Source organism: Rhinopithecus roxellana, chromosome 8 (genome assembly GCF_007565055.1).
Source record: "Rhinopithecus roxellana isolate Shanxi Qingling chromosome 8, ASM756505v1, whole genome shotgun sequence".
NCBI lineage: Eukaryota > Metazoa > Chordata > Mammalia > Primates > Cercopithecidae > Rhinopithecus > Rhinopithecus roxellana.
The window spans coordinates 35434913-35579091 of NC_044556.1; the positions used below are offsets into that span (position 1 = coordinate 35434913).

General features: G+C 42.8%; 1 protein-coding gene, 1 long non-coding RNA gene and 3 pseudogenes across 5 annotated transcripts in view; 3 read left to right on the plus strand and 2 right to left on the minus strand.

The window, feature by feature from the left end:
• Positions 1–4371: 4371 nt before the first annotated feature.
• On the plus strand, positions 4372–65302 carry LRIG2 (leucine rich repeats and immunoglobulin like domains 2). 3 transcript variants are annotated; one of them, XM_010359041.2, is made up of 18 exons: positions 4372–4849; positions 29116–29181; positions 31423–31497; positions 31652–31786; positions 32349–32492; positions 32621–32764; positions 33884–34027; positions 34231–34374; positions 36687–36767; positions 38500–38571; positions 38709–38777; positions 47165–47328; positions 49974–50294; positions 52227–52508; positions 54864–55313; positions 56684–56833; positions 59574–59864; positions 63984–65302. In XM_010359041.2, the coding sequence occupies exons 1-18, from the start codon at positions 4611–4613 to the stop codon at positions 64208–64210; spliced, it is 3198 nt and encodes a 1065-aa protein (XP_010357343.2). In that variant the 5' UTR covers positions 4372–4610; the 3' UTR covers positions 64211–65302. The 3 variants fall into 3 exon arrangements, with proteins under 3 accessions (XP_010357343.2, XP_030791997.1, XP_030791998.1); XM_030936138.1 differs by lacking the exon at positions 4372–4849 and adding an exon at positions 5400–5429; XM_030936137.1 differs by lacking the exon at positions 29116–29181 and having other exon boundaries at positions 4402–4849.
• Positions 65303–75050: 9748 nt separating this feature from the next.
• LOC104658914 lies at positions 75051–76175 on the minus strand (annotated as a pseudogene). The gene has a single exon (XR_747511.2). The product of XR_747511.2 is annotated as a glyceraldehyde-3-phosphate dehydrogenase pseudogene (transcript).
• Positions 76176–111658: 35483 nt separating this feature from the next.
• On the plus strand, positions 111659–112108 carry LOC104658912 (annotated as a pseudogene).
• Positions 112109–139341: 27233 nt separating this feature from the next.
• LOC104658911 overlaps positions 139342–144179 on the minus strand; it is an 11195-nt gene continuing 6357 nt past the window's right edge. The window contains exon 3 of the long non-coding RNA XR_747510.2: positions 139342–141227. This is a non-coding gene — a long non-coding RNA (uncharacterized LOC104658911). The remainder of the gene's footprint in view (positions 141228–144179) is intronic.
• LOC104658910 lies at positions 141359–141799 on the plus strand (annotated as a pseudogene).

The window sequence follows — 144179 nt, forward strand, 5'->3', positions numbered from 1 at the left end:
CCACCGCGCCCGGCCACAAATCTTTTCTTCCATCACATGGGGTACCTTTTCACTCTGTAGATAGTGTCCTTTAATGAACTGTTTTTATTTTATTTTATTTTTTTTTTTTTGAGACGGAGTCTTGCTCTGTCGCCCAGGCTGGAGTGCAGTGGCCAGATCTCAGCTCACTGCAAGCTCTGCCTCCCGGGTTCACGCCATTCTCCTGCCTCAGCCTCCCGAGTAGCTGGGACCACAGGCGCCCGCCACCTCGCCCGGCTAATTTTTTGTATTTTTAGTAGAGACGGGGTTTCACCGTGTTAGCCAGGATGGTCTCGATCTCCTGACCTCGTGATCCGCCCGTCTCGGCCTCCCAAAGTGCTGGGATTACAGGCTTGAGCCACCGCGCCCGGCCATGAACTGTTTTTAATTTTGACGAAGTACAATTTATCTATTTTTTCTGGCTTTAGGTTTCACTTCAATAAATAGTAGTTACAATTGTTATTATTTCTTCTTTGTTTTAGTGGGAAAAGGAGATAGGTTAAGGAAGAGATGGAAGGAGACAAAAATGCATTCTCACTAGATTCGGGCATATTTACAGAGAAGCAGTGAAATTAACAGTAATTTTTTTTTTTTTTTTTTGAGACGGAGTCTCGCTCTGTCACCCAGTCTGGAGTGCAGTGGTGCGATCTCCGCTCACTGCAAGCTCTGCCTCCCGGGTTCACGCCATTCTCCTGCCTCAGCCTCCCGAGTAGTTGGGACTACAGGCGCCCGCCACCATGCTAATTTTTTGTATTTTCTTTTTTTTTTTGAGACGGAGCTTTGTTCTTGTTGCCCAGGCTGGAGTGCAATGGCATGATCTTGGCTCACTGCAACCTCCACCTCCCAGGTTCAAGCTAATCTCCTGCCTCAGCCTCCCTAGTAGCTGGGATTACAGGCATGTGCCACCATGCCCGGTTAATTTTGTATTTTTAGTAGAGACAGGGTTTCTCCATGTTGGTCAGGCTGTTCTCGAACTCTTGACCTCAGGTGATCTGCCCGCCTCGGCCTCCCAAATTGCTGGGATTATAGGCATGAGCCACCATGCCCCGCAATTTTTTGTATTTTTTTTGTATTTTTTTTTTTTTTTTGAGATGGAGTCTCGCTCTGTCGCCCAGGCTGGAGTGCAGTGGCTGGATCTCAGCTCACTGCAAGCTCCGCCTCCCGGGTTTACGCCATTCTCCTGCCTCAGCCTCCCAGGTAGCTGGGACTACAGGCGCCCGCCACCACACCCGGCTAGTTTTTTGTATTTTTTAATAGAGATAGGTTTTCACCATGTTAGCCAGGATGGTCTCGATCTCCTGACCTCGTGATCTGCCCACCTCGGCCTCCCAAAGTGCTGGGATTACAAGTGTGAGCCACCGTGCCCTGCTTTTTTTTTTTTTTTTTTTTTTTTTTGAGATGGAATCTTGCTCTGTTGCCCATGCTGGAGTGCAATGGTGCAATCTTGGCTCACTGCAATCTCCGCCTCCCAGGTTCAAGCAATCCTCGTGCCTCAGCCTCCCCAGTAGCTGGGATTACAGGCGTGTAGCACCAAGTCTAATTTTTGTATTTTTAGTAAAGACAGACTTTTTCCATATTAGCCAGGCTTGTCTCAAACTCCTGACTTCAAGTAATCTGCATGCCTCGGCCTCCAAAATTGCTGGGATTATAGGCATGAGCCACTGTACCTGGCCAAATTAACAGTAATTTAGTCAACGATAAATATTTATTCAGTGTTACTTATATTCCAGACACTGCTCTTAGCAATGGAGATATACAATGACAAAACATACCTGTAACAGTATGCTTTGGAAAGATAATTCTAGTGACAGCTTAGAGACTTGGAGACAGGAGAGACTGGAGGAGAGGAGATGGGTTCAAAGGTTATTGGAATACTAGTCATATGAGATGAAGGTCTGAACTAAGTAGCAGCGGGGATGGAGAGCTGGGGAAAAGATCTGAGATATTCCTGAGGGGGAATCAAGAGAGTCTAGTGACTGGATGTGACAGGAAAGAATGGGAGGAAAGCACAGGCAATCCTGAGACTTCTAGTTTGAAAGAATAGAACTGATAAGGTTAGTTAGCTATGACTTTGCAAAGAGTAAAGTCCTGAGGTAACGAGATATAGGGCAGCTAAATTGTAAGGGATTAGCGTTTATGCTAAGGTGGGGAACAAGGGATATCAAGTGAGTAGTTTCTTTTTTTGTTTTTAGTAATCTGGAGCTGGGGTATACTGTGCTTACGGATTCCACCAAACTCTAAAATCTCGGCCCAGGTACCTTAGCACCCACAGATTAATTAGACAATTGAGGGCAATGAATATAAAAACCCTATATTCCATTGTTAATCAGAAATGAATCACTAAATTCTGTTAAAAACATGTATTTGTGGCTGGGAGCGATGGCTCACACCTGTAATCCCAGCATTTTGGGAGGCTGAGGCAGGCGGATGACCTGAGGTCGAGAGTTCAAGACCAGCTGACCAACATGGAGAAACCCCATCTCTACTAAAAATACAAAACTAGCTGGGCATGGTGGCGCATGACTGTAATTAATGCCAGTTACTCAGGAGGCTGAGGCAGGAGAATAGCTTGAACCCGGAAGGCAGAGGTTGTGGTGAGCCAAGATCGTGCCACTACACTCCAGCCTGGGTAACAAGAGCAAAACTTCGTCTAAAAAAAAAAAAAACCCAACAAAAACATGTATTTGTGGCCAGTCAGGGTGGCTCATGCCTGTAATCGCACACTTTGAGAGGCTGAGGTGAGTGGATCACCTGAGGTGAGGAGTTTGAGACCAGCATGGCCAACATGGTGAAACCCCGTCTCTACTAAAAATACAAAACTTAGCGGGGCATGGTGGTGCACACCTATAGTCCTAGCTACTTGTGAGGCTGAGGCAGGAGAATCGCTTGAATCTGGGAGGTGGAGGTTGCAGTGAGCCACTTATTGGGGAGGATACAGGCTAGAGAGCATTAATTTCTAATGGCCCCGTTTGGTATAGTTTCATAGGAAAGCTCTGAAACTATAATGCAGAAAGGAACTAAACTGCCTCCTTTTTTTGTGTGGCGTTCCTGCCTGTGCCGGATTTCTTACCAGAGTTTGTTAAGTCTGCTCAACAGCTAAGGGAAGGAGGTTAAGAGTATGTTTCATTCTGCTGTCTTGGCTTTAAAAGTTTGGTTTGGGCTGGAGCATTGGATATGGCCTTGTTTCCAATAGATACTTCAATATCAAAAAAAAACAGAAAAAGGTTTTTAAAAACATAATTATGACTCCATAATCTGCCATGGGAAAGATTGCTTTCAGTTACTTTCTAAGAGAACCCTAATCTAGGCATTATCATTCTTTTTAACCTGCTCAGATTTTCAATTTATGTCAGAAAACCCATGTTAATGTCGAACCTGCCCCTGCCTCAGAGTAACCTGGTTTAATCTCTTTGGGCTTGTTTCATCATCAGCAATAATTGTCTTGCCAATGTCACTGCCAGTGAAGGCGCAAACAAGGTAACAGATGCAAATGCCCTTTGAAAAGTTCCCTACATATAAGTGAACCATTACTATTATTCTCAAAGTGTTATTTACAACCTTGGATGGCTGAATGAGCATAAGGTGGTCAGACTTCACTGTTCCTAGTAAGTTTTCCATAGCCTCTGCTTTAGGAGAAATAAATTTCCTCACATCCAGTCTTTGCTTTGTTGACTGCTCAACACCCTCTTTACTTGTCTCGCTTGCTTTTCTGAGTGACCATGACAGCACCCCTCCAAACAGAAGGGTGTTTCCCTTGTATAGACAAGCAGGTGCAGTCCCACCAAAATTTATTGAACTCCAAGCTAGATCAAAATGTGGAGGCGCACCGATGAAGAAACAGAGCCTCCACCTTCAGGAGCTTACAAGGCCATTAACAGAGTGATACTGATCACATGCAAGTGGGAGTTGCCGCCTACTTGCAGAAGAGCAGGGGCTACAGTCAAGCAGCAGGGGGCAGAAGAGGCTCGAGCTCGGCTCTGGAGGACGAGCTGGCCAAAGCCAGGATAGAAACTCCTGTGACCCATTCGTGTCTGCGACTTGGAAGGCAGCCCTTCTGCCACTCCGCTTTCTTAAAGCCCAGAGCAAATAAAAGATCCTTTTCTACTACTACAGTAGATAGACCTGTAGTCAGGACTTTGAAGTCACAGCCATTTGCCGCACCATTCCCTCTTAAGGAACTACTGCGCCCTCCAGCGGAAGAACAGCGGCGGAATTCCACAGCGGCACCTAAAGTCCGTGAACACCTTAAAGTCCTCCTCCTAAAGAAACTGGGCTGCGTGTGGCCCCGCCCCTCACTCAGTTCCGCCCCGGACGCAACCTCGTCTTATGGCACCGATTGGCTGACCCCTGTGCGTGAGGACGTAGCGTCGTGGGGCGGGGCGGACGAGCCCCCTCAGGCCTCAGCGGTGTGCCCTAGGCCGTAGCTCTCGCTGTCGCGCTGCATCTGCTCCTTGCATGCATGTAGCTGGTACAGCTCTCAGCCGGGGCTTCGGTAGACAGTGCAGCCGCTGAGCATCTCTGCTGAGCTTCTCCGCCGATCCTCCTTTTCTAGCAGGCAGCTCTTCTAGGCCAGGTCCAGGTCGAGGGGGAAAATGGCGCCCGCGCCCCTAGGCATCCCGGAGGAGCAGTTGCTAGGGTGTGGATCTGGATTGCTTTCCCGGTTACTCTTCGTTGCCCAGAGCGCTCTCCTCCTGTTGCCCGCCGCCGGAGCAGGTCTCTGCCCCGCGCCCTGCTCCTGCCGCATTCCTCTGGTGGACTGCAGTCGCAGGAAACCGCCCGCACCGAGCTGGAGGGCGCTGTCGGGCCTGCTGCCCCCCGACACCGCTATCCTGTGAGTAGAGTGGCCAGGCAGAGTGACCAAAAGGAGGGGGAGCTTTCCCTCCACAGGGGCAGGCAGGAGGGAGACAGGCCTGCCTGGTCGGAGGGCGTGGTCGAGAGCCTAAGCCCTGAAGGAAACTGCCGTCAGGGCGTTCTGAACTTTGTTTTAGGTGGTGGGAGCCTGAAAAAGCCGGTGTTAAGGTTTCTGGAGACGTGTATGATGAAGACCAGGGTTAAGATTCTTGGGGCCAAGGAGTCTGTGATTTCCTCAGTTGGGGAGGAGTTGGGGCGGGGATATTTAATGATAAGGACTCACGGGTCCTGGGCACCAGCATGGACTTTGGATGGTTGGTGGGGGTGGGTTGAGCACGGAACAGTGCTTTCTGCTTACTTTGAGCTGCATTATTTGGTGTGTACCTCAGACTTAGTGGTCCTCAGGCACGTGATTTTATGACCATGATCTCCAAAGACCTGTGAACTTTTGTCCTTAGTTCGCATGTTGGCTGATTTTGTGCTGCAGTTTTGATACTTAACAGGGTTGAAAAGTTCATTATGATGAATCAGGAGATCCTGTACTAATTCAGAACATCTTTGTAAGTAGCATTCTTGATCTAATTTAAACTTAACTGTAAAGAGGAGTATTTTTTCCGAAACCATTTGGTGCCTTGTTTTCAGGCATCTTCTTGTGGCAAATAACCCAAAAATCAGTTCTGTTTATTTATGTATGTAAAGCAGGTACAATGGTTGAATGAATTCTGGAATCTCCACTGTTGAGTTTTCACTTTGACAGGTCTTTATTAGACAGTGGAACTCGGAGGGCTCCTCAGTCTGAGTCAGCCTGGGTATTAGGAACAACAGCAGGTATTAAATGCTGCAATTATGGGGCCTCTTAACCACTAACATACAGTTATTTCTCGTCACTAACTGAGCAACACGTTTATTAACTGACAGATTTCTGATGGAGTCGTTAAGAAAGAGTCATCACTGGGCCAGGCCCGGTGCCTCACGCTTGTAATCTCAGCACTTTGGGAGACCGAGGCGGGCGGATCAAAAGGTCAAGTGATCGAGACCGTCCTGGCCAACATGGTGAAACACCGTATCTACTAAAAATACAAAAAAATTAGCTGGGCGTGGTGGTGCACGCCTGTAGTCCCAGCTACTCGGGAGGCTGACGCAGGAGAATCGCTTGGACTCGGAAGGTGGAGGTTGCAGTGAGCTGAGATTGCGCCGCGGCACTCCAGACGGGAAAAAGAGCGAGACTCCATCTCTGGGGTGGGGGTCGGGGCGGGGCTGGGGGGCGGCTCACGCTTGTAATCCCAGCACTCTGGGAGGCCGAGGCGGGCGGATCACCAAAGGTTGGGAGTTCGAGACCAGCCTGACCAACATGGATAAACCCCGTCTCTACTAAAAATACGAAGTTAGCTGGGCGTGGTGGCACATACCTGTAATACTAGCTACACCCTGAGGCAGGAGAATCACTTGAACCTGGGAGGCTGAGGTTGGGGTGAGCCGAGATCATGCCATTGCACTCCAGCCTAGGCAACAAGAGCGAAACTCCATCTCAGAAAAAAAAAGAAAGAGTCACCACTAAAAAAATAGGTTGAAGTGCAATTAAAATATGAGAGGCTACTTGGATTTTTATTGGAAATAGAATACAAATAAGAGGTGTTGCAGAGGTTAAGAAGTATTTATATATTTGCAAATAGGTTAGCACAGATAGGAAAGAAATTTACCTCATATAGTCGTTGAGAAAATTAACAAATAACCAAATGTTTTATTTTTTTTTTTTTTTTTTTTTTTTTTTTTTGAGACGGAGTCTTGCTCTGCCGCCCAGGCTGGAGTGCAGTGGCCGGCTCTCAGCTCACTGCAAGCTCGGCCTCCCGGGTTCACGCCATTCTCCTGTCTCAGCCTCCCGAGTAGCTGGGACTACAGGCGCCCGCCTCGTCGCCCGGCTAGTTTTTTGTATTTTTTAGTAGAGACGGGGTTTCACCGTATTAGCCAGGATGGTCTCGATCTCCTGACCTCGTGATCCGCCCGTCTCGGCCTCCCAAAGTGCTGGGATTACAGGCTTGAGCCACCGCGCCCGGCCAACCAAATGTTTTAGTAAACATAGAACTGCAGTGCAATAAGATGCTTTCTCTCTTATGGTAGTGACACCTGTAGTCAATTCTGGTTTTATTGACTCAAATTTAAAAACTCATATCAGTGTGCAGTGTAGTCTGAGTTAAACCTAGCACAGACTCTTTGTTATGCAGCAAGTGCCTTTTTCTAAGACATTCTTGGAAGAGCTACCTGATTATAACAATAAATCTGGCACAGATTTGACAAAACAACTTCATTTAGCTGTAATTGAAATTAATGTGGCCTACTTTTTTTTTTTTTTTTTTTTTTTTTTGAGATGGATCCTTGCTCTTGTTGCCCAGGCTGGAGTGCAATGGCATGACCTTGTCTCACTGCAACCTCTGCTTCCTGGGTTCAAGCAATTCTCTGCCTCAGCCTCCCAAGCAGCTGGGATTACAGGCATTCGCTACCATGCCTGGCTAATTTTTTGTATTTTTAGTAGAAGTGGGGTTTCACCATGTTGGCCAGGCTGGTCTTAAACTCCTGATGTCAGGTGATCCACCCACCTCAGCCTCCCAAAGTGCTGGGGTTACAGGTGTGAGCCACCAAGCCTGGCCTGGCCTACTTTTTTTTTTTTTTTTTTGAAAGAGTCTTGCTCTGTCACCCAGGCTGGAGTTGCAGTGGCACGATCTCGGCTCACTGCAGCCTCTGCCTCCTGGGTTCCAGTGATTCTCCTGCCTCAGACTCCCAGGTAGCTGGGATTACGGACTTGAGCCAGTATGTCTGCCTAATTTTTGTATTTTCAGTAGAGACAGGGTTTCACCATGTTGGCCAGGCTGGTCTCGAACTCCTGACCTCTGACCTCTGACCTCAGGTGATCTGCCCGCCTCGGCCTCCCAAAGTGCTAAGATTACAGGCACGAGCCATTGCGCCCGGCCACAGCGTGGCCTACTATTTAAGATTCTCCATTGGTTGGTAAACATTTAGAAGTAATTTTATGTAAGATATATTTTTGTGTTAAGGTTTGATTTTTGTTTAATGAAGACCAATTGCCTAGAGCCAAGTGACATTCAAAATTTTTAATGTCCTATAATGAAATTGACATTTTCAGTTGAAATGAAATGCCTTAGAGAACAATTCTGTTGTAGAAATGTAATTAGATGGGCCGGGCGCGGTGGCTCAAGCCTGTAATCCCAGCACTTTGGGAGGCTGAGACGGGTGGATCACGAGGTCAGGAGATCGAGACCATCCTGGCTAACACGGTGAAACCCCGTCTCTACTAAAAAATGCAAAAAACCTAGCCGGGCGAGGTGGTGGGCGCCTGTAGTCTCAGCTACTCGGGAGGCTGAGGCAGGAGAATGGCGTAAACCCGGGAGGCGGAGCTTGCAGTGAGCTGAGATCCGGCCACTGCACTCCAGCCTGGGCGACAGAGCGAGACTCCATCTCAAAAAAAAAAAAAAAAAGAAATGTAATTGGATGGAAGTCTTGTATTGGTAGAACTCTTAGAATATTAGAAGATAGTACCATACTATTTTAAATTGAGAAATGAAACATTCTTCAGCAGTTGCCTTTAGCTATAAAACCACCAAGTACATTTGGATTTCTTTATGTAATTTTGAATGTTGAAACACATGTAATGCTTTAAATATATTAGTGATTCAAATTCACATGCTCAAACTTGTGACTATCAAAATGATTATGGACAAAGTTCATTAATACTGGTTTTTGGAAACCTACTCAGATGCTATCTATGCTTCTCTGTATGAGAAACTCTCTAGAATATTATTTGATCATTCAGGGCTTGACTGGATTCTCTGTGGGTACAGAGCTCTTTATCACGTTGTTCTGTTTACACACACATACACAGCATTTAAAGACTAGGTTTATCACTCAACTTATTTTGCAAAGTAACTGTTAGAACCCCTTTCCCCCAATGATGTGTTGTCTTGGTCATTTCATGATAGTACCAAAACATTAAGAAGTATGTATTTTTAGGGTTAAGGACGCTTCTATAGATTATATAGATTTAGCTTTATGAAAAATTTGTAACCTTTTCTTTACTGTTTTATTTCACTGTAGACTGCTAAATTTTTTTTTTTTTTTTTTTTTTTTTTTTGAGATGGAGTTTCTCATTTTCACCCAGGCTGGAGTGAAGCGGTCTGATCTCAACCCACTGCAACCTCCATCGCCCGGGTTCAAGTGATTCTCCTACCTCAACTTCCATGGTAGGGATTAGGCCTCCTCCATCATGCCCAGCTCGGTTTTGTATTTTTAGTAGAGACGGGGTTTTGCCATGTTGGTCAGGCTGGTCTCAAACTCCTGACCTCAGGTGATCCACCTACCTCGGCCTACCAAAGTGCTAGGATTATAGGTGTGAGCCACTGCGCCTGGCCAACTGCTAAAAATTTTATCATGGATCAGTATTGGGAACCCATGCTGTACTTGATTAATTTATTGGATTATGTATATACTTAGTTACTTATACTTTTTTAGTTCTATTTTCATTATAATTGTTTAAAATTTGCTTGCTTTTGTTTCTTTATAATAGTTGTGAACAGATTCGTTTTTCAGCATATAGAGAGGACATAAGCTTATGTTTATTTGTTTGTTTGTTTTTTTTGAGACGGAGTCTCACTCTGTTGCCTAGGCTGGAGTGCAGTGGCGCAATCTCAAATCACTGCAACCTCCACCTCCTGGGTTCAAGCAATTCTTTGCCTCAGCCTCCCGAGTAGCTGGGACTACAGGTGCACGCCACCACGCCCAGCTAAGTTTTGTATTTTTAGTAGAGACGGGGTTTCATCATATTGGCCAGGCTTGTCTTGAACTCCTGACCTCAGGTAATCCACCTGCCTTGGCCTCCCAAAGTGCTGAGATTACAGGCGTGAGCCACTGTGCCCAGCCATGCTTGTGTTGAATAGCTCTATGGAAGTCTTTCCATGTGTGACTTGGGCTTCAGCCTCTGTAGCTCTTTTAGTAACCCTGGCAAAATGTTTTCACTATTAACATGTGGATTTAGTCTTTTTTTTTTTTTTTTTCCCCAAGATGGAGTCTTGCTCTGTTGCCCAGGCTGGAGTGCAGTGGCAGAATCTTGGTTCACTGCAACCCCCGCCTCCTGGGTTTAAGTGATTCTCCTGCCTTAGTCTCCCAAGTAGCTGGGTTTACAGGTGCCCACCACCATGCCTGCCTAATTTTTGTATTTTTAGTAGAGACAGGGTTTCACCATGTTGGCCAGGGTGGTCTTGAACTCGTGACCTCAGGTGATCCACCCATCTTGGCCTCCCATGGATTTTGTCTTGATCCCTTTAAAGATTATGAGCTCACTAGCAATGACTTGTGTGATGTCAAGCAAAAACTGCATAGCTTTGCCTATATTTCATATTTCTTCCCTAAAGGGACAGATCATTTGCAGTTCCTTTCTACTTTTTTTTTTTTTTTTTTTTTGAGATGGAGTTTCGCTCTTGTTGCCCAGGCTGGAGTACAATGGTGCGATCTCAGCTCACTGCAGCCTCCACTTCCCAGGTTCAAACGCTTCTCCTGCCTCAGCCTCCCGAGTAGCTGGCATTACAGGCATGCGTCACCACGCCCGGCTAATTTTGTAGTTTTAGTAGAGATGGGGTTTCTCCACGTTGGTTAGGCTGGTCTCGATATCCCAACCTCAGGTGATCCACCCACCTTGGCTTCCCAAAGTGCTGGGATTACAAGCGTGAGCCACCATGCCCAGCCTTCCTTTATACATTTGTAGTGATATTGGTAAGGATTAAGATATTCTTAGGAAAACATTTTTGGGTTTTAGAAGGGTAGAAGAGTTGATTTGAGGGCTTTTAAAGTTCATTCCAGTTCTAGTTTCTTTCTCTTGTTTTTTTTTCCGAAAATGAAGTCTTCCATCCTTCTATTACATGTAGAGGGTAAACACTGTGAAGAAAACTGAGAGGAGGCAATTTTTTTTTTTTGTTTTGTTTTTTGAGATGGAGTTTTGCTCTTGTTGCCCGGGCTAGAGTGCAATGGTGCAATCTCGGCTCACCACAACCTCCACCTCCTGGATTGAAGCGATTCTCCTGCCTCAGCCTCCTGAGTAGCTGGGATTACAGGCATGTGCCACCATGCCCGGCTAATTCTTGTATTTTTAGTAGAGACGGGATTTCTTCACATTGGTCAGGCTGGTCTTGAATTCTCAACCTCAAGTGATCCGCCTACCTCGGCCCCCCAAAGTGTTGGGATTACAGTTGTGAGCCACTGCAACCAGCCAGAGGAGACAATATTTTTTCAGATAACTTTATAACTTGCAGTTGGATAATCCAGCTGAAATGTGAAAATAATCTACTTTAATTGCTTTAAACCACAAGGTGGTAAATTGAAAATGAGCCCATGACCTTGTGCAGAGTGGCTCACGCCTGTAATTCCAGCACTTTCGGAAGCTGAGGCCAGTGAATCGCTTGAGTCCAGGAGTTCAAGATTAGCCTGGGCAACATGGCAAAACCCGCTGTCTCTCAAAAAAAAGTACAACAGCCCGGTATGCTGGTACACACCTCTGGTCCCAGTTACTTACTTGGGGGGCTGAGGTAGGAGGATGGCTTGAGCATGGGAGGCAGAGGTTGTAATGAGCTGAAATCGTGCTGCTGCACTCCAGCCTGGGAGACAGAGCAAGATCCTGTCTTTAAAAAGAAAATAAAAGAAAAGAAAAGAAAAAGAAAATGAGCCCCTTTAAAAAGGGTACAGATGGCCGGGCAGAGTGCTCATGCCTGTAATCCCAGCACTTTGGGAGGCGGAGGCGGGTGCATCACGAGGTCAGGAGTTCGAGATCAGCCTGGCTAAGATGGTGAAACCCCATCTCTATTAAAAATACAAAAATTAGCCGTGGTGGTGGGGTCCTGAATCCCAGTTACTCTGGAGGCTAAGGCAGGAGAATCGCTTGAGCCTGGGAGGCAGAAGTTGTAGTGAGCTGAGATTACGGCACTCTAGCGACAGAGCAAGATTCCATCTCAAAAAAATAAGGTTATATAACCTTTTGAGAGAAATCAGGAATGAAATTTTTTTTTGTTTGTTTTGAGACAGAGTCTTGCTCTGTTGCCCAGGCTAGAGTAGAGTGGCATAATCTCGGCTCACTTCCACCTGGGTTCAAGCAATTCTGCTTCAGCCTCCCAAGTAGCTGGGATTATAGGCGTCCACCACCATGCCTAGCTAATTTTTGTATTTTTAGTCAAGATGGGGCTTCACCATGCTGGCCAGGCTGATCTCGAACTCCTGACCTTGTGATCCGCCTGCCTCAGTCTCCCAAAGTGCTGGGATTACAGGTGTGAGCCACCGCTCCCGGTCTGATTTTTTTTGTTTTTGAGACGGTATCTTGCTCTGTTGCCAGGCTGAAGTGCAGTGGCACAATCTAATCTCGGCTCACTGCAACCTCTGCCTCCCAGGTTCAAGTGATTCTCCTGCCTCAGCCTCCCAAGTAGCTGGGACTACAGGCACGCGCCACCACACCCGGCTAATTTTTGTATTTTTAGTAGAGACGGGGTTTCACCATGTTGGCCAGGATGGTCTCGATCTCTTGACCTTGTGATTGGCCCACTTTGGCCTCCCAAAGTGCTGGGTTTACAGGCGTGAGCCACTGCCCCTGGCCGCTCAGGAGAAATTTTAAAAGAAATTAAAGCAACCCATTCTCATTTGCTTCTGGTCTTTTAAATATCTTACTATATGGTTTCTTTTCAAGGTACCTCATTATCTATAGTAAATGTTGTGAATGAATCAGGGCATTATCTTAGCTAATTATTTCAAACTCATCTTTTTATTTTTTATTTTTTTCTGTTTTTTTTTTTTTTTTTTTTTTCTTTTTTTTTTTTAATTGAGACAGAGTCTCTCTCTGTTGCCCAAGCTGGAGTGCAGTGGTACCATCTCGGCTCATTGCAAGCTCTGCCTCCCAGGTTCACGCCATTCTCCTGCCTCAGCCTCCCGAGTAGCTGGGACTACAGGCGCCCGCCACCACGCCCGGCTAATTTTTTTTGTATTTTTAGTAGAGACAGGGTTTCACCCTGTTAGCCAGGATGATCTCGATCTCCTGACCTTGTGATCTGCCCGCCTCGGCCTCCAAAAGTGCTGGAATTACAGGTGTGAGCCACTGAGCCCGGCCTAAAGAAGGCAGCCAAGATCATCTTTTTAAACAAAGAAAAATTCTAAATATGGGAACACTAAAAGGTTTTATTATTTATTTATTTATTTTTGAGACAGAGTTTCGCTCTTGTCGCCCAGGCTGGAGTGCAGTGGTGCGATATCGGCTCACTGCAACCTCCGCCTCCTGGGTTCGAGGGATTCTCCTGCCTCAGCCTCCTGAGTAGCTTGGATTGCAGGTGTGCACCACATGCCCGGCTAATTTTTGTATTTTTACTAGAGACGAGGTATCACCATGTTGGCCAGGCTGGCCTCAAACTGCTGACCTCGTAATCTGCCCACCTTGGCCTCCCATAGTGCCGGAATTAACAGGCGTGAGCCACCGCACCTGGCCCAAAAAGTTATTACTAGCTCTGGTTCCCATCTCACTCCATCTGGGATGTTTCGTCTAATTGCCTCAAAATTCAGAAAAATATATCCACAAGTAATCTTTCATTTTTTTCTTTGTTTTTATAGAGCCTTGCAGCATCCATCAGATAGTTACTAAATATTAATGAATAAGTAGTTGCATGCAGTGGCATTAGGGCTGACAGCTGTAGATGGAGGTGTTTTAAGTGGTCTGAAACTGTATACTGGTCACCCATTTATATTTTTATTTTTTATTTTTTGAGACAGAGTCCTGCTCTGTCGCCCAAGTAGCTGGGACTACAGGCACGTGCCACCATACCTCGCTAATTTTTGTATTTTTAGTAGAGACGGGGTTTCACCATGTTGACCAGGATGGTCTCGATCTCTTGATCTTGTGATTGGCTGGAATGCAGTGGGGTGATTTCAGCCCAGTGCAACCTCTGCCTCCTGGGTTCAAGTAGTTCTCCCTCAGCCTCCCAAGTAGCTGGGATTACAGGCACGCGCATGACACCTGGCTGATTTTTGTATTTGTAGTAGAGACGGGGTTTTACCATGTTGGCCAGGCTGGTCTCGAACTCCTGACCTCAGGTGATCTGCCCACCTCAGCCTCCCTAAGTGCTGGATTACAGGCGTGAGCCACCGCGCTTGGCCTCCAGCCACCTATTTCTAAAGTTGAGATACTTCAAAAGTATTATGGATGTCTCTCACGTAATGTCAGGTAATAATAGATGATCTTTTTTAGACAATAGCAGAAACAATCAGTTTTAGTTTGCAAAAGAAACACTTTAACTGGATATTAGAGGCCAAGTAAAAAAATTAAGTAAATAAAAGACGTAGTAAATCCCTAAACCAAATTGAGGCGAGGCGTGGGAAAAGATGCTGTGTTTCCAGAATCCGATATACTTTGCTCCTGGCTTGCATGATACTGTTACAGTGAACTGTTTCACTTGCAACAATCATTTCAAAACATATACGTGCTTTCACTGTATTAAGGATTTTAATATATTTTATCTTCTTTATCCTGGTATATCTGGGGAAGTGGTAAATAGCAAGTGTGAGCCTTCAAAATCTAGTGCAATCTTCAGGGCATTTTTGTTAGTTTATAAGATACCTGAACAAGAAAATCTGCAACAAGAGAGCCTTAAGAAGTCTGACCTAATACAGATCTGATACAGATCACTTGGGCTTGGTTGTTAACACAATAATACCCTGCTGTATTAGTCTCTTGCACTGCTATATAGAATTAACTGAGACTGGGTAATTTATAAATAAAAGAAGTTTACCTGGCTCACATTTCTATAGGCTGTACAGGAAGTGTGGCACTGGCATCAACTTGGCTTCTGGTGAGGCCTCAGGGAGCTTTTACTTATGGCAAAAGGCGAAGCGGGAGCAGGCACTTCACATGGTGAAAGTAGGAGTGAGAGAGAGAGTTGTGTAGGGGAGGTGTCACACTATTTATTTATTTATTTTTATTTATTTATTTATTTTGAGACGGGGTCTTGCTGTGTCTCCCAGACTAGAGTGCAGTGGTGTGATCTTGGCTCACTGCAAGCTCCGCCTCCTGGGTTCACTCCATTCTCTTGCCTCAGCCTCCTGAGTAGCTGGGACTACAGGCGCCTGCCACCACGCCTGGCTAATTTTTTGTATTTTTAGTGGAGACAGGGTTTCGCTGTGTTAGCCAGGATGGACAATTTATTTATTTAGAGACATGGTCTCACTCACTCACTCACTCACTCACTCACTCACTCATTTATTTATTTATTTATTTATTTATTTATTTATTTATTTATTTGAGACAGAATGTCTCTCTATTGCCCAGACTGGAGTGCAGTGGTGAGATCTTGGCTCACTGCAACCTCTGCCTCCCGGGTTCAAGCGATTCTCCTGCCTCTGCCTCCTGAGCAGGTGGGATTACAGGTGCCAGCCACCATGTCTGGCTAATGTTTTTGTATTTTTAGTAGAGATGGGGTTTTGCCATGATGGCCAGACTGGTCTCAAACTCCTGACCTCAGGTGATCCACCCACCTTGACTTCCCAAAGTGATGGGATTATAGGCATGAGCCACTGTACAGGCCTGGCTGTACACTTTTTTTTTTTTTTTTTTTGAGACGGAGTCTTGCTTTGTTGCCCAGGCTTGAGTGTGGTGGCACCATCCTGGCTTACTGCAACCTCCGCCTCCTGGGTTTAAGCGATTCTCCTGCCTCAGCCTCCCAAGTAGCTGAGATTACAGGCACGCACCACCACACCTAATTTTTGTATTTTTAGTAGGAATGGGGTTTCTCCATGTTAGCCAGGCTGATCTCGAACTCTAGACCTCAGGTGATCCACCTGCCCTGGCTTTCCAAAGTGCTGGGATTACAGGCGAGAGCCACTGCGCCCAGCCAGCTGGACACTTTTAAGCCACCAGATCTCATGGGAACTCAGAACATCCTTGGCCCCATCAGGCTTTGGGTTATTAGATGGATTTCTGGACTGGTAATGTTCTCAGCCCCACCTGTGCATTAGACTGTTGCTTGGAGAGCTTTTACAAAATACCATTGTTGAGAACACTTGGACACAGGGCGGGGAACATCACACACCGGGGCTTGTCGTAGCGTTGGGGGAAGGGAGAGGGATAGCATTAGGGAGATATACCTAATGTAAATAACGAGTTAATGGGTGCAGCACACCAGCAGGGCACATGTATACATATGTAACAAACCTGCACGTTGTGCACATGTACCCTAGAACTTAAAAGTATAATAATTAAAACAAAAAAAAAACATTGTTTTAGCCTTACCCGATGATTCTCTGATTTGTTTGGTCTGGGGTGGGACTTAAGTATCAATATTAATCTTCCCTATTGAGGCTAATGTGCAGTCATGATGGAGAACCACTGAACCATAAGCAATTTTTGCTTACTGAATGTTAGTTGAAGAAATCTGTGTTTTACTTAATTCTTTAAAATTATTTTCTGCTTTGGAGGACCCGTTTATTTTTATAGAGATTAATGTCCTAATTATGTTTCATTATATTACAAATGTTTTGCATTTTCCAATGTAAAACAAATAGAATCAGCACATGAGTAATCAAAGGATTACTTGTATATGAAGATAATCACTTGGTTTCCTAATGCTAGGAAATACATTTCCTTCATCTTAGATCCGTGACATTTTATGTGCTTTATTCTTTAAAGGTCTTTCAATCCTAATGGAAAACTGGCATTTAACCAGTTGAGAAAAGATCACATCATATTAAGTAAAGGCTTAGCAAAATGTTTTTTAGAAGTACTCTGAAAGCATTCTTATGTCATATTTCCTATTCCAGAGAAAATGACTCAACACATTTATTCTGTATTATTTCAGTCATGAAAAATGTTATAATATTCAGTTGGTGCAAATAAAAAATAAAAGCAGTTTAAGTAATTACACTCTATCCAAATTATTGATTTCATGTTTGGGAGAAAAACCTGGAGAATGGAATAGTTAATTGAGTTTTACTTCGTTGTAAACCAGTTTTTTAAGGTATTTGTGTTCTTCATCTCTTCTCCTTTTGCCCTTCCTCATCTCTTCTCCTTTTGCCCTTCCTCAGCCTTTCCCAAACAAGACTGTAATTATGTTATTTGTAACAAATAACTGGCAGAATAATTGCCAGAATAATTAGTGGTGATTAGCAGTTTTAAAGTTAAACCGTTAACAGCGCAACAATAGTGAAGTGTGGTGTAAATCAACTCCTAACTGAATTCTTGTTTTTTTTTGTTTGTTTGTTTGTTTTTTTGAGACAGAGTTTCATTCTTGTTGCCCAGGCTGGAGTGCAGTGGGAGGATCTCGGCTCACCACAACCTCCGCCTCCTGGGTTCAAGCGAGTCTCCTGCTTCGGCCTCCCAAGTGCCTGGGATTACAGGAATGCGCCACCATGCCTGACTAATTTTGTATTTTTAGTAGAGACAGGGTTTTTTCATGTTGGTCAGGCTGGTCTTGAACTTCCGACCTCAGATAATCTGCCCGCCTTGGCCTCCCAAAGTGCTAGGATTACAGGCGTGAGCCACCATGCCCAGCTAAATGTTTCTTAATTTTGGGCTTCTCTTACATGTTTTTTGCATATCTATTTCAGAATCACTGTAAGAACTTGCTTGTGTAATCAAAATCTTGGTAGGTTGCAGCAGGAAAAGCATAGCCAACCCTGAGCATAGTGTGCTTATTTGAGGAGATATTAGACTTGGTGCCAGGTTAAACTACATAGGCATTAAGGAATGGTGGATTACATCAATAATAAGAAATCCAACTGATGCTTGGCTTTGATTAAACCTTCTTTACCAATAATATAAGTGATAAGATGACTTGTTTTACTCTCGATTAACTTGTAAAAATCTTTACAATAGGTTGGGTGCGGTGGCTCACGCCTGTAATCCCAGTACTTTGGGAGGCCAAGGCGGGTGGATCACCTAGGTCAGGAGTTCGAGACCAGCCTGGCCAACGTGGTGAAACCCTGTCTCTACTAAAAAAAGAATACAAAAAAATTAGCTGGGTGTGGTGGCAGGTGTCTGTAATCCCAGTTACTCGGGAGGCTGAGGCAGGAGAATCACTTGAACCCAGGAGGTGGAGGTTGTGGTGAGCCGAGATCGCGCCACTGCACTCTAGCCTGGGCAAAAGAGTGAAACTTCATCTCAAAAAAAATAAATCTTCACAATAACTTAATAATTGTAAGATATAAGTAGTCTGATACAAAGATATGAACCTAGAAAATGCTGGTACTTAAAAAATGCTCACTAATAGTGATGGAAAATGTCATAGTTTTCTGCATATTTTCTTTTTTTTCTTTTTTTGTTTTTTTGAGATGGAGTTTCCACTCTTGTTGCCCAGGCTGGAGTGCAATGACACGATCTCAGCTCACTGCAACTTCCATCTCCTGGGTTCAAGCGATTCTCGTGTCTCAGCCTCCCGAGTAGCAGGGATTACAGGCGCCCGCCACTATGCCCAGCTAATTTTTGGTATTTTTAGTAGAGACGCGGTTTCACCACGTTGGCCAGGCTTGTCTCGAACTCCTGACCTCAGGTGATCCGCCCGCCTGGGCCTCCCAAAGTGTTGTGATTACAGGCATGAGCCACCATGCCTGGCCAGCTTTCTGCATATTTTCTTTTTTTTTTTTTTTTTTTTGAGACGGAGTCTTGCTTTGCCGCCCAGGCTGGAGTGCAGTGGCCGCCTCTCAGCTCACTGCAAGCTCCGCCTCCCGGGTTCACGCCATTCTCCTGTCTCAGCCTCCCGAGTAGCTGGGACTACAGGCGCCCGCCTCGTTGCCCGGCTAGTTTTTTGTATTTTTTAGTAGAGACGGGGTTTCACCGTATTAGCCAGGATGGTCTCGATCTCCTGACCTTATGATCCACCCGTCTCGGCCTCCCAAAGTGCTGGGATTACAGGCTTGAGCCACCGCGCCCGGCCTCTGCATATTTTCATATATGAACAGGAACCTGTGTTCCACTGTTACTGAACTATTATTTTATTCTAAATGAGGGCAGGAAGGACAGATACTAAAAACATGGATAGGAGTGGTATTCCATGGTTTTGTACTGCTCACTAAAAATTCAGCTCTGTTCGTTTGAAATTTGAAGGCCAGATACTAGGTTCTAAAGTAGAATTTACGATTTCATACATCCGTCTAAAAAAACAGTCTAGTGTATTTGTATTTTTCACTATCTATCTGAGGTATCTTACTGATTAGGAAGGCAAAAGGACATGGAGTTGATAAGTTTTTCTTGTTCCTTGTCAGGTGTCATAATTAACCTGATTTGGTCAATTTATGGTATTATTCTGAAAACATTCGGTAGGAAGAATTCTAATCTCAGAAAAGTAACAAAATTAAAATCTTATTTCTGGTTGTGTGTGGTAGCTCATGCCTGTAATCCCAGCACTTTGGGAAGCTGAGGAGGGAGGATTGATTGAGTCCAGGAGTTTGGAACCAGCCTGGGCAACATGACGAGACCCTGTCTCTACAAGAAATAAAAAATTATCCTGGCTAACACGTCTCTACTAAAAATACACACACACACACACACACACACACACACACACACACACACACACACACACACACACACACACACACACAAACAATTAGCCGGGCGTGGTGGCAGGTGCATGTAGTCCCAGCTACTCAGGAGGCTGAGGCAGGAGAGTGGTGTGAACCTGGGAGGCGGAGCTTGCAGTGAGCTGAGATCGGGCCCCTGCACTCCAGCCTGGGCGACACAGCGAGACTCCATCTCAAAAAAATAAAAATAAAAAATTTGGCCGGGCGCGGTGGCTCAAGCCTGTAATCCCAGCACTTTGGGAGGCTGAGACGGGCAGATCACGAGGTCAGGAGATCGAGACCATCCTGGCTAACACGGTGAAACCCTGTCTCTACTAAAAAATACAAAAAACTAGCTGGGCGAGGTGGCAGGCGCCTGTAGTCCCAGCTACATGGGAGGCTGAGGCAGGAGAATGGCATAAACCTGGGAGGCGGAGCTTGCAGTGAGCTGAGATCCGGACACTGCACCCCAGCCCGGGCGACAGAGCAAGACTTCGTCTCAAAAAAAAAAAAAAAAAAAAAAAAAAATTAGCTGGGTGCAGTGGCACATGGCTATAGTCCCAGGTACTTGGGAAGCTGAGGTTGCAGAATTGTTTGAGCCCGGGAGTTAAGGTGAGCCATGATCAAGCTACTGCACTCAGCCTGGGCAACAGAGTGAGACCCTGTCTTGAAAGATAAAATCTTATTTCCTAGTACATTCTAGGTTAAAGGTATATTTAAATAAATTAATACCCATGGTAAACCTTTTTTTTTTTTTTGGAGGCAGAGTCTCACTTTGCTGCCCAGGCTGGAATACAGTGGCATGATCTCGGCTCACTGCAACCTCTGCTTCCCAGGTTCAAGCGATTCTCCTTCCTCAGCCTCCTGAGTAGCTGGGATTACAGGTACCTGCCACCACACCTAGCTAATTTTTTGTATTTTTAGTAGAGAGGAGGTTTCACCATCTTGGCCAGGCTGGTCTTGAACTCCTGACCTCGTGATCCACCTGCCTCAGCTTTCCAAAGTGCTGGCATTACAGATGTGAGCCACCACACCCGGCCTTTTTTTTTTTTTTTTTTTTTAAGATTGAGTCTTGCTCTGTTACCCAGGCTGGAGTGCAGTGGTGCGGTCTCAGCTCATTGCAGCCTCTGTCTCCCAGGTTCAAGCAATCCTCCTGCCTCAGCCTCCTAAGTAGCTGAGATTACAGACATGTGCCACCACGTCCAGCTAATTTTTGTATTTTCATTAGAGACAGGGTTTCACCATGTTGGCCAGGCTGGAGCCCATGATAAACTATTAAAATGGTACAAAACATTTTAAAGTGGGACAATAACAAGTTCCTTTGTCTTACCTAAAGAGAATTCACTGTTAATTGTTTCCTGGGTTGCTTCCAAAGTTTTACACATACATCTATCTTTTTTTCCTTTTCTTTAAAAACACACAAAACCATACCAAATATATAGCTCTCTATATTGCTGTTTTTATAGACTGCAGAGAATTCCATTGTGTAGGACTTGCATAAATTATTTAGCTGATCTCATCTTGATAAGCATATAGGTTTCTTTTTATGATTTTGTTATTACAGTAACTTCCTGATAGATATCGTTTCATAACTGTAGATATATATGCAGAGTAGATTCTTAGAAATGGTGTCACTGGGTAATTCTGAAACATCATATCTTATGATGTATATGCGTACTCCAGTAATTTGACCAAATCTTTGGTGAGCTGACTTGTTACTGGCATCTCTCATAAAATTAGAATTCAGAAGCAATATTTAGATTACTATTTCAATAAGTTAATTAGGGGAGTAGTCCCAATTAAGGTTTTATATTCTTTTTACATATATTTATATTATTCTAGTCTTCTAAGCAATCTGATAAGGGTGGTACTAATGGAAGAGACTGAAGCTGAGGTTCAGTGACTTGCCCAGTGTCCCAAAACTGGGCATGCTGAGGTTGTATTCTTAAATGTATCTGTAGAATTAATATTTTGTTTTTTTTATTGTTGTTACATTCCCTAGTGAAACAACATTTTTAATTATTAAGAACTCAAGGAGCTGGGCACGGTGGCTCTCGCCTATAATCCTAGCAATTGGGGAGGCTGAGGCAGGTGGATCACAGGTCAGGAGTTCGAGACCAGCCTGACCAACATGGTGAAATGCCACCTCTACTAAAAATGCAAAATTAGCTGGGCATAGTGGCACATGCCTGTAATCCCAGCTACTCGGGAGGCTGAGGCAGAAGAATACTGAGGCAGTAGAACCCCTACTTCTAATTTTTTTTCTCTTCTTTTTTGTTGTTTTGGAGACAAGATTTCCCTCTGTCACCAAGGCTGGTGTGCATAGCTCACTGTAACCTCAAACTCCTGGGCTCAAATGATCCTCCCCTCTCAGCCTCCTGAGTAGCTGGGACTGCAGGTATATAGTCCCACTTTGGTCTCCCAAAGTGCTGGGATTACAGGTGTGGGCCACCATGTCCAGCACCTCTGACTTAAAATTCATACAAAAAGTATTGTATGATGTATTACAAATAAGCAATACAAATGAAATATAGAAAGTTTAATTTGCAACAGCTTTATGCTTCAAACTATAATACAATCTTATTTATCCTGAAGATCTTTACCCAATGTTTATCCAATATAGCTAGCCACTTCTAGTTCAACCACAAGCAAAAATGTTTCCAGGAAGCATTTATTCACAGAAAAGACTCTCATATCTCATTTACTCCTAATTCAGATAGTTCTAACAGGAACTGGGGGTCTCCTAGCCTATGACAATTGATTAGAAACAAATTTTTGTAAAAAGTTAAAGTAGCCTGTTATAGAAAGGAAGGCTGAAATTTCCAAGAAATGAGAGCTTTTAGTGTAAAGCTGTTAGTGGTAGAGGAAAAGCCAACTTACAAGAGCAGACAATTTTCAGAGTTGTTTTAGAATTCTTGTGTTTAGTTCACTTTACTCCAAGAATACTCAAGATCATAAGCATGTTAAATCACACTATAGTGATTGATTATAATAGTAACCCTGAGTTTTTTTTGTTTTTCGAGAGTTTCACTCTTTTTTTTTTTTTTTGAGACGGAGTCTTGCTCTGTCGCCGGGGCTGGAGTGCAGTGGCCGGATCTCAGCTCACTGCAAGCTCCGCCTCCCGGGTTTATGCCATTCTCCTGCCTCAGCCTCCGGAGTAGCTGGGACTACAGGCGCCCGCCACCTCGCCCGGCTAGTTTTTTTTTTGTATTTTTAGTAGAAACGGGGTTTCACCGTGTTAGCCAGGATGGTCTCGATCTCCTGACCTCGTGATCCACCCGTCTCGGCCTCCCAAAGTGCTGGGATTACAGGCTTGAGCCACCGCGCCCGGCTGAGAGTTTCACTCTTGTTGATCAGGCTGGTGTGCAGTGACACCATCTTGGCTCACTGCAACCTCTGCCTCCTGAGTTCAAGCGATTCTCCTGTCTCAGCCTCTGAGTAGCTGGGATTACAGCCACGCGCCACCACACCTGGCTAATCTTTTGTGTTTTTAGTAGAGATGAGGTTTCACCATGTTGGCCAGGCTGGTCTCGAACTCCTGACCTCAGGTGATCCACCCGCCTCAGCCTCCCAAAGTGCTGGGATTACAGGTGTGAGCTACGTGCCCGGCTGATAATTATTTTGAAAACTAAATTATGCTAGGTACACACTTAACAAGACAAAGATTTCCAAATTATGCTGGCTAAATGAAGCACTGTCATACCCAAAATAGTAGATACAATGTTTTCTTATCCTTTAACTTTTACAAAGGGCCTCTTTGTCAGATGTTTTGTTTGCTGAAGTTCCCAGTTCAGCCTATTATTGCTGCATATTCTTGAAAACAAAATTGATGATTCAGATGTATGTGTGACTACAGAAGAAAACCCCTCCATTTCTGTTGCTGTAGGACTTCGTTGCAATTAGCTTGCTGAATTTGATTTTCTCTTCCAACTGTTGTGATTGCTCTGTACATCCTATAAATAATTTACCCCTGATGGTACTAAACAACTACGTTAATGGCACCTCTGGCTCCACATGATATCAAGGACATTAATAATTCATCATTTATTACAGCTACATCTCTGTAGATTAGCATGAGTGGGAATTGAGTTTACAACATTGAGATCAGGCCTTCTGAGAGAACTTTACTCCTCTGTCATCATATCTATAAATATTCAGATATTAGTGGTGTTAGAAAATAAAGGAAAGACTGTTACAAAGCTAGACTTTAGGTTAAGTTTATTAAGCATTAGATTTACAGCCTGGGCAACATAGGGAGACCCCATTTCTGCAAAACAGAAAAAAATTAGCTGGGCTTGGTGGCATTTGCTTGTGGTCCCAGCTACAAGGAGGCTTAAGGTAGGAGGATTGCTTGAGCCTGGGAGGTCAAGGCTGCAGTGAGGTGTGATCTCACCACTGCATTTCCGCCTAGGCAACAGAGCATTAGATTACTTCAAGTTCTTAAGTACATTTTAGGGATATTTGAAAGAGAGTTCTCCATTTCAGGTCTCTTGCTTTTTAAAAAAAATTATGCAAACCACCTGGAATTAATGGACATTGGGAAGAATAGTGAGACTTCAATTTTTAAAATCATCCAAATCCATATTCTAAGAGTTTTAAATTTGATATTTGAAGTCTTCATTTATTTATTTATTTTTAATTTTTTAACTTTTTTTGGGATGGAGTCTAGCTCTGTCACCCACGCTGGAGTGCAGCGGCAGGATCGCAGCTCACTGCAACCTCTACTTCCTGGATTCAAGCAATTCTGCCTCAGCCTCCCGAGTAGCTGGGATTACAGGTGCCTGCCGCCATGTCTGGCTAATTTTTTTTTGAAATGGAGTCTTGCTCTGTCAGCCCGGCTGGAGTGCAGTGGCGCTATCTCAGCTCACTGCCAGCTTCACCTCCCAGGTTCATGCCATTTTCCTGCCTCAGCCTCCCGAGTAGCTGGGGCTACAGGCACCTGCCACCACGCCTGGCTAATTTTTTGTATTTTTAGTAGAGACGGGGTCTCACTATGTTAGCCAGGATGCTCTCGATCTCCTGACCTTGTGATCTGCCTGCCTCAACCTCCCAAAGTGCTGGGATTACAGGCGTGACCACCACGCCTGGCCAATTTTTGTATTTTTAGTAGAGATGGGGTTTCGCCGTGCTGGCCAGACTTGTCTCAAACTCGCTGACCTCAGGTGATCTACCTGCCTCGGCCTCCCAAAGTGCTGGGATTACAGGTGTGAGCCACCGTGCCTGGCCCTAAAGTCTTCATATTTTAGTCTTCTGTCTTTTGGGAGGTACTTAACAAAAAAGAAACAGGAAAGGCATGCTTATGGGGAACAAGAGTGTCTGTGCACTCCTGTGTGCACATGTCATTTGATTAAATTCTAGAGTGAAATTAGGCGTAAAAGCTAATTTACCTGTTTGCAGTAAAGGAGAATAGTAGAGTTGATGTTGAATTTTCTTTTTTCTTTTTTTTTTTTTTTTGAGACGGAGTCTCGCTCTGTCCTCCAGGCTGGAGTGCAGTGGCCGGACCTCAGCTCACTGCAAGCTCCACCTCCCGGGTTTACGCCATTCTCCTGCCTCAGTCTCCCAAGTAGCTGGGACTACAGGCGCCCGCCACCTCGCCTGGCTAATTTTTTGTATTTTTTAGTAGAGACGGGGTTTCACCGTGTTAGTCAGGATGGTCTCGATCTCCTGACCTCGTGATCCGCCCGTCTCGGCCTCCCAAAGTGCTGGGATTACAGGCTTGAGCCACTGCGCCCGGCGATGTGGAATTTTTTACAGTTTTGGAGTGACTGCATCTCTGAGAATTGTTAAGTGCTGCTTTCAGAAAAAGAAAAAGATTACTAAAGTTGACAGTGCTTATAATCCTAGCACTTAGTCCACTGTCTGGCACATGGTCCAATAAATGTTTATTGTATGAATGACTAATCAGATCAATCCATATAATTCTAGTTAGACACTTGGTAACTTAAAACAGTTGTACTGATGCTGATGTATGTTAGTTGCTTTCTATGATAGTACTGCTTTGGGAATATATTTCAGTTCACGTTTAGTGTTTTTTTAATCTTAACTGAATGTGCGTTTTAGAAGGGTCTAGAGAGCCTCATTATATGGGGCTCTGACCTATGAGTCTGCATGAAAGCATATATCCTTTCAACAATATTATCTAGTACAGAGGCTGCAAATAATTTCAGGTTTCCTTTGGGTTGCACTGAAAAGCCTATAGATTCTTCAAAGATGAGAGAAAATTACTCTTTCCCAAAACAGAGGACACTGGACAGTTTTCACTAGTACCGAATACTAAGTTATTTGTAACGTATAAATTGAGTTTAATTTTATTGCTTTAGGTTTCTTTAATAATTATTTTCTTTAAAAATGATTATGTGGGTCATTGATTATTGACATTCATAGGAGAACTCTAGGGGATAAATACAGTCAAGAGTTACATTACCAGGAAGATTTAGCGTTGGGAAAGGCATTATGAACACTGTTAGGATTAAAATGAAAGCCCTTAATCTGGAAGGGGAAAACTGCTAAGTTATAGTAGTCACAAGATAAAAAATTAGATCATACTATGCTAGCCTGCTATACAGATGATATTAGCTCTTCATTTGCCAGACTAAGCAGCTTGGAGTAGAATATAGAATATCTAACTTAAAATAGAACAGTTGAATTACTCCTTGAGTCGAAACACCACAAAATGACAACAAAAAACATCTTTTCACTTACATTTTTATACAAGTGTATGTGTTTGTTGTTTAGTAGCAAGGGTGAATTGGATGAAGTATCTGAATATGAGATTTTTATGTGTAGTAAATTCATATTTTTATCTTTTATATTTTCTAACACCCTCCTCCTTTCATCAGTGTCCTTGAGCTGATACCTTGTGCCAGACATCTTGGAATATTTTAGAACTGTTGTGGAAAAGTGATAGTTTAACACACAGCTTTAGTTATGTCATGGTGTAAATTAAGCTCTTAAATGCAAGTGGCTAGCTTTTACAGATGGGCAGGCATGAATCTAGCTGAGAACAAATTTTTCTAATGTGATAGAGACATTATTCAGACCTGCATGCATCTGTCAACTGCCTCCAGTGGCACAGTGAGATAAAGTGATCTGCAGTGTTTCTGTAACGTGTCCCTATTGCTAGCCATATTGTAACATACAGTACATCTTTTAGGCAGACAGCTTGTGTGGGCTGCGTTCCACCTCAGCCTTGTAAAGATGCCAGAAGCATCAAGGTGATTTTTTTAAAAGCCTATTTAGCTATTTAGACTTAACTAATTCCAGTGAAATCTCTACTGTTATCTAATAAAGTACTTGCTAGAAGTGAGATGAAATTTCAAAATTTTAACTTTTATTGGTTGTTTTGACCTTAGATTGACCAATTAGTAATCTTTCTATGCCTGTTTCCATATTGGGAAAGTGAGTATTTTAAAAGTATTTGCCTCATAAGATTGTTGTGTGGATTTAGCCAGTTAATATGTGTCAAGTGCATAGAAGAATGCCTGTCTTAATAAATAAATGCTATCCACCAGTGCCGTCATTATTATTAACATAATTTGGGGTGAGATTAATTTCCTTTTCCTGAAGGTGGATTGCTTTTTTTTTTTTTTTTTTTGGAGACAGAGTCTTGCTTTGTCACCCAGGCTGAAGTGCCGTGGTGCAATCTGGGCTCACTACAACCTCCGCCTCAAGGGTTCAAGCGATTCTCCTGCCTCAGCCTCCCGAGTAGCTGAGATTACAGGTGCATGCCACCACACCTAGCTAATTTTGTATTTTTAGTAGAGACAGATTTCACTATGTTGGTCAGGCTGGTCTTGACTCCTGACCTGGGGTTATCCACTTGCCTTGACCTCCCAAAGTGCTGGGATTACAGGAGTGAGTCACCATGCCTGGCCTTGTTTTTTGTTTTTTGTTTTTTTTTTCTAACGGAAGGCCACATCCCTATCAAGGATGTGGTCAACTTCAATTTTAATATAGAAGCTCACCATTTTGACTTGTGAAATATATCTTCAAATGTATTTACAGTTAAGGTATAATACATAATCACTATAGGGAATAAAGAAACTATATACTGCTATGGAATGGTCTAAGATGTATTACTGAGTGAAAAAAGCAAGGGGCAAAATAATGTGTAAATTGTTCTATCATTTCTGTAAAACTTTGCTGTACATGCATAAAATATCTAGAAGTCTGCACAGGAAATGTCATATTTTCATTTGTTGTTACTGGGAAGGGGAATTGGGTGGCTGGAGACAAAAGTGGGAGACTTTTTTTTTTTTTTTTTTTTTGAGACAGAGTCTCGCTCTGTCACCCAGGCTGGAGTGCAGTGGCGCGATCTCGGCTCACTGCAAGCTCCGCCTCCCGGGTTTACACCATTCTCCTGCCTCAGCCTCCCAAGTAGCTGGGACTACAGGCGCCCGCCATCTCGCCCGGCTAAAAAAGTGGGAGACTTTTTACACTTTTTGATTATTGGACTATGTGAATGTATTCCCAAACTCGGAAGCTACACACACATATATAAATACACACACACGTAAAGTAAAATAGCTATTTTTAAATTGAGATATTTATTTATTTATTTATTTATTTATTGTTATTTTTTTTGAGACGGAGTCTTGCTCTGTCGCCCAGGCTGGAGTGCAGTGGCCGGATCTCAGCTCACTGCAAACTGCCTCCCAGGTTCATGCCATTCTCCTGCCTCAGCCTCCCGAGTAGCTGGGGCTACAGGCGCCCGCCACCTCGTCCGGCTAGTTTTTTTGTATTTTTTAGTAGAGACGGGGTTTCACCGTGTTAGCCAGGATGGTCTCGATCTCCTGACCTCGTGATCCGCCCGTCTCGGCCTCCCAAAGTGCTGGGATTACAAGCTTGAGCCACCACGCCCGGCCTATTTATTTATTTTTTTTGAGACAGAGTCTCTCCCTGTCGCCCAGGCTGCAGTGCAGTGGCTGGATCTCAGCTCACTGCAAGCTCCGCCTCCTGGGTTCACGCCATTCTCCTGCCTCAGCCTCCCGAGTAGCTGGGACTACAGGCGCCCGCCACCTCGCCCGGCTAGTTTTTTGTATTTTTTTTAGTAGAGACGGGGTTTCGCTGTGTTAGCCAAGACGGTCTCGATCTCCTGACCTCGTGATCTGCCCGTCTCGGCATCCCAAAGTGCTGGGATTACAGGCTTGAGCCACCGCGCCCGGCCAAATTGAGATATATTTTTATTCATCCTTTACAAATATTCTTGTCTGTCTGTACTACTCAAATTCACTACTCAAATTCACATTTAATAGGACTTTTATTTCTATTTTTTTGTTAAAAACATTTTTTTTGAGACAGAGTCTTGCTCTGTCACCCACGCTGGCGTGCAATGACGTGAACTCGGCTCACTGCAACTTCTACCTCCCGGGTTCAAGCAATTCTCCTGCCTCAGCCTCCCGAGTAGCTGGGATTACAGGCATGTGCCACCACACCTGGCTGATACGTGTATTTTTAGTAGAGATGGGGTTTCACCATGTTTGCCAGGTGAGTCTTGAACTCCTGACCTCAGGTGATCCACCTGCCTCAGCCTCCCCAAGTGCCAGGATTACAGGCATGAGCCACTATACCTGACCAAGAGGACTTTTAGTATTTCTATGTAGTTTCTTTTTTTTTCTTTAGGTCTACTCTCCAGCACTAAACTAAGAATGACATTTTGTCCTCTTTCAGGGATTTGAGTCATAATCGGTTGTCTAACTGGAACATCAGCTTAGAATCACAAACGTTACAGGAAGTGTAAGTTATTTTTATTTATTTAAAGTTATGTTAAATTCCTGAGGGAACTTAATAAATTGTGATTTGTGGGATGTTCAATCCAGATATGCCATAAAAAAATTGAAGGAAAAAATTAGTTAAAAGAAATAATTTGGGCCGGGCGCGGTGGCTCAAGCCTGTAATCCCAGCACTTTGGGAGGCCGAGACGGGCGGATCACGAGGTCAGGAGATCGAGACCATCCTGGCTAACACGGGGAAACCCTGTCTCTACTAAAAAATACAAAAAACTAGCCGGGTGAGGTGGCCGGGTGAGCTGAGTTCTGGCCACTGCACTCCAGCCTGGGCGGCCACTGCACTCCAGCCTGGGCGACAGAGCGAGACTCCGTCTCAGAAAAAAAAAAAAATTTGAAAACCTAAAATGTTTTTTTTTTTTTTTTTTTTTTTTTTTTTTTTTGAGACGGAGTCTTGCTCTGCCACCAAGGCTGGAGTGCAGTGGCCGGCTCTCAGCTCACTGCAAGCTCCGCCTCCCGGGTTCACGCCATTCTCCTGTCTCAGCCTCCCGAGTAGTTGGGACTACAGGCGCCCGCCTCGTCGCCCGGCTAGTTTTTTGTATTTTTTAGTAGAGACGGGGTTTCACCGTGTTAGCCAGGATGGTCTCGATCTCCTGACCTCGTGATCCACCTGTCTCAGCCTCCCAAAGTGCTGGGATTACAGGCTTGAGCCACCGTGCCTGGCCCTGTATAACCTTTTTAAATGTCTTGACATGTTATCTAAGATTGGGAGCATCATGTCTAAAGTAGATTTATATGAAATAGAATAATTTTGATATCGTAAGAGAGTATAATGGTTGATAGAATTCAGTTTTTCTCTTAACTAAATTTTTTCCTTTAATACTGAGATGTATTATGTTATTTTGGAGGGAGTTTTCTAAGATATTATTAATGTTAGTTTTTGCATCGTTACACTCCTAGAGCATTGTTACATTCCTAGAGGCACAACCATTAAGGTATGTAGGCCTATTTGCCTCTAGACTTAACACCCTCGGAACCCTGAGATTTACTTTCCTTTTTAATTCTTTGCTGACAGGGATACCTTCTTCATGCTCATTGTCTCTGCATTCTCTCCTCCCAGCCCCAAATTCACTGCTTCTAATGTGTTGTGGATGAGTACACAGTTGACAAGTTTGTTAGCTGAAAGAGTAGGCACTGAGGAAAGACCTGAAAATGCTTCAGTGGGAAGTGCATGGGCTTTTTGTAACTTTGGTTGGTTTCCTGAAGGTCTTTAGTTCTGGTTTCTTTTCTGTGCTCTAGATTGTTGAGGTTGTTCAATGACTAAAAACCAGGTTAATGAAATGTGATTGTATTAGATTTGCTACTAAAACATTTGAGACAATCTGTTTAAAGGGCTGCTGGGATCAGATGCAACACATTATGTTATCTGTAAAATTAGTCATAGATTCCATCTCTGGGTGGGCTGATAAATTTCATCTGTGGTCTCAAGTAACACTCTCTAACATTTGTATAGCTTCCGAATATATATATATATATATACACACACACACACACATTTATATGTGTGTGTTTATATATATTTAGAGAAAGAGAGATCTGGATGGACTGATTATGCCTTCTTTGTTTAAGGACTCAAATTAGCTGTCATAAACCCAACTTATTCAAAGAACTTTGCTTGAACTAACAATATTTAATGTGGAAAATACTTCGTAGCCTTTCTGATATTAATACCAATAGTAGATCAACACTATGAAAACACATTTCTTGGCCAGGCGTGGTGGCTTACACCGGTAATCCCAGTACTTTGGGAGGCCAAGGTGGGCGGATCACCTGAGGTCAGGAGTTTGAGATCATCTTGGCCAACATGGTAAAACCTGTCTCTACTAAAAATACAAAATTAGCCAGGCGTGGTGGTTCATGCCTGTAATCCCAGATACTCAGGAGGCTAAGGCAGGAGAATCACTTGAACCCAGGAGGCAGAGGTTGCAGTGAGCCGAGATTGCACTCCAGCCTGGACAAAAATAATGAAACTTTGTCTCAAAAAAAAAAAGAAAGAAAGAAAATAACATTTCTCATTAAAACCTCTAATTTCTCAATAAGTACATTTTTATTTTAGTCTAACTCATTCTGAGTCATAATTATTTTTCAAATTTGGCACCTATTCTAAAGAATATGTGTTAGCCAGAAGGTAGAATTCAAGAGGTAATATTTCCCTCACTAAACATTTAAATCTGTTTTTCCTCTTGCCTAGGAAAATGAATTACAATGAACTAACAGAAATCCCGTATTTTGGAGAACCAACGTCGAATATTACTCTACTTTCATTGTAAGTTAATAAGTTTTCAGGTTTTTTATTTATGAATAGTATACAGTTGTTTTTTTTTTTTTAAGCACATATATTGTTGATTCTAATTGTTTAACATTTTTGTGGCCTGGGGTGGATCAGTGGCAGCAGCTTCATTATAATCTTTGTTTTACAGAGTCCATAATATAATCCCAGAAATAAATGCACAGGCGCTCCAGTTTTACCCTGCTCTGCAGAGTTTAGACCTCAGCTCAAATATAATATCAGAAATCAAGACATCTTCATTTCCTCACATGCAGCTTAAATACCTGTAAGTAACACAGATTAAATTAGATTTACTTTAAAGCACATGTTTATTATTCATCAGTACCTATCTTTTCAAAAATATTTACTTATTGTGCTTTTTATATGCATATGTGAGACAAACCTAGGGTTGGTATATTGGGTGGTTGGCTTTGCCCATTCACCCCACAAGCCCCCTAAAAAAAGATTGCACTATTGTCAGAAAATATTGGTAAATATCAAGGGTAATTTTGAGATTCAGTTTTTTTGTTTTTTAAACCAAGATTTCTAAAAGGTAAATAGAGGTTTGTTAAACAATGGCTTACCGTGTATAATGATAATTAGCATGTGTGCCAGTGTTTTCCAGTTTACAGAGCATATTCACACATGCTGTTTTGTAACAACCTAAATGAAGTAGGTAGCCTCCTAATTTTGTAGATGAAGAAACAGAGCATTTAAATGATTTATAAAGTTGTGGATAGTCATTAAGTGATAGCTGGGGGCTTAGACATAGATATTTGGCAGCTTTCTAGTGGTAGAATTTTTATTTTACTAAATTTTTTCTTTTGCTATTATCTTGTTTATTTTAGGAATTTAAGTAATAACAGGATAACCACCTTGGAGGCTGGCTGCTTCGATAATTTATCGAGTTCCTTATTAGTGGTAAAGTTAAACCGTAACCGAATTAGCATGATTCCACCTAAGATCTTCAAGCTGCCTCACCTCCAATTCTTGTGAGTAACAAAATAGTTGGATTATAAAAGATAGTTTTTTTGTTACAGGGTCTTTCTCTTTTAATTTAATTACTGTTAGAGCGTTTCAGCAAACCAATTTCCTGACTCTAAAATTATTTTTGTTAAAGGGAACTTAAAAGAAACAGAATTAAAATTGTGGAAGGCCTTACATTCCAAGGGCTTGACTCCTTAAGATCTTTGAAAATGCAGCGGAATGGAATTAGCAAACTTAAGGATGGAGCATTTTTTGGCTTAAATAACATGGAAGAACTGTAAGTACTCGGGACTAGAGGTGATTATTAGGAAAGTAGTCTGTTTGGGACTTTTCAATGTCAAATGGCTAGGATAGTCGTTCTGATTATAATTATAGAGATATGTTCATTCTTTCCCTGCTCACTGATGTGAAATAAGTGTACATAAAACCTTTAAAGTTTTGTTAGCTAACTGATCATTTTTGAAATAATTCTTATAAACTTCTCGTCTAAAAAGTTTATATTCTTTTTTTTTTTTTCTTTTTGAGACGGAATCTCACTCTGTTGCCCAGACTGGAGTGCAATGGCGTGATCTCGGCTCCTGCAACCTCTGCCTCCCAGGTTCAAGCGACTCTCCTGCCTCAGCCTCCTGAGTAGCTGGGATTACAGGCGCGTGCCACCAGCCCTGGCTAATTTTTGTATTTTTAGTAGAGACAGGGTTTCTCCCTGTTGGTCAGGCTGGTCGCAAATTCCTGACCTCATGATGCACCCACCTCGCCTGCCAAAGTGCTGGGATTACAGGCGTGAGCCACTGCACCAGGGCAAAAAGTTTATATTCTTAATGTTTTGGTTAATGAAAATTATCAGAATTTATCCAAACGGGTATACTATACCACTTGGCCTGTTGGTTTTGTAGAGCTGCTATTTTAGACAGTCTTACTACCTTCTAGCACTAAATCTTTTTTTTTTTTTTTTTTGAGGTGGAGTCTTGCTCTGTCGCCAGGCTGGAGTGCAAGTGGCGCGATCTCGGCTCACTGCAACCTCTGCCTCATGGGTTCAAGCCTTTCTCCTGCCTCAGCTTCCTAACTGGAACTACAGGCGTGTGCTGGCATGCCCAGTTAATTTTTGTATTTTTAGTAGAAACGGGGTTTTACCATGGTGGTCAGGATAGTCTCAATCTTTTGACCTTGTGATCTGCCCATCTCGGCCTCCCAAAGTGCTGGGATTACAGGCGTGAACCACTGCGCCCGGCCAAGCACTAAATCTTAAATAAAATACACATTTTTATTGAATAGAATTGGTCAGCTCAGTTGTGTTGAACAAAGGTATATGCTTCTCTGGGAAAAACTTAAGATTTAAAGCTAGTTAATTGAACTGCCTTGTTTTGGAACGTATTTTCTTCTTTCTCTAATTCTGCAGAGAACTGGAACACAATAACCTTACACGAGTGAACAAGGGATGGTTGTATGGCTTGCGAATGTTACAGCAGCTTTATGTGAGCCAGAATGCTATTGAAAGAATCAGCCCTGATGCATGGGAGTTCTGCCAAAGACTATCCGAACTGTAAGTGTTGGATAGCATTTCACTGGAGGCTGTGAAACTAGAGCAGATTGGAATAAATCATTCCCATGGACAGTAATGAGATATAACATCCCTCTTTACTAGAAATTTGTAGAAAGCTCTAAATTTACCATGTAGATATAATAAGAATTGTAAGTCAAACCAAATACAATGAATTCCTTACCTTCCACATTTCTTGTTTTCAGTGATTTGTCCTATAACCAGCTGACCCGCCTGGATGAATCTGCCTTTGTGGGTCTGAGCTTATTGGAGAGATTGAATTTGGGAGACAACAGAGTCACTCATATTGCTGATGGTGTATTTAGATTTCTTTCCAATCTTCAGACATTGTAAGTATATCCATTCTCTTTTTTGGTTGTTGTTACTGATTTTTGTAGTACAATAAAGCAAATTAATTAAAACAACTAATCAGTCTGCAAATTATGTATGCTAATATTTTGTGGTTCTTCTGTTCTGTGCCTCAGAGCCAGACAGTCTTATTTGTCTCCATCTCCATAAAAATCCCAAGCCTGTAGTAGGCAATTCAGTTTGTAGTTTAATTCTGAGTTAATCCCATAAACAGCAAAGCATGTCTTACTGTGTTGCTATGGAATAAAACACAGTTGCTAGTGTCAGGAATGCAGTCATTTTCTTGTTCCTTTGAACTTGACAATATACCAGGGCTACTAGTTCTCATTCAAAAGGATGCAGGATGTGTAGAGGGAACTGCCGTGGTGGGAGACCAGTTCACTATTAGTGGTTTGCTACATGACTTTGGATGGAAGAAACTAATACTTATTATCTGATGTGTGCCAGGTGCTTTCAAATACTAGGATGATACTGCTGTTTTCCATATTAGGAGGCTGAGGTTCAGAGAAATTTAAATAATTTCCTCAAAGTCACATAGCTTGTAAATGTTGGGCCAGAATCAGATCCCAGGTCTGTTTGATGCTAAAGCTCATGCCCATTTTATCATAACCACCGGAAGAACAAAATCACTTAGCTTTTCCTGGGCATCATTTTTTCTTCTCTTTTATATGGTGAAGGAAGGATATAGGATTAGATGGTTGCTAAAGGCAGTTTCCACGCTAAAATTCTGTGGTTCTGTAAGTTATTCAATTTATAGAATATAAGAATATGTTTTTATGAACTTTTTGTATTTATATATAAATATATCTAATTTTAGAATATAATTTTACTAAATAAAGAGGTATTTTAATGAAATATAGTAGTCTCAAACACAGAGCAGAATAAAAGAAAACAAAGAGTAAGTAGTAGAATTTGTAGATTCTTAAGTTTCCTGAATAGGGGACTTTATGGTCGTTAGGTTTTGAGTTGAAATGGTTCAGAGAAGAGGCTTCCCAACTTGGAGACCTAACCATCAATGAGAGGGAAAGCAAGATAATTTTGTGAAGGGTATATACATGCACAGGTGTGTATTTGATTTTTTTTTTTTTAACTTTCTTTAGATTTGGCCTTGAAAAATTAAAAGTGATTGTATTTTTCCTTTTCCTATATTATCAGAAGTGAAATTGGATCAATGCAATCTCAGAAACTTAGATGTAACTGCAGCCTTTTGGCAGTTGAAGGGGTCGCAAATAGGTTATTTTAGTATACTACTGATTATTACTTTTAGAATTAAAGTTTAGGAAAGTAATAGCAAAAGTAAATGGTTGTGTAATACCACAGAGATAGTTAAGACAGAATTAGGATCAAATCTGGGGAATTCTGGCTTTAGCGTCGTGCTCTTGCCAGGGTAGATACAGTTCTTAATTTGTTGAATGGTTTCTATTTATGCTGCGCTGTGGAGGAGGGGGAAAGTCCTGAAGAGCTGAGCCATTGGTTCTTTCATTATTTATTCCTTAGTAAAATAAAATGAGCTTTATTAGCTTTTCACTTAAAGAAAGCTAAGTGAAAAGAGGGATCTCCTCTTTACTGCTAATCACACAACTCTGCATGTCCCTTATAAAGTAGAAAGCTTTGTGCTTTATTATGAGATGACTTAAAGAAGCAAAAGTGATTAAATATTTTTAATTCTATGGAAATAATTATTTTATCATAACATGATGTGGTACAGTTGCATTTCCTCTGAGAATGGAACAGTGAATTTTAGAAGATCCATAGTTTCCCTTTGAAAGAAAATCTGATGACACTGTACCACATGGGTATATCATTTTTGCTTCCCATGGGGCATCTTTAATTGCTCTTGAGCAGTGAAGCTCTGTATTGATATTACTCTTTGTCAGCCATTGTAAGTTTAAGGTCCCAGGGGAAGGCTTGGGTCACCCAGAAATCCCATTAGTCTGAAATCAGATTTATAAGCCATATACTCTGCATCTTGAAACACTCCTCTTTTCAGGACTCTGTCTATACTTTTTAATATGCTAACATAATGAGGGACTCTTAGCTCGGAAGAGTAATACTTTTAGCAGGTTGCTTTATTTATCAAGGCCAGCTGAATTCTTAGCTTATAAGAATCAGTTCTTACATGTTTATTACAGATATTTCTTAAGAAGCAGACTTGAGCCTTCATCATAAATAACTGTTAAAGTAAGGATCAGAATTAGCATGTGCACCTTGACATCACCATGCCAGGATGCTGCTCAGTGTTATGATGGTTGTATTGACTAATAGAACCTATCTTTCTCTGACATTTTTGTAGAGACTTAAGAAACAATGAAATTTCATGGGCCATAGAGGATGCTAGTGAAGCCTTTGCTGGACTCACAAGTCTCACTAAATTGTATGTATTTATAATATATATGTATGTCTGCATAGGCATGTTTTCAAGAACTGACTGTAAATATGATTGAATTATGTTTATTTCATATGGCTAGAAAGTCTGAGCTTTCTGACACTCTGGGAGCTTTATGGGGATTTCTTTGTTTGTTTGTTTGTTTGTTCGTTATTTTTTTTTTTTTTTTTTTTTTGAGACGGAGTCTTGCTCTGTCGCCCAGGCTGGAGTGCAGTGGCCGGATCTCAGCTCACTGCAAGCTCCGCCTCCCGGGTTTACGCCATTCTCCTGCCTCAGCCTCCGGAGTAGCTGGGACTACAGGCGCCCACCACCTCGCCCGGCTAGTTTTTTTGTATTTTTTAGTAGAGATGGGGTTTCACCGTGTTAGCCAGGATGGTCTCGATCTCCTGACCTCGTGATCCACCTGTCTCGGCCTCCCAAAGTGCTGGGATTACAGGCTTGAGCCACCACGCCCGGCTTGTTTGTTATTTTGAGACCGAGTCTCGCTCTGTAGCCCAGGCTGGGGTGCAGTGGCGTGATCTCGGCTCACTACAACCTCTGCCTCCTAGATCCCTCCCTGTTGAAGCAATTCTCCTGCCTCAGCCTCCTGAGTAGCTTGGATTACAGGCGTGTGCCCAGCTAATTTTTGTATTTTTAGTAGAGATGGGGTTTCACCATCTTGGCCAGGCTGGTCTTGAACTCCTGACCTCGTGATCTGCCTGCCTCAGCCTCCCAAAGTGCTGGGATTATAGGTATGAGCCACTGCACCTGGCTGGTTTTTTTCCTTTTTTTTTTTTGAGACAGGGTCTTGCTCTGTCGCCCAGGCTGGAGTGCTGTGGCGCAGTCACAGCTCACAGCAGCCTCAACCTCCTGGGCTCAAGTAATCTCCCACCTTGGCATCCTAAGGAGCTAGGACTAAAGGTGTGTACCACCATGCCTAACTAATTAACTTTTTTTTTTTTTTGTAGAGACAGTCTTTCACTATATTGCCCAGGCTGGTCTTGAACTCCTGGGCTCAAGTGATCCTCCCACCTTGGCCTCCCAAAGTGCTGGGATTATAGGCATGAGCCACCATGCCCAGCTAGTTTTTCTGTTTCTGTGTTTGTTGTTGTTGTTGTTGTTGTTGGGGCACTTTTTATTGAAAAAGCATTCCTATGGACACTTAAAGAGTAGTTATTTATGGAAGTAGAATTTCTATTCAAGTAAAATGAATGCATTGAGAAAGTAATGTCTTGATAATCTGTTTAATTTGTAGTTTGTTTAATTGTATGAGATTTATGAGTAATTTATCTAGCAGAAGTAGAGCATTCTCTCACATAAGATTTTAGGTCTTCTCCCATGAGAATAATTTCTCCAAAGGGTCACACTTGTCTGAATTTCTTTGACAGTCTTTTGCTATGAATGGAGACATGAGGAATATAATTGAATTTAGCATCTGAAAATTACCAGTTTATCAGTGGTCAAGATGGTTGTTCACCTCATTGAGCTTTGATAGATGCCTTTATGCTATGTTTTACATTGATTAATAATTAAATTTCATAACTTTCTTAAAAGTGCATGTTCTCATCAAATTGTACACGTTAAATATGTGTATTTTTTTGTGTACAGTTGTACCTCAGTAAAGCTGTTAAATATAAAAAAAAGTACGCTAAGCTTATTTTCACTTTTTATAGGTAGATGTTTAATGAATTTAATTTTGTTTAGTGGAGAGCTTTCTTAGAAAGGTCTGTTTGTATTTCAGAATCTTACAAGGAAATCAGATTAAGTCAATTACAAAGAAAGCATTCGTTGGTCTTGAATCCCTTGAGCATCTGTAAGTATTTTTCATACATTTTGCTTACTCTGTAAATAATCTTTGCTATTAGCAGAGATTTTCATGACCATGTAAAGTGTTTATGTAACTTGATATAGAAATGGTGACTGATAATGTTTCATTTCTCTTTATTTCAGAGATTTGAACAATAATGCTATAATGTCTATCCAAGAAAATGCTTTTTCTCAGACTCATTTGAAAGAACTGTAAGTAACTTGTCTTTTTAAGATCACCAGCTGGATCATTGTTCCTGCTTGTTGTGCTTAAAGTGTGATGGGAGTGACCCAAGTTATTTCCAAAAGCACACAGTTCAGGCAGGAAGAAAGAAATTATTAATACTCAGTTATTTTAGTGGTTAGAGGTAATTTTAAAATACCCAGCATTGAAAAGCCCAGAGTGTGTGGCATTAAGACCTTCTATTTTGTCTGTTCCACCAGTGCTTATAATTAGGAGACCTTAGCACTGCTCCTTATGCTTTATGTATACCCTATTGTTCTTTTTTGGATTATCAGAAACATGTGTTACCAGTTCTTCACAGCTTGTGTGGGTTACAATAAAGGTATCATGTAATTTTGTTTTATAGTTTCCGAGGTGATTTAACACTTAGTATAATTGTCAGAGAAGATTCTCTAACCTGTTCAAACTACTAAAATGTCAGAATAGACAAGTGTGTATATGTACCCTTTTTCATTCATGAGTTTTAAAAATTGTTCTTACTGGTTTCGAGATTTCCCTCGGGGATTGGAGGTTAGTTGGGCATTGGTATTATTTATATTTATATATTTTATATTTTTTTGGAGACAGAGTCTTGCTCTATCTGCCAGGCTGGAGTGCAGTGGTACGATCTCGGCCCACTGCAACCTCTGCCTCCTGGGTTCAAGCCATTCTCATGCCTCAGCATCCTGAGTAGCTGGGATTACAGGTGCCTGCCACCACACCTGGCTAATTTTTGTATTTTTAATAGAGACAGGGTTTCGCCATGTTGGCCAGCTGGTCTTAAACTCCTGACCTCAGGTGATCTGTCCGCTTCAGCCTCCCAAAGTGCTGCAATTACAGGCATGAGCCACCAGTCTTGGCCTGGCATTATTTTTAAACTCTATTGATTCAAATATGCAGTCAGGGGTAAGAACCACTAGACTATAGAAATTATTTTGCCTTGCCTGGGAAGCTACTCAAAGGATACTCTGTGGAGCAGAACTGGTTGATGGCAAGATAAGGATAGAAATGCAGAATAAGCATTTAGAAACTTTTAGAACAATTTGACATTACTGTGACACTTTTGTTGTAGTTTATAAAAGTATTGGTCTGCAGTAGATTGGAAATTTAAAAGACTGGTCCTTACCATGGATAATTTGAGATGCACTGGAAATGTGTGAGCTTTCAAACTGCCTAGGTTCAAATCCTTACTCCATTCCTTACAACTGTGTGACAGTGGGCCAACTGTTAGCCTGAGATTCAGTTTCTGTTCCCAGAATGGGGATAGCACCTCCCTCAGGGTTATGTGAAGATAAAGTGAGATAACTTGTTTACTCAAATATTTATTCATTATCTGCTATGTAGGATACTGTTCTGGATGATGAAAACAGTAGTGAACAAGACAGAGTCTCTGTGCGCATAGCATATTACAGTAAATCCTAGTGAGGAAGATAAATAATATACCAGTAGATATATAATATCTCATCAGGTAACAACTGAAGAAAAATAAAACTAGGTTAAAGGTATGGAGAGTGATGGGGATTGCTATTTTAGATAAAGTAGTGAGGGGAAACTCTTTTGAAGATACAGCATTTGAACCACGACCTTAATGAAATGGCAAACCATGTGAACACTGGGTGAATGGCTTCCCAGGCACAAGGAATAGGAAGTAAAATGAGTTTGGAGAGTTAAGCAGAGTAGAATAATTAAATACCTACTTTTTTTTGATATTAATCATCTTATTTCTCATTAGTCGTTCTCTTCATTTGTTCCAGTAGTTTTTTTTAAATTAATTAATTACTTTTTTTTTGAGGTGGAATCTCACTCTTGTCCAGGCAGGAGTCCAGTTGTGCCATTGCAGCTCACTGCAACCTCTGCCTCCCAGGTTCAAGCGAATCTCCTGCCTCAGCCTCCTGAGTAGCTGGGACTATAGGTGCATGCCACCACGCCTAGCTAATTTTTTTTTTTATTTTTATTTTTTATTTTTTATTTTTTTATTTTTATTTTTTGAGACGGAGTCTTGCTCTGCCACCCAGGCTGGAGTGCAGTGGCCGGACCTCAGCTCACTGCAAGCTCCGCCTCCCGGGTTTATGCCATTCTCCTGCCTCAGCCTTCCGAGTAGCTGGGACTACAGGCGCCCGCCTCGTCGCCCGGCTAGTTTTTTGTATTTTTTAAGTAGAGACAGGGTTTCACTGTATTAGCCAGGATGGTCTCGATCTCCTGACCTCGTGATCCGCCTGTCTCGGCCTCCCAAAGTGCTGGGATTACAGGCTTGAGCCACCGCGCCCGGCCATTTTTTTTTTTTAATTTTTAGTAGAGACAGGGTTTCACTGTGTTAACCAGGATGGTCTCGATCTCCTGACCTCGTGATCCGCCCACCTCAGCCTCCCAAAGTGCTGGGATTACAGGTGTGAGCCACAGCACGTAGCCTGTCAAGATATTTTTCTTTTATCCCAAACTGCTTTGTTCTAACTTTTTTTGTTGTTCTTGAAAAGCATATCGAATTTACAGTTTTATTAGGTCCAACAATAAAATTATGCTCATATTTTTCTTTTTAAAGAGACAGGAGGCAGATCATAATAGACCATGAGGAATTAGGATTTTTGCTTTTTTGAACATACTAGGAAACTGGAGGGTTTTGAGAAAATGCTCAGCACAGAGCTTAGCACAGAGTAGAAGTTGACTAATGTTAACAATAAAGACTAAAATTAAAATGTTATGAAAATCATCATTAGTTATTTTCTGCCAGATTCTTAAAGTAGGTATTTTGATCTGTTAAGATATTTTGAGTTATTTCTCATAGGCTTAGTTTAATTATAAGTTGTGACTTACTACAAATTAATACACCCCCCACTTTTTTTTTTTTTTTTTTGCCAGTGATAACCTGAGGGCCAGCAAGAAAGTTTTAACTGTTAGGAGAACTCAATTTAACATAAAATTTAAACAGTAGGTGAAAGCAAATATTGCAGTCGCAATCTTCAGAGTCATTTAATAATTTGGGAGTTGTGACAAAGATTCTTTGGTTAACCAACCTTTAGGCAAGCAAGCCCTTAAACCTTCTCCTAGGCCTAGCTATGTAAAATCCAATTTTAGCACGAACCCTGTAAAACCAGTTTAGCAAGAACTCTTCCACAACATAGACCATTCCCAGGTGATGTCTGATCACCCTGGCCTGTCTTCAGCAAGAATCCTGTTAGGGTTTAGCCAGAGTCTCCCATTCTCTGGATGTTATTTTTTAGTAATTTCACATCCACTGAATGGGATGAAAGCAAACCCACCTTGCTCCTTGGCTATACTTGCCCTTGCTGTTTCCCTGCTGTCTCTCCCTTACTGAGTTGAGCCCAGTCTCTCTCCCCAACTGCAACATCACATTGCCATGGTCCCTATATCTATTGAGATGATCCTGAATAACGTCTCCCTTACCATGCTTTAACAAGTATCACTGAGTAATTTTTCATTTAACAGTTATGGTGCTGTGACTCCGATAGGATCAGATTCATCATTGGACCCCCAGACCTCTCACCCAGGACCCCAAGTGTGCACCTTTGAAGCCATTGTCTTCACTCCTGACTGATAGATCGGGGATCCAATGGTGAGTCAGACTAATGAACCATTGCTCCGGACAAACATCCGTTGAAGCTGGTAAGGAAAGATTTCGATTCTCAAGATTGTGAATATATTCTCTAGAGTTGGGCTAGAGGCCAGGCTTCTTTTGAAAGGTACCTCCTGGGCTTGAAGGTCTTCCTGGCTCTCTTTCCTGAGTGGGGTTTATTCCCTGAGTCCCTGGACTAAAAGTCCTTGGAACTCTGTGTGGCTACTCTGTTCTCTCTAATGGATCCTACTTCTCCCGTGGCAATTTCTCTGGCATCTGAATTCCTTCTTTTTGATCCCCTGCTAACTCTATTGCTCCACCACTCGTTCTGTCCACCTCCTCCTTGTTGTACCTTTATTGGCCTCTTTGGGATACTTAGGATCTCTCCAGACCGCATCCTGTAAGCTCTCTTTCTTCCCATTGCTACTGCTCCTTATTCCTCCTCTTACCACCTTTAATGTTCCCTCCAATTCCCTTAAGCCCTTTGATAAGACTCCCTTCAAATCCATCTGTCCACCCACTGCTAGACTTTTTCCTTCCCACTCTGGACTCTTAGTCACTGGGACTGTAGGCCCCCCACCCTCCTGGGGATCTCTCAGGGGACTTGGGGACTCCCAAAAGTAATGACTTGAGGTTGAAAAGGAAAAAGAATAATTGGAAATAGACTAAGTATTTTATCTACACTCAGATGGGCTTTGGAGATATCCAGACAGCCCCTAGATGTTTCTTCAGCCTCCATAAGATTACACATGGCAAAAGAAAAATCCTTTTTTTTTTTTTTTGAGATGGAGTCTCCCTCTGTCACCTAGGCTGGAGTGCAGTGGCATGATCTTAGCTCACTGCAACCTCTGTCTTCCAGGTTCAAGCAGTTCTCCTGCCTCAGCCCCCTGAATAGCTGGGATTACAGGCGCCTGCCACCACACCCAGCTAATTTTTGTATCTTTAGAAAAGAGGAGTGACTTCGTCCAATTTATGTTTTCTTAGGTATACTGTAAGCTGGACTCATAAGACCTGGGCTCGTATCCTAACTCTACTATTTATTTTATTTTATTATTTTTAGAGGGAGTCTTGCTTTGTCATCCAGGCTAGAGTGCAGTGGCACGATCTCGGCTCACTGCAGCCTCTGCCTCCCAGGTTCAAGAGATTCTCCTGCCTCAGCCTCCCAGGTAGCTGGGAATACAGGCGCATGCTACCGCGCCCAGCTAATTTTTTGTATTTTTAGTAGGGACGGGATTTCACCATCTTGGCCAGGCTGGTCTGGAACTGCTGACCTTGTGATCCACCCGCCTCAGCCTCCCAACGTGCTGGGATTACAGGCTTGAGCCACCGCGCCCAGCCTCTACTGTTTATTTTAGACATAATTCTGAATGCCCCCAAAATCTCAGTTTCCATTTCTAGAAAATGGAATTGAAAATGCCTACCTCAGCTGGGTGCGGTGGCTCACATCTATAATCCCAGCATTTTGGGAGGCCGAGGCAGGCAGATCACGAGGTCAGGAGTTTGAGACCAGCCTGGCCAATATGGTGAAACCCCGTCTCTACTAAAAATACAAAAATCAACCAGGCGTGGTGCCATGTGCCTGTAGTCCCAGCTACTCAGGTGGCTGAGGCAGGAGAATTGCTTGAACCCGGGAGGTAGAGGTTGTGGTGAGCTGAGATCTCGCCACTGCACTCCAGCCTGGGTGACAGAGCAAGACTCTGTCTCAAATAAATAAATAAATAAATAAAGTATTTAGCACAGTGCCTGACCACAGACAAAACTTAATTCACAATAGCTCCCTTCACTTCTGTTTCTTTTGCTTCTTTCCATTCTTCATATACTAACCAAACCCTGACCACAAGTACTTAACAGAGTATAAGGTATTCTCTCAACAAGTGTGTGGATAGATTATACTAAAATATTTCTAGTGGTCTTCTTTGAGTAGTGAGGATTTGGGGGGCTTTCTCTCCCTCTTGGTTTAGTGGTACTTTCTAATTTTCTACTACATAATTTTAATGGAAAATGTTTTAAAATTTATATGCAACTTTTTCATACACCTCTTATTATTGATGCAAAGCCTTGTGGGGAATACCAAAAAGTATAAAGAGAGATTTTAATAAATGTTGACCTAAAAAGTATTATAAATATGACTTTTGAAGTAACCAAAAGCAACCAACAATTCTCAGTAAAAAAGTTCCATTAGATCCAGGTGTGGTGGCTCATCCCTGTAATCCCAGATATTCAGAAGGCTCAGGTGGGAGGATCCTGTGAGTCCAGGAGTTAGAGACCAGGCTGGGCAACACAGCGAGTTCCTGTCTCAAAACACAGTTGCATTAAAGTTCCTGCAATAGCAGTTTGTTCAAACCAACTGTTAGAGAAGAAATTACGCAATGAAGCTTGTTTTAAAGCATTATATGTAATCCCAGCACTTTGGGAGGCCGAGACGGGCGGATCACAAGGTCAGGAGATTGAGACCATCCTGGCTAACATGGTGAAACCCCGTCTCTACTAAAAAATAAAAAAACTAACCGGGCGAGGTGGCGGGCGCCTGTAGTCCCAGCTACTCGGGAGGCTGAGGCAGGAGAATGGCGTAAACTCGGGAGGCGGAGCTTGCAGTGAGCTGAGATCCGGCCATTGCATCCAGCCTGAGGGACAGAGCGAGACTCCGTCTCAAAAAAAAATAAAAAATAATAAATAAATAAATAAATAAAGCATTATAAAAGCATAGTAATCTTTGCTAGTGCCCCCTTGTTTAATAGCAATATAAGTCAACTTTGAACAATCGAACAATGTAAGTCAATTTTTTTCATTCTTAGAATTGAAACTTTGCCAGGCGTGGTGGCTCACACCTGTAATCCCAGCACTCTGGGAGGCCGAGGCAGGTGGATCACAACGTCAAGAGATCAAGACCATCCTGGCCAACATGGTGAAACCCTCGTCTCTACTAAAAATACAAAAATTAGCTGGGCATGGTGGCACACACCTGTAGTCCCAGCTACTTGGGAGGCTGAGGCGGGAGAATCGCTTGAACCGGGGAGGTGGAGGTTGCAGTGAGCCAAGATCGTGCCACTGCACTCCATCCTGGGCAACAAGCAAGACTCTGTCTCAAAAAAAAAAAAAAAGAGTTAAAATGGAAACTTCTGTGGAATCAGATCTTAGATACTTTATTCAAATATTAAACTTGATGAGGATTTTATCATGCACATAAAGCAAGTTCTCAAAATCATTTACTTTCCCTGCTTCTAAGTGGATGGGACATTTAAGGGGTCATTGAGAGAAAATACTGATTTTTCAGATATGTTTCACAGGGTTATAAACCACAAATACTTTTTCAGTGCTCTTAGTTTAGATTGCATTACACATTCCCACAGTGCTGAAGTGGTTTTTTGTTTGTTTGTTTGTTTTTGGGAGACAGAGTCTCAATCTGTTGCTCAGGCTGATGTGCAGTGGCGTGATCTCGGCTCACTGCAACTTCCGCCTCCCGGGTTCAAGCAATTCTTTTGCCTCAGCCTCCCAAGTAGCTGGGATTACAGGTGCCCACCACCACATCCAGCTAATTTTGTATTTTTAGTAGAGACAGGGTTTCGCCATGTTGGCCAGGCTGATCTCGAACTCTTGACCGCAGGTGATCCTTCTGCCTCTGCCTCCCAAAGTGCTAGGATTACAGGTATGAGCCACTGAGTCTGGCTTAGTGCAGGAGTGTTTTTAGTCTTCATGAAATAATTTGACAGTAATTATATGCTGTCTACAACAGAGATCTCTCGATGCTCCAATATATATAGTGTTTCCCAATACTTTCATGGGAAAAAATTTAAACCTCCAAAATTTAAAGGAAGGTGCAATTAACACTATATACGCTTTATCTAGATTCACTGACTGTTAACGTTTTGCTAAATTTGTTGTTTCCCTCCCTCCTCCTCTCTCATTTTAGCTCTTGTTCCCTCTCCACATACACACAAATATATATATATATATGTATATATACACACACATACACAGGTTTTTTGCTGACCATTTAAAAGTTGCAGCCATGATGACACTTCACCTCTAAATATCTCAGCATGTATTTTTTAAGAACAAGTACATTTTCTTTTTTTGTTTGTTTGTTTTTTTTCTGAGACGGAGTCTTGCTCTGCCGCCCAGGCTGGAGTGCAGTGGATGGTTCTCAGCTCACTGCAAGCTCCGCCTCCCGGGTTTACACCATTCTCCTGCCTCAGCCTCCCGAGTAGCTGGGACTACAGGCGCCCGCCTCGTCGCCCGGCTAGTTTTTTGTATTTTTTAGTAGAGACGGGGTTTCACCATATTAGCCAGGATGGTCTGGATCTCCTGACCTCGTGATCCACCTGTCTCGGCCTCCCAAAGTGCTGGGATTACAGGCTTGAGCCACTGCGCCCGGCCGAGGAACAAGTACATTTTCTAATGAAGACATCACCATTACCACACCCAAGGAAATTAACATTGATAAGATAATATTAACTAGTACACAGTCCATACTCAAATTTCCCCAATGTTAAAAAAAAAAGTCTTTCGTAGATGGTTTTTTTCAATCAAGAATCACACATTTCATTTGATTGTAATGACTCTTTAGTCATCTTCAAAATAGATCCCTGGCCACCCTTGTTCCCCTCTCTTTTTTTAGTGTCTTTCATGAGGTTGATATATTTAAAGAATTTTGGCAGACAGTCTCAATTGGTTTTCTCATGATTACATTTATGTTGAATGTTTTTGGCAAGAATAATGGATAGGTGTGTGGTAAGGTTTTAATACTGAAGACGTTTAGAACAAAAAGTAAAACAAAGGATGCTTTTCCTCTTTTCTTTCCTGCAGGATTCTGAACACAAGCAGTTTGCTCTGTGACTGCCATTTGAAGTGGCTACTTCAGTGGTTGATTGATAATAACTTTCAGCATTCTGTGAATGTAAGCTGTGCACACCCTGAATGGCTAGCAGGGCAAAGCATCCTGAATGTGGATCTGAAAGATTTTGTCTGTGGTTTGTATTTTTGTTTTAAAATTTTATATATTACACACTTAATAATCTTAACAGAATTAAAAAAACTTAAACCAGAATGATTTTCCACTAGCAATTTTTGTAATCATACAGTTTTAATTGCCATTAAAAATGATCACAGGCATTTTAATGAATGAAGGCTTTTCTCTTTTCGGGGGATTGTTAACCTTAGGTTAGGTATTTGGTAGTCAGATTCCTGAATCAAGCAATATGAGTTTTTTTATATGAACATTTTTAGTAGATCTTGAAAAGTGCCACCAGGTACTTTCTAAAAAGATAGCACTAGTTTAAAGTTGTCACCAGCAGTGTATGAATATACTGATTCTGTGTGTTTCATATTTTTTATGCGGTTTCATAACATTAAAGTGGCAGAGTTTTGTTTTTTCTTTGAGGGGAGAGAGATAGTCATAGACAAGTTGTCCTGATTCTAGCACTTATACTTTCAAATATACTTTTTTTTTTTTTGAGATGGGGTCTTGCTGCGTCACCCAGGCTGGAGTATAGTGGTGTGATCTTGGCTCACTGCAACCTCTGCCTCCTGGGTTCAAGCGATTCTCCTGCCTCAGCCTCCTGAGTAGCTGGGATTACAGGCGTGTGCCACCATACCTGGCTAATTTTTGTATTTTTAGTAGAGACGAGTTTTTGCCATGTTGGCCAGGCTGGTCTTGAACTCCTGACCTCAGGTGATCTCCCTGCCTCTGCCTCCCAAAGTGCTGGGATTATAGGTATAAGCCACCGTGCCCAGCCAATTTCAAGTATACTTCTATATTATTCTTTCTCAATTTGGAAATTTTTCCTTTACATTTAAATTTTCTTTAGGCTGGGCATGGTGGCTCACACCTGTAATCCCAGCACTTTGGGAGGCCAAGGTGGGTGGGTCACCTGGGGTCCGGAGTTCGAGACCAGCCTGGCCAACATGGCGAAACCCTGACTCTACTAAAATACAAAAATTAGCTGAGCGTGGTGGCACACGCCTGTAATCCCAGCTTCCCGGGAGGCTGAGGCAGGAAAATTGCTTGAACCGAGAGTTGGAGGTTGCAGTGAGGCAAGATTGTGCCACTGCATTCCAGCCTGGGTGACAGAGTGAGACTCTGTCTGAAAAAAAAAATTTTTTTCTTTAAAGTGGAATGACTGATTCTTAGCTTTACATAGGAGACCTTTTAGCTCAGTGTATCTATGTTACATATCCCTAGAGTATCTCTGATCATTTGAGTACCTATATATTGCCAAATCTGTTTTCACAATGTACTTAAAGATGGTTGGAACAGAACACACACTTGGAAGTTCAGGCCCACAAAATACATCCATTGTTTTTACAAATTTTAAAGAAGAGAACAGAATCTAGTAAAGGTTAAATTCTGCTGACATTGCCACATATTCCCTTTTTACTTAGTTTTAAATACCATATATTTTTTCCTCCCCTTCCACTTACTGCTTTTATGGCACAATGAAATGTTATCCAGTGGAGATACTGGTTAAGAATTTATATACCTGCTTCTCTCAGTCAGTCCAATAACATTATTAATTATGAATATATTTTATTAGCCAGTCCTAAGCCAATCTTCAGTTGGACATTTGACCTATTTGGATTTTTTCACTGCTTTAGGTGAAACCTGTGTACATACAAAATGCTTTCAAATAATTTGTTTTATTAGGTATTCTCTGTGAAATATAAATCATTCATAAGCCCCCTATTTTATATTGGCACAGAAAGGATAATGGTTATATATATATATATATAACCATTTTATATATATATATATATAACCATTTTATATATATATATATAACCATTTTATATATATATAACCATTTTTATATATATAACCATTTTTTATATATATAAGCATTTTATATATATATATAAGCATTTTATATATATATATAAGCATTATATATATATATATATTTTTTTTTTTTTTTTTTTTTTTTTTTTGGAGACAGAGTCTCACTCTTTTGCCCAGGCTGGAGTGAAGTGGCGTGATCTCGGCTTGCCTCCCCACCCAGGTTCACGTGATTCTCCTTCAGCCTCTCAAGTAGCTGGGATTACAGGCGCCTGCCACCTCGCCCCGGTAATTTTTGTGTTTTTAGAAGAGATGGGGTTTTGCCATGTTGGTCAGGCTGGTCTCGAACTTCTGACCTCAGGTGATCCACCCACTTCGACCTCAAGTGCTAGGATTACAGGCACGAGCCACCGCTCCTGGCCATATACACGTTTATCTATCACATACATATATACAAGGGGTAATAGAAGTAGAACTTGTCTTGAAATCCTAATATAAGGTTTCTGTTTTTCCCCAATAAGTGATATTGCTTGAGAAATACATTCCGAGCACACAGGTGACAGTAAGGGCTAGTAGAAAAGTGCTGGATCCTGAAGTCAGGAAACTTGAGTTCCAGTCCAGGCTCTGCCACTGACTTGACATGTCTTTGAGCAAGTCATTTGAATTTTCCTGGCCTCATTTCCCCCATATTTAACCAAGGGAATTGGACTCTAGCTCTGTGGTCTCTTTCAACTTTAATATGCCACTTTGTAAACAGAACACACAATTTTATAGTATTTGTTTTAAAATTTAAAGCAAAAATATATAACTGACTTGGCTGCGGATGCATTTTTTCCCCCTTAGATGATTTTCTTAAGCCACAGATAAGGACACATCCTGAAACCATAATTGCTCTAAGAGGCATGAATGTGACTCTGACGTGCACTGCAGTGAGCAGCAGTGATTCACCCATGTCCACTGTGTGGCGCAAAGACAGTGAAATCCTGTATGACGTGGATATTGAGAATTTTGTTCGTTATCGGCAGCAAGCTGGAGAAGCTCTGGAATATACTAGTATCTTACATCTTTTCAATGTGAATTTCACAGATGAAGGAAAATATCAGTGTATTGTTACTAATCACTTTGGTTCTAATTATTCTCAGAAAGCCAGACTGACTGTAAATGGTAAGGAATTATGCTCCTTGATTTTTTGTTTAGTTTAGAAGGATTTTTCATGTTCTGTTCTGAATCACTTGAGAGAATTAGGCTAAACCTGACATTTAAGTAGGACTCTTACTGTCTTTTGAGTTGTGATAACGTGTCAAGTGGGTGGGATTTTTGGATTAGTCAGTCTGCCCACTTATGGTCTCTAATTGGTCTTTGGTTGAAGGGTAAATGCTGTGGCCCTAAGAGATATGCTGTTTTCACTGCTGTTTATGCTTTTGAAGACATTCTTATGAAATTCTCAGTTTTCATTCCAGAACCATAAATCTCTCTTGGTAACTATAAAATTTATTCCTGATGGGCCTTATAATAACTGGGAATATCTAGGACATTTTTGGGTCTAATGGTCATTATCATTGTCTAAATGTAGTTACACAGGATCATTTGTGTGTGTGTGTGTGTGTGTGTGTGTGTGTATATATTTTTATTTATTTATTTTAATTTCTCTTTTTTTTTTTTGAGATGGAGTCTCACTCTGTCTCCCAGGATGGAGTGCAGTGGCATGATCTCAGCTCACTGCAACTTCCGCCTCCCAGGTTCAAGTGATTCTCCTGTCTCCTATAATTCCGAGTAGCTGGAATTACAGATGTGCGCCACCAGGCCCACCTAAATTTTGTATTTTTAGTAGAGACGAGGTTTCACCATTTTGGCCAGGTTGGTCTCAAACTCCTGAACACAAGCGATCCATCTGCCTCGGCCTCCCAAAGTAGTGGGATTACAGGTGTAAGCCACTGCACCCAGCCTTATTTCAGTACCTTTTGGGGTACAAGTGAGTTTTTTCCCCATGGATTATAGTGCTGCATTCTGAGAATTTAGTGCACCCATCACCGAGTAGCGTACATTCTATCTAATGTGTAGTTTTTTATCCCTAGTCCCCCGCTCACCCTCTCCATTCTGAATCTCTAAAGTCCATGATACCACTCTGTATGCCTTTGTGTACTGATACTTAGCTCCCACTTATAAGTGAGAACATATGGTGTTTGGTTTTCCACTCCACACAGGATCATTTTAAAAATGAATACTCTTCTTTCCTGCAAAAGCTTCTCAAAAATAGCTTGATTTATCTATTGCGTATCAAATTGAATAACTATAACATTTTAGGCTTTGTGCAACCAAAAGATGTACTTACGTTTCGCTTCTTTGTTTTTTAATGATACTTTTGAAGGCATAAGTTTCTTTTAGCATGCAGTTTCCTTGATAGCTTTGTAGATGTTGGTTTGGGCAACATCTTTCGTTTTTGAGATGGAGTCTCACTTTGTACTTCACCCAGGCTGGAGTGCAGTGGTGTGATCACAGCTCACTGCAACTTTCACCTCCTGGTTTCAAGTGATTTTTCTGCCTCAGCCTCCCAGGGAAGCATCATTTAGCTTCATAAGTGAGGGAATCATGGTAAATATCAGGTTCTAAAATACGAAGTGCAAGAAGGTTTGTGGCCTTCTGCTTTCCCTAGTTCCAATTGATGATTAAGTGTATCATGCATCCTAGAAGACACAGTTATCAGTGTACTCCAAATATTCTGAGGTTCTGGAAGAAGAGATGGCCTCAAAACCATATTCACTCTTGGCTGGGTGCTGTGGCTCAGGCTTATAGTCCCAGCACTTTGGGAGGCCAAGGTGGGAGGATAGCTTGAGGCCAGGAATTTGAAGCTGCAGTGAGCTATGATTGTGCCACTGTACTCCTACCTGGATGGCAGAGCAAGACCTTATCTCTAAAGTTTTTTTTTTTTTTTTAATTTATAAAACTATATTCACTCTCAATCAGAGAGCTTGTCTTCACAAAGAAATGGAACATTATGGGGTGTTTTGTCTACTAGACTCTTTCATGCCTATTTGTATACATATATGTGTCTTTGTTCCTCTGCCCACTTTTTCTTGGTGGTCTTTCTGGAAACAGAGATGCCATCTTTTCTGAAAACGCCAATGGATCTGACTATTCGCACTGGTGCCATGGCCAGATTAGAATGTGCTGCAGAGGGACACCCTGCACCTCAGATTTCCTGGCAGAAAGATGGTGGTACTGACTTCCCTGCGGCTCGAGAAAGACGCATGCACGTCATGCCCGAAGATGACGTCTTCTTTATTGCCAACGTGAAAATAGAAGATATGGGAATCTATAGCTGCATGGCACAAAATACAGCAGGAGGTCTCTCAGCAAATGCTTCCCTAACAGTGTTAGGTACGTTTACTGCTTCATGGGTCCCTGCTTTTGTTGGAATCTTTGGGAGCTACTCTTGGTCTTAACAAGCAAGAAAAATAAGTTTGAGATTACCTCTGTGATTCTTAGATCTTTATCTTATTTCACAATTTTATGCAGGGTTATGTCAGTCTAGGAATTAGTGGGTCAGATAACTGAAATGTGGGAAAATACATAGGGCAAAATTAGGTCGGCATCCTTATCACAATAATTGAAAGTTCAAATTCCTTTATCAACTTAATTTTTCTTTTCTTTTCTTTATTTTGAGACAGAGTCTCGCTCTGTCGCCGGGGCTGGAGTTCAGTGGCCGGATCTCAGCTCACTGCAAGCTCCGCCTCCCGGGTTTACGCCATTCTCCTGCCTCAGCCTCCGGAGTAGCTGGGACTACAGGCGCCCGCCACCTCGCCTGGCTAGTTTTTTGTATTTTTTTAGTAGAGACGGGGTTTCACCGTGTTAGCCAGGATGGCCTCGATCTCCTGACCTCGTGATCTGCCCGTCTCAGCCTCCCAAAGTGCTGGGATTACAGGCTTGAGCCACCGCGCCTGGCTCAACTTACTTTTTCAAGTCCCTCACTGTAAGGTTTCTATTTCATGTAGGTGTGTTTACTATTCAGTGAGTTTGCATTGAGAGTTCCACTGTTCTCTTAGGAGTATCCCAGCCATTTGATGCTGCCTCACTTATTGCTTGATAGGAACCTAAGACTGCTCCTAGTTCATTTTCAAAAAAACTTAAACAAACAAAAAATGTATTTTCTGGTTAGAGTTTCTGCTTTCCTTTTCAGTGTGTTCTTCTTAACCCTATTTCTGGTAAAATGCCTTTTTTCCTAAACATTTCCCCCGGCTAGCCTGGGTTTTTTGTTGTTGTTGTTGTTTGTTTGTTTGGTTTTTTCTTCCTTGTTATAATACTTTTCTTCATGGAACTCAAATCCAAGGTAAATTCTACTTTCCAGTTCTGTGTTTTCCTAGATGTCAGTTATTATTATTATTATTATTTTTAAAGTTTGTTGGTTTGTGTTGTTTACTTGTATAACCAGAAAAATAAGAAGTTATTTATTTATTTATTTATTTATTTATTTTGAGACGGAGTCTCACTCTGTCACCCAGACTGGAATGCAGTGGTGCGATCTCGGCTCAGAGCAACCTCCACTTCCCGGGTTCAAGTGATTTTCCTGTCTCAGCCTCCTAAGTAGCTGGGACTACAGGCACATACCACTGCGCCCAGCTAGTTTTTGTATTTTTTTTTTTTTTTTTTTTTTGAGACGGAGTCTTGCTCTGCCACCAAGGCTGGAGTGCAGTGGCCGGCTCTCAGCTCACTGCAAGCTCCGCCTGCCGGGTTCACGCCATTCTCCTGTCTCAGCCTCCCGAGTAGTTGGGACTACAGGCGCCCGCCTCGTCGCCCGGCTAGTTTTTTTTATTTTTTAGTAGAGACGGGGTTTCACCGTGTTAGCCAGGATGGTCTCGATCTCCTGACCTCGTGATCCGCCCGTCTCGGCCTCCCAAAGTGCTGGGATTACAGGCTTGAGCCACCGCGCCCGGCTGTATTTTTTTTTTTTTTTTTTTTTTGAGACGGAGTCTTGCTCTGCCACCCAGGCTGGAGTGCAGTGGCCGGATCTCAGCTCACTGCAAGCTCCGCCTCCCGGGTTTACGCCATTCTCCTGCCTCAGCCTCCCGAGTAGCTGGGACTACAGGCGCCCGCCTCGTTGCCCGGCTAGTTTTTTTTTGTTTGTTTGTTTATTTTTTTGTTTTTGTTTTTTTTTTTAGGCGGAGTCTCGCTCTGTCGCCCAGACTGGAGTGCAGTGGCGCAATCTCGGCTCACTGCAAGCTCTGCCTCCCGGGTTCACGCCATTCTCCTGCCTCAGCCTCCCGAGTAGCTGGGACTACAGGCGCCCGCCACCTCGCCCGGCTAGTTTTTTGTATTTTTAGTAGAGACGGGTTTCACCGTATTAGCCAGGATGGTCTCGATCTCCTGACCTCGTGAACCGCCCGTCTCGGCCTCCCAAAGTGCTGGGATTACAGGCTTGAGCCACCGCGCCCGGCCAGAATTTCATTTTTTTTTTTAAGTTATTTTTAACCTTCTTTAATGGGTCACCCCTGCTCACCTCCTCCAGCTATTGCAGCTGCTCAGAACTTCTTACTTAGGATAGCTTGCCTAAGCTGGAATTACTGAGAAAAGATAGAGGCTTTTTTCAGGATTTTGTTCTGAAACATTAACTTCTAATCCTCCTATGAGTATATAAAATTACTCATTTTATTATACCCTCATTGATCTAATTCAGTAGGAATTAGGGAATAAAACTGCCTAACTTTTCATTTTTTTTTTAAAATGTTTTCCTGTTAGAGACACCCTCATTTATTAGACCCCTGGAGGATAAGACAGTAACCCGAGGTGAAACTGCGGTGTTACAGTGCATAGCTGGAGGGAGTCCTGCCCCTCGTCTCAACTGGACTAAAGATGATGGGCCTTTACTGGTGACAGAACGACATTTCTTTGCTGCAGCCAATCAGCTTCTCATCATTGTAGATGCTGGGCTAGAAGATGCTGGGAAATATACCTGCATTATGTCTAACACCCTTGGGACAGAACGTGGCCACATTTACCTAAATGTCATTTCATCCCCCAATTGTGACTCTTCCCAGAGTAGCATTGGGCATGAAGATGATGGCTGGACCACAGTTGGCATTGTCATCATTGTTGTGGTCTGCTGTGTTGTTGGCACTTCTTTGATCTGGGTCATTGTTATTTACCACATGAGAAGGAAAAATGAAGACTATAGTATCACAAACACAGGTAAGTAGTTACCCACATGATACCTGTGGCTTGTACTTGAGTCAAGAATGTAGTATAGGATTAATTGTACAGTATAAAAAACAGAGCTGGTCATAGTAGCACATGCCTGTAGTCCCAGCTACTCAGGAGGATGAGGTGGGAGGACTGCTTGAGCCCAGGAGTTCAAGGCCCACCTGGGCAACATAGCGAGACCTCATCTTCTGCTCAAAAAACTGAAGAACTGTGATACATTACCTGATATGTGATAGAAGGGAGTTTTTGTTGTTAAAATGTTCAACTTCTTTGATATAACAGAACCTCTTTGAGGAAAGAATTTTGTTTATTTGAGATAGGGTGTTACTCTAACGCCCAGGTCAGAGTGTATACGGCTCACTGCAGCGTTGACTTCCCAGGCTCAGGTGATTCTCTCATCTTGGCCTTCTGAGAAGCGGAGACTATAGGCATGTGCCACCGCACCTAATTTTTTATGTTTTTAGTAGAGTCAGGTTTTGCCATGTTGCCCAAGCTGGTCTCGAACTCCTGGGCTCAAGCAGTTTGTCTGCCTTGGCCTCTCAAAGTGCTGGGATTACAGGCATGAGCCACTACGTCTGACCAATTTTAAGAATTTGTAAATACTTTTTTTTTTTTTTGAGATGGAGTCTCACTCTGTTGCCAGGCTGGAGTGCAGTGGCATGATCTCGGCTCAATGCAACTTCCACTTCTCGGGTTCAAGTGATTCTCCTGACTCAGCCTTCCGAGTAGCTGGGACTACAGGCGTGTGCCACCATGCCCAGCTCATTTTTGTATTTGTAGTTGAGACGGGGTTTCACCATGTTGACCAGGATGATCTCAATCTTTTGACCTTATGATCTGCCCGCCTTGGCCTCCCAGAGGGCTGGGATTACAGGCGTGAGCAACCATGCCCGGCCAAACTTTACTCTTAAAAATGCATTACAGATGCATTCTCTTTAATGTCTAAGGCTCCTTTTCATCATAATTTTGCTGTAAGGAAGAATGGAGCCCTTGCGATTGAGATCGGTCTCTCTTTTTTTCCCTTGAATATCAAACTGGATTGTTGAGGTCAGTCTCTTACACCTCTCACCCTGAATCCTGCAAGAAAAGAAATCTAGTCAGACAGATTATGAAAGTGTGGCAGTAGATAAGATTTCAACCTTTAGGTTTTGTTTCTTTTGGTGAAACTTTTAAAGTGAAACTTTGAGAAGAATTCTAGTGAGAAATAGTTTTAGGGGAAGTACCAAGAGCTGTTGGGGTCCTAGGTACATACAGTTTTTCTTGCTAATAGTATCCAAGTGGAACACATTTGCAAAACAGTCTTCTGAGTGTTGACTTCAACTGCCTACCTTTGAGAGTTAAAAATGTCTCTTTTACAGAGGAGCTCAATCTGCCGGCAGACATTCCCAGCTACTTGTCTTCCCAAGGAACGCTGTCTGAGCCACAGGAAGGCTACAGCAACTCTGAGGCAGGCAGTCACCAGCAACTTATGCCTCCTGCCAATGGATATATACACAAAGGCACTGATGGTAATGACTCTGTTGTTTATGGTTACAATTTCAGCCTCATCTATTGAGTTTATTTTTCAGTGTGTAGTTTCTCCATTAATCTGAAGCAATATTTTAAAGTAAGATACCTAATGAAAGCATTTAGCCACGTGCAAAATAGGATGAAAATTGACTAAAGTCTTAACAGGATAAGAAAATCATCTTACAGAGTGGAGAAACACATTAAACAAGAGATTAGAGTACACAGAAGAGGCTCCCAAACTTGTGTAATTATAGGAAAGGGATGTTCTGGAAACTTTTTTCAGGTATCTCTTTCTTACCCTTTTCAGGCAGGGGCATCCTTCAGACCACATCCAAGGAAAGCTGGTTTCTCTTCTGACAGGTAGACATTCAGTAAAGTTTAAAGGGTAGCTAAGAGCCAGGCATGGTGGCACGCCTGTAGTGCCATCTATCCATGAGGCTGAAGCAGAAGGATCGCTTGAGGCCAGGAGTTTGAGGCTATATTGTGCTGTGAGCACACCTATGAATAGCCACTGTACTCTAGCCTGGACAACATAGCAAGACTTCCTACCTCTAAAAAAATCAACAAAGGGTAGCAATGGTTCTTAGCATATATCAGAGAGATGTAAAGAGTTCTCTAATTAAATGAACCTACATCCCAACATGTAGAGATGCGTACCCATACACAGAGCTCTTCTCCCTCCACCCTTTTCATACCCTCGCTCCCATAGGGAGTGACAGAACTGAATGAATTAAGGGACAGAAGAATTGGCTTTGACTGATACTTCTTCCTTTTTCCAGCTCTGTGACCATGAACTAGTTACTTAAGATCTGAGCTTTACTTTTCTACTTTTTAAACAAAGAAACAATAGTTTGTAAAGCACTTCCCCCAAGATTCTCACAGATCTTTTCAACAAATCTTTGTGATACTTCAAATACTATACAAATGAAAGATATATTCCATTTCTTCAGAGACTTTTTTAGACTGTCAACAGAACTTTAATTGATAAATTGGATTTTATTTTGGCTTTTCATGAAAAATATACTAGTTCTGACTCTTTTTTTGTTTCTGAGAAAGAGTCTTACTCTGTCACCCAGGCTGGAGTGCAGTGGCACAATCTCAGCTCACTGCAACCTCCACCTCCCAGGTTCAAGCGATTCCTCTGCCTTAGCCTCCCGAGTAGCTGGGATTACAGGTGCGTGCCACCATACCCGACTAATTTTTGTATTTTTAGTAGAGACGGGTTTCACCATGTTGGTCAGGCTGGTCTTGAACTCCTGACCTTGTGATCTGCCTGCCTTGGCCTCCCAAAGTGCTGGGATTACAGGCGTGAGCCACCGCACCTGGCCAGCATTTCTGACTTTTAAAAGAATACTTAAAAGTCTATTCTTTGAAATATGTGGGAAATAACACTGCTTTCTGGGTTAAACTAAATTTTCACTCTCTTCCAGTTCTAACATTCTGTTGCATGATTTTGTTTTTTTGTTTTTTTGAGACAGTTTCATTCTTGTCACCCAGGCTGGAGGGCAATGGCGCCATCTCAGCTCACTGTAACCTTTGCCTCCCAGGTTCAAGTGATTCTCCTGTCCCAGCCTCCCATGTAGCTGGGATTACAGGCACCCACCACCACGCCCAGCTAATTTTGTATTTTTAGTAGAGATGGGGTTTCACCATGTTGGCCAGGCTGGTCTCAAACTGTGGACCTCAGGTGATCCACCTGCCTCAGCCTCCCAAAGTGTTGGGATTAGAGGCGTGAGCCACTGCTCCTAGCCTGTTGCATGATTTTGAATAAGTGACTCTTTATTTCTCACTCTCTCTTCTCTCCTTCATCATTCAGTTTTCAAAGCACATAATAATCTAGGGAGTTCATTGTTAAACCTATACTGTCAACCATGTACTTGTCAGGCAAGACTCCTCATTGTCAGAAGCTTTCTCTAGGGATGCTTGTAGCAATTGGTGTTACTTAACCTCTTGACTCATGAAAGTAATATGGTTTTTCTTTTTTTTTTTTGAGATGGAGTCTTACTCTGTCGCCCGGGCTGGAGTGCAGTGGCCAGATCTCAGCTCACTGCAAGCTCCGCCTCCCGGGTTCACGCCATTCTCCTGCCTCAGCCTCCTGAGTAGCTGGGACTACAGGCGCCCGCCACCACGCCCGGCTAGTTTTTTGTACTTTTTAGTAGAGACGGGGTTTCACAGTGTTAGCCAGGATGGTCTCGATCTCCTGACCTCGTGATCCGCCTGTCTCGGCCTCCCAAAGTGCTGGGATTACAGGCTTGAGCCACCGCACCAGGCCTGTAACATGGTTTTTCATGAAGTGAAGTCATCATAACTCCTTATTCTCTGACTTAGTCTGCTTAAGCCAAGCATGTAGCACAGTACCAGCCTTATCTTGCTCCCTTGATTTGGGCATGATCTATCTATCCACGATAGAGATGTTTCAATGTAGTTTTCAAGAGCATGGGCTCTGGAGCCAGAATGGCTGTTTCTGCTCCTCACTCTGGCAGTATGACTTTGGTTAAGTTACTTCTCTGTGCTATAGTTTATCCTATCTGTAAAGTGGGGATAATAGTAATACCTCATAAGGATGTTGTGAGGATTAATGAATCAATTCACAGAAAGGGCTTGAAACTTCACCGACTTTATAAAGTAAGTGCTCAATACATGCTAGCAATGATGATGACAACCATTGAAGAAAACTGATGATTGGCAAATAATAATTCCTTAACAGAAAGAGATTTAGATTCTTTTTCTTGTTATTAGGTGGCACTGGTACCCGGGTGATTTGCTCAGATTGTTATGACAATGCCAACATCTACTCCAGGACCCGAGAATACTGTCCATACACCTATATTGCTGAGGAGGATGTTCTTGATCAGACACTGTCGAACCTCATGGTCCAGATGCCTAAAGAGACATATTTAGCGCATCCTCCCCAGGATACTACTGCCCTAGAGAGCCTGATATTGTCAGCTGACAGAGAGCCATCTGCCTTTCCCAACAACCATGAGAGGATAAGTGAGAAGAAACTTCTGTCCACACAGATGAGCGGTGGTAAGGGATGCATTTTTGTTATTTTGTTTTCACTTTTGTCTAATTGACTCTTCCTTCTGTCATATAGGTAGTGCTCTCATTTGACAGGAAGCAAACAGATTGGTATATAGGAGTAACTGACCATTGTTAAATGGTGTAAACTATAGCCAGAGATTTCTACATACTAGAGTTACAAAGAAGTCTTCATCTATAGAATGGAAACAACTTTTGTGGGGGTAACAAGATCATACTACTGAAAATTCAGAGGCCACACACAAAAACGTTTCATACAGGGTATTTATTTATTTGAGACAGAGTCTCACTGTGTCGCCCAGGTTGGAATGTGGTGGCGCAATCCCAGCTCACTCCAACCTCTACCTCCCCGGTTCAAGTAATTCTCGTACCTCAGCCTCCCAAGAAGCTGGGACTACAGGTGTGTGCCACCACACCCAGCTAATTTTTGTATTTTTAGTAGAGATGGGGTTTAACCATGTTGGCCAGGCTGGTCATGATCTCCTGACCTCATGTGATTTGCCTGCCTTGGCTTCCCAAAGTGCTGGGATTACAGGCATGAGCCACCACACCCGGTATCATATAGGGTATTAATTTTTCTCCCATCTTTATTTAAATAAAGAATAAAATACGGGGGGCTGGGCGCAGTGGCTCACACCTGTAATTTTAGCACTTTGGGAGGCCAAAGCGGGTGGATCATTTGAGGTCAGGAGTTTGAGACCAGCCTGGCCAACATAGTGAAACCCCGTCTCTACTAAAAATACAAAAATTAGCCAGGTGTGGTGGCGGGTGCCTGTATTCCCAGCTACTCACGAGGCTGAGGCACGAGAATCATTTAAGCTCAAGAGATGGAGGTTGCAGTGAACTGAGATCGTGCCACTGTACTCCAGCCTGCGTAACAGAGTGAGACTCTGTCTCCAAAAAACAGTAATAATAAAATTTCAGCATAATTTGGTGATGGTTTTTACTGAGAAGATTTTTTTTTTTTTTTTTTTTTTTGGAAATGGAGGTTTGCTCTTGTTTCCCAAGCTGGAGTACAATGACGCGATCTCGGCTCACCACAACCTCCACCTCCCAGGTTCAAGCAATTCTCCTACCTCAGCCTCCCGAGTAGCTGGGATTACAGGCATGTGCTACCATGCCCAGCTAATTTTGTATTTTTAGTAGAGATGGGGTTTCTCCATGTTGCTCAGGCTGGTCTCGAACTCCAGACCTCAGGTGATCCGCCCACCTTGGCCTCCCAAAGTGCTGGGATTACAGGCATGAGCCACCGTGCCTGGCCTACTGAGAAGATTTTTTTTTTTTTAATTTGAGATGTATTCTAGCCCTGTCGCGCAGGCTGGAGTCCAGTGGCATGATCTCGGCTCACTGCAACCTCTGCCTCCTAGGTTCAAGCGAAAATGTTTTGTTTTGTTGCTGTTCTAGCAGGTAAACATTTAATCTCAGCTTCACTTGGCGGGTGTTTTCTTCTATGAGGTACGATCAAGGTCATAAGTGAGAACGCAGTTTTGGGCTTGTGTCCCCTGTCTCACATGGCCCAGGAAAAGAAATATACATTATTACTGTATAGTTCAGGCATTTGATAACCACTTGGCATTTGAAACAAAACTCTTTCTAGATCATGGAGAGTAATGCTGAGCATGTCTTCCTGTCCATCCAAGCTTTTCATCAGCTTTCATCTTTCTGTCAGCCTGACATGCAAGAGCACTGGAATAGGGTAGGAGGTCAGGCTGGGTGCAGTGACTCACTTTTGTAATCCCAGCACTTTGGGAGACCGAGGCGGGTGGATCACAAGGTCAGGAGTTCGAGACCAGCCTGGACAACATAGTGAAACCCCATCTCTACTGAAAAAATAAAAATTTAGCTGGGCATGGTGGTGGGTGTCTGTAATCCCAGCTACTTGGGAGGCTGAGGCAGGAGAATCACTTGAACCCGGGAGGCGGAGTTTGCAGTGAGCTGAGATTGAGTGATTGCACTCTAGCCTGGACATCAGGGTGAGACTCTGTCTGAAAACAACAACAACAACAAAAAAGATAGGGTAGGAGGTGAGAACTACAGGTTTCCAGGGGAAGGCAAAGTATACTGTGATACTCCTGGGGATGGTTCTGGCAGGAGTGCATGATCTAATGTCCTACGTTCGATTATGTCCCACAGGTTACAGGATCATACTTTTGATTTTAGTAGGACTTGGAACATTCAAGATGGTAGTGAGGGTACATGAAACTCTCTTCAGGATGAAATCTGGGCAGAGACTTATTAATTTTGCATTTACTACTTCATGTCCCACATTAGATCATTTACTCCTGCCAGAACCATCCATGAAAGTTTCTAAGATATGCTCGCTTTTTTTTTTTTTTTTTTAAGATACAGAGTCTCGCTCTGTCACCCAGGCTGGAGTGCAGTGGCACGATCTCGGCTCACTGCAACCTCCGCCTTCCATGTTCAAGCGAGTCTCCTGCCTCAGCCTCCTGAGTAGCTGGGATTACAGGTGCCCACCACCACGCTTGGCTAATTTTTTGTATTTTTTAAAAATAGAGACAGGGTTTCACCATGTTGGCCAGGCTGGTGTTGAACTCCTGACCTCAGATGATCCACCCACCTCGGCCTCCCAAAGTGTTGGGATTACAGGTATGAGCCACTGCGCCCGGTCTCTGTTGTTCTTAAGAGATTAAAGTCTTCCAAAGAGGTTACAGGTCAGAGGAAAGCACTATTATTGAAGCACTATTATTATTGAAGTTAATCTCTTATCTTTACATTAAGTGTTCATGAAAGAAATGCATCAACAGTAAATCCACTTTTACTGTTGGATGTCTTAGAAGCGTTAACACAAAAAGGGTTTAAGAAGGACCAGAAATGTAGTCCATCTTTTTTCTAACTTTAGGAGTGCCTTAATTTTTAATCTAGTCTGTAAGTAAGGAAATCAGCAAATCAAAGTGCTTTGGCGCATTGGCCATTTTTTACTTAGGGTATCCTAGCTGCTGCTTACTCAAAGTCTGGTCTGTTGACTATGAGCATCACCATTACCTAAGAGCTTGTTAGAAGGATCCCAGCGCAGACCTAGCAAATCAGAGTCTACATTTAACAAGATCCTCAAGTTATTTGTATGCATATTAATTAAAACTTGAGAAACCCTGCTCTAGCTTTTCACATGGATTTTATTTTTATTTCTGGGTATTTGTTTTTATAATGTCTGGCTAGCTTTTTCCAAAATGCACCTATGAAGTTAATATAATTTTCAGTAAACAGTCTTTGGGAAAATAGTTCACCATTGTACTAAAGAAGAATGAGAAATGCATATTTGAAACCAGTGCGCAGATAATTTGATTTAATATAGCTCCTTTGGCTATCATTTGTTGTTAGAATTGTTGACATGCTAGGAGTTGGAAGGGAATGGCCGTTTATTTTTAAAACAATTTTGTGACATATTTAAAGATGTAATGGCTGCACTGAATCAATGATTATTATCTATCATGAAACTTTCATTACAATATGGATACCGTTTTGTCTTTTAGTTCTTTTCCATGTGTCTAAAGAGTTTTATTTAAAAATTTTGTGGCTGGGCACAGTGGCTCACGCCTGTAATACCAGCACTTTGGGAGGCTAAGGCAGACAGATCACATGAGGTTGGGAGTTCAAGACCAGCCTGGCCAACATGGAGAAATGCCTGTCTCTACTAAAAATACAAAATTAGCCGAGCATGGTGGCACATGCCTGCAATCCCAGCTACTTGGGAGGCTGAGGCAGTAGAATTGCTTGATCCCAGGAGGCGGAGGTTGCAGTGAGCTGAGATGGCGCCATTGCACTCCAGCAACAAAAGCGAAACTCCATCTCAAAAATAAATAAATAAAAATAAATAAATTTTTGGCAACAGAACCAGTAAAATAACAGGTGAAAGTACATGATATATAGTATGATCTCAGTAAATAATTGGTTAGGTTTGTGAAGTAGAGGGATTTGAAAGACCATGTTCTGGTGGTGGTTTGTGTGTGTGTGCGTGTGCGTGTGTGACTGTGTTTGATTTCAGTGTCCTTATTCAGGAATATTGAACATCTTTATTTCTTTGAGGATTTGGCTAAAAGGATATTGTTTTACCAGTCACTACTGATAATTCTTGTCTTTCATTCTCAGAAACATTGCAGCGGCCCGTCTGGAACATAAACAGAGAACTAGGCCTGCCTCATCCTCCTTTTTCCCAGCAGCCAGTCCATGAGTCACCACAACTTCATCAAAATGAGGGCTTGGCAGGGCCGGAGCCAGACTGTTCCGCTTCTTCCATGTCCTGCCACAGGTTACAGGATCATGGTTTTGATTTTAGTAGGACTCGGAACATTCAAGATGGTAGTGAAGGCACATGAAACCCACTTCAGGATGAAATCTGGGTAGAGACTCATTAATTAATTTTGCATTTACTACCTCAGAGCTCAGAAGAAACTCCGAAGTCAGCATTTGCTTTACTCTTTATGATTGCATCTGACTGCACCAAGGTGGGCCATGCATTGTTTGGTCTTATACCTGATGAAGAAATGGTAACAGTTGACAGAAATGGGTACAGCTCATCAAAAACGTGCAGCATCGGCAGAGGGAAGATACAGGGCAAATGTGCTTCCTGATGGTTCCATGGGGATGTGCCCCGGTGTGCATCTGCCTGTCAGGAAGAGTCACATTGCTGCTTAACCTGCTGGATTGCCCTAGTCTTCAGAATGGTCCTGAGAAAACATCACTACTTTGATGTTCTGCTTTGCCTTCCAAGGAGCAAAAATAACTTTGGAACCTTCTGGGAAGTGTGCCTGGGATTCTTCAGTGGTTTCAGGCAGATAGTTAAGACAGGCTTTGATATTCAAGGTCTTTGGCAAGAATCCCAGGCTTGACCAACTGGTACCAAGTCAAAGGTTTTTGTATTCTTGTGAATTTTTTTTTGTCCCTATTGCCCAGGGATGTCACAGTAAATATATGTACATTTATAAATAATTTTTGTATTCATTGACCATATGTGTTGGCTGCAATGTAAATATTTTTGATATGCCAAAATTATATATAATATTCAGTTATAATATTGACAAGTAGCTTCTCAGATCACAGATTTTTAAATAACTCGATTTAGTGATAACTAAAAATTTTATTTAAAGTATAAAAGCTGTGGCTCACACCTGTAATCCCAGCATTCTGAGAGGCTAAGGTGGGAGGATTGCTTGAAGCCAGGAATTTGAGACCAGGCTGGGCAACATGGTGAGACCCTGTCTCTGCAAAAAATAAATTTAAAAAATAGCTGGGCATTGTGGCATGCTGTTGTAGTCCTAGCTACTTGGGAGGCTGAGGTGGGAGGGTCACTTGAACCCGGGAAATCAAGGCTGCAGTGAGCTGTGTGAAACCACTGCACCCCAGCCTGGGTGACAAAGCGAGACCTGGCTCAAAAATAAATAAAATAAATAAAAAGTTTTAAAAACTTACCTGTTAAGAAGTATATCTATAGAGGCAGCTACTTAGTGATTGTATACACATAAACACAGTCTTGGTGTAATTAACTGCCTTCTTCAGTCCTAGAGGTTCATACTTCTGGTCATTTGCCATCTGTTTAAAAGTGCTAGGTGATACTCCCTTTCTAACATAAAAAGCTTGTTCTTTCAGAGCCTGGCAGTCCTGGCACAGCTGTATGTACCTAGAGGAAAACTTGTTTGGAAATTCCTTTCATTTCCTCCCCCTCTCGCTCCCCACTTCCCTCTTTTTTACTGAAACAGAAATTGATTGAGGAAAGTTCAGTCATTCCTTCAGGAACCAGTGAGTTAGATCGGGTTGTTACTTTATGTATAATGAACGCTGCAAAAACTGGAGGCTGATTTAAAGATTGCAGAACTTGAATCAGAATCATAAGCAGTAATGTGACATGAACTGGAGCCAGAACAGTTGCTGATATCAGAACCATCTCTTTCAATCTGTGACTTTGCTCTTGCCATGTTCTGACTGGGGTGAGCCGCTAGGATATAAATCACTATCACTGTCCATATTTGAGTCTGCACATCTTGTCATTATCTGCTTTAATGCTCTTTGAGTTGCAACAGGTGTATTAAATGAGTTATTTGAAATTCTGTGAACAGGAATTCTGTTGGTAGTGAAACAGGTTCTCACACCTGCTTGCTCAGAATGTGAAAATAATATTTCTGAGTCCTCGTTGTTCACTTTCTAAAGTGACTGTTGTTTGGTGTTGGAGTTGTTAACTGGGTTCTATTAGGCATGCTATATCTTGGCAAATATTCTCCATGATGAACTCTTCCTACTATCACAACCAGGACTATGACTGGATTTCTCAGTCTCAGTGCCCAGACTCACCATTTCTGATTGTGTCTGGAGAATGTTCTCCTGGAAAGGTATTCCATGTTCCAAAAGCTATAAAAAGACGCCCACTTTGCAACTATGGGTCAGTTATTTACTTTCTCAATGTCTCAGGTTGCTGAGTTCTAGAAAATCTGTCTCATTTACCAGAGGTCGTTCAAAAGTCTGAGATGGTGTATTGTCATGAAATATTTGTGAAATTTCTTACCATGAATTTGGAGGCAACCTACTTTTGTTTCTCGCTCTAGTTCTCCATTGGTCTGGCCTCCTGCTTCTCAGTCTTCTCTGACCTCTGTAAGTTGGAACTTTCATTGATACTTCTGTCGCACTTTGTACCTGACCTGGGTGGCCTTGCAAATGTTGACTCAGATCGTGGATTTTCCACTTTCTTTTTTTTTATTATTTATTATTTTTTTTTATACTTTAAGTTCTAGGGTACATGTGCACAACGTGCAGGTTTGTTACATATGTATACTTGTGCCATGTTGGTATGCTGCACCCATATTTTCCACTTTCCTCTGACTGGTTTTCCCCATTTTCTCCCTTGGGAAGTCTTGCAGATGATGCATACTTATTTGCTGTATTCAGCCTTCCATTATTAAGGATAAAATTGATCCCTACATTGAATCTGAAATTACCACTATATGGATTACTCTGACTCACTGCTGTCCAAGCTTGGTTTTCTCTTTGCTCACTTCCTGTCATATTTTCAGTTTGTCCAAAAGAGGTAAGCCATTTTATTACAGACTCATTACTAGTACCTGACATTATCCACCTCTGCTTTCACCTGATTCTTGTGGGGAATCCTCTTTAATTTGTTGTAACCTTCTCAGCAACTCTTCTGTACTTCACCTGTAGTGCCTAGCAAATTGTTACCACTCATAAGCCTGTAATCTTCATCACTCAGATTATTTGCAAGTAGAAATCTTCTGGAACCAATTGGTCCCTCTGACTTCTGCACTGGGCCACATCCATCTTCTTCATTGTCAGAATCTGAGTTTTCTGTCTTGGAGAACAGCTGGAAAGTTGTCTGGCTGTTATGACACAGTATCGAAATACTAGACTGAGTTTTAGTTGTTTCTAGTTGTGTTCACTTTGTGCTTTCTCTAAATGGGAATATCTTCTTTCAGCAAAGTTCTTCATTGACCAGGAAACCAAAGATTGCTTCTTTTCTGAGTTTGTTTTGTTTTTAACCTTTTACCAGTGCACAGTATATCTTAAGAAGGGAAGGGCGCTCTTGGGAGTAGATGAACATGCAAACATTCTTTTTTTTTTTTTTTAATTTGAGATGGAGTCCATCTCGGTCACCCAGGCTGGAGTGCAGTGGCATGATCTCAGCTCACTGCAACCTCTGCCTTCCAGGTTCAAGCAGTTCTCTTGCCTCAGCCTCCCAAGTAGCTGGGATTACAGGCACACCACCATTTCCGACTTTTTTTTTTTTTTTTTTTTTTTTTTTTTTTTGTATTTTTAGTAGAGATAGGGTTTCACCATGTTGGCCAGGCTGGTCTCAAACTCGTGACCTCAGGTGATCTGCTCTCCTTGGCCTCCCAAAGTGCTGGGATTACAGGCATGAGCCACTCACCCAATCCCAAAATTTTTATACTGTAAAGCCTTGGAGTGGTCCTTGTTTTGTATAAGTGATTAAGCCAAAAAGTTTTCTTCAATTTCTGATACCAAAGGCTTTAGGTAAATAAAGAACTTCACACTCTAATGCAATGTAATTCCTTCTTTGTGCTTTCTAATTTCCTTACACAAGCTGTCCAGTTCTCTCCTCTAAATCCAATATTACTCACTAGATAATTTCAGCCACTTAAATATCTATTTTTAAGTTCTTGTTCAAGGGTTCTAAACTCACATAATTTCTCAACATTTTGCCAGAAAGTTGAGCATTTATTCTTATTTTCAATCCTAAGTGTTCATCCACAGGCAGCAGCCCTTCTTGAGCTGTTCAGTCCTGCCACACCTTTTTCTTTAATATGTCAGCCTCTGATCATTTTCACTTTGAACTTAAAGATCACAATTTCCTGTCCCTTCAATCTGCGATCCCTCTTCTTCCTTTCTTACTAGATTATGGTGTAGTCTGTACTGACTGACTCAGAATTTAGACCTCGTTCGCTTCCTGACTCTGCTTGTTACTAACTTTGTAATCAAGGGTGAGTCTTTTTCTTCTCTAGGCTAGATTTTCTCATTTATGAAATGAGGACATTTTTCTTTTCTTTTTTTTTTTTGAGACGGAGTTTCACTCTTGTTGCCCAGGCTGGAGTGCAATGGCACAATCTTGGCTCACCGCAACCTCCGCCTCCCAGGTTCAAGCAATTCTCCTGCCTCATCCTCCCTGATAGCTGAGATTATAGGCATGTGCCACCACGCCCAGCTAATTTTGTATTTTTAGTAGAGACGGGGTTTGTCCATGTTGGTCAGGCTGGTCTCAAACTCCCGACCTCAGGTGATCCACCCGCCTCGGCCTCTCAAAGTGCTGGGATTTCAGGCGTGATTCACCGCGCCTGGCCTGAGGACATTTTTCTAGATGCTGTAAAGCCCTTTCCAGCCGTAACATTCTATGAATCTGTAATTCCCTCCAGGAGCTAAGGAGGGTTATGCTACTTTAATAAAAAGCTGCTTTCATGACATTTGTTCGAGTAGAACAAAAGTGATGCTGCTCATTCTGACTTGAGCCAGATATATTTCCTTTATAGCAGGAGTAATGGTCTAAGAAATACTCATTAGGAGAAAAAAATTCTGCTTCTAAACAGTATTAGTAAACAAAGAATCTTGACTCAGTTGAAAAACCACCCATTGCTCTCCAGAGCAGAATGTCTGAATGCTGGTTTTACAGCACACTACAGTATCAGAATGAGTTGACAGGTCTACCACAACTAATTTGTAACTAGTTTGTGACTCACCTTTCCAATGTATTCAAAGTTATCCCTATAATTATTATTACTCTCGCTCAAATTCTAATAGATTTCCTGAATGGAAAAGGTGGAGTTAGGGCGAGGCTGCCAGAGACTGTGCCAGTGAGCATCAGCTGTCACGTGTGAGAGGGCAGATGACAGCCTGTGAGCCAGTGCTCTAGAAAACTTCGTGTAGGAGGCCGGGCATGGTGGCTCACGCCTGTAATTCTAGCACTCGGGCAGGCTGAGGTGGGCAGATCACGAGGTCAAGAAATTGAGACCATCCTGGCCAACATGGTGAAACCCCATCTCTACTAAAAATACAAAAGTAAGCTGGGTGTGGTGGTATGTACCTGTAGTCCCAGCTACTTGGGAAGCTAAGGCAGGAGAATCGCTGGAACCCAGGAGGCAGAGGTTGCAGTGAGCCAAGATCGTGCCACTGCACTCCAGCCTGGCGACAGAGTGAGGCTCCATATCAAAAAAATAAAATAAAAAATTAAACAAACCAACCCGTGTAGGAGTGCTGCCTCTCTGCTCTAGCAGTGGTCCTTCTACTGACAGTGCTGTCAGAGTCTGGTCTCCTAAAGAGCCAGGTCATTTTCCATTATGTCAACTCAGATGGTTGAGATGTCCTTCTTAGATATTCCTAGCTTGCCTACGTAACTAGTCAGCAATCTATTTAAATGTGAAGAGCCTATCTTAAATAAACACACACACACCCCTAGGAAAAGGAATTCCTGAAACTTTTCATTATTACATGTTTTTGATCAAGCAATATGTTAACCCTCTAAGCAGGATTAGTGTCCCATGAGTATTTCTTCCAGCAGAATCATTTCTGCTTAATGCTAATCAGGAATGTTGCAAAGCAAGGTTAACTGAAATGCTGAGGTAAATACCTCCTTTCCCCACTGCCCCCTAGTGAGCACTTTATTTCAGTAGGAATACATAAATTCTCTTGATTTGCTTGTCCCCTTTCAGGCCGATTCTCCAAGTCTACCTGGAAGAAAAGACAGTATTCCTTGAACTCCGTGCCCTACTGGCACAGGATCTACACTTATGCCATTGGCTCTCTGTTACTCCGCAACTTCTTTTATTTTTTTGAGACAGGGTTGCACCATGTCACCCAGGCTGGAGTGCAATGGTGTGATCGTGGCTCACTGTCGTCACTGCAGCCTCGATATCTCAGGCCCAAGTGATCCTTCCACTTCAACCACCTGAGTAGCTGCACCACCACACCCAGCTAATCTTTGTATTTTTTGTAGAGATGGGGTTTCACCTTGTTGCCCAGGCTGATCACAAACTCCTCGGCTCAAGCAATGTCCCCTCTTTGGCCTCCCAAAGTGCAGGGATTATAGGCATGAGCCACCGCACCCTGCAGTACTTTCCCTAGTATACAAGCTACTCTCTTGAAAAAAATAGCAGGAACCCATTTCAATGTGCAAGTTCCCCTAAAGTGCTACCTCAGAATAACGTTCATGTTTAAAAACAGCTGTCTCACATCTCCCATTGTTAGGTTGTAAAAGGAACATTAAGATGTCAAGCAATTTAGATTCTGTTACCCATTTCCCTATGAAAACAGAGATGTGTTAAAAGTCTTTAATTACCGAAAGAGTCGTCATAAAAAATAAGAATTCTATTCCAGAAGACAGGAATTATACACAGGGAGGTGTATTATATACTTGCTAATAAATTTTGTGTAGGCTTTTAATAAATTTATCTGATAATGGAATAATCAGCCTTTTTGGTAGAAAGGTATATACAGAAGCTAAATCATCATCTGTTAATAGTGTTTAAGAAATTTCTTCATTGAGATGGAATATGGGCAAGATGACCTTTAAGGTCTTTTTCACTTTTATCATTATCCCCAGAAGCAATCTGATAGTCTTAAAACTTTGTCCTTTCTAAGTCCTTTGTATTCATGTTAGAGCTCTTCAGGAAACCAGATAATTTTGGGCTTTGGTTGGCAAAAGGGGTCTGACCTGTGTTCATAGCTGGGAACATGAAACATGAAATTCTAGGCTTAATCTTCTGAAGAAATCTCTAAGTAGTTACTAGCATAAATGGCATTACTATACTAACAAATTTAAAAGCCTATAATGTATTAAAACTCTTTTTTACTCTTGATTACATTTTTTTTGTAAGACAGTCTCGCTCTATTGCCCAGGCTGGAGTGCAGTGGCACGGTCTCAGCTCACTGCAGTCTCCACCTCCCAAGTTCAAGCGATTCTCCTGCCTCAGCCTCCCAAGTAGCTGGAATTAATTACAGACACCCGGCACCACACCTGGCTAATTTTTGTATTTTTAGTAGAGACGGGGTTTCACCATGTTGCCCAGGCTGGTCTTGAACTCCTGACCTCAAGTGATCCACCCACCTTGGCCTCCCAAAGTTCTGGGATTACAGGCATGAGGCACTGTGCCCAGCCCTCTTGATAATTTTTATTCTTGTTTCTTCTTATCTGTGAGACTACTATTAGAATGGGGTTGAGATTGTGGTGTTCAGTTTTATACCAATATTTTACCCAAGTTTGTCATGGCCTTTTCTAATCATTTTATTAGCCACAGAAATGCCAGAAACATAATGGAATAACAGGTAAATTTGCTGTCATTTTATGCCACATCCTCTTCTTACTTTGCTTCTTGATACAGATTATAGAGGTAATTGTGAAGACAGTTGAACCTTCGAAGATTGAGCTAAGATTCTTTTTTTGGCAACCTGCAAGTAATGTTTCATTTTTCTATTACATGATCTCTTTCCCCATACAGCTGGCAGATGTTTCCCCCTTTTTCTACCTTAAACTTTTTCGTTTGGAGTACAGTCTAAACCAACATCAGTTAGCCTTTTCTTTTTTTTGGACAATTGTCTGGTTCATTGATAAAAGTAATGAGTTTGGAACTAAGAGATATGTTATAAGCTGCACTTAACCCCTGAAAACCCAAGAAACATCTGGAGGTTTTGTCAGTAGTAAGGTAGGGGGTTTGTGTGTGTGTATAGATGGAATAGGGTGAAGGTGAAGAAACAGCTTGACTTGTGCCTGTTTTCAGTTAAAGAAGTAAAGTGATCTTCTATCAACTGTAACTATCTTGAAAGAGAAATTGATCATCACATGGTCAAGTACTCTTGGAATGTCTCTTTGCTGTTTACTGTGGCCTCTTTCCAATGGTGAGACTTATTTCTACCCTCTACTTTCCACTATTATTTCTTCCCCCTATTGGATAATGCCAGTCTGAGCAGCCCTAATACTAGATGTACCTAAAAAGAGATATAAGCCAGGTCATTGTTCAGTGTAGTCATTTCTTAGTATCTGTTTATATTTTGTCACACATCAGAATGTATATTTTATAGAGCATGTGTTTGTCTACTTGTTTGTCTAATATGTCTTTAATAAAGCTAAAATACATTATGATTTTCTGGTCTTCTTTTGCCTAACATACAGCAGTGAAATGGTACATTTTTGAGTTTGTATCCTTTTGAGGGGGGCTTCAAGTAGCTGTACAAGTGAGAACAGGGCAGAGTTGCTGTCCTTTAGTTCTTGCCAAGTCACATATTGCCTTGAGCCTGCCCCAGGCTGCCCCTGTAGCTGTGAGCTGTGAGGACAGGCACTGTGTGCTCTCCTGCTTCCTCTCTGGTGGTATCCACTGTGGTGCTAGATGCCTGGCAGGTATGGAAACAAATACACTTCATAATTCATTAGAAAATAAGAGTGTTTTCTGCACAGGGAAGGATATGAAGGCAGCATTTTCTAATTCAGTAAATCTTTGATTAAGAGGATAAAGAATGTCAATATTCTGGTCAACTTTGTTACTATATCATAGGGGCCATTTTCTTTGAGGCTACCGACTCTTTGAAAGCTCATAATATTTACCCCATCATGTACTTCTACTGCACTTTATTCTTTTTTTTTTTTGAGACGGAGTCTTGCTCTGTCACCCAGGCTGGAGTGCAGTGGTGCAATCTCAGCTCACTGCAACCTCCACCTTCCGGATTCAAGCAAGTCTCCTGCCTTAGCCTCCTGAGTAGCTGGGATTACAAGCATGTGCCACCATGCCCAGCTAATTTTATTTTTAGTAGAGACGGGGTTTCACCATATTGGCCAGGCTGGTCTCGAACTCCTGACCTTGTGATCCGCCTGCCTCAACCTCCCAAAGTGCTGGGATTACAGGCGTGAGCCACCGCGCCCGGCCAAGCACTTTATTCTTTAGGAGGCACTTTCCACAGACATGTCACTTGAATTTCACAACACTCTTAGGATATAGATTGGGCAGACAATTTTACTTTCCACAATTTATAGTTATGGAAACTGGATAGGTGACATTATCACATAGCCAATATCAAAAGTTTTTGTTTCAGCTCACCCACTTCCTCCTGTTCTTTAAAAACTTTTGATGATAGGTAAGGAATAATTTCACCAAGTCCCAGGCAGCCCATCCCTGACAGCATTGGCCAGAAAGACAGCAGAATTTGAATCCAGGTTTTCTGACTCAGATTCAGGGTTTCCCCACTATGATACCTTCTAATTCAAGCAGAGTATCTTCTCTATAGTCTGCGTCAACATTTCAGTAAAACCCTCCGGACACTGATCACTTCCAGTCTGAAAGTTTGGACTGGAATTTACCCTAAGTAAAAAATGCTTTTTGCTAAATTTCTAATAGAAAAATTAGACCTTTTTTTTTTCTGTTTTAAGGTGACATGCAAAAAAAAAAAAAAATGCCATGGTGTTAATTGTACTTTTTGGAGTGGGACATGCTAGGGCCTATATGGTAGCATCCTGCTGAGTTATGAAAGATATTTGTTCACACTTGTAGATATTTAGAGGTTTGTGACAGTGCTTAAGCTATCTGTGCTGAAGGACTAGTTGCCATGGATCAATACTTTTGTAAAGTGCAGTAAGAATGAATTTCTAGAAAAATTAAAATACAAACATAAAATTTTTATTACAGATTCAACACATAAAATTACTATCAAACTGCAGTTAAAATTGCTAAATGCTTATTCTCAGTTTCTGTAGTTTATCGTGGACAAAGCAAATACTTTGTGAACTGGCACAAGTCTGCAGATCACTTCTGTAGCAGTATTGCTGGAACTGTGTAACAGTGCATTTATGTGTCAGGATGGGAATCGGCTTTACTTATTTTGGGGATTCCTTTTAGTCTTGCTGGTATGATATGATTGAAACTGAGGACTGGACTTTGTCTAGAGGCCTCTCTGGCTAGAAGCAACAATTAAAACACCTTTTCAGCTCACTGACTTCCTCCTGTTCTTCAGCTCCTCACTTGCTGGGTAGAGCATTTATAGCATGCTATTTGTTTTCCAGGTCTGCTGCCTTTCTGGCCAGTGCTCTCAGGGATGGGCTGCCTGTGACTTATTATAAGAGAAATTCTATCACAAGAGAGGGAAAGGGAAAAGGAAGTACATGGGTCATTATACTGGGAGGAAGGTGGTCTGATGCTATGGAGTCTGATGTGGACTTGTGGGTGATCACTAGAGTAATACTCCATTTGGGCTGTTTCTCTTTCTTTTTTGAGACGGAGTTTCGCTCTTGTTGCCCAGGCTGAAGTGCAATGGCGTGATCTCGGCTCACTGCAGCCTCTGCCTCCCGGGTTTAAGCAATTCTCCTGCCTCAGCCTCTGGAACAGCTGGGATTACAGGTGCCTGCCACCATGTATTTGGGCTGTTTCATTCACCACCTCTACTGCTTTGTTCAGCCAGTCAAGAAATGTTTCTTGAAATCTCTAGGATAGAGATTTTTCCCTGTTCATTTAGTTCTCAGACCCTCCCCAAGGCCAGTCATCAAAGCACTGACAAAAAGAGGTAAATAGGAAGTTTTAATCATAATTACTGGGAAGAAATGATGCAACTAATAGCAAATACATTCTGCTTACGCCTTTCAGATACTGTGAAGCATTTTACCTACTTAACATTTACTTAACAACACTCCCTTTGAGGATGATTTTTTTTTTTTTTTTTTGCTGAGCATGGGATTTTATTGATGGTATATGACAAGGTGGGGCTCCCTAGGCCCCTCCCCCTTCAAGGCGTCTACATGGAAACTGTGAGGGGAGATTCAGTGTGGTGGGGGACTGAGTGTGGCAGGGACTCCCCAGCAGTGAGGGCCTCTCTCTTCCTCTTGTGCTCTCGCTGGGGCTGGTGGTCCAGGGGTCTTACTCCTTGGAGGCCATGTGGGCCATGAGGTCCACCACCCTGTTGCTGTAGCCAAATTCGTTGTCATACCAGGAAATGAGCTTGACAAAGTGGTCGTTGAGGGCAATGCCAGCCCCAGCGTTGAAGGTGGAAGAGTGGGTGTCGCTGTTGAAGTCGGAGGAGACCACCTGGTGCTCAGTGTAGCCCAGGATGCCCTTGAGGGGGCCCTCCGACGCCTGCTTCACTACCTTCTTGATGTCATCATATTTGGCAGGTTTTTCCAGACGGCAGGTCAGGTCCACCACTGACATGTTGGCAGTGGGGACACGGAAGGCCATGCCAGTAAGCTTCCCATTCAGCTCAGGGATGACTTGCCCACAGCCTTGGCAGCGCTAGTAGAGGCAGGGATGATGTTCTGGAGAGCACCGCGGCCATCACGCCACAGTTTCCCGGAGGGGCCATCCACAGTCTTCTGGGTGGCAGTGATGGCGTGGACTGTGGTCATGAGTCCTTCCACAATACCAAAGTTGTCACGGATGACCTTGGCCTGGGGTGCTAAGCAGTTGGTGGTACAGGAGGCGTTGCTGACGATCTTGAGGCTGTTGTCATACTTCTTGTGGTTCACACCCATGACAAACATGGGGACGTCAGCAGAGGGGGCAGAGATGATGAACCTTTTGGCTCCCCCCGCAAATGAGCCCCAGCCTTCTCCGTGGTGGTGAAGGCGCCAGTGGACTCCACGACGTACTCAGTGCCAGCATCGCCCCACCTGATTTTGGAGGGATCTCGCTCCTGGAAGATGGTGATGGGGCTTCCATTGATGACGAGCTTCCCGTTCTCAGCCTTTACGGTGCCATGGAACTTGCCATGGGTGGAATCATACTGGAACATGTAAACCATGTAGTTGAGGTCAATGAAGGGGTCATTGATGGCAACAATATCCATTTCACCAGAGTTAAAAGCAGCCCTAGTGACCAGGCGCCCAATACGACCAAATCCGTTGACTCCGATCTTCACCTTCCCTATGGTGTCTCAGGGATGCGCTGGCGATGCAAGAGAAAATGCGACTGACTCTCGAACAGAAGGAGCACAGAGTGAGGATGATATTATCTCCTATATTATGCTGTTCTTGCATTGCTATGAAGAAATACTTGAGACTGGGCAATTTACAAAGAAAAGAGGTTTAATTGGCTAACAGTTCTGCAGGCTTTACAGGAAGCATGGTGCCAACATCTGCTCAGCTTCTGGGGAGGCCTCAGGAAGCTTAAAATCATGGAAGGCAAAGCGGGAGCAGGCATATCACATGGAGAAAGCAGGAACAAGACAGAAATTGGTGGGGAAGTCCCACACACCTTTAAACAACCAGATCTTGGGAGAACTCACTCGATTCATAAGAACTGTACCCCCACGATGCAATCACCTCCCACCAGGCCCCACCCACAACACTGGGATTACATTTCAACATGAGATTTGAGTGATGACAAATATCCAAATTCTGTCATGCCCCATTGTACAGAGGATGATCCTGGGTAAGCAAGTTGCCCACATTCACATAATTAGCAAGCAGTACAACTAGGAGTTGAAATTATATCTTATTTCAAAGTACACATTCTTTCCCTGTGCCTAAGAAAGGGAAAAAGTGAGCTTTTATAAAACTCCTACTTTGTCATTTAGTCTTTCTTGTTGGCTAAACTGTTGTCCTCCCAACCCTCTGAAATTCAATACATCGAAGTCCTATCCCTCAGTACCTCAGAGTATAATCATATTTGCCGATAAGGTCTTTAAAGAGGTAATTAAGTTAAAATGAGCACAGAGCAAAAACCAAAGACCATGTATGGATTCATCAAGAAGGAAGCCACAGAGAGAGCTCTCAGAAGAAAGCATACTTGCTGACATATTGATCTTGGACTTCTAGCTTCCAGAGCTGTGAGAAAATCAATTGTTTAAAGCCATCTCGTCTGTGGATTTTGTTATGGTAGCCCAGGCAAACGAATATGGTCCCTCAGCCACCCAGCCAGGCTGGTAGGATTTTCTTCAAATTTTGCAAATAAGAAAGTTGTCTCAAGCTATGTGATTAGCCAGAGGTCATGTGCTCCAAAGTCCCTGCTCTTTCTACTGAGCCACCTTGTCCTCTGACCCCAGCTGGTTCTTTTTATACTGAAATCCACTGTAGACACTTAATTTTTTTTTTTTTTAAGACGGAGTTTCACTCTGTTGCCCAGGCTGGAGTGCAATGGCATGATCTGAGCTCACTGCAACCTCTACCTCCTGGGTTCAAGTGATTCTCCTACCTCAGCCTCCCGAGTAGCTGGGACTACAGGTATGTGCCACCATGCCTGGCTAATTTTGAATTTTTAGTAGAGAGGGATATTCTCCATGTTGGTCAAGCTGGTCTTGAACTCCCAACCTTAGGTGATCTGCCCGCCTCGGCCTCCCAAAGTACAGCCTGAGACTTAATATTCTTTTAGACATTCTGAGGAGAAACTGGAAGTGAAACTGACAAACATACTGGCTAGCATGCTAGCAGTTCTGATGCACTGCACATCCCCAGGCTCACCAAAGTTCAAACAAAAGGCATCTGCAGCACTGAACCATACTTGCCACAAAACAAGAAACTGGAATGTCTTTAGATAAATGAGTGCATCTGGGGACAAAGAAGCAAGTTACTTGGAGCTTTCAAGAGTAAATGCTCTTAAGCTTCTGTCTTATTCTTTCTTCCCAAGGACAAACTGGATTTTGAAATCAATATATAGAATCTCATCTGTGGAAAGACTGGCTGCTCTTGAGTTATACTCAAAATCAAGTCGTTTAATTTTGTCTCTTTTCTAAATGCTCCATCAAAGCCCATGTGAATTTCTCTGTCTTGAAAACAGTAGGTGTGTGGTTTAAGGTCAGCAGTTCGAGAGGCTAGTTTGAATTATTTACTCTGGGCAAGCTCCAGAGGCAAGCGCTCGGGTATATGTTCCATGCCAGAAACAGCTAGTGCAGAAAGAAACAACTGTCATCAAATAGTGAATTATTGCCACCTCCATGGTTTTGTTCTTTATACACGTAACCTGGGGGTGGCTCAGGGACTACTCAGATAGGCTCTTACGAAAAAGGAACTTAAGGCTTTTTTTTTTTTTTTTTTGAGACAGAGTCTCGCTCTGTCGCCCAGGCTGGAGTGCAGTGGCCGGATCTTGGCTCACTGCAAGCTCCGCCTCCCGGGTTCCCGCCATTCTCCTGCCTCAGCCTCCCAAGTAGCTGGGACTACAGGCGCCCGCCACCTCGCCTGGCTAGTTTTTTGTATTTTTTTAGTAGAGACAGGGTTTCACCGTGTTAGCCAGGATGCTCTCGATCTCCTGACCTCGTGATCCGCCCGTCTCGGCCTCCCAAAGTGCTGGGATTACAGGCTTGAGCCACCGCGTCCGGCCCTTAAGGCTATTTTTTAGGTGTGTGAAGTTGAGCATTTTGACTGTTGGAGAAGCACAAAGCCATCATGAGTTGCAGGTCTGCAGGAAAGCGGAGCATCATGTTGCCAGGAGCATTACCTTTTGGGCCCCACTCCTGCACATGCACCAGCTTTCTCACACCTTTTCCAGACCTCAGTCACTTGTCTCACCTGCCAAATGTGTACCATTTCCCGAAGTGCCCGAGTGTAAAAGACTATAAAACCCAGGGAGGAGGAGAGGAGTTTGAACACTACCTCATGTCTTCCCCCGCTGAAAGCTGCAGTGTTTCTGCCTGTGGGCAGCCTTAATTTAGAGAAGGCCCTAAGACCTTTCTTAGTTCAGGGAAGGGATTTTGTAAAGATAAATCCCAATTTACAGAAATGACTGTTCACGTTGACCAGAAGTCCTTTCTTGTGTCTAATTTAAGTTCTATCTGATGTAAGACTTGTTAGTGAAGTGGTTACTGCGCCTGGTGGAAGAATTTAAGAACATTTCCTCTGTAGCTCTTGAGTGCAGGGGTGTGGCTTTTAGAAGGTCTTTGGTTACAAACCTATTCTGTTTTCTTTCTCTCCCCAGAGAGAAAGAACATGTCCTTCCTCATTGCTCTTCCTACCTTTCTTCCAACCCCCAATAAAAGAGTTTGGGCAAAAGAACTAGAAACTAAACTCCGAAGTCTCCAGTTTGCCATCCATGGTGGGAGTTCCATGCCTAGGCAGGGGCTGCCAATTTCCTGCAGACAGCTGGCTACATATATGAGGATTCCTTGTGGTAAGCCAAAGTCCTTGGGCACTGCATTTACTATATGGTTTTTAAAAGTGAGTGATTCAGAGCACTGCCTTTGACAGTAAACAGAGCTGGACTCCAATCCTACCCCCACCTCTTACCAGTTGTGGGAGCTTAAGCCAGTTTGTTAGATGCCTTGTGCCTCGTTCCCCTTATCTGTAAAATGGGAACAGTCATGCTTACCTTATATGCTTGTTGAGATAATTAGATGAGCTGATGCATATAAAGTAATAACCAGTGCCCAGCACAGTGCTCAATACATTTTGGCTGCTGTTAGCTATTGTTATGGGCACTCAGAATGAAGCACCCCCTTCCCACTCCCTTCTCTATCTCAAGATGGGGCAAGGGGAATGTTAGTAGAGAGAAGTAACCCCAATGAGCTATTTTAGGGCTAGCCCTGGAAACTGGGATTCCTAGTTGGATTTTGCTTAGAAATTAGATACAATGTCCTGAAACTATGATTAAATGAAAAGTGCAGGCCAGTCATGGTGGCTCACACCTGTAATCCCAGCACTTTGGGAGGCCAAGGCAGGTAGATCACCTCAGGTCAGGAGTTTGAGACCAGCCTGACCAACATGGTGAAACCCGTCTCAACTAAAACTACAAAAGCCAGGCATGGTGGTTTGTGCCTGTAGTCCCAGCTACTTGTGGGGCTGAGACAGGAGAATTGCTTGAACCCGGGAGGCGGAGCCTGCAGTGAGCCAAGATCACGCCACTGCACTCCAGCCTGGGTGATAGAGGGAGGGAGGAAGGGAGGGAGGAAGGGAGGAAGGAAGGAAGGCAGGAAGGGAGGAAGGAAGGAAGGAAGGAAAGAAGGAAGGAGCCTGGGTGACAGAGCAAGAAAAAAGGAGTGAAGGAAGGGAAGGAAGGGAAAGAAGGAAGGAAGGGAAGGAAGGGAAAGAAGGAAGGAAGGGAAGGAAGGAAGGGAAGGAAGGGAAGAAAGGAAGGAAGGAAGGAAGGAAGGGAGGGAAGAGAGGGAGGGAGGGAGGGAAGAAGGAAGGAGGGAGGGAGGGAAGAAGGAAGGAGGGAAGGAGGGAAGAAGGAAGGAAGGAAGGAGGGAGGGAGGGAGGGAGGGAGGGAGGGAGGGAGGGAAGGAAGGAAGGAGGGAGGGAGGGAAGGAAGGAAGGAGGGAGGGAGGGAGGGAGGGAGGGAGGGAGGGAGGGAGGGAAGGAAGGAAGGAAGGAAGGAAGGAAAGAAGGAGGGAAGGAAGGAAGGAGGGAAGGAAGGAAGGAAGGAAGGAAGGAAGGAAGGAAGGAAGGAAGGAAGGAAGGAAGGAAGGAAGGAAGGAAGGAAGGAAGGAAGGAAAACTTCATTCAGCCAGAGTCCATTGGACTTGGATTCTGAGCAGTTCTGCCCCTCACTGACTGTGTGGTCTTGGGAAGTCTTGATGTCACCTGATGTTTCCCCATCACTGCCCCCATTGTGTCTTTGTTTCTTCCAATTGGTTTATGGTGGTTCTTCTTAACTTTCCCAGGAGAGGACTCCCTTTATCTGGAGAACAATAATGACAAAGTCTTGCAGGAGATTTTATAGGGGACAAAGAGCCTGTCTGGCTTAAGTGGGGAGAGAATGAAGTAGGAAACTGGAGACATCTTTTTCTTTAACTGAGAAGTTCTGACCCTCCCAGAAAGTCTATAGTGTTAAGTGACCAACAGTAAGCATCATCCCTGAATGAGGGTTGTCCTTGGCCCACTGACTCCGCCTATAGTGTAGTTCCAGTGGTTGTGTAGGAATTCATGCAACAATCTGTGGCAAACTGAATGACTTCTCAGAATATTCTCTTTAGGACTTAGTATGTTGGCATCATGCCAAGGGGAATGGCGGTGTTGGGAAAACTGCAGATGTTCTGGAAGCAGAGCACTTGAGTTCAAATCTTGACGACTCCTCTTACAGGCAAATTACTAAATTTCTTTTAGCCTCTGTTTCCTTCTCTGCATGACAGCAACGACAGTACTTACTTCACAAGATTACTGTGAGCACCAAGTGGAATCATTTCTGCTGGAGAGAAGGAAACACGTCAGTTTTTAGCAGTCTCACTTATTTGGGTGTGTGGGTAAAGGAAATGGCAACTCCATTGCCTCTGGGCCCTGTGGCCGATCAGCGGACTGTACTTTATCCTTGGGGAACAGCTGTGGCTTTTTCATAGATTCAAATGTCACTCTAATGTTCCCAAGGCTCCTCCGGGTTTACTCTAAAGGGAACCCCTTGTTTGGATTGTCGCTGGTCTGAAGAGGGACCAGCAGCTGCTTTCCTGCAAAAATGTACTGCAGCCTCTGTGGGCATTCCCTGGCTACTGCACACACTGCCATCCCCAAGCAGCCACAAACTAGGATGCCTTGACAATGAGAGTTTGACTACTTTACGTATCTTGTTTTCCAATTATACTTAAGAATCCAATAAGCTGAGTAGTAGGAAGCTGAAGTACTAGCCTGGCAAAGGAATGAACAGAAAAACCTAACAAATTTAAAAAGAGGATTAAAAAAAATGTCCTTGCTCAGTTTGGGAGGCTGGCTTACTTTCCTTAGTACTCTGCTGTTCCTGATACTGTTCAAGCTGGGGCGCTGAAGATCTGGAACCACATAGCTTGGATTTTCTTCAGACCAAAATACCTCGATGCTCATTTTGTTTTTTTTGAGACGGAGTCTCGCTCTGATGCCCAAGCTGGAGTGCAGTGGTGCGATCTCAGCTCACTGCAGCCTCTACCTCCCGGGTTCAAGTGATTCTCATGCCTCAGCCTCCCCAGTAGCTGGGATTACAGGCACCTGCCACCACACCCGGCTAATTTTTGTATTTTTAGTAGAGTGATGGAGTTTTGCCATGTTGGCCGCCTGGTCAAGTTTTGAACTCTTGACCTCAGGTGATCCACCCACCTTGGCCTCCCAAAGTGCTGGGATTACAGGCGTTGAGCCACCACGCCCGGCCTTGATGTTTATTTTGAACTATCAACTTACCTTCGATGCCTTTGTAGACCCATCCAACTACTTCTCAATAAATGGTCCAGGATTAATGTGTATTCATGCTCAGTGTAGGCTAGCTGATTCCAGAAATGTAAGCCAAATCAGCAAACTCTCCTGAAAAGGACATCCTATCTACTGCTAAGCTGTCTTCCCAAGCTAGCCAGGGAGTCTGAATTTGGGCATGAAGGAAGGGGAGCAGGTGGGTTGAGGTCTGACATGCAGGGCAAACTGGAGGGTTTCCTTGGCATATTCGTTCTTCAAATTTAGATTTTAGAATATGTGAGAAACAGTGATATTCTCACGTTGGTCCCAAGCCATGGAGGAAATCCTGCCCCACTGAGAAGTGGAGACATTTCAGCCCTTGCATATCTCATCAGCAAACCACAGGCTTGGGGAAGGGACTGATGGAGTCCTTTTAAAGGTCTTGTGCCATTTTCTTGCCTTTTTGTCTTTTTGTTCTAAGATATCTTTTTTTTGGTTTTGTTTTCTATCTTGAGGCAAAATTGAAAACTTGGCCTACACATTGGTTTGGGCTAGAACTGGCCTCTAGGTGGCGATTCAGTACAGAGAATGGTAGTGGCTGGCGTCACCTCGAGCCACCATTTCTCAGAGACACCATTATATAAGGGGATTCATGAGAAATCAGGCGTCACAATAGAGGGACAGCTTGGCCTCTGTCGCTGTTCAAGCTGGGATCCTGAAGAGGTTGGGGTGCATGGGGAGCTGCGAAAGCACCTAGTCTCAAGCAATATAACACGAGTTTAAGGCTCCCACTAGGACGGAGCCCAGAGTAGTTTGGCAAGGGTTGCAAGATTTGGGCTTGGCCTGCAGGGAGAGTGAGCCCTGAGCTTCAGGCTTGGTCCCCTCGCTTCTGGGAGGCCTCGCTCAGGCTCATAGCCCCTGATGGAGCACTCAGCTTGGCGGCTGCCTGCCCGAGGTCTCCAGAAAAGGCAGACAGCTCCTAGTTGAAGTCCTCCCACTTTACTTCCCCTTCCTTCCCCCTGTTCCCCACTCCCTCTCTTCTCCTCACCCCTTTTCCCTTCTGCCTCCAGTTCCCTCTGCTTCCTCCTTCTTCCGCCTCTTCCCCACCTCCTCACACACCCCATTCTCACCTTCTGCTATTTACAAAGCGCTTTCCCCTGTGTGATCTCATCTGCTGCTCACAGACTCCTATGGAAGAGGGACAGGTTGAGCCCTCCCTCACTGCCTGGCACACTTTGAGGACACAGTGCAGAAGTGCTTGTAAAGATCCCTTTATCTGACTGTCGCCACCAGCAAATAGTGAGTACCTTGGGGCAACTACTGAATTCAAATTAGTGCATGTTGCTTGGCATGGAGGAGGTCTCAAAATTATTTACTGAATGAATAAATATTTATAGTTGCAAAGAACTGAATCAAGGGACGGTAGGTGGTAGAGTCCATTCTAGAAGTTAGGCTTCAGACTTGTAGGACCTGCGACACTGCCGCACTAGGTACTAATTGTAACACAGTTTTCTAGTAAAAAATACAGTATGTGAGTACATAAGCGGACCCATGCAGATCTGTCTGCGTATCTGGCTCTCAACCACATGAAACTGCTCTGGCACCAGTCTGCTGTCTGTCAGGGGCACTAGGAGCTGTGGGTGGATCTAGGGAAGCAGCTGGCCTTTCTGAGGCCTTTCTTCAAGTATGGGATAGGCACTCTGAGCTTCTCAGCTATCAAAACCCTTCTGTCTTTAGCTGGTCTAACATATTGAGATAAAAAGCACCACCCAGTTATTACTCAACCTACTCCATTCCAATCCATGAATCAGCACTTTATGGTTTTTTTTTTTTTTTTTTTTTTTTTTTTTTTTTTTTTTTTTTGCTTAAATGTACATATTTCAGGCAGTTTAGGACTCTGCGATGAGACTATATAGGTTCAAATTCTAGCTCTATCACTTCCTAGCTGTTGGCCTTGGGTAGGTCATTTAACCTGTGTGCCTCTATTTCTCATCTTTTAAATGATAAGAATAAGAGTATTTAACTCAGAACATTACCGTGGGGGTTTAGGGAGTTAATATACAGAAAACAATGAGAACAAGGCCTGACAATAAGTCAGAGCTAGGAGGTGTTCAGCCGATCTCTCGTTACGGTTTCCTGGGTTTGAGAATCGCTTTATGCTCCTCTGATGGAGGCGCTTCATGATTTTGTAGAATTCCCTGGAATGCTCTCATTTTAGCTGTGAGGCTTTCAACATTTGCCCACTCAGTTACAGCTTTCTTGAGGCCTAAAGAAGAGAGGAAGCAACTTGAAGTGTATTTTTCTGCTAATGAGGGCTGTGGCATTTGTTTCATATACAGCATCCCCAGGTGGCTCCAGACAGAATTCAAGGGCTTTTTTCTCTACAGCAGTGCTTACCACTTAGCACACAGTAGGTGTTAAATACACGCTTGTGCCAGGAAGGGAGGAAGGAAGATGCAGTACAGAGGAAAACATTAATTAGTACGTAGTAGTTTACATGGACAAGGTCCCAAAGGGGTATATACTTGTTCCCTAAGATCTACTGACTAAGCATGAAAATCACCAAGGAAATGTGATCAACTCAGAGGAGAAGGAGTGGGAGGAGGAGAGAGAAGAAACTAGAGCAGCCTGTTACCTGACCGAAGATATCAGGCTTTACATTGCAAATGGTTCCATCAGCTCAGGCCAAGTGGAAAACCTTGCCGCTGCTCTGGGACATCCAAGGCATCTCCAATTGCTGCCTACCCCAGAGTTTCATCCTTCCAGGGGTAGTTTGTCACTTGTTTTGTAGCCTCTATGGTACTCTTTCTTATGGCTAAAGACCAGCTAGCTCACCAGATGTTGCTGTGGGGTTTGGTAGGAGACAGAGATGGGAGGCAGACAATGCTCTAGGGTGGTTCTTAGGAGAAACTTTTCTGACCTTGGCAGTCTTATTCCAACATTCATGCCAAATTAGACTAATAACAGCTCCTCATCCACAACCCAAATCCTCTAGCCTGAAAGGCTTAGAGTAGACAGAATGCAACTAGAAACTACTCTATGTTCTATAAGGGAGTTGAAATTGAAACAGAGCTTTTCTGGCGAACACATTAGCTAATCAATGAGGTCACTGATGGTAAGGAGGACTGTCTCAACTGCATACCAGCTCTGATTGATGGATAAAGCCTGCCTGGGGAATTGTGTTGAGTTGGATTCTGAGTCTCAATCATCACATCTAGGTCCCAGAGGCAAGTGCTATAATTCACCAACAATGCCTGTCACAAGTACAGGAATGGGGAGTAGCCCCAGGAGGCATAGATAGATACCTGCTCCAGGAGGTGATTTGGAGTTAGGAAAACAAAAATGGTTGAATGATCAACTATGCTCATTTAATTAAATCATTAAATCTATGACCTTGAGCAATTCAACTCTTGAAGAAAATGTAGTATCAGCTCAGGAAAGAAAAAGGAGTAAGAGTGGGGATAGTGGAGTGTTCCAGTTCCATAGCTCTGTAGAGCCTTCTCAGTATTTAAAAACAGTCAGATTGGACTGGGCACAAAGGCTCACACCTGTAATCCCAGCACTTTGGGAGACCAAGGCGAGCGGATCACTTGAGGTCAGGAGTTCGAGACCACCCTGGCCAACATGGCAAAACCCCGTTTCTACTAAAAATACAAAAATTAGCTGGGCATGGTGGCAGGCGCCTGTAACCCGAGCAACTCGGGAGGCGGAAGCAGGAGAATTGCTTGAACTTGGGAGGCGGAGCTTACAGTGAGCTGAGATGCAGCCTGGGCGACAGAGCGAGACTCCATCTCAAAATAAATAAAAATTAATTAATTAATTTAATTAAATAAAATCAGATTGAGAGGTAGCTGGTATGACAACATTAGACAGTTATTCTGAGTTGCAGTTCAAGACCTGGGAAGCTCCTGAAGGAGATAGTTAAGCCACTGGCAACCAGAAGGAAGGGCAGAGAGAGTGTTTCCCAAACTGGGTACCGTGAATCTCTTAGTATCCATGAGATGTTGTAAGTATTTTGCCATGGAACACAGGCAGTGGTGGGGAGGGGATTTCCATGGTTATTCAAGTTTGGGAAACCTGTCAAAAAAATTCAGCAAAGTTAACTGCAGCCCAGGGTGGCTCCTGGCCTGAGGGCGTTATGGAAGAGAAACGTAGTAAGCTAAGAAAGAAAAAGTGTAGGTGGGGTCAGGCTCTGAAAGGCCTTGAATGACAGAATGAAGGCTTTTGTTTCGATTGGGAGACATGGAGGATTTGCGCGCAGGAGAAGTGATACATTCGGGGCTGGGGGTTAGGAAAATAACTGTTGGTACCACGAAGATTGAATAGAGAAGAGACTGGAGATCAGAAGACTAGTTAGAAAGGTGTTATATGGTCCAAACAAGACAGGCTAGCAGCCTAAACTTGGGCAGTTGCAATGGGAATGAAAAGGCAGGCCCAAAGTCAAAAGACATTTTCACCAGTAATAATGTCAGGTCTAGTCTGACCTCCAGAAGCACTCAAGTACATGAAGGGCTACACTAACAGGGAACTGACCAGCCCTTCTCTACACCCTTAAGTACAAAGTCAGCAGAGTGGGAGGTAAGTTGCTGAGATGAAGCATTTGATTAGATACAAAGTATGTCTTCCTAATGCTAGGGATAATTAAACCCTGGAAGAGCCACCAGAGCACTAGCATAGCTTTCTCACAGGAAAGCCGCCATCTGCCCGGGTCCTCTAAGGCACATGACCACTCAAAGCTCCTTTCTGCTCCATGAGTCTATAATTAATGTATCTCAGGAATCTGAATATTGCAGGGGGCCTTACAGCTGATCTAGTCAGCGGCTTCCAAACCTGACTGAACATCGCAATCCACTTCTTTTTTTTTTTTTTTGAGACAGAGTTTCGCTCTTGTTGCTCAGGCTGGAGAGCAATGGCATGATCTCAGCTCACTGCAACCTCCACCTCCCAGGTTCAAGTGATTCTCCTGCCTCAGCCTCCCTAGTAGCTGGGATTACAGATGCCCGCCACCATGCCCAGCTAATTTTTTGTATTTTTAGTAGAGACAGGGTTTCACTATGTTGGCCAGGCTGGTCTCGAACTCCTGACCTCAGGCGATCCGCTGACCTCAGCCTCCCAAAGTGCTGGGATTACAGGCATGAGCCACCATGCTCAGCTAACATCACAATCCTCTAAGGAGCTTAGTAAAATGTACATTCTCAGCTTCCATTTCCAGAAACTTGGATTTGATTGGCAGAGTCTGGGAATCTGCATTTTATGATGTCTTCAAGTGATTATAACATATAATCAAATTTAGAAATTTTTTTTTTGAGAGAAGTCTCACTCTTATCCCCCAGGTTTGAGTGCAGTGCCTCGATCTCAGCTCACTGCAACCTCCGCCACCCGGGTTCAAACAATTCTCCTGCCTCTGCCTCCCAAGTAGCTGGGATTAAGTCTCCTGCCACCACGGCTGGCTAATATTTGTATTTTTTTTTTTTTTTTTGAGACAGAGTCTCGCTCTGCTGCCCAGGCTGGAGTGCAGTGGCCAGATCTCAGCTCACTGCAACCTCTGCCTCCCGGGTCACATCATTCTCCTGCCTCAGCCTCCCGAGTAGCTGGGACTACAGGCTCCTGCCACCTCGCCCGGCTAGTTTTTTGTATTTTTTTTTTAGTAGAGACGGGATTTCACCGTGTTAGCCAGAATGGTCTCGATCTCCTGACCTTGTGATCCACCCATCTCGGCCTCCCAAAGTGCTGGGATTACAGGCTTGAGACACCGCACCCGGCCCATATTTGTATTTTTTAATAGAGACGGGGTTTCACCATGTTGGCCAAGCTGGTCTCGAACTCCTGACCTCGGGTGATCCACCCGCCTCGGCCTCCCAAAGTGTTGGGATTACAGGCATGAGCCACTGCGCCTGGCCAAATTTAGGAATTATTTAGACCTACCGATTGATTTTATAGACAAGTGGACTGGGGCAAGAGAGGAGCAAGGACTTGTCCAAGGCCACATGGGCAAGACCATCATTTGGTGGCAGAGTGGACACTAGTGTCCCATGCTTAAGGCTCCTCCAATAGATCATAAACGAATGCTTGGTCCCACTGCTTGGCTCTAGGCTGAGGGTCAGACAGTGACTAAAAGGTTCAGAAACCTTTACTGTTACTCCCTACGCTCATGGAGGTGTGTTGCTTCAGTGTAGGACGTACACAAGAGAATGCTGAGTGTTATTACTAACCAGAACGACAGTTAATGTTCACTGTGTGTCAGGCATTGCTCTAGGCACTTTACATAAAACTCTTCATCTGCACAATAAGTCCATAAGATCAATTTTATCCCCATTTTACAGAAGAGGAAACTGAGGCACAGTGAAGTTAAGAGGGCAAGACGCTGCTCTCACCATACATCCTGTCCTGATTACTGTTCTCCTCTGGCCTGGGGCACTCAGCCTGCACTCCGTAGTCACTCCCTTTATTTCACACACTCAGTGCTGGCCTCTTTCTCTTCTTACTTCTCAGAGAGCCATTCAGAACTGAGCATGGAAGAGTTTGGCTCCAGGGTCCCCGTGCCACACCCCATGGTGGACCTCCTTTACTGAGGGGCTAAAACCTGAGAGCAGGACTGGCCTGCTGAGGTAGCTGGCAGTGTGCAATAGTGGCCAGCCCTGCCATTTAGGCTGGAATGGGACCTGCAGCTCAGCCAGGCAGCCAGGAGAGAGAGGCTGCTTCTCTTGCCAACCCCAGCTTGCTACTAGAGCAGTGGCATCTTCCAGGCAATTCATTCTTTGGTGATAGGGTTGGGAGTTCCTTTTTTAAGGCACATTCTTGGCCAGAGTAGAGCTGCAGGTTTGCAGTGCTTTAAATAAGTGCTAATACACGTAATAGCAAGTCTCTAGAATTGCTATTGAAATATTCTCCATTTTGTTACTCAAGGACCTTGTGTTAGGACTCACTTGACAAAAAGTTCGTTTGGACTTAGTCGAAAAAGCTGATCTCTCCCAGAGGTTTTGGTGGTGAGTTCCCTTGGCTGTGTCTTTATTTTGCAGTGGCTGCTAGGAAGCTTGGGATTCTATTTGTTGCTGAAGTGAACACTCCATCTGATTTTGAGTTCTTGACAGAATTAACTTTCTCCTCTTCAGTTTTTCCTCCAATTTTAATGGTTATTAATCTGACTCAATTTTAAATTGCCCAGTAGTGTGTGTGGCTTTATTTTAAGCTACCTTAAATGGTTTATCAGAAATAAGCAGGACAGAAAATAAATGAATTACATTTCTTATTTCTGTACTACTGTGAGTGAGTATGGAGGAGTCTTTCTGACCATCCATTTTATCTACATTTTATTTCTGTGATAAGAAAAATAGCTAGTACTTTTGAGTGCTTGCTACATGCTAGACACTGTTCTTTACACGTATTAACTCATTTCATGACAATCCTATGAGGTAGATATTATTATTCCCATTTTACAGATAAAGAAATTGAGCCACAGATCAGTTAAATAAGATGCCTGTGTTTATACAGCTAGCCAACGGTAGAGCCAGGGCTCAAACTCAAAGTCTGTACACCAGTGGTTCTTAACGGGGGGATGATTTTACACATACGCCCTGGGGATGTAGGAAGTTTCTGGAGGTATTTCTGGTTGTGACAGCTTGAGAGTTGCTCACTATCATGTACTGAGTGGAGGGCAGGGATGCTGCTAAACCCTGCAATGCACAAGTCAGCCCCTCATAACTGAGAATTATCTGGCCCAAAATGTCAATAGTGCTGAAGTTCAGAAACTCTGCTGTACACCAACTATTATATCATTACTTTAGGCTTCACCAAAGGTCTTTAGTCTGTTTCTCTGTCCTTGATCTGCCTGGACAACTGAACATGCCTCAGAATCGCTCAGGCAATTGTGTCTACACTGGTCCACCCAATGTAAGTGAGCACACACATTTCAGAAAACAGGCCTTGGTGCTCATGTAACCTGAAGAGCGGAAACCTAATGGGAAAAGACTGCTGAAAGTAGGAAGCAAAAAGCGGAAAGCCTTCATGCCCATTGTGATCGCTGGTCCAAAGAAAGGCAGCGGCTGCTGAAGGAACATGTGGGCTTATTACATTAGGGAAAGTGCCTCATGCCATGACTAGAACCACCCGACAGCTATAGGTTACTGAAGCCCCAGATCCCGAGTGCTTCATGTGCTCCTGCACACCTGCTCCTCCCTCCCTCTGCCCATGGCTCCTCTGTTCTCAGCTTCCCAGACACTAACCCCACATCCTGTCTAGACTACTGACTGAGAGCAGGCCCCTCTTATCTCCTCCATCTGACCTGGACTACAGACACAGCTACCACTATAAGTTCCCTGGGGCAAAGATGAGTCTTACTTTCATTGCACCCTAGCACTGAGCACACTGCAGACACCTGTGTTAGTACATCTCAGTAGAAAACTCTATGTACAGCCTCCTCATGCACACTGCTAGAAGAATTCTCCTAAATCTGGCAGCTAGGGGATCACTTTTGGAAGGCAATGCTGTTGTAGAAAGAACACTGAGCGAGGAATTGGCAGGCCTGGGCTGCTGAATTTGTGCACTCGGGAGTCCTGCACAGGCCTCAGTTCAGGGCTGAGTTACATTTATCTCCTCTATGGTACCTGGCAGGGGGCTCTGCATGGGGCTGGCTGTCAACAACTATTTGTTGGATGAAATAAATGCATCACTTCTCTGCTCTGGTCTCCTATCTGGACAGATGGAAACCACCCTTACCAATGGACCCAGGTGGTGGCAACAGCCTGCTCCATGCAGAGGATGTAGGACACAGGGCTGAAGGGCTCACCAGCCCCCTGCCCACTGTGCAGGCACAGTAGTAAATCTGCCCCTTGTCTGTGGGCTTGTCTCAGCCTACCCCATTCTACCTCCCAGCCACACACACTCTGGTTTATATGATCCTTGAGGCAAGGCACCATTAGTTAATTAAACTGAGATTTATTAGGGGCCTATTCTGTGGCAAATACTGGACTGCTTCTAAATGCCTGCTTCTTATTAGTTGCAGACGCAGCAACCAATAAGAAAGACATGTTTCTGACTAGTGGAGAATAGAGATTTTGAGCTAATAAGTGGGATAGTGTGATGAAAGAAGTAACAGGGGAGTTTGTTACTGTTTATCACTGATATATGGAAATGCTAGAAATTCAATGGATGGAATTTTCATCATAGAAGCTGTTTCTGAAAAAAATACCCTAACGCTTTGGCATGCTGAGTACTTTGAATTAAAGGACAGTGGAAGGCCTGGCAAGCAGCCTCGGAACCAAGCTCTCTGACTTTCTCCTGCCCTCCTGTCTCTCTCCCTTCATTCTCCCCTGAGGCAAGTCACAGAACCCAGAATGCCCCTCCCCAAGGCAGGTCATAGAGACTAGAGCCCCTTTCCCCCAGGGCAAACCAAACAACCTAGAAATACTACTTTAACCTTCCCCCACCTTTTTGTGTAGGAGCTGCTCATATAGTAGGTAATAAGATCCTCATTCCAAAAAGGATCCTGCTTCATATTTGGGAGGAAGGAATGCCACACAGAGACACCAAGAAGAACAGACAGGCCTTACTGGGTTTCCCACTCTGTCTATTACTATCACATCATTCTCTTTTTGTCCAGTCACATTTCTACATAACTGTCCACCCTTCAACAAATCTAAAAATAAAAGTGGACAGTTTTCCCTTTGGTCATCATTTCTGAAGGCTCCTGTATCAGGTAAAACTTTGATTACATAAATCAGTTATGTTTTTCTCTTGTTAACCTGTCTTTCATTACAGGAGTCTTAGCCATGACTCTTACGATGAAGGAAAGGTATTATACCCTTTCTACCCCTAAAAAGAGCCACACGTGTGTCTCATTCCTCAGTGCTGATCCTCCCCACAGGCCAATGTGGCAGTCATGTGTATGGCCTGGTTTGATAAAGACTACAAGTACATCCACCCCAAAATGTCCAACTTCAGGGCCCACTATGATATATTAGGTTGGTGCAAAAGTAACAGTCGTTTTTGACATTAAAGTAATGGCAAAATGCGATTATTTCAGTTTTTGCCATTAAAGTGACGGCAAAATGCCGCAATTACTTTTGCACCATCCCACTAGTTAAAAGAGTACTGGAATTGTCAAAAGATCTGTTTTGTATTCTTGTGGTATATTAGTTAATGTTTCTCAGACAATCTCCTTATCAGCAAAACTAGCTTGCCGGGCGCGGTGGCTCAAGCCTGTAATCCCAGCACTTTGGGAGGCCGAGACGGGCGGATCACGAGGTCAGGAGATCGAGACCATCCTGGCTAACACGGTGAAACCCCGTCTCTACTAAAAAAATACAAAAAACTAGCCGGGCGAGGTGGCGGGCGCTTGTGGTCCCAGCTACTCGGGAGGCTGAGGCAGGAGAATGGCGTGAACCCGGGAGGCGGAGCTTGCAGTGAGCCGAGATCGCGCCACTGTACTCCAGCCTGGGCGACAGAGCGAGACTCCGTCTCAAAAAAAAAAAAAAAAAAAAAAAAAAAAAAAAAAAAAAAAACAATGACCATCCCTAGCATCCCAGGAGGCACCCATCTGGTTACTGAATGGCTGCCCTTGCGGCAGCCCTGCTTTTTTTTTTTTTTTTTTTTTTTAGACAGAGTCTCACTCTGTGGCCCAGGCTGGAGTACAGTGGCATGACCTTGGCTCACTGCCTCTGCCTCCAGAGTTCAAGCCATTCTCCTGCCTCGGCTTCCTGAGTAGCTAGGATTACAGGCACATGCCACCACGTCCAACTAATTTTTGTATTTTCAGTAGAGGCGGGGTTTCACCATCTTGGTCAGGCTAGTCTTGAACTCCTGACCTCGTGACCCACCCGCCTCGGCCTCCCAAAGTGCTGGGATTGCAGGCATGAACCACTGTGCTCCACCAAGCCCTCCTCTTTTAGCAGACCAGAAACCCACCCTCAGAGCAGGGCCAGGCCACATGAGGCCTGTGATTAAAATATCTGTGATAGCTGAAGGAAGAAATAAAGAAGGACTTTTGTCCTCTACCCTCTAGGCTAGTTTGTAGCACAAGCTACAAACTTGTGCTCGTGCTTGGAATGGAATCTTCAAGTACAGGGTTCCCAAACAGTAGGAACAGAAATGGTGACATGGGGGATGGATGGACATTTTAAATTTTAATGTCTAGTGCTGATTTTCTTATGTTTGGGGAAAATACAGCTAGCACAGCAAATCCATTGAGTCTACAAATATTTTTGTTTAGAATGATGCCAGGTTTAAAAAAAAAAAAAAAAAAAAGGTGGAGGCCAGGCATGGTAGCTCATGTCTGTAATCCCAGCATTTTGGGAGGCCGAGGTGGGCAGATCACTTGAGGTCAGGAGTTCGTGACCAGCCTAGCCAACATGCAGAAACCCCGTCTCTACTAAAAATATAAAAATTAGCCAGGGGTGGTGGCTTGCACCTGTAATCCCAGCTACTTGGGAGGCTAAGGCAGGAGAATCGCTTGAACCTGGGAGGCAGAGGTTGCAGTGAGTTGAGATTGTCACTGCACTCCAGCCTGGGCAATACAGCGAGACTGTTTCAAAAAACAAAACAAAACAAAATAAACGTGGACCTTTGTCAGATGCTTTGCTTGCAAAACTTTTCTCCTATTCTGTAGGTTGTCTGTTTACTCTTTTGCTATTGCAGATCTTTAGTTGCATTACATCTCATTTGTCAATTTTTGCGTTTGTTGCGATTGCTTTTGGTGTCATCGTCATGAAATCTTTGCTCATTCCTACGTCCAGAATGGTATTGCCTAGGTTGTCTTTCACGGTTTTTATAGTTTGGGGTTTTACATTTACGTTTGTAATTTATCTTAAGTTAATTATTGCATATGGTGTAAGTCTAATATCCAGCATCTATTAAGCAATTTAAACAAATTTACAAGAAAATAAACCCTGTTAAAAAGTGGGCAAAGGATATGAAAAGGCACTTTTTAAAAGAAGATATACATGCGGCCAACAGGTGTATGAAACAAAGCTCAACGTCACTGATCATCAGAGAAATGCAAATCAAAACCACAATGAGATACCCTTTCATACCAGTCAGAATGGCTGTTAGAATGGCTACTAAAAAGTAAAAAAAACTAACCACCACCAGATGCTGGTGAGGTTGTGGAGGAAAAGGAATGCTTATACACGGTTCCTGGGAGTGTAAATCAGTTCAACCACTGTGGAAAACAGTGCGGTGATTCCTCAAAGACCTGAAAACAGAAATACCATTCGACCGACCAATCCCATTACAAAGGAATATAAATTGTTCTATCATAAAGACACATGCACATGTATGTTTACTGCAGCACTATTTGCAATAGTGAAGACATGGAATCAGCCTAAATGCCCATCAATGGTAGACTAGATAAAGAAAATGTGGTACATATACACCATGGAATATTATATAGTTTTAAAAAAATAAAATGAGATCATATCCTTTGCAGGAACATGGATGGAGCTAGAGGCCATTATCCTTAGCAAACTAACGCAGGAACAGAAAACCAAATGCCACATGTTCTCACTTCTAAGTGGGAACTAAATGATGAGATCACATGGACACATAGAGGGGAACAACACACACTGGGGCCTACTGGAGGGTGGAGGCTGGGAGGAGGGAGAGGATCTAGAAAAATAATGGGTACTAGGCTTAATACCTGGGTGATGAAATAATCTGTACAACAAACTCCTGTGACACGAGTTTACCTGTATAGCAAAACTGCACATGTACCCGTGAACTTAAAAGTTTTACAAAAGGTGAACTAATTTAAAGAAATAACCAGGTGGGCCAGGCGCGGTGGCTCACGCCTGTAATCTCAGCATTTTGGAAGGCCGAGGTGGGCGGATCACCTGAGGTTGGGAGTTCGAGATCAGTCTGACCAACATGGGGAAACCCCATCTCTACTAAAAATACAAAATTAGGCCGGGCGCGGTGGCTCACTCCTGTAATCCCAGCACTTTGGGGGGCCGAGGCGGGCGGATCACGAGGTCAAGAGATCGAGACCATCCTGGCTAACACGGTGAAACCCCGTCTCTACTAAAAAGAAAAATACAAAAAATTAGCTGGGCACGGTGGCGGGCACCTCTAGTCCCAGCTACTCGGGAGGCTGAGGCAGGAGAACGGCGTGAACCCGGGAGGCAGAGCTTGCAGTGAGCCGAGACGAGGCTCGGCTCTCCATTGAGCTCTCTACACTAGGTATCTTCATTAGGGATCTTTTATTTTAAAATAACAGCTTTATTGAGATATAATTCATATATCATAAAATTCACCCTTTTAAAGTGTACAATTCAGTGGGCACTGAATTAATAGATTCAGAGTGAGGCAACCACAATTTTAGAACATTTTTATCATCCTCAAAAGAAGTCCCATATCAATTGGTAATCACTTCCCCTTCCTGCCAAAACCCTAGCAAAAATTAATCTATTGGCCGGGCGCGGTGGCTCACGCCTGTAATCCCAGCACTTTGGGAGGCCGAGACGGGCGGATCACGAGGTCAGGAGATCGAGACCATCCTGACTAACACGGTGAAACCCTGTCTCTACTAAAAATACAAAAATTAGCCGGGTGCGGTGGCAGGCGCCTGTAGTCCCAGCTACACGGGAGGCTGAGGCAGGAGAATGGCGTGAACCCGGGAGGCGGAGCTTGCAGTGAGTGGAGATCGCGCCACCGCACTCCAGCCTGGGCGATAGAGCGAGACTCCGTCTCAAAAAAAAAAAAAAAAAAATTAATCTATTTTGTGTCTCTATGGATTTGCCTATTGTGGACATTTTCATGTGAATAAAGTAATATATGGTCTTCTGTATCTGGCTTCTTTAATTTAGCTTAATGCTTTCAAAGTTCATGTTGCAGCATGTATCAGTACTTCATTTCTTAATTATGGAAGAATAATATTCCACTGTATGAATATACCACATTTAATTTAATTTTTTTTTTTTTTTGAGATGGAGTTTCACTCTTGTTGCCCAGGCTGGAGTGCAATGGTGCGATCTCGACTCACCACAACTCCCGCCTCCCGGGTTCAAGCAATTCTCCTGCCTCAGCCTCCCAAGTAGCTGGGATTACAGGCATGCGCCACAGCCTGGCTAATTTTGTATTTTTAGTAGAGACAGGGTTTCTCCATTTTGGTCAGGGTGGTCTTGAACTCCTGACCTCAGGTGATCTGCCTGCCTCGGCCTCTCAAAGTGCTGGGATTATTGGCGTGAGCCACCACCCCCAGCCTACCACGTTTTATTTACCCATGTATCAGTTAATGGACACGTGGTTTGTTTTGCCATCATGAAGAATGCTGTTATGAACGCTGGTGTACAAAATTTTATATGGAGATATGTTGTCATTTCTCCTGGGTACCTACCTAGGAGTGGAACTGCTGGGTACATGGTATGATTGGGATTCTTGATGGCAAGCAACAGAAAATGTCTCTGGCCCCCTTGAACAAAGAGGAAATTTACTAGCAGGATAGTGGAGGCTTCCAGAATCCATAAGGCAGAAGCTGAAGAGCTGGGCCTGGAAAATGGGGCAAGAGCCAGAAGGACTTCAGTGGTCAGGCAATGGAGCTGCAGGCAGCACCACCCCATAGAAATGCCTGGGCCTGGGCATTGCTGCAGCCTGCTCTTCTGGCTCTGGTCCAAGATTCAAAGTCTAGGAGAGAGCCTCCAATTTGCAAGGCTGTGAATCACTCCCCTTCTCCCCACAAGCTCGAGGCCAGGGAGACGAATGATGTGACCACTTCAGTCCCACAGCATAAGGGAGGCATTATACAAGTGACAATTTCTCCAAAAGAGAAATTAAGGCAACAATTTCAAGTTGGAATTCGGGGGAATGCTAGATACCAAACAAAAAGAGAAGTGTAATACAGCAGGGCCAGATTATGAGGGGGGAAAAGCCAACACAGAGAGGAGGGAGAAAGCAAAGGAGGAGCAGAGGAAGGGAGCAGAGCCACTGCCTTAAGCTCACTCTGAAGCCACAGAACCTCTGGATTTCCAGTTACATGAGCCAGGGTGACTTGGATTTTCTCTTGCTGGCAGCCAAATGCATCCTAAGTGATGCAGTAGCGATTACACATAAAAGCCAGCTAGAGATAGAAAAAGGCAAGGAAACCAGTGAGAACTTGGGTCTAGCCCCGTTTCTGCCAGATGCCTCTCAGCCGAAGCATTTGATTTCTGAACCTCAGTTTTCTCCTTTTTTCATAGAGTTGCGAAGTGAAATGAAGGATGTCAGAGCCCTGTATAGACTAAAGTGCAAAGGACTTCCCCGTAGGCTCTTATAACCAAACAAGACAGAAGTAAAAACATGGTAATAAATGAACAAACAGATGTTTTCTCAAAGGCTTTAATATTCCAGGTTCCCATTTGGCCCAAGTTTTCATGAGTTCTTTATACTTGGCAGCTGGGTGGGAGGTAGTGGGGGGTAAGAGAAGGAAACACTTTGAAGTAGAATGAGGTCAAAGCTGATCATTAAACAGCATGTAGATTTGGGGAATTTGCTTTTCCTTTTCTCTCTATTCTTAAAAAGCATTGGAGAAACTGTAGGAGGGGAAGGAAGGAGGGTGGCAGATGTTTTCTCCTCATTCTCTTATTTTATCCTTACAGCAGCCCTTGGAGGTAGGGATGATTACCTCCATTTTTCAGAGGTGGAAATGGTTCAGAAAGGTGAAGTCACCCACTGTAGGTATGAATTTGAACTCAGTCCCAACAGATGTTAGATGCCAGGCGCTTTTCAGTACACCTCACCAACTCCCAGGAAACATAAAAACATACTCCATTATATTCCATTTGGTATCTGAGCTTCAAAAATTTAAATGAAGTGTACAGAGGGTTAAGGGAAGGAATTGTTCCCTCAGGTTAACTCCAAACATTCTTTTTCCCTAAGGGAGGCAACTGTGGTATCAAAAGAACATGGCCATCTGTGTAAATACCAAGGATATCTTTAAAGAATACTCAAGAAACTGGTCACAGTGGGTGACTTGAGGGTGGCAGGAGAAGAAACTGGGTCACTTGGGGATAGGGAAGATAAAAACTTTCTCTTCATTGTTGGCCTATTTCCTTAATTTCTTTCAATTAATAAACATTTTTAGAGCAGTTTTTGCATCACAGCAAAATTACATGGAAAGTACAGAAATGTCCCCTGTCCCCCATCCCCACACATGGACAACCTCCCCCACTATCAACATTCTGCCCCAGGGGGGTCCATTTTTTACAATCTATGAACCTACGTTGGCACATCATCATCGACCAACATTCATAGTTTACATTAGGGTTCACTCTTGGTGTTGTACACTCTGTGGGTTTTGACGAAAGTGTAACGACATGTATCCACCATTGTGTTATCATACAGAGCCGTTTCTCTGCCCTGAGAATCCTCTATGCTCTGTCTGTTCATCCCTCCTTCCTCTCACCTCTGGCAGCCACTAATCTTTTCATTGTCTCCATAGTTTTGCCTTTTTCAGAATGTCATATAGTTGGAATAATAGAGAATGTAGCCTTTACAGATTGGCGTCTTTCACCTAGTAATATGCATTTAACTTTCCTTCATGTCCTTTCATGGCTTGATAGTTCATGTCTTTTTAATGCTGAGTAATATTCCATTGTTTGGATGTACCACAGTTTATCCATGGACCTACTGAAGAACATCTTAGATGGTTCCAAGTTTTGACAATCATGAATAACGCTGCTATAAATACTTGTGTGCATGTTTCGTGTGTACTTAAGTTTTCAACTCCTTTGGGTAAATATCACAGAGTACAAAATGCTGGATCACATGGTAAGATTATATTTTGTACAAAACTGCTGAACTGTCTCTTTTTTTTTTTTTTTTTGCTGGAGTACAGTGGCGTGATCTTGGCTCACTGCAACTTCTACCTCCTGGGTTCAAGGGATTCTCCTGCCTCAGTCTCTGGAGTAGCTGGGATTGGAGCCATGTACCACCACGCCCAACACATTTTTGTATTTTTATTAGAGACAGGATTTCACCATGTTGGCCAGGCTGGTCTTGAACTCCTGACCTCAGGTGATCCTCCTGCCTCAGCCTCCCAAAGTCCTGGGTTTACAGGTGTGAGCCACCGTGCCCAGCCTGAACTTTCAAAATGGCTGTACCATTTCACATTCCCACAAGCATTTCATGTTGTTTTGGTTGGTCATTCTAATAAGTGTGTAATGCTATCTATTTTTGTTTTAATTGGTAATTTTTGAATGGCATATGAAAGTAAGCCCTTGTTGAGCATCTTCCTTCCTTTTTTTTTTTTTGAGACAGAATATCATTGTGTTGCCTAGGCTGTAGTGCAGTGGCTAATCACAGTATTCACAGGTACAATCATAGTGCACTGTAGCCTTGAGCTCCTGGCCTCAAGCAACCCTCCTGCCTCAGCCTCTGAGTAGCTGGAACCATAGACACATGTGTTAGGCCATTCTTGCATTGCTATAAAGAAATACCTGACACTAGGTAATTTATAAAGAAAAGAGGTTTAATTGGCTCACAGTTCTGCAAGCTTTACAGGAAGCACAGTGCTGGCATCTGCTCAGCATCTGGAGAGGCCTCAAGAAGTTTACAATCATAGTAAAAGTTAAAGGGAACCAGGCAGGTCACATGGCCAGAGCAGCAGCAAGAAAGAGAGTGAGTGATTGGGGAGGTGCCACACATTTTTAAATGACCAGATCTTATGGGAACTCACTGTCACAAAGACAGCACCAAGCCAAGAGGGATCCACCCTTATGATCCAAACACCTCCCACCAAGCCCCACCTCCAGCATTGGGAATTACAATTCAACATGAGATTTGGGTGCGGACAAATATCCAAACTATATCAGCATGCGCCACCACACCTGGTTTGAGCATTTTTTATATGCTTACTTGCCACCTGTATATCTTCTTTGGTAAAGTGTCTGTTCAGGTCTGTTGCCCGTGTTTAAATTTTTTTTTTTTAATTGTTGAGTTTTAAGGGTTTTTTGTAAGTTTTCAATTACATTCTTTTATCTGATGTGTCTTTTGCAAATATTTTCTCCCAGTCTATGACTTTTTTGCTTATTCTGTTTTTGTTTTTTATATTTTTGTGACAGAGTCTTGCTCTGTCACCCAGGCTGGAGTGCAGTGGTGCAATCTTGGCTCACTGCAACCTCTGCCTCCCAGGTTGGAGCAATTCTGCCTCAGCCTCCTGAGTAGTGGGATTTCAGGTGAGCACCACTACACCCAGCCAATTTTTGTATTTTTAGTAGAGACAGGGTTTCACCATGTTGGCCAGGCTGGTCTCAAACTCCTGACCTCAGGTGATCCACCTGCCTTGGCCTCCCAAAGGGCTAGGATTACAGGTGTGAGCCACCATGCCCAGCCCCTCATTGTCTTGATACTATCTTTCAAAGATGTCTTTAATTTTAATAAAGTCCAACTTATCAATTATTTGTTTCATAGATTATGTATTTTGTGTTGTATTTTAAAAGTCATCACCATACCCAAGGTCATCTAGGCTTTTTTTTTTTTTTTTAATCTTCTAAGAGATTTATAGTTTTGTGTTTTACATTTAGGTCTATTATCTATTACAGTTAATTGTTGTGAAGGATGTGTGTCTAGATCTTTTTTTTTCAACCTGGACAACATAGGGAGACGCTGTCTCTATAAAAAATTTAAAAACTAGCTGGGCATGGTGGTGCATGCCTATAGTCCCAGCTACTTGGAAGGCTGAATTGAGAGGACTGCTTGACCCTGGGAGGTCAAGGCTGCAGTGAGCCATGATCATGCCACTGCACTCCACCCTGGACAACTAAGACTCTGTCTCAAAATATAAAAAAAAATTTTTTTTTTGTACAGATATGTTCATTTGTTCTGACGTTATTTTTAAAAGACTGTCTCTGCCCTCTTGTATTGCCTTTGCTCTTTTGTCAAAGATCAGTTGATTATATTTATGTGAGTTTATTTCTGGGCTCTCTTTCTGTTCCATTGATCTATTTGTCTAGTCTTTCACCAATACCACAATGTCTTGACAACTGTAGTTTTGTAGTAAGTCTTGAGGTTTGGTAGTGCCAGTCCCCTGACTTTGATTTTTTCTTTTTTTCTTTTTGAGGCTGAGTCTCACTCTATTGCCCAGGCTGGAGTACAATGGCAGATCTCGGCTCACTGCAACCTCTGCCTCCAGGGTTCAGGCGATTCTCGTGCCTCAGCCTCCTGGGTAGCTGGGATTACAGGTGTCCGCCACCACACCTGGCTAATTTTTGTAGTTTCAGTAGACATGGGGTTTCACCATGTTGCCCAGGCTGGTCTTGAACTCCTAACCTCAAGTGATCTGCCTGCTTCGGACTCCCAAAGTGCTGGGATTACAGGTGTGAGCCACTGTGCCTGGCTGACTTTGATTTTTTCTTCAATATTGACTTGGTAATTCTGTGTCTTTTGCCTCCCCATATAAACTTTAGACTCAGTTTGCCTACATCCACAAAATAACTTGCTGGTATTTTGATTGGATTGTGTTGACTCCATAAATTAAATTGCAAAAAAACTGACATCTTGACAATATTAAGTCTTCTTATCCATGAACATAGCCCATCTTTCTATTTAGGTTTTTTTTTTTTTTTTTTTTTTTTTTATACCTTTCATCAGAATTTCATTGTTTTCCTCTGTAGATTTTGAATATAATTTATATTTAATTATTTCATTTTTTAATACCTACATATACAATTTATACATAAGCATTTTTATGTCTAAGGGTCTCCTGGGGGGAGTGCTAATGCAATGGTAATATGTTTTTAATTGCAAATTTTACTTGTCATATCAGCAATGGCTGGTATATAGGAAAGTGATTGACTTTTGTATATTAACTTTATATCTTGGAGCCTTGTTATACTCAATTATTAGTTCCAGGAGATTTTTTTTTTTTTGGTCAGTTCTTTCAGATTTCTTACACAGACAATCATATCATCTGTGAATTTTGGCAGCTTTTTTTTCCCAATCTGCATACCTTTTACTTATTTTTCTTGTCTCATTATATTAGTTAGGACTTCCAGTACAATGTTGAAACACAATGGTGAGAGGGGATATCTTTGCCTCCTTCTGATCTTAGCAGGACAGCTTTAAGTTTTTCATCATTAAGTATGGTGTTAGCTATAGGGTTTTTGTAGATGTTTATCAAGTTGAGGAAATTACCCTGTATTTCTAGTTTGCTCTGGGTTTATTATTTTTTTAATCATGCATGGACACTGGATTTTGTCAAATACTTTTTCTGCATCTATTGATATGATCATGTGATTTTTCTCCTTTAGCCAGTTGATGTGATAGATCATATTAATTGAGTTTTGAATGTTAAACCAGCTTTGAATACAAGGGATAAATCCCACTTGGTCACGGCTATAGACTGAATGTTTGTGTTCCCTAAAATTCCTGTGTTGAAACTTCATCCTCATTGTGAAGGTATTTGGAAGTGGGGCTTTGGGAAGTGATTAGGGCATGTGGGCAGAACCCCCATGAATGGGATTAGTGCCCCTAAAACAGAAACCCCAGAGGCTTGTCTCTTCTGCCATGTGAGGATGTAACAAAAAGATGGCCATCTGTGAACCAGGAAGCTAGCTCTCACTAAGCACCAAATCTGCTGTCATTTTGATTTTGGACTTCCCAAATTCCAGAACTGTAAGAATAAATGTTTGCTGTTTAAGCCACCCAGTTTATGTTATTTTGTTATAGCAGCCTGACTGGACTAAGACCATCATGGTGTGTAAATATTTTTATACATTGTTTGATGTGATTTGCTAATTATTATTGAGCATGTTTGTATCTATGTTCATGAGAAATATTGGTCCAAAGTTTTCTTGTGATGGTTTTGATATCAGGGTAATGGCCTCACTGAATGAGTTAGCAAGCATTGTCTCTACTTCTGTCTTTTGAAAGAGACTGTAGAGGAATGGTATAAATTTTCCTTAAATGTATAGTAGAACTCACCAATTAACCCATCTGGGCATGTCATGTTTTGTTTCAGAAGGTTATTAATTATTTATTCAACTTCTTTAATAGATATATTCAGATAGTCTATTTTTTCCAGTGTAAGTTTTGGCAGATTATCTCTTTCAAGAAATCGGTGCATTTCATCTAGGTTATCAAATTTGTGGGTATAGAATTGTTCATATAATTTTTATTATTCTTTTAATGTCCATGGGATCTATAGTGATGTTTCCTCGTTAATTTCTGATGTTAATAGTTTGTGTCTTCTCTTTTTCTTAGTCCGGCTAGATACTTATTGATTTTATTGATAATTTCAAAGAACCAGCTTCAGGCCGGGTGCAGTGGCTCACACCTGTAATCCCAACACTTTGGGAGGCCAAGGCGGGCAGATCACTTGAGGTCAGGAGTTCAAGACCAGCCTGGCCAACATGGTGAAACCCCGTCGCTACTGAAAATGTAAAAATTAGCCAGGCGCAGTGTCACGTGCCTGTAGTCCCAGCTATTCAGGAGGCTGAGGCAAGAAAATCACTTGAACGTGGGAGGCAAAGGTTGAAGTGAGCCGAGATCATGCCACCTCACTCCAGCCTGGGTGGCAGGGCAAGACTGTCCCAGAAAGCAAAAACAAAAACAAAGAACCAGCTTCTAGCTTTATTTTCTCTATTGCTTTTCTGTTTTCAATTTCTTTAATTTTTGCTCTAAGTTTTATTATTTCTTTTTTTCTGCTTCCTTTGGACTTAATTTGCTCTTTTTCTAGTTTCCAAAGGTGGACACTTGGATTTTTAAAAAAATTTTTTTGAGACAGAGTCTCACTGTCACCCAGGCTGGAGGACACTTAGATGATTGATTTTAGATATTTCTGTTTTGGTAATACATGCATTCAAAGCTATAAATATTCCCCAAGCAGTGCTTATGCTGCATCCTACAAATTTTGATAAGTTGTATTTTCATTTGGCTTAAAATATTTTTTAATTTCTTTTGAGATTTATTCTCTAACCCGTGTGTTATTCTGAAATGTGTTGCTTACTCTCCAAGCATTTTGGTATTTTCCAGCTATCTTTGTTATTAATTTCTAATTTAAATTTATTGTGGTCTCAGAGCAAACATAATATAATTTCTATTGTTTTATACTTGTTAAGGTGTGTTTTATGGTTCAGAATGTGGTCTATCTTGATGAATGTTCCATGTGAGCTTGTGAAGAATATGTAATCTGCTGTTGTTAAAGTAGTCTACAGATGTCAATTATATCCAGTTGGTTGATGGTGCTGTTGAGCTCAACTATGTCCTCACTGATTTTCTGCCTGCTGGATCTGTCCATTTCTAATAGAAGGGTGACCTTGTTCTTTGTTCCTATTTTTGTCTTCCAGCTTTTTTTTTTTTTTTTTGAGATAGGGTCTTGTTATGTTGCCCTGGCTGGAGTACAGTGGCATGATCGTAGCTCACTGTAGCCTCGATCTCCTGGGCTCAAGCCATCCTCCTGCCTCAGCCTCCTGAGTAGCTGCGACTATAGGCAGGTACCACAACACCTGGCTTTTTTTCTTTTTTTTTGGTAGAGATGAGGTGTCATTATGTTGCCCAGGCTCTTTTGTAGTTTTAACAGAGCATTTTATGTGATTCCATTTTCTCTCCTCTCTTGGCATGTCAGTTGTCCTTCTTTTTTTTTTTACTTGATTTACTGGTTGCCTTAGAGTTTGAAATATCTATTTATAACTAATCCAAATCTAATTTCAAATCACATGAGTAGGGCAAGTATCTTTTTTTTTTCCCTCTGTATAAAAATAAAAATACTTTAATGTTTCTTCAAAAATTTTACTTTAAGTTCTGGGATACATGTGCAGGATGTACAGGTTTGTTACATAGGTATACATGGGCCATGGTGGTTTGCTGGCAAGTGTCTTATAATAATGGAATATTCCTAATTCCTCTCTTCCATCCCTCATATCATTGCTGTTATTCATTTTACTTATACATAAGCATATATAATAATATATATTCATTTATGTGTGCCTACATATTTGACATATGTGCGTATAATACAGGCATAATCAAATACACTGTTGCTATTATTATTTTTACTAAATTTCTCTGTTAGGCCAATTAAAAATAAGGAAATAAAAGTTTTTATTTTTACCTTCACCTATTCATTGTCTGATACTCTTGTTTTCTTTGTATAGATCTGAGTTTCTGACCTACATAATTATCCTTTCCTCTGAAGAACTTCCTTAAATATTTCTTGCAAGGCAGACCAACGATCAACAAATTCCCTCATTTTTTGTTTGTCTGAGAAAGTTTATTTCTCCTTCACTCTTGAAGGATAATTTCACAGGGTACAGAATTCTGAATTGGTGGATTTTTTTCTCTCAATATTCTAAATATTTCACTTCTCTCTCTACATGTTTGCATGGTTTCTGGTGAGAAGTCAGAGTTCGATATAATTCTTTTTTTTTTTTTTTGAGACGGAATCTCACTCTGTCACCCAGGCTGGAGAGCAGTGGTGCAATCTTGGGTCACTGCAACTTCTGCACCCCAGTTTCAGCAATTCTCCTGCCTCAGCCTCCTGAGTAGCTGGGACTGCAGGTGTGTGCCACTATGCCTGACTAATTTTTGTATTTTTGGTAGAGATGGGGTTTCTCTGTGTTGGCCAGGCTGGTCTCGAACTGCTGGCCTCAAGTGATCCACCCGCCTCAACTGCTCCAAAGTGCTGGGATTACAGGTGTGAGCCACTGTGCCTGGCAAGAGTTTGATATAATTCTTATCTTTGCTCCTCTATAGGTGTTTATTTTCCTCCCTCCGGCTTCTATTAAGATTTATTTTTAATCTTTAATTTTCTGAATTTTGAATATGATATGCCCAGGTATTTTGTTTTGTCTTTGGCATTTATTCTTCTTGCTGTTTTCTGAGATTTCTGGATCTGTGGTTGGGTGAAAAATTATCAGTCATTATTGCTTTAAATATTGCTTCTGGTTCTCTCTTCTCCTGGCATTTCCACTCTACCTATGCTACCCCGTTTGTATTTGTCCCATGGTTCCCGATATCCTTTTTTGCGTTTTTCCAAAATCTTTTTTTTCTGATTGCTTTTCACTTAGGGAGTTTCTATTGTCATATCCTCAAGCTCAGAAATTTTTTTACTTAGCTATGTCCAGTCTACTGTGAGCCCATCAAAGGTATTCATTTCTGTTATATTGTTTTTTTTTTTGCTTTGTTTTTTAAAATTTCTAGCTATTCCTTCTTATTCTCTCTTAGAGTTTCCATCTCTCTGTTCATATTATCCATCTGTTCTTGCATGTTATCTATTTTTTTCAATAAAGCCCTTAGCATATGAATCATAGTGTCAAAAATTCCTGTTCTAATAGTTCAAATGTTCCTGCCATGTCTGACTCTGGTTCTAATGCTTGCTCTGTCTTTTCGAACTGTGTTTTTTGTCTTTTAGTATGCTTTGTAATTTTCTGCTGAAAGGTCGACATGATGTACTAGTTAAAAGGAACTGCAGTAAACAGGCCTCTAGTAATGTGGTAGTCAGATCTGTGGAAAGCAGCAGCACTCATAGTCCTATGGTTAGCTGAACTTCTCTGGCCATCAGCTTCTCTGTAGCCTTGGGATAGTTGGATCTCCTTGGACAATCTGTTCCTTATTAGATGTCCACCTCCAAAATCAGTTCCAATCCATGTTAATTAGATCTTTTTGGAGACACAGGGAAGAAGATACATATTGCATACCACACAGTAGAAACTAAACCAAATTCTTCATCAGCCACTTGTCTTCATCTTGCCTCACACATTCTTTTTCCCTGCCAATAATTTTGTTTCCCTTTTTTACCTCTACAACTTTTTTTTTTTTTTTTTTTTGTGAGACGGAGTCTCGCTCTGTCGCCCACGCTGGAGTGCAGTGGCTGGATCTCAGCTCACTGCAAGCTCTGCTTCCCGGGTTTACGCCATTCTCCTGCCTCAGCCTCCTGAGTAGCTGGGACTACAGGCGCCCGCCATCTCGCCCGGCTAGTTTTTTTTGTATTTTTTAGTAGAGACAGGGTTTCACCATGTTAGCCAGGATGGTCTCGATCTCCTGACCTCGTGATCCGCGCCCATCTCGGCCTCCCAAAGTGCTGGGATTACAGGCTTGAGCCACCGCGCCCGGCCTACCTCTACAACTTCTTAAAACTCATTCTGTTGTCCAGAGCAGTTCACCTCTACCCTCAGCTTGGTGTCCCACTCAGAAAAACAAAGACCAAGCAGAAGCCACCTTCCCAGTTCCTGTAAGTATGTCTGTTTTGAGGTGGGACAAGGAGAAGCCTCAGCTCATCTGGTCACGTGTACAAAGGGCTAATTATATGTACCCTGCAAGGATTTTGTGAAGATGAACAGAGCTAGAATTCAGGCCTAAGTTTTCTGACCTCATGTTCAATGTCCCTTTCCTTAGCTATCTCAAGACAACAAAATATTGTACAGCCTGTATTCTTAGAAATTTCCCTGGCTCAAACCCTTCATTTAACTGGATTTTTGTAACATTCAACTTTTTTTTTCTTTTTGAGACAGAGTCTCACTCTGTTGCCTGGGCCGGAGTGCAGTGGTGTGATTCTGTCTCACTTCAACCCCCACCTCCTGGGTTCAAACGATTCTCCTGCCTCAGCCTCCCAAGTAGGTGGGACTACAGACACATGCCACCACGCCCGGCTCATTTTTTTTTTTCTTTTTCTGAGATGGAGTTTCGCTCTTGTTGCCTAGGCTGGAATGCAATGGCACGATCTCTGCCCACCGCAACCTCCGCCTCCCGAGTTCAAGCGATTCTCCTGCTTCAGCCTCCTGAGTAGCTGGGATTACAGGCATGTGCTGCCACGCCCGGCTAATTTTGTATTTTTAGTAGAGACGGGTTTCTCCATGTTGGTCAGGCTGGTCTCAAACTCGCAACCTCAGGTGATCCACCTGCCTAGGCCTCCCAAAGTGCTGGGATAACAGGTGTGAGTAATTTTTGTATTTTTAGTAGAGATGGGGTTTTGCCATGTTGGCCAGGCTGGTCTTGAACTCCTGACCTCAGGTGATCCACCAAGCCCGGCCTGTAACATTCAACTTTTGGAAGAGACAAAGAATTAGCCAGGAATGTGAAAATAAAAATTTGATTTCTAGAACATGTGTCAGGGTCAGTACAAATGTACCCCTCTTATTCTCTCTGTATCTGTGATGCCAGTCCATGAGACTTGAATTTACAGTGATGACGCCTGAAGCAGAGTAACATTCTCCATCATTAGAGAGAGATATTATTATGTTCACTGACCCCTACTTAGGCAAGAATGTGGGCAGAGATGTTTCAAAAATCATGGGCAAGTCTTGAGATGTGATGAGGCTTTCTTCCTAGCCTGGTTTCCCACTTCCCCCCAGGAAGGGAAGGAGATCAGGGTAACTGAGCCTATCAACGAGGTCTGCAGAGGAGGCAAATGGCCATGGCAGTCAGCATCAGGGTTAGGAGTAGAGCGTGTGTTAGTTTCCTAGAGCTGCCATAGCAAAGTACCACAAACTCGCTGCCTTAAAACAACAGAAATGTACTCTTTCACAATTCTGGAGGCTGGAAGTCTGAAATCAATATGTTGGCAGGGCTGTGCTCTCTCTGAAAGCTCTAGGAGATCCGCAAGTGCTTCTTCGTAGCTTCCTTGGCATTCCTTGGCTTGTAGATGCCTGACCCCCCTCTCTGCCTCCCTCATCACACAGAGGTCTTCCTGCGTGTGTCTGTTATCTCTTCTTATAAGGACGCCCATCATTGGATCAGGGCCCACCCATCTTAATTAATTACGTCTGCAAAGATCCTATTTCCAAATAAAGCCCCATTCACAGTCCTGGGGGTTAGGACATCAATGTATCTTTTTGGGGGAACAAAATTCAGCCCACAATAGAGTGCTCTATCTTTCGTGTTTGTCAGCAGAAGAATCTGCCGAAATGATTTGGCAGCTAGGACAGAAGGTGACTGAAGTGACTGAAGGAAGGTGAACTTGTGAGGAGGCAATGTCCACATTTCTGAAAATGGGGCACTGGAGGCTTTGTGAGCCAACTGAACCTTTAATCTCTTCCCCCATCCCTGGCATAGGCAGATTTTCAAAACTGCCATCTGAAGTATAGGATACTTGCTAGTCTTCATCTGACCCATAACTTCAAAATAAATCCTGGCAAAGTGGCCCATTCATCATTCATAAGGTGCAGTTTCACCAGCTAGTTAACATTCCCTTCCCAGGTAGACGTGTGCGTAATTCATTCCAGTATTTGAGAGAGATCTCCCAGAATTCTGCTCAGATTTATTGTCAAATAACTGTTCGGTAAAACTGCGTCTTTTGCTGACTCGGGCCTGGCAGGAAGAGTTGCCACAAGCACGGAGCTCTGGCATCGATTTGTGACTTCCCTGCGGGAGAACCTCAGGGGTGGAAGCCCACAGGCTTGATTGCCTTCTTAGATTAATATTTAATAGGATGACCGCCCCCATCCACCCTGCCAGCCCGGATCAGTGCCACAAGTCAAGGCTTGGCCTTGCTGTGCACAAGGGCTGTGAGGAAGATCTGGCAAAATTTTAATTAACTGAAGATAAACATACATAGGGAGCGTTAGTCCATTAGCTGGCACCACCACCTAGAGAGAAAAGGCCTCACTAATCACACGCCACAGCAGGTGAAATGACCTGCAGACCTGCAGCGTCCATTTGCTTTCAAATTAAAAAACATATTTTCGAAATAAATACTCATGGGGCCCTGCTCATCATGTCGTTTCCCCTGAAAAGCAGGAAATCTGGGATGCTAATGAGCTTTCAATATTTTAGCCCAAGAAAGCTGAAAACACAAGTGCAGCAAAACAAGGCTGGGATTGCCCTTCCTTTGGAGGAGGGAGGAAAGTTGGGCAGGAAACCAGGGAAAGGCAATCAGAAATGGAGGACTCAGCCCTGTGGAAAAATACAAATAATATAGTCGGCCTGGGAAGAAGTAACTGGATCTAGCAATCAGGCGTGGCAGAGGTACCCATTTGCTCAGAGGCAAGGAATCAGCAAGGTTAGATCGTAGAATAAGTCCGTAATTCACCAACCTTTGGATTACAAGATGGCCAAGAAATAGGGATACAGCTTGAGTTTACAATATTCTAGAAGGAAAATTTTATATAATTTGGTCAGAAAGTGGGTACTTCATTTGCTCATTAGGCTATATATTCATCACTTAATATGTAACAAGTGCCATTTCAGGCCTGGGGAGGTAGCAGTGAAGGAGACTTAACAAGTCTCTGCTGTCGTGTGGCTTACTTCCTAGAAGGGTGAGGCAGATAACAAACACCCAAGAAAATATCAGGTGGCATCTAAGTCAGAGACCTGAACGGTGAGAAAGCGCTGGCCATGCAGAGATCAGGGGAGGGCATTCTAGGGAATAGCAAGTACAAAGGCCCTAAGGAAGGTAAGAACTCGGCCTGTTGAAGGAATGAAGTGTGGCTGGCGCTCAGTGAGAAAGGAGAAGAGGAGAAGTAAAGGAATAAGTGGGGCAAGGTATAGGATATTGGGTTTTATTCCAAGTGCACTTATTCATATGAAACTTGTCATTCCCATTAGATTACAAGCTTCAAGAGGGCCGCGACTCTCTCTTACTCACTCAATACCTAGTTTGCATTCCAGGGCATCTACTAGCTGCCTTCTCTTTTTCTTTGAGGCTGGTCTTCTTCTGGCCCTTCTATAGTGTGGTGAGCCAGCCTCCACGATGACTTCCAATGACCCTTGCCTCCTTTTGTAATCCCCTTTCACATTGAATCAGGGCTAGACCTTTGTGGCCAGTAAAAGAGGGTAGAATTGATAGTGTGTGATGTTCAAGGCTAGGTTATAAAAGTCATTCCAGCACCCACCTTGGTCTCTTGGATTTCTTGCTCTGGGGGAGGCCAGCTGCCATGGGAACAGGCAGGCAGCAATGTGGAGAGGCCCACATGGAGAGGAACTGAGTCCCTGGACAAGAGCCAGCAATCAATTTGTTATTCATGTATATGAGCCACCTTGGAAGTGGATCCTCCTATCCTAGTAAAGCCTTCAGATGATTGTAGCCCCAGCTGATATATTACTGTAAGCACATGAGAGACCTTGAGCCAGAACTGCCCAGCGGAGACCTCCTTAAATTCCTAAACAGCAGAAACCATGAGAGATGGTAAATTATTATGTTAAGCCGTTAAATTTTGGGTGATTTGTTATACATCCTTAAGAACCCAGAACGCATAGTATAAGGTCATGTATGAAGTAATGGGATGAAAACGACTATGAAAAACTGCTTAAAAGGGATCCTTTTCACATGGGACAGATCAGGGAACTCCTAAGGCAAGGGGCGGGCTCACATCATTCCTTGGGGACATCTAAGAGTCAGGTCTGAATGAAAGATCATTGGTGAGTTCATTTAAAAATAAATGCGGCCCTTTCCCCTGGCTGGCACTGCAGAGGCCGCACCATGCCTAGAGTTACTGTAAAAGACGTGGACCAGCAGGAGTTCGTCAGAGCTCTGGCAGCCTTTCTCAAAAAGTCCAGGAAGCTGAAAGTCCCCAAATGGGTGGCCAAGCACGAAGAGCTTGCTCCCTGTGATGAGAACTGGTTCTGCACACGAGCTGCTTCCACAGCGCGGCACCTGTACCTCCGGGGTGGCGCTGGGGTTGACTCCATGACCAAGATCAATGGGGGACGTCAAGCAAATGGCGCCATGCCCAGCCACTTCAGCCAAGGCTCCAAGAGTGTGGCCCACCGGGTCCTCTAAGCCCTGGAGGGGCTGAAAATGGTGGAAAAGGGCCAAGATGGGGGCTGCAAACTGACACCTTGGGGACAGAGAGATGTGGACAGAATTGCTGGAGAGGTGGCAGTTGCCAACAGGAAGCATTAGAACAAACCAGGCCAGGTTAAATAAATTGCCTCATTTGTAAAAATAAATAAAATAAAAATAAATAAATAAATAAACAAATAAATGTGGAGGGCAGAATTTATCCATTATTATCCCTTGTGAAGGAGACACAAGCCAGGGGATTCAAAGTATATAAGAACCTAGAACCTGTGTAACTTCCCTAGGTTTGTTGTTTTTGTTACCCTGGTCTCGTTATCCAGGGTGAAAAGCTCTTGAATGTTTGTCTAGGGTAACAAAGAAAAGGGGAGAGGGTTTAGGAAACAAGAACTGCCCCACTCCAAAGCTGCTTCAGCGGGTAGCTACCGGAAGAGGAAAGTAGGCCTTGGCACTTGCTGAGGGAATCAAGTTGAAGACAGAGAGCCTGACTGGGCCTGAGGCAGGCCCCCGGGCTAAGAGTTGAAAGGCCACTGCCCACTGTGTTGAATGAATTGAGCTGGGTTCAGTCATTTCCTGGGGCACAGGCATATCTGCCACCTTCCAAATCTGTCTTCTCCAAGAGAATCTTCCTCTTGTCGGAGCTGGTACCTTGCAGGTGAAAATGTGAAGTAATCTCCAACAGCTGTGGGAGGTGAATGTCCAGCAAAGTATTTATCCTCAAACAACCCCCTCCTGGAACATTTGTCTGGCTATGTATTTCTGTAATTAACTGATGTTGTTCAGTTAAGGTCTGTTAAATTCTTGTCTGAAAATAAATGTTATCTGGAACTCCATGTGTTAAAACAATAAAAGCAGTGCTGTTCCAGTTAAGGTGGGAACAGGAAAGGGGTGCTGAATCCCACTTCCCCTCAACTTTGCCTCATCCACCCACCCCACTTAGTATCCCCAAGGCCTTTCCTAGGAGCCCCAGCATTCTGAAAATCATAGTTTGAAAACAACAGATTGAGGATATTATGGCACCTGCTACATCGTTTTATAATAATCTGCTATTTATGATTATTTATGCCACTGTTTTCTTCCACTACTGCAAATAAACAGATTCATCTTCCTCAGATACCATCTCATCATGTATTTCTCATGCTTAAGGCCTCTAGGAAGATTCTGCTTCTCAGAAGTTCAAGTCAGAGGGGCTTAAAGATGGCTGGTATTGCCTCCTCCATAAAGAAGAACCTAAATAGTGAGTAGATAATCACATTTCAAATAGGTCATCCAAAAAAGAATGCTGGGATTCAACAGAGAAGTGTCAGGAAACACCTAAGGCAACGAATAAAAGGGAAGCAAGGCAGTCTCCTCAGCCAGGATCAGCTAGGAGTCTGTAGAGACTCCCCAGTGTGGGGAAAAGGAAAGTGAGAGATGCCTCATGGTCCATATTCTTACCATGGACTCCTGCAGTCCTAGCCATGGTACAGCCCCCGACCCACGAGGGCCCTGAGACTAAAACAGAGAGCTTCCTGGAGACCACACAATGGCGCTGCCCCAGAGAGGGAGTTCACACTGGATTCCACACACCCCTAAGGCATCAGCAGCTCCTGTAAGGTGCTATTTTGAGAGCCCAACACCAGGCAAATGGCACTCTCCCTGGGGCCCAGCAGTGCCTGCATCTCCATGGCCCTAGTGCCCACTGAGATTCCCCACCTGCAGCTACCACCACAGCTGGCTGCTGCCACTGAGGGTGAAGTGCAGGCCACTGGCTGTGACCCCACTCCCTCCAGAAGCAGAGCCACCGCACATTTTCACACCCCCAGACAGAATCCTCTGCCCATAGCTGTTGTTACTACGCTGCTGGGGCTAAAGTGTGAGTGAAAGGGCTGCTGCCATTAGGTCTGAAGCATAAGCCAAGCTCGCCTACATATAACTGCTGCCACTGAAAACAACTTCGCCCTTCCCAGGAGCAGGGCCATAATGCAGTTGCTGCTTCCCCTAACCTAAGCATTCTGCTGGGGGTCTGGGGATCACTCTGTTTCTGCCTACCACAGCCAGTGCCAGTATGCACCATTGTTGTGGGGAGCTGACTACAAGACTGCTCAGGCTGGTTTTCCCCTAATCCATGCCAGAGCACACCGTCTGTGGGCCTGAGGTTCATCCAGCCCAGTCCACTAGTGTCAGCACCTGAACACTCCTCCTGGTGGCCTGAGGTTGGCCCACCCACCCTTCCACTACCACCACAGCTGGCACTTACTTGCACACAACACCTGCAGACCTGGAGACTAGACTGCCCAGCCCATTGCAGCCACTGCCAACACCATTGCATACTGCTTGGGACCCAGAGAATTGTCTCACCACTGCCACTGCCATCACTCACAACATGCCTACTGTCCAGGTTCCTGAGAAGCCTGGCAGCCAACCACTGCCATCAGCATATGAACAAGCCACCTGGAAGCCCAAGAATCAGCATGCTTGGACCTGCTAACATTGGTGCCAGCATATGCCACCCTGGGGCTTAAGGACAGACACACTCAGCCTACCACTGTCACCATTAGGTCCCAAAGACTGGCCTACCTGGGGTCCCAGTCCCCAGCAATATGTCACCACAGCCTCCACTAATGACCTCATCCTAAGCCACTGAAGAAACCACAGACATCACTAACACTGCCTACAGTCACAGAAATCATACACAGACCACAGTACTGTACACACCCCCAAAGTTCCCTACACACATAGATACATATTCAGGAAAAAGTCCTCCCCTATGAAAGCAAATTCAAAAACTGGAAGAAGCAACTGTTACACCAAACGCACAGATGTCAATATAAGTACACAGGAAACATGAAAAAGCAAGGAAATATGACACTTCCAAAGGAAAATAATAATTCTCCAGTAACATATAAATAAAAAGAAATTTATAAAATCCTAAAAAAGAATTCAAAATATTGATTTTGAAGAGGCTCAGTGAGATACAGGAGAATACCGAAAAATACAAAGAAATCAGAAAAACAATTCAAGGTATGAATGAGAAATTTACCAAAGAGATAGTTACCATAAAAGAACCAACCAGAAATTATGAAACTAAAGAATTCATTGAGGCCAGGCGCGGTGGCTCAAGCCTGTAATCCCAGCACTTTGGGAGGCCGAGACGGGCGGATCACGAGGTCAGGAGATCGAGACCATCCTGGCTAACACGGTGAAACCCCATCTCTACTAAAAATACAAAAAACTAGCCGGGCGAGGTGGCGGGGCGCCTGTAGTCCCAGCTACTCAGGAGGCTGAGGCAGGAGAATGGCATAAACTCGGGAGGCAGAGCTTGCAGTGAGCTGAGATCTGGCCACTGCACTCCAGTCCGGGCGACAGAGCGAGACTCCGCCTCCAAAAAAAAAAAAAAAAAGAATTCATTGAATGAAATATAAGCTACAGTTGAAAACTTCAACAATAGACTACATCAAGGAGAAGAAAGGAGCTTCAAATTTGAAGACGGGTCTTTTTGAAATAAACCAGTCAGACAAAAATAAAGAAAAAATAATTTCAAAACATGAGCAAAGCTTATGTGACATACGGGACACCATAAAGTGACCAAATAGTCAAAATTTCAGAGTCCTAGAAGGTGAAGAGAAAATGAAAGTTATTTAACAAAATAATAGATGAAAACTGTCCAAGTCTAGTAAGAAAGCTAGACATCCAGATACAAGAGACTAAGAAATTCCCAAATAGATACAATGCAAAAAGGTATTCTCCACAGCACATTACAGTTAAACTGTCAAAAGTCAAAGACAAAGAATTCTAAAAACAGCAAAAGCGTCTAGTCACTTGTTGGGAACAGGCCCCCCCAAATCTGGCCATAAACTGGCCCCAAAACTGGCCATAAACAAAATCTCTGCAGCACTGTGACATGTTTGTGATGGCCATGACATCCACGCTGGAAGGTTGTGGGTTTACGGGAATGAGGGCAGGGAACACCTGGCCCACCCAGGGCAGAAAACCCACTTAAAGGCATTCTTAAACCACAAACAATAGCATGAGCGATCTGTGCCTTAAGGACATGCTCCTGCTGCAGACAACTAGCCAAACCCAACCCTTTATTTCGGCCCATCCCTTTGTTTCCCATAAGGACTACTTTTAGTTAATCTATATTCTATAGAAACAATACTTATCACGGGCTTGCTGTTAATAAATATGTAGGTGAATCTCTGTTGGAGGCTCTCATCTCTGAAGGCTGTGAGACCCTCCCACTCCACACCTCTATATTTCTATGTGTGTGTCTTTAATTCCTCTAGTGCTGCTAAGTTAGGGTCTCTCCAACTGAGGTGGTCTCGGCAGTCACTTATAAAGGAACTCCCATCAGACTAACAGCAGATTTTTGGCAAAAACCTTACAGGCCAGGAGAGAATGGGATGATATATTTAAAGTGCTGAAAGAAAAAAAAAAAAGGTCAGTGAAGGATACTATAACCAGCAAAGTTATCCTTCATAAGTGAAGGAAAAATAAAGTCTTTCCCAGACAAGCAAAAGTTTAGAGAATTTATCACTAGATCAGTCCTACAAGAAACGCTTAAGGAAATTCTACACTCAGTAGTGAAAGAAATATATCTACCATCATGAAAACACATAAAAATATAAAACCCACAGAGAGAGTAAACTCAAACAAGAAAAAGACTCAAATGTTCTCACTACAGAAAAACCACCAAGCCACAGTGATAAACAATAGAAGAGAAATAAAGGAATAAGGATACACAAAATAACCAGAAATATATTAATAAAATGACAGAAATAAGTCCCCACATATCAAAAATAACTTTGAATGTAAATGAATTAAACTTTCCACTGAAAAGATATAGACTGACCAAATGGAGAAAAAAACACGACCCAACTAAATGCTGCCTAAAAGAAATTCATCTCACACATAGACACATGTAGACTACAAGTAAAGGAATGAAAAAAGATATCCTATACAAATGAAAACCAAAAGTGAGCAGAAGTAGCTATACTTACTTATAAAAGATAAAACAGACTTTAAGTCAAAAGCAGTCAATAAAGACAAAGAAGATCACTGTATAATAATAGAGGGATCAGTTAAGCAAGAAGATATAACAATTCAAAACATATATGCACCCAACACTGGAACACCCAGATATAAAAGTAAATATTATTAGATTCAAAGGGAGAGAGAGATTTCAATACAATGATAGTTGAGGATTTCAACACTTCATTCTCAGCATTAAACAGATCATCTGGACAGACGATTAACAGAAAAAAAATTTAAACTACATACTAGATCAAATGGACTGCTGGATATTTACAGAACATTTCCCCCAGTAACTACAGAATACATATTCTTCTCAACAGCACACAGAACATTTTTTCAGGATAGATGATATGTTAAGACATAAAACAAGTATCAAACATTTTTTCTTTTTTTTTTTTGAGACAGAGTCTCAATCTGTTGCCCAGGCTGGAATGCAGTGGTGCAATCTCGACTCACTGCAACCTCCACCTTCCAGGTTCACCCCATTCTCCTGCCAAGTAGCTGGGACTACAGATGCCTGCCACAACGCCTGGCTGATTTTTTTGTGTTTTTGGTAGAGACGGGCTTTCACCATGTTAGCCAGGATGGTCTAGATCTCCTGACCTCGTGATCCGCCCGCCTCAGCCTCCCAAAGTGCTGGGATTACAGGCGTGAGCCACTGCGCCCAGCCTGAAAAATTTTTAAACTTTGAAATTATATGAAGTGTCTTCTCAGACCACAATGGAATAAAAGTAGAAATTAATAATAAGAGGAACTTTGGCAACTGAACAAATACATGGAAATTAAACAATATGCCCCTGAATGACAACTGGGCCAGGGAAGAAATAAAAACATTTCTTGAAACAAATGAAAATAGAAACACAATATACCAAAACCTGTGGGGTACAACAAAAGCAGTGCAAAGAGGGAAGATTATAGCAGTAAGTGCCTACAGCAAATAAGTAGAAAGATTTCAAATAAATAATCTTATAATGCACCTCAAGGACTAGAAAAGCAAGGACAAACCGAATCCAAAATTAGTAGAAGGAAAGAAATAATAAAGATCAAAGCAGAATTAAACACAATAGACACAAAAACAAAACAAAAACCCAAAACACCAAAGGATCAATGAAACAAAAGTTGTTTTTTTGAAAATATAAACAACATTGATAAATCACTTGCTGGACTAACCAAGAAAAAAGAAGATCCAAATAAACAAAATCAGAAATGAAAAAGAAGACATTACAACTGATAAGACAGAAATACAAAAGATAATCAGAGACTATTATGAATAATGATATACTATCAAACTGGAAAACTGAGAGTAAATGGACATATTCCTGGGACACATATAACCTACTAAGAATTGAATCAGAAATGTTAAAAGAGAAACTTCAGCCGAATTAAATTTAAAGGAATTTAATTGAACAATGAACAATTTATGAATCAGGCCGCCCCCATAATCACAGCAGATTCAGGAGACTCCAGGGATGCCTTTTGGTCAGAACAAATTTATAGACAGAGCAGGTGCAGTGGCTCATGCCTGTAATCCTAGCACTTTGGGAGGCCAAGGTGGGAGGATCATTTGAGGTCAGGAGATTGAGACCACCCTGACCAACATGGTGAAACCCCGTCTGAACTGAAAAAAAAAAAAAAAAAAAAAAATTAGCTGGGCTTGGTTGTGGGCACCTGTAATCCCAGCTACTCAAGAGGCCGAGGCAGGAGAACCACTTGAACCCAGGAGGCAGAGGTTGCAGTGAGCCGAGATTGTGCCACTGCACTCCAGCCTGGGCAACAGAGCGAGACTGTGTCTCAAAAAAAAAAAAAAAAAAAAAAAAAAAAACATACAGATACAAAAAGGGAAATGACATACAGAAATTGGAAGTGAAGTACAGAAGCAACTGGATTGGTTACAGGTTGGCATTTGCCTTATTTGAACACAGTATGAACACTTAGCAGTCTATGAGTGGTTGAAATATGTCCACTGGGATTGGCCAAGACTCAGCTATTGTTACAGGCACATACTCCCAAGTTAAGTTTTCAATCTTGTCTGCCTATTAAGCTAGGTTACAGTTCATCCACAAGGACTCAAATATAGAAGTATGGAGTCCTTTTCAGGCCATAGTTTGATTTAACAGGAAGAAATAGAAAATCCTGAACAGATTAATAACAAGTAATGAAGTCAAGGCAGTAATAAAAACTCTCCCCACAAAAGAAAAAAAGCTCTGGACTGAATGGCTTCACTGCTGAATTCTACTAAACCTTCAAACATAAATTAACACTAATTCTCCAAACTATTTCAGAAAATTGAAAAGGAGAAACCTCTTCCAACTAATTCTATGAATCCAGCATTACCCTGTTACCAAAACCAGACAAAGATGCAACAAAATTAAAAAAAGAAGGAAAGGAAACTATGGGTCAATATATCTGATGAATACAGATGCAAAAATCTTCAACAAAATATTAGCAAATTGAATCCAAAAACACATTTTAAAAAACACACTATGACAAAATGGGATTTATCCCAGGGATGCAAGTATGGTTAAACAAATGCAAATCAATAAATGTGATACATGACATCTAGAGTGAAGGATAAAAGCCATATGATCATCTCAATATATGCAGAAAAAACATTTGATAAAAATTCAACATCCTTTCATGATAAAAACTCTCAACAAAATAGGCACAGAAGGAACATACCTCAACAAATTAAAGGCCATATATGACAAACTCACAACTAACATTATACAGAATGGGGAAAAACTGAGGGCCTTTCCTCTAAGAACTGAAATAAGATGAGGATGCCCACTCTCACCACTCCTATTCAGCATAGGAGTGAAAGTCCTAGCCAGAGCAATCGGGCAAGAGAAAGAAAGAAAAGGCACCCAAATTGGAAAAGGGAAGTCAAATTGTCCCTCTTTTGTAATGATACGATCTTATCCCTAGAAAAACATAAAGACTCCATCAAAAAACTCTTAGATATGATAAATTCAGTAAAGTTGCAGGATACAAAATCAACACATAAAAATCAGCAGCATTTCTACACAACATTAATGAACTAGCCAAGAAGAAATGAAGAAGGCAATTCTATTTAAGATAGCGAGAAAAATAAACAACTAAAATACCTAGAAATACATTTAACCAAGAAAGTGAAAGATCTCTACGAGGAAAACTACAAAATACTGATGAAAGAAATTGAAGAGGATTGAGAAGAACAAGATAGCTGACTAGATGCAGCCAGGAAATGTCTCTCCCACTGAGAGAAACCAAAATATTGACTAATCCATCATACTTCAAACAGATCTTTTGAGAGAAAATACAGAAAATCAATAGAAAGGTGACGCAGACACTAAGGTTGAAGAGGGAGGAAGCTGGGAATACTTCACAGAGTCGCTGAGCACCAGTACCAGCTCCTGGCCCTAAGCAGGTCCTAAGGAAGAAATTCAACTACAAGAGATTCCATGACCCCCACAGACATTTGAATTGGCGGGGGAACTGCCTGGAAAGTAGGCAGAGGCAGAACTCCAACCTGTGCTAAGCCCAAAAGGTTTTGCATGGGGGACAACTGCAGCAAAATGTGACCATAGGTGTCCATCCTCCAAGGCTCTCCATTTTGCTCTGAGTGACCCTAGCCCTTGCTGACTGCCAGGCTGGGAGAGAGCAGAGCTGTCTTTCCTGCAGAACTAGGGTGCATCTGATCTGCACACCCCACTATCCACTGGCTCCTCCTAAGGCCCCTGCCTGGCTGCTTGAGCAAGAGAGTGCACACAGCACAACCTCCACTGCCCCACCTGATTGCTTTGCTGGTGGCCTGGGAACGATTCAGCCTCCCCCATCCCTCAGCACAGCCAGTGCTCAACCCCAAGGAGCCAAAGGACAAAGCCATGGGCCAGGTCCCAACTCCCCAGGGTTTGAGCACATAGCTCAGGGGTATCGAGCTCAGATCTGTGGCCTGAGCTCAAGCAGGTGAGGAGACCCTACTCTCAGAACATCTCAGAAGAGGTGGAGGTTCATGCACTAATGTGGGATTTGGGCATGCCTCCCTCCACATGAATCAGTCTGGGAAAGGTGTATCCTGTTTAACAGCCCACAGCCTCTGCCCAAGGGAGCCCCACAGCCCAGAACACCTAACAGCCTAGCAATCTGGGCACAGAAGGCTTGGAACAAAACTAGCTGTTTGGGCCTGCTATGGGGGCAGACACTGGAAGGAGACTCAGTCAGGGGAGCACAAGCTGGGTAGTCCCCACAGTTTTCTGCTGAGCAAAACCCCCCAGTCATGGGTACTGTACCAGCTGTGCACCCTTGACGACACCGCCCTGCCTGAGGATCCTCCAGTCTTGGCCCACTACATCTAGAGACCATCTGCAGACATACTCCATAACCCACTCTATGTCAAACACAGAGGACCAGTGGGTCTCAGGGGAGCTGTGGGTCTCCTGGCAACCTAACTGTTGGCTCTGGCCAGCCAAGAGAGGTGGGAGTGTAGCCTGACAGGGGCTCTCTTGAGGCTAAGGAAATGCAGGCATGATGCCAATGATTAGAGGGTGCTCCTCCAAGGCCTAGGAACAAACTTGGGATTGTCTCTCACCCCTGACGTCTCTCCCTCCACAAAGCACTGCTGTGACTGCCCTGAAATATAAAAGAGGCACATAGCTGAGTGACAGCCTATTTGCTGGCCCTTACTCTTAAGCTCCATCTACTGGAATGCAGCCTGAGTTAAACCACCAATTAAAAATTCTTTAGCACACATTGACTGTGAAACTCAGTACAGGAATCTAGCCACAACTCAATAACCCATACAGAGCCTTGGCCCTCTGAAAACACCCAGAAATTAAGCCAATCAACTATACACAATAAGCACCATAGTCAAAGCCTCAAGAGAACAAAAGCATATATATATATGTGTGTGTGTGTGTGTGTGTGTATATATATGTATAAATAAAAAAGCCCCATCCAAATAACAGCAACTTCAAAAGGATAAACACCAGCCCTCTGAGATAAGAAAAAATCAACACAAGAACTCCAGCAATCAAGAAGAAGGAGTGTTTCCTTACCTCCAAATGGTTGCACTGGTTCCCCAGCAATGGACCCTAATCAGACTGAAATGTGGCTGAATTGACAGATACAGAATTCAGAACCTGAATGGCAAAGAAACTCAATGGTATTCAGGAGAAACTTGAAATCCAATCCAATGAAGCCAGTAAAGTGATACAAGAATTGAAATAGTCATTTTAAGAAAGAACCAAACTGAACTTCTGGACTAGAAACATTCACTATAGGAATTTCAAAATTCAGCTGGAAGCATGAACAACAGATTAGACCAAGCCGAGGAAAGAATCTCAGAGCTTGAGGACCAGTGCTTTGGATCAACCCAGTCAGACAAAAATAAAGCAAAAATAATTTTACAAAATGAACAAAACAACTGAGAAATGTTAGATTATGTACAGAGACCAAACCTACAAATCATTGGCGTTTCTGAGAGAGAAAAAGAGAGAATAAGTAACTCAGAAAACGTTTGAGGATATGGTCCATGAAAATTTCCCTCCCCAACCTTGCTAGAGAGGTTGACATGAAATTCAAGAAATTCAGAGAACCCCTGTGAGATACTATGCAAGATGACCATCCCTAAGACATATAGTCATTGCACTTTCCAATGTGAAAGAAAAATACCTTAAAGGCAGCTATAGAGAAGGGGCAGATCATGTACAAAGGGAATGCTAACAGGCTAAGAGCAAACTTCTCAGCAGAAACCTTGCACACCAGAAGAAATTGGGGGCCTATTTTCAGCATCTTTAAAGAAAAGAAATTCCCATCAAGAATTTTATATTCTGCCAATCTAGCTTCATAAGCAAAGGAGAAATAAAATCTTTTCCAGAGAAGCAAACATTAAAGGGATTTTAGATCTTTAAGGGAATTCTAAACATGGAAATGAAAGAATGATACCTGCGACCACAAAGCACACTTAAATACATAGCCCATAGACCCTATAAAGCAATTAACTACACAATCAAGTTTACCAAACAACAGCTAACAGCAGAATGACAGGATCAAAACCTCACATATGAATATTAATATTGAACGTAAATGGTCTAAACACCCCACTTAAAAGGCACGGAGTGGGAAGTTGGATTAAAAAAACAAGACTCAACTGTCTGCTATCTTCAAGAGGGTGTCTCACATGTAAAGACACCTGCAGGATCAAAGTAAAGGGATCTATCATGCAAACAGAAAACAAAAAATAACAGGGGTCACTGTTCTTATATCATATAAAACAGACTTTAAATCAACAACAGTTAAATAGACAAAGAAGGGCATTACATGATAAAAGTTTAATTCAACAAGAAAACTTAACTATCCTAATTATATATGCACCCAACATTGGAGTACCCAGATTCATAAAACAAGTACTTCTAAATCTACAAAAGACTTAGACAGTCAGATAATAATGGAGGGGGGACTTCATCACCCCACTGACAGCATTACACAGATCACCGAAGTAGAAAACTAACAAAGAAATTCTGGATTTAAACTCAACTCTTGATCAACTGGACCTAACAGACATCTATAGAATACTCCACTAACAACCATAGAATACACATTCTTCTCATATGCACACCAAACACACTCTAAGATGACCACATGGTCAGCCATAAAGCAAGTCTCAATAAATTTAAAAAAATGTAAATCATACCAAGCATACTCTCAAACCATGGTGAAATAAAAATAGAAATCAATACCAAGAAGATATCTCAAAACCACACAATCACATGGAAATTAAGCACTTACTCTTGAATGACAGATCATGAAATCAAGGCAGAAATAAAAAAATTCTTTGAAATTAATAAAAACAGAGACATAACATACCAAAGTCACTGAGATGCAGTAAAAGTAGTGTTAAAAGGAAAGTTTATAGCACTAAATGACTGCATCAAGAAGTTAGAAAGATTTCAGGTTAACAGTCTAATATTGTACCTAGAGGAACTAGAAAACAAGAACAAACTAACTCCAAAGCTAACAGAAGAAAAGACAGAAGTAAATCAGAGCAGAACTGAATGAAACTGAGATGCAAAAAATTCTTACAAAGGACCAACAAAACCAAAAGTTTGTTTTTGAAAGGATAAACAAGATTGATAGACCACCAGCTAGATTAACAACAACAAAAAAAAGAGACAAGATCCTAATAAGCACAATCAGAAATTACAAAGATGACATTACAACCAATCCCACAGAAACACAAAAGATCCTCAGAGACTATTTGAACACCTCTATGCAAACAAACTAGAAAATACAGAAGAAATGAATAAATTCCTGGAAATACACAACCTCCCAAGACTGAACCAGGAAGAAACTGGAACAGGCCAATATTGAGTTCCAAAATTGAAGCAGTAATAAAAAACCTACCAACCAAAAAAAACCCTGCACCAGATGGATTCACAGCTGAATTCTACCAGACATACAAAGAAGAGCTGGTACCAATCCTACAGAAACTATTCCAAAAAATCAAGGAGGAGGGACTCCTCCCTAACTCATTCTATGAAGCCAGCATCATCCTGATACCAAAATCTGGCAATGACACAATGAGAAAAGAAAACTACAGGCCAATATCCCTGATGAACATAGATTCAAAAATCCTTAACAAAATACTAGCAAACTGAATCCAGCAGCACATCAAAAAGTTAATTCACCACCATCAAATAGGTTTTATTCCTGGGACGCAAGTTTGGTTCAACATACACAAATCAATAAAGGTGATCCACCACATAAACCGAATTAAAAACAAAAACCATATGATCATCTCAATAGACATAAAAGGCTTTCGATAAGATCCAGCACCCTTTATAATAACAACTCTCAAAAAACTAGGCATTGAAGGAACACACCTCAAAATAATAAGAGCCATTTATGACAAACCCATGACCAACATCATACTAAATGCACAAAAGCTGGAAGAATTCCCCTTGAGAACTGGAACAAGACAACACAGTACTGAAAGTCCTAACCAGACCAATCAGGCAAGAGAAAGAAATAAAAGGCATCCAAATAGGAAAAGAAATCCAACAATCTCTCTTTACCGATGATATGATCTTATACCTAGAAAACCCTAAAGGCTCCACCAAAAGGCTCCTAGAACTAATAAACCTCTTCACTAAAGTTTTAGGATACTTTAAATCAACGTACAAAAAATATCAATATTATTATTATTTTTTTGATGTAGTCTCACTTTGTCACCCAGGCTGGAGTGCCGTGGTGTGATCTCGGCTCACTGCAACCTCTGCCCCCCAGGTTCAGGTGATTCTCCTGCCTCAGCCTCCTGAGTAACTGAGGTGCCCACCACCACGCCCAGCTAATTTTTGTATTTTTTGTAGAGACAGGGTTTCACCATGTTGGCCAGGCTGGTCTCAAACTCCTGACCTCAAGTGATTCACCCGCCTTGGCCTCCCAAAGTGCTGGGATTACAGGAGTGAGCCACTGCACCTGGCCTAAAAATCAGTAGTATTCTATATACCAATAATGTTCAAGCTAAGAGTCAAATCAAGAAAGCAATCCCATTTACAATAGCCATAAAAAACACCTCAAAATACATCTAGCCAAGGAGGTGAAAGATCTTTACAAAGAGAGCTATTAAACACTGCTGAAAGAAATCAGAGATGACACAAACAAATAGAAAAACATTTCATGCTCATGGATTGGAAGAATCAATATCATTAAAATGGCCATAATGCCCAAAGCAATTTATAGATTCAACACTATTCCTATCAAACTACCGACATCATTTTTCACAGAATTTGAAAAGAGTATTCTTTTTTTTTTTTTTTTTTTTTTGAGACGGAGCCTCACTCTGTCGCCCAGGCTGGGGTGCAGTGGCGCGATCTCAGCTCACTGCAAGCTCCGCCTCCCAGGTTTACGCCATTCTCCTGCCTCAGCCTCCCGAGTAGCTGGGACTACAGGCGCCCGCCACCTCACCCGGCTAGTTTTTTGCATATTTTAGTAGAGACGGGGTTTCACTGTATTAGCCAGGATGGTCTGGATCTCCTGACCTCGTGATCCGCCCGTCTCGGCCTCCCAAAGTGCTGGGATTACAGGCGTGAGCCACCACGCCCGGCCTAGAAAAGAGTATTCTAACACTCATATGCAACCACAAAAAAAGCCTGAATAGCCAAAGCAATCCAAAGCAAAAGGAACAAAGCCAGAGGCATCACATTACCTGACTTCAAGGTAATATACTACAAGGCTACAGTAACCAAAACAGCATAGTACTGGTACAAAAACAGACACATAGACCAATGGAACAGAATAGAGAATCCAGAAATAAAGCTGCACACCTACAGCCATCAGATCTTCAACAAAGTCAACAAAAATAAGCAATGGGGAAAGGACTCCCTATTCAATAAATGGTACTGGGATAACTGGCTACCCATATGCAGAAGAATGAAACTGGACCCATCACCATGTACAAAAATTAATTTACGATGGATTAAAGACTTAAATGTGAGACCTCAAACTATAAAAATCCTAGAAGGAAGCCTAGGAAATATACTTCTCAATATTGGCCTTGGCAAATAATGTATGGCTAAGTCCTCAAAAGCAATCGCAACAAAAACAAAAATTGGTAAGTGGGACCTAGTTAAAGGGCATCTGCACAGCAAAAGAAACTTTCAACAGAGTAAACAGACAACCTACAGAATAGGAGAAAATATTTGCAAACTATGCATCCAACAAAAGTCTAATGTCCAGAATCTAATGGGAACTTAAATTAACAAGCAAAAAGCAAATAACCCCATTAAAAAGTGGGCAAAGGACAAGAACAGGCACTTCTCAAAAGAAGACATATGCACAGCCAAAAGACATATTAAAAAATGCTCATCATCACTAATCATCAGAGAAATGCAAATCAAAGCCATAATGATATACCATCTCACATCAGTCAGAGTGGCTTTTATTAAAAAGTAAAAAAATAACAGATTTTGGTGGTGCTGCAGAGAAAAGGGAATGCTTGTACACTGTTGGTGGGAATGTAAATTAGTTCAGCCACTGTGGAAAGAAGTTTGGAGATTTATCAAAGAATTAAAAATAGAACCATTATTCAATCCAGTAATCTCATTACTAGGTACATACCCAAGGGAAAATAAATTGTTCTACCAAAAAGACACATGCACGTGTATGTTCACTGCAGACATATTCATAATAGCAAAGACATGGAATCAATTCACATGTCCATCATTGGTGGACTGGTTAAAGAAAATGTGGTACATATACACTGTGGAATACTACACAGCCACAAGAAAGAATGATTTGATAGCACAACAGGGGAACTATTAGTCAATAATAATTTATTGTACACTTGAAAATAACTGAAAGAGTATAACTGGATTGTTTGTAACACAAAGGATAAATGCTTGAGGGGACAAATACCACATTTTCAATGATGTGATTATTATGCATTGCATGCCTGTACCAAAATATCTATGTACCCCATAAATATATATGCCTACTATGTATCACAAAAATTAAAAATAAAAAAATGTAAAACAGAGGTAAATGAAGAAGAAGAAATAACAAAATTATGTCTTTTGTAGCAAGACAGATGGAGTTGGAGGCCATTAACCTGAGTGAACTAATGCAGAAAGAGAAAATCAAATACTGCATGTTCTTGTCGATAAGTGGGAGCTAAACACTGGGTACACATGGACATAAAGACGGGAAAAATAGACACTGGGGACTACTAGATGGAGGAGAGAGGGAGGGAGGCAAAGGCTGAAAAACTACCTATTGAGTACTATGCTTGATACCTGGGTGACAAGCTTCAATCATACTCCAAACCTCAGCAGCATGGTTTGTAACAAACCTGCACATGGACCCCCATATATAAAAGTTGAGAAAAAAGCCAAAAACAAAAAAGAAATTGAAAAGCACACAAAGGGTAAGACATCCATGTGCATGGATTGGAAGAATTAATATCACGAAAACGACTATACTTCCCAAGGAAATCTACAGATTCATGCAATTCTTGTCAAAATACCAACATCAATTTTCCAGAATTAGAATGAACAATCCTAAAATTTATATGGAACAACAACAACAACAAAAGCCTGAATAGCCAAAGCAATCCTGAGCAAAAAGAACAAAACTGGAGGCATCACAGTATCTTACTTCAAAATATATTACAAGGCTGTAATAACCAAAACAGCATGGTATTAGTATAAAAAGAGACATATAGACAATGGAACAGAAGAGAGAATCCAGAAATAAATTCAAGTATTTACAGTCAACTGATTTTTGACAAAAGTGCCAATAATATACACTGGGGAAAGGACACCCTTTTCAATAAATGATGCTGAGAAAATTGGATATCTATATGCAGAAGAATGAAATCTCACTCCTAACTCTCAATATATACAAAAATTAAAGACTTCAATGTAAGACCTCAAAGTATAAAACTATCAGAAGAAAACACAGGGAAAACACTTCAGAACGTTGGTCTAGCAAAGATTTTATGGCCAAGACCTCAAAAGCACAGACAAAATGTACAAATGGGACTATGTTAAACCAAAGAGATTCTGCACAGCAAAGGAAACCATCAAGAGAGTGAAGAGACCACCTGTTGAATGGGAGAACATATTTGCAAGCTATTCATCCAACAAGAGACTAACATCCAGAATACACAAGGAAGTCAAACAACTCAAGAGTAAAAATAAAAACAATCTCATCAAAAAGTAGGCAAAGGACATGAATAGACATTTCTCGAGAAGATAGACATTTCTCAAGAGAAGATGTACAAGTAGCCAACAGGTATATGAAAAAATGCTCAACATTACTAATCCTCAGAGAAATGCAAATCAAACCACAGTGAGATATCTCACTCCAGTTAGAATGGCTATTATTAGAAACAGAAAAAGTAGCAGATGCTGCTGAGGATGTGGAGAAAAGAGAACTCCTATACACTGTTGGTAGGAATGTAAATTAGTATAGTCATTACGAGAAACAGTATGGATATCTCTCAAAAAACTAGAAATGGGCTGGGTGTGATGGCCTATCATCATACCTATAATCCCAGCACTTTGGGAGGCTGAAGTGGGAGGATCACTTGAGTCCAGGAGTTGGAGACCAGCCTGGGCAACATAGGGAGACCCTGTCACTACAAAAAATTTAAGTTAAATTAAAAAACTAAAAATAGAACTACCATATGATCCAGCAATCCCATTACTGTGTATTTACCCAAAGCAAAATAAATCAGTGTATCAGAGGGTTACCTGCACAAACATGTTTATTGCAGCAGTATTCACAATAGCATAGATATGGAATCAACCTAAGTGTCCATCAACAGACGAATGGATAAAGAAAATGTAGTACATATACACAGTGGAATACTACTCAGTCATAAAACGAATGAAATCCTGTCCTTTCGGCCAGGTGTGGTGGCCCAAGCCTGTAATCCCAGCACTTTGGGAGGCCGAGACGGGCGGATCACAAGGTCAGGAGATCGAGACCATCCTGGCTAACACGGTGAAACCCTGTCTCTACTAAAAAAAAAAATACAAAAAAAACCAGCCGGGTGAGGTGGCGGGCGCCTGTAGTCCCAGCTACTCGGGAGGCTGAGGCAGGAGAATGGCGTAAACCCGGGAGGTGGAACTTGCAGTGAGCTGAGATCCGGCCACTGCACTCCAGCCTGGGCGACAAAGCGAGACTCTGTCTCAAAAGAAAAAAAAAAAAAAGAAAAGAAATCCTGTCATTTGCAGCAACATGGATGGAACTAGAGGTCATGATGTTACGTGAAAGAAGCCAGGCACAAAAAGATATCATATGTTCTGACTCATGTGGGAGCTAAAAAACTTGATCTCATGCAGGTGGAAGGCAGAATGATGGATATCAGAGGCAAGGAAGGGCATGAGGGTGGGAGAGGGGTAAGAAGAGAGGTTAAAGGGTACAAACATACCATTAGATAGAAGTTACAATGTTCCACAACAGAGGAGAGTAATTAGCAACAATGTGTTATATATTAAACATTTGAAAGTAGCTAGAAGAGAGGACTTGAAATGTTCTTAACATGTAGAAATGATTAATGCTAGGCCAGGCACGCTGGCTCACGCCTGTAATCCCAGCATACTGGGAGGCCAAGGTGGATGGATCACCTGAAGTTCGGGGAAACCCTGTCTCTCTACTACAAAAAGTACAAAAATTAGCTGGGTGTGATGGCATGCACCTGTAATCCCAGCTACTTGGGAGGGAGAGGCAGCAGAATTGCTTGAATCTGGGAGGCGGAGGTTGCAGTGAGCCAAGATCGCACCACTGCACCCCAATCTGGGCAACAGAGCGAGATACCGTCTTAAAAAAAAAAAAGGATTAATCCTCAAGGTGATGGATATCCCAAATGCCCTGACTGGATCATTACACATTCTATTCATATAACAAACCAGGCAAGTCTAGCTTTGGTGTTTACAGCAGTGCATCTCTGAGCAAGTCACTTAGTCTCTCTGAATGTTGACCTTCTGGTCTGTAAAATCAGGAAAATACAAGGATTGGGAAAATGTATGTAAGGCATTTGGTACATATAGGCACCCAATAAATGGTTGTTATTTTGCAAAAATCACATCACTCATTTGTTTCCATTTTATTGTAAATTTTTCAAACACACAGCAAAGTAGAAAGAATTTTACCTTGAATAGCTGCATACTAACCACCTAGATTCTACCATTAGCATTTTACTAAAATTGCTTCTTCACTTATCTGTCCATCTTTCCATTCTTCTATCTACCCATTAATCTATCCTATTTTAGTGATTCATTTTAGATTGTAAGCATCAGTACGTTTTCCCCTAAATACTTTAGCATGCATATCATTAACTAGAGTTCAGTATTTCATTAGTTTTTCCTTTTGATGTAAAATTTAGATACAATGAAATGCATGAATCTTAAGAATACATTTGCTGAGTTTTGATGAATGTAAACACCTGTGTAATCCAAACACCCATCGAGAAAAATACATTTGTGTCACCACCGAAAGTTCCCTCATGCTGCTATAGCAAGATGTCCTAGACTGGGTGAAAAGGAGAAAAGAAAGAACGTTCCCTCATGATCCTTCCCAGTCCTTTCCTCTTTCACCCCTAGAAGTAACCATTGCTTGGATTTTTTTCCCCTCTATTGATTACTTATTATAGAATGTCATTTAAGTAGGATCGCATGCAGGACAGTTGTTCAGGTGGCCTCAGACTGAGCCAGTTATTCCCCTTTTCTTGCTTGTAGTGCTCAAGGTTAACTGTAGAATATGCTGCAAATGCAACATCTTGACATAAGGGGAAGCTGGCCAGAACAACCTGGGCTTTGTGCCTGTTCCCCACTACCCAGAAACAGGATTCCTTCAATTCTCTAGCCCAGTGTATCACACTATCCCTGGGTCTAAAACCCAGAGCAGGCTGCTTGCTGCCTTCAGCTGTAGTGCAAGTGAGGCATTCACAGTCAAACTCATCCACCCCAGGCAGTTTTCTGAGCCTTGTAGGACTGGGTCACAGAATCCTAGGCTTCTGTTATCCTTGCTGCGTTATCTGTAAGGAATAAACCCACTTCGTGTAATTTGTATGTGTGGCTCTTCTGTCTTACCAGACTCAGACAAGCAGTGTGCAGTGAACTTGCTTCTCATGATATAGTCTGTACTCTTATGTAAGGCTCCTTTCACTCAGCATAATGTTTTTGAAACTCATGTGATTAGTGTCCATTTTTTAAAAATTGCTAAGTAGTATTCTATTGTATGAACATGCCACCATTTGGCCATTATCTTGCTATTCATTTTAAATAAATACTGGTTAACTTCCTTTCCTTATGGTGAATCATCATGAACAGTATCAACTGCCATGAAACCCAACCTGAAGGGAATCGGCATCCCAGAAAAAACACTGAGCTGGTGGGAGACAACACTCCTTACACTGTAAGATCTTCGGTTAGTTCTTTAGATATAGCATGATCAGAGACAGATTAGATTTTAATTTCCTCCAGGGAGATCCCTCACCTTGTCTTATTTTTATTCAGTGCATTTCCCCAGCTTCCTCCACCATGAAATGACTTGGAGCCAATTAAGAGCCTTCTGCTTCCTCATCAGTAATATTTATGACTATGGAAATGTTTATGATGCATGGAGAGAGCTTGGGTCAGGTAGGAGATCAAGCTTTTGCTGTCCTTGTAAATGGGATTTGTCTCCTGCTTGTTTTTGCCAGAGTTGTAAAATGGAAGAGTGCACATAGTATAGTTTAGGGTTGCTTTTTTCTCCCCATCTAACCTTTGCATTCAGGCTGTGGATTATTACTGACCTTTGTGCTTGGAATGAAGGAGGCATTTTGGTTTTCTGGAGACTTTGGTGGTGTCACCCCCTTTTTCTGGGCCTGCCGTCAAACTCCCTGTCCAGGCTAGAGGTGTAACATGCTAGGGGAAGGCCTTTTTAAATCCAGTAACAGAAATTTCTGCAATCTGTATGAGGCTTAGGAGCTGCTGGAAGCCACCTAAATGCATAAATGTGGAACGGCCAGAGTCTTTTTGTGTTTCTGGTAAAATTGCCAGGGAAGCAATTCTTTCACCACAGTATCCATTTTTCTTTATCCTCCCTGCATGCCTTTATTTCCATCTCTCAGGAATTTCCTTTCTCCAAGTCTAAGGCCTCCACCTGGACTGGGAACCCACCCTCTGCTACTCAGACCTGGCCCATCTCTGTTGTTAAGAACTCCATTGTAAATGTGGCTTCTCCCTTCCCCCTTCCCCCACCGCCACCAAACACTGTTTGCATCTCTCCTATAATACTAAAATGTTCATAAAAATAAACATTTGTATCAGGAACTCATGTATCCAAATAGATCTATTTAGGAATGCCTCCTATGTGCCAAGTCGCCCTTTCACATGACTGCCCTCTTCTCTTCGCTTCTGGAAGTCTCGAAACCTGCACTCTCTGCCGTAGTTTCCCCACTCCTTAGTCCTTCGCAGCCTTGTCCATTCTTACCACTCTACGGAGAGAGTCCCAAAGGTTGCCATCGGCTTCTCAGCTGGCAGACAGGGCAGGCTGTCCTCAGTCTTGCCTCCTTCTGGTCCTGATAACCCTGTCACCTTCTGAGATGCAGCAACATCCCATCACTTCCCACAACCCTACCATTCTGCCTTTTCCTTTATTGGATTTTATTTTTCCTCCCACATCCTAAAGGTGGTCATTTCTCAAAGTGATGTCCTTGAACCGACGTCATCCCTTCTCCAACCACAATTTCAGCTCTCCCTGTGGGCAGCTGCATCCTGAGTCTATGTCTAGCTCTAACCTCCCCTTGGATTTCAGACCCTAATTCCAAGTTGCTTTCTAGACAACTCTTCCTGAGTCACTTTACTCCTAAAACCAATCTTCTCTCCTAAGTGAAGAGGTATAAAACATGGCTTCTGCCCCCAGGAGCTCATAATTTAGTCAGACACACATATGAAGATTTCGAAATGTTCTGTAACAAACCCTGAGAGCTAATTAACATGAAAGGTGATGTTATAATGAGAGTCATGCCACGTGACAAAATGTTAAGGAGTGGTACTATCACCCTGTTCTTACTCACAGTAGAGAGAAGTTGTGGGCTCCATTGCCCAGGAATGGTCTTACAGAATCTGGGTCCCATCAGTGAGGAGGAACAGAAAGGGGTGTTCATTCCAGACATGCACGGGAAGGAAGGACCTTTCAAAGAATGTTCTTTCAACCTACATTCAGCCACACTGGGCATGATGCTTCTTGACCTGAGGTAGAACTGCTCCCTTAGGGAGATTTTGGAGGCCCTTTTGTTGTTAATTGTTACAATGACTGGGGGATGCTAGCAGCATTTAGCGCCTGGAACTCAGAAATGATGAATGTCCTGCAATGAGCAGGTTAGTCCCATGTCTAGCCAGTAGTGCCTAGGCTGAAAAACAACACATGTGGGGTAACGGGAAATTGACTCTTCCCTGTCCTCTCCATGCTCCCAAGAACTCCATTCTGGCTTGTGAAAAACCAGTAATGGAATTACCCATATATGAAAGTAACTAATGCCTAACAGACAAACCAAACAGTTGCCTAGGGCACTAGCAAACTGAGAGACAGAAAGAAGGGTAAGTTCAGCTGTAATGAGCTTATTCACAATTTTGCAGGCAGAAAATCTAGAAAGTTGCTTTTCAAAATTTTAGCATCAACTTTAATGTTAAAGCAAAAAATAAAATTTTATTTTGAATTTCATGTGCTGTAAAATTTTATTTTGAATTTCACGTGCGAGTCCCTGTAAACTTGTCAGTGCTTAGGGCAATAAAGACATTAATCAGGTTGCAGGAGTATCCCATAAAAAAGCTATAAATGTGTGATTGAGGAGTTGCTGGAAATATTCACGATGCTGACAAGGCTCATCTCAGGAAGGCAAGACTGAAAAGGAGTGTAATTAGGAAATTTAACCAGTGGAGCTCTATGTTGTCTGAGGGAAGAGAGTAAACAGATGATGAGAGACCAGTCACTGATCTGTTGGTCAACAAATAATTATCCACTAACTATGGTGTCCCAGGCACTGGGCTGGGCATGGGGATACAGTGGAGAACAAGACAAGTCCCTCCCTTCAGTGTGTTTACATTCTGGGGTGGGGGAGGGGAAAACAGACAAAAATACCACAGACACAGACCCATTCATACACACCCAGACAGACATGCAGATGATCACAGGTTAGCAGAAAGCCTAGAGAACAGTGAGTCAGAACCATTTTGCAGGTTTTTCCAGCCCTCTCAGGGGAGGTCAGTGGCCACTTGATGATGGGATCCCTAGGTCTCAGCAGGGTTGGTGGAACCTTGAGGCTACCTACCTTCCCTTGTCCCTGCACACCCTGTCCTAGCCCAAGGCACTGAACTTGGCAGTGTCATCCTGTGTGGGACAGCATGGTGGGGGGCACCCAGCGCTAGGAAAATCCCCAGGGTCAGAGCTGGGAAATCTGAGCCCTACTCAAGTCTGGGTGGCCAGAAGCAGAACTTGACCAGGGAGACGAGGCCTAGGAAGATCCTGATTGCTCACCAGGTAAATGGCTGGAGCATGTGTTCTTGCCTTATTAGCTATTGGGCTTGCAGGGGTGTGGTCTGATTTAAAGGAACTGGGAAGTATTTTATGAACAATTCAGCCTGGTGTCAGGTGTGTGACTCAGAGTCCCAATAGGAAACAGATGTCATACTCATTAGAGTAACTCGAGGGTAAGCTGAACAAAGGTGTGGGTGAAGTGATGGGAACCAGAAGGGCTGTTGGGGTGTTTCTGCAGCCTGTAAGCTGAGCTGTAACCACTCCAGGCCCAAGTGAAAGGGGAGGGAGTAGACATTGAAATGAGGAAGTAAAAAAGTCATGTAGAGGAAGGTAGAGATGACAGGGTTACCTTGAGAGAGACTGAGGGGCAAAGCTAGCCTTGGGCCTCCTCATGGGGAGGCAAGGTCCTCATGGGGGACCTTGTTCCTCTGCTCCGCGGTATTCGTGGGCTTCCCGTTGGCCAAACCCAGTGAGAAGTCAGAGGACAGAGTGAGCAGAAAATAAGCAGCGCATGGTGACCAGTAGCCAAGGGTGCAGACAGTCCTGTAACACCATCCATTGTAAACCAGGAACCCAGTCTCCCAAGAGGTTAGCTAGCTTTAGGAAGAAAGAGAAACTATGCACCAGCCTGGCACCTGCCCTGATGTGACTCTATCTTGCCTACCTAACTCCATCAGGTACACAATGTTCCCCTTTGGAGCTGTCTACTTCTTTCTCCCCATGCCACACTACCTGTGGCCACCACCCTCTCTTGCCTGAATTTCTCTAACAGCTTTGCCATCTCATCCAGTCCTCTCTTGACCATGCAACCATATCTTTCCAACGTGCTGGCCTGGGCCTATCATTTCCTTCCCCAACACCACCTCACCACAGCATCCAAATGAAATCCACACAGCTTACCATGGCTTATGAGGTCCTTCATGGTCTCACTCTGGTTTACATTTCCAGCCTCATTTCTTGCCAATTCTCAATCTCCCCTCAACAAATGCCCCTCTTCAAATCCATCCCACTATAGTCCAGCCACACAGAACTGCTCGCTGATCTCTTTTTGACTCCAGGGCCTTTGCACATGGTTATTTCTCCACCTGAAAGTCAGGAAGTCGATTCTAACCTAACTCTTTCTCATTCCTCATTCCTCTGTTGCTGGTTGGGCTAGACAAGGGTTCTGTGCTGTTCTTATATGCTCCCATAGCACTCTGGCCCTGCTCAAATAATAATTTTTAAAAATTAATTCAATAGATATTTACTGAGTACATGTAATGCACCAAGCCCTTCCCACCTCAGGGCCTTCTCCCATGCTGTTTTTCTGCTTGCACATTCATCCTTTTACTCTTCATCTGGGTAACTCTTACATATTGAGTCTCTGCTGAAACGTTATTTCCTGCAAGAGGTCCCCACCCCTTTTCTCTCCCACAGCATCCCGTATGACTTCGTTTATTTGATGTCTGTCTCCTTCTCTCCACGTGGGAAGGGGCCAAGTCTGTTTTATCCATGATTGTGTTCCCATCCCTAGCTCAGAACCTGGCATGCAGCAGGCATTGGTTACATACGTGGTAAAGGAGGGAGGCAACAGCGTTCGCCCATTAGACCATGACAAGGAATAAAGAATTATATGTTCCGGGGTGAACTCAGGTTTTGCGGAGCCTGAAGCTTAGACAATTTGAGGGTTCTCTTTTAAGAAAAATACAAAATTACAAAAACAAATTTAGGCAGGAAAGTGGACCTTTATGTAGATTGGGGAAAGAAATAATAAATTGTAAAGCCTTTAAAGTGGAAAAATACTTCAAATATCACAAAATACAGAAAAATAATGTTTTTGTTAACTGCCTAGCACACTGCAATAAGTCTCCACATTTTTTGGCTGAATAATACTCTTTTATTGCCTCTTCATATGCAACGATTCTGTAATATTTTCTATATAGAGAATGGAATGAGAATTAAGTCCTCTGGCATAATAATAATTATATTTATGATTGATGTGATGCATAAACACATGTGACCACAGCCAGACATACTTGTTGTTTGCAGGACTGCTACAGTTTGTATCCTACAAACACAGGAATTCTGATAAATTATATTCAGCATTTTAAAAAGGGGGAAAAAAGGAAAGCATGTAATTGTATCACCGCAGAACTCAATATATATATGCCTAAGGTATATGACTATGTATCAGTGAGAACTGGATTCTGCACTTACAATCTTACATGTCTGATGATTGGAAGAATTTCCTACAGACTAGCTTTTGGCTCTATACAGTTCAAATCTTGTTTCTCCTCTATTACCCACATGCTCCCAGGGCCAGGCTGCATAGGATACTCGCAAATCTCATATAGTCTTTGGCCCTGCATTTGAGTGTCAAAATGCCAGGTAAGTCGGCACCATGGGCAGTAAGAGTGTTTCTGGGAGCCATTTCTGCACTGACATGACTAGCAAAAACCAACTCTACACAAAAGTGATTGCAAACCACCTAGATATGTCCCATAAAACAACTGTATCCCCAACTTAACTTCCCCCTAGCCAGATCGCAAAAATGTCCATGGCCACTTCAGTTCTGGGCAACATGAGGGGGAGTGTGACAGAGGGGAAGTGTGAGTGGAAAGAGATAGCAGTCTTAACTGAGTGCGGTTTAAATGGCTGACTTTGGCAAGTTTCACAAAACATGTGATCGCCACAAACACATTACTAGGGTCTCCTCCTTCGGAGCTTGTCCTAATGGGCGGCACTAAAGCTTAAGTTTTATTAACTTCATGGTAAATTTGCCGCTGCCTGTATCGTATTATTATGTGTGACCCCTGGCACATCTGGCACATAGTAGTTGCTTAATGAATATATGCTGAGTAAGGAGAAGTGTTGCTTGGCCTCATTACCCAGGAGATAGTCTCTTCCCCCACTAGATCTCATCCCTTTATTGAAAGCTGGTGCTCAGAATAGTTGATAGACTTACTGGAGGCACTGGGAGGAGAAAGAAAGGGACCGCTTGGTGGGATAGGCTTTCCCATCTCCTCATCACTGGGCAAATAAACTGACGCCAACACATCAGCTGCCCTCATTAGCAGGGAAGCGGCCCTGGCTGCCCTCTTGGGGTCATTCTAATTGGCTCTAATCAGGGAAAGCCAGGTCTGGGCTTTATAAAGTGACAGCAGCTCCACTGTTAGAAGAGCAGGTAGAAAGGTCACACTGGAAACACCATTTCCAAGCACAGAGTAATTACAACTCATTCTGGCTTTCGCAGCTATGCGGAGGAATCTTTATTTGTCTAGCCCTGCTGATAGTGGCCTTCCGGCTTCCTGCTTCCATTTTCTTCCTTGTCGTGAGGCAGCTGAACTTTGGGATCCCACACACTTTTTTCTTCATGGCCTTGGGTCCAGCAAGAAGAAAAAGTCTGGATTCCTAAGGGGCTGACACTAGGGGTCTCTGGTGCTGAAGAATTAGAGTCTAAAATTCTAGGGTAAGGAGAGTAGGCTATGTTCTAGACAAGCGAGACTCTTCGGAGGACCGTGGTTTAAATGTGCTGGTGACTGAGAAGCAAATACACTTCATACTCTAGCAGCCACTTGGCATGTCCACATTGTATGCTGTACTCTCGGCAAAACCTTCCCGGACCCCCGGGCAGTGAGCCACTCCTCTGGGCTCCCACAACATTGCGCCCATGTCTCTATTACACAATTCACTGCATTGTCTTTCACTTATTAGCTTAGCCATCTGTCTTCCAAGATGGACTGCCAGCTCCTCAAGGGCACTAACCAAGCCTCATTCATATTTATATTTTTGGTTTATTCCCTCGCACAGAGCCTAGCACTTGGGACATATTGACTGACTCCTCAAAGGAAGGGAATGGAAGACACTGGTAATAAGATGAACCAGGAGCTTCCAGATAGCTGAACACATGGAGGGTGGTGCACCCTGAGAGGACACAGAAGCTCCATGCTCCTACCCCCAAATCACACTCTGTGTCTCTTCATCTGTATCCTTTATAATAAACCAGTAAACATAAGGTCTATAAGAAAGTAATAGGGTTCAGTGATGTCATAAGGGCGAGGCCTTATCCCAAAGGACCATTGTCCTCATGAGAAGAGGACAAGACACCAGGGAACCTTCTCTCCACACAAGCATAGCCAAGAGGCCATATGAAGACGCAGCCAGAAGGCAGCCAACCACCATGAGGGAAGACAGCCCGCATCAGAAACCAACCCCGGTGGCATATTGATATTGGATATAGCCTCTAGAAATGTGAGAAAATAATTTTTTTTTTTTTTTTTAAGACGAACTGGTGTGGGCATAGAGTTTTACAGTAGAAATAGCACGTCAAAGAGGTTAAGTTTGGTCTTGGGAGTAAACTGGTTCAAATTCCAGTTCCACCACTATTTTAATGAGGATTAGGTTTGGCTATAAATGACAAACCCCAAAACAATAGCAGCTTAAGCAAGTTAGATGTTTACTTTTCTCTTTCATGTAAAATTTTGGAGGTGGCCAACTCAAGATTCCCAAGTTAGCTCCAGCGTGTTCTCAGGGACCAAAGCTCCTGCTCCCCTGCGGCTCTGCTGTTGATGGCCTTGATCACATCATGGCACTGGCTGGCACCCTCTGGCTCAAGCTGTCATGTCTGCATTTCAGCAGCAGAGAGAAGGCTGAGAGTTCCAGGAAGCCGCGCATTCCGCTTTTGCTTACATCCTATTGCCCACGATTTAGTCACAAGGACACCTAGCTTCAACAGTCTGGAGAATGTAGTCATAACTCCAGAAGGCCACATGCTCAGCTAAAAATGAGGGTCTATTACTGTACAAGAAGGAGAAATTAGATTTTAGAGGAAAATAGCCTCTGTCATACTAGCTGTGTGACTTTGGGGAAATGAATGAATCTCTCTGATTCAGTTTCCTCATTCAAGAGTTAGAATAATGCAAGCAAATACCTTAGCAAAGTGCCTTGCACTGATGAAGGGTTGAGCTATTATTTTCCTTTGGTTGTGGCTAGGCTGGCAGGTGGCAGGATCCCTCATAGGGAGCGTGTACACGTAAGCCTGCCCAAATCTGAGTTTTTATTCGTGCCACTTACCAGCTCTGTGACTTGGGGTTACTTGACCTTTCTGAACCTTAGTTTTCTCATTTATAGAATGGAGGCAGCAATAATCCTTTCTTTATAAGGTTCTTGTGAGGATTATTTGAGATATCATATGTAAAGCATTTTGTAGAGTACTAAGCAAGAAAGACTCTATAAGTGCTGGCTTCTTTTATTATTACTAGTCAAGACAAGCCCTGAGTGACCTTGAGATTGACCATGAAGAGGATGCTGGAGAAGGTTCCATAGGATTCTGCCTGGCCACTAGACTCCAAAATTCAGCTCGTTCTAAGGGGCGGGACTGATGCTGTAACCAGGAGGCAATAAATTAACTTGGCCTCCAGTGACTGTATTAGTACGCTTGCATTTTGAATCCTCTCCAAACACAGCTGACCTTAAACGCAATGGGAACATCCTCTGCCTTCCTGCACGTTTTCACTCCCTCAAACTGTCAGCAATTCTCATCTACAGGGTGCCTTTCCCAAAGGGCTCAGGCAAGAAGCACCAGGATGAGGAGTCTAAAGCCAGAAGGAATTTCTGGTCCCAGTAGGACCTGGAGGGCTGTGCCCAGGCTGTGACTGCCTGTCCCCTCAGGCAGAAGTTGCAGAGGAGCAGAAAATAAGCCTGGATCAGGTGACCCAGACTTCAGCTTGATGAAACAAGCAAAACACACTATTTCTCTTCAGCTCAGCTCCTGGGATTAGCGGTTAGGTCCCCAGAGTACACTGGGTGTTTATTCTCGGAGACCCGAAGCTCCAAGGAGCAGCAAGAGTCGGAGGCACAGGGCCTCCCCAGGTAGCTCATTGTTCTACTTCTTGCAGAAGCCAAATTGGGATCCTCTGCCATATACCCTTCATATTCACAGGCTGCTTCTCAATTTAGCACCAGCTGAGCAACTGCCAGGGGTCCCTGAGAGACAGGAAAGACTGGGTGGGAAATGGACGACTGCGGCCCTGCTGTCTCCCAGGCTTCCAGGCTCCCAGGGTACCCTTCTCACTCAGTCCTATTGACCACCATAGTGGCTGCTCCATCAGTTACCATGGCCGCTCGGCAACCTACCTGTAAACGAAGCCACTGTTTGATCCCAGAAAACTCCCAGTTAAATCACAAATCTGCTGTTTTTCTGAAGTCTGCGAAGAGGATGTATCACCTGAAGCGAAAAATTGTAAACAACCTAAATGACTAAGGGAAAGGGATTGGTTGCACAAACGATGGTTCCATCATTTCAAGTAATATTAGGTAGCCATTAAAAAATATAAATCATTTTTCTGAGGATCCGGCAAGATGGCAGAGGTAGAGCAGAAGAAGAAGCGGACCTTCCGCAAGTTCACCTACCGCGGCGTGGACCTCGAGCAGCTCCTGGACACATCCTACGAGCAGCTAACACAGTTGTACAGTGCGCGCCAGCAGCTGCGGCTGAAACCTGGCCTGCGGCGGAAGCAGCATTTGCTGCTAAAAGGTCTGCGCAAGGCCAAGAAGGAGGGACCGCCCATGGAGAAGCCGGAAGTGGTGAAGACTCACCTGCGGGTCATGATCATCCTGCCCGAGATGGTGGGCAGCATGGTGGGCGTCTACAACGGACCTTCAACCAGGTGGAGATCAAGCCGGAGATGATCAGCCACTACCTGGGCGAGTTCTCCATTACCTACAAACAAGCCCGTGAAGCACAGCCGCCCCGGCTTCAGGGCCACCCACTCCTCCTGCTTCATCCCCCTCAAGTAGTGGCTCAGCTAATAAACGCACACATGTCTCAAAAAAAAGTAAATAAATAAATTAAAAATATATATAATCATCAGGATATATATATATAATCGTGAGGATATATATATAAAAATTCATGAGGATTATGTGGTGACGTGGAAATATGGTTATATTATGATGCTCAGTGAAAATACAAAATCTCATCTCTGCCATGAGTGCAGTGGTAAAAACTATATGTACATCTGGATAAAGAAAAACACACCAAAAAAGGGAAAAAATGGGGTGGGAGGATGGTGGGTACAATTTCCTCTTTCATGTATTCTGGTATCTATTCCTGCTGTTTGTGCACTAAGTAAGAAAATAATTTTAAAATCTTGCTCACTAACCTATCATGCACTTTCACCTTCCCCCAAAGAGGAAAAAGCCTCATTCACTGAAATTTGCTAGTGTAGCTCCTTTGCTTATTTTGATATCAACTTTTCAATCAATATTCTCAGGAAAAGATACGACTATTTTAAGTTGAAAGCAAACCACAGATGAACTCAGTTCCCTGGTCAATTCTCCTCCCAGTAGGTGATGACAGTTAAAAGCAGCTCCTTAAGGGTCAAAAACAGCTCCTTAAGAGCCAAACCCTGCAGTGAAGCCTGTAAACAACTTAGATTCTTCAGGTGCTCTCAGCGTTTGAATTCCTGGCTCACCTGCGGCAGGCTCACCTGAAGTAGACATTAGAGGTGGGGCTGTTCTGCACCAGGAACAAAGCTACTCAGAAATTCTTGGCTCTTTGAATTTGCCTGAGTGAACAGGAAAAATAAGAAATCATTACTTTAAAATGACCCAGAATTTCAGGAGCCACTTTAATGCCATTCCTGCCACCAACTCATTGTGTAAGCCTAAGCACATCACTCAGCCACTCTCCAGACTAAGGGAACAGATTGTAGCCTGCCTGTAAATGGCTGATGGACAGAAAAACATGAAAATGATGGTGCTAAGCACTTTGCAAATAGGAAACAGAGTCCATTTGAAAGAACCTGGGATCTGGAGTCAAAAAGCCTCCGAGCCAAGCCAAGATCTGCCACGCATGAACACTGGGATGTTAGGCTATTAGTTTCTGAGTCTGTTTCCTCAGTAAAATGGGGATAATACTCTATGCAAGTGGATTGTTTTGACATTTAAGTGAGTTTATGAGAAAAAGCTTTGTAAATTGTAAAGCACATGTATTAGTTTTTAGGATTGCCATAATAAAATTCCACAGACTGTGTGGTTTAAACAACAGAAATTAATTTTTTTTTTCACAGTTCATGAGGCCAGAAGCCTGAGATTACGGTGTCAGCAGGGTTGGTTTCTTGTGAGGCCTCTCTCTTTGGCTTACAGACAGCCACCTTCTCTCTGTGTCTTCCCATGATCTTTCTTGATGTGTGTCCATGTCCTAGTCTCCTCTTCCTGTAAGGACACCAGTCATATGGAATTAGGTTCCACCCAAATGACCTCATTTTAACTTCATTACCTCTTAGAAGACCCTATCTCCAAATACAGACATATTTTATTTGTATTATTTTACTTGGCTTTATTATGCTTCACAGAAACTGCTTTTTTCACAAATTGAGGGTTTGTGGCAACCAGCATTGAGCAAGTCTATTGGCATCATTTTTCCAAATACATGTGATCATGGCTTTGTGTCACATTTTGGTAATTCTCATAATATTTCAGACTTGTTCATTATTATTTCTGTTATGATAATCTGTGATAAGTGATACTTGATGTTACTATTATAATTGTTTTGGGGTGCCATGGACTGTACCTATATAAAATGGCAAACTTATTGATGAATTTGTGTGTTCTGATTGCTCCACTGATTGGCTGTTCCCCAGTCTCTCCCTCTTCTTGGGCCTCCCTGTTCCCTGAGACACAATATTATTGAAACTAGGCCAATTAGTAATCCTAATATGACCTCTAAGTGTTCAAGTGAAAGGAAGAGTTGCATGTCTCTTTCCACCAAAAACTAGAAGGAAGGCATGTCAAAAGTTGAGATAGGCCAAAAGCTAGGCCTCTTGTGCCAAACAGTTAACCAAGTTGTGAGTGCAAAGGAAAAGTTCTTGAAGGAAATTAAAAGTGCTACTCTAGTGAACACACAAATTATAAGAAAGCAAAACAGCCGCCAGATGTGGTGGCTCACACCTGTAATCCCAGCATTTTGGGAGGCTGAGGTGGGTGGATCACGAGGTTAGGAGTTCAAGACCAGCCTGGTCAACATGGTGAAACTCCGTCTCTACTAAAAATACAAAAAAATTAGCTGGGCACAGTGGCAGGTCAGGAGTTCGAGACCAGCCTGACCAACATGGAGAAACTCCATCTCTACTAAAAATACGAAATTAGCTGGGCATGGTGGCACATGCCTGTAATC

Excerpts from the sequence above, each read along its gene's own strand:
- LRIG2 (XM_010359041.2), top strand. The coding sequence starts at position 4,611 with ATGGCGCCCGCGCCCCTAGGCATCCCGGAGGAGCAGTTGCTAGGGTGT. Across the intron at positions 32,765-33,883 it reads TTAAATAACATGGAAGAACT|AGAACTGGAACACAATAACC; the intron begins GTAAGTACTCGG and ends CTAATTCTGCAG. Across the intron at positions 59,865-63,983 it reads GTCCACACAGATGAGCGGTG|AAACATTGCAGCGGCCCGTC; the intron begins GTAAGGGATGCA and ends TTTCATTCTCAG.